Source organism: Bos indicus x Bos taurus, chromosome 3 (assembly GCF_003369695.1).
Source record: "Bos indicus x Bos taurus breed Angus x Brahman F1 hybrid chromosome 3, Bos_hybrid_MaternalHap_v2.0, whole genome shotgun sequence".
Classification (NCBI taxonomy): Eukaryota; Metazoa; Chordata; class Mammalia; order Artiodactyla; family Bovidae; genus Bos; species Bos indicus x Bos taurus.
The window spans coordinates 106381245-106493240 of NC_040078.1; the positions used below are offsets into that span (position 1 = coordinate 106381245).

A 111996-nucleotide genomic window follows, 5' to 3' on the forward strand; every position below is an offset into this window, starting at 1 on the left:
TTATGAAACACTTCACTCTGAAGCAGTGTGGTTGTGCCCACTGTCCCTATTCTTGTTTGGTCGTTTCAGTCGTGTCCGACTCTGTGTGACCCCATCGTCTGTAGCCCGCCAGACTCCTCTGTCCATGGGATTCTCCAGGCAAGAATACTGGAGTGGGTTGCCATTTCCTTCTCCAAGGGATCTTCCCAACCCAGGGATTGAACCTGCATCTCTTGCGTCAGCAGGCAGATTCTTTGCCGGGTTCTTAGAAACTGTCAGTTCAGCAAGATAACATTTCCTGTACGCGCAGCAGAGGGCCTTGGGGAAGGCAGAATCCTCACTAGCCAGTCTCTCCTCACTAGGAGTCCGCCTGGTGTCCTGGTCTGAGGCCCTGCCTTGAGGTCGATTGCCCCTTTCGGCCTGCTGCCCCATGAATGACTTTGCTGTTGTGTGTAGGGAAGGAATTGGAGAAGGAAATGGCAACCCACTCCAGTATTCTTGCCTGGAGAATCCCAGGGACAGGGGAGCCTGGTGGGCTGCCGTCTATGGGGTCGCACAGAGTCGGACATGACTGAAGCGACTTAGCAGCAGCAGCAGTAGGGAAGGAAACAGTTCTGCCTAGTGATTGTCATAAATGTAGAGGTGAGAGGGTCTTCAGCACCTTCTTGTACAGGTGGGGAAACTGAGGCTCCAAACATGGATGTTTCATAGTTATGGAGCAAGTTGTGACAAAGCCAGCACAAAGCTCAGGTCTCCTCTCTCAGCTGCCCAGCCTCATACCAGATCTCATTTGAGAGCAGGAGAGGACCACCTGTGGGCATTCTGTTCAGCCTAGAGTGAGGATAAGAAGTGCCCCAGTTAATCCCTAGACAAGCAGAACTTTTCAGTGCAGGTATCTAGAGTCTAGTCTGTGGCAGTGCTGTCTAAATGGCTTTGGGAGCTCCAACTCTCAGCAAGCTATTTAGGGCCATCTACCTCTGTTAGTAAAAACCTTTCCCCTCAGTTTATTCTTAATTTTTGGAGGATAATTGCTTCACAATATTGTGGTGGCCTCTGCCATATATCAACATGAATTGGCCTCCCCTCAGTTTCGAGAGAGAATGGACAGATAAAGTAGGAATCTTGATGAGACTTTAGATACTTCTTGTAGTTCAGACAATGCTGTTTTAAGTAGACAGGAAATATTTTAACTCTGGAAAGAGGTGGATTTTTAGTCTTGAAAATATTTTGATTAGCAAGAGAACATTTCATCTATAGCCTAGGTTTGTGGTTTGAACCTTTGTATTGACAATTCTCAATAATTATTTATAGTCTTAGCCTCAGTTCCACATTCTACAAAGATTTTTTTCTGCTTAAAACACTTAGCACGACATTTAAAAAAGAAAAAACCAGAAAGAAGGCTTTTACAAATTCAGCAACCTGTCTGTATATCCCCAGCATCTAGAAAGTCAGTATTTGTTGAATTGTGTGAAAGCCTCGAAGTTAGTGGGTTTCTACATAAGTAATCTGTTTTTTAATTGTTAAATAGCCTTTAAGTGGGATGAAGAAATCTTGGGATAGTAGGCATAGAAAGGAATTTCATTATTTGATTATCACCTACTTGGGTGGTTAAGGCTGTTTTCTGAAAAGCTGGCTAACAGGTCATTTGTAAAGCTGTTTTGAATACATACAAAGGCCTCTGCATGGTTGTATTAGTTAGGGTAAAAGGCTAAGCTGCTGTGACAAAGAGCCTCAACAATGCAGTGGCTTAAAGAACAAAGAAGTTTGTTTCCTTCTCACGTTAACAACTCTGAGGGGAGTTAGCATTTCCGAAGTGAGCGGTCCAGGTCAGTGGGGCAGCTCCGCTGTGAGCGGTCATCCAGGGACACTGATTCCATCTATATCACGTTGCCTCTCCATCGTCTGGGGGGCGTTGTCAGCACTGCCTGGTTAAAGCTGGGTCATCTCTGGTTCCAGTCAGTGGGAAGGGGACAAAGCGTAGAGGAAGGCTGGGACCCTGCATCGGCACACGTAATTTTGCTCACTTTGCCTTGGCAAGAACTTAGTCCTGTGGCCATATCTACCTGCAAAGAAGGCTGAGAAATGAGTCAAGCCATGTGCCAAAAAAGAATGGGAGAACAGATTTTGGTGGGCAACTTGCAGTCTACACTAAATTAGTCTCGTGAAAAGAGCGCTGGCTTATCTAATTAGCTCTGATAGCTTGCTAGGGGCACATCTTTTATCCCCATCTGTGAAATCAGCGAGTGATAGGAGCTGACCTTTGAAACATTTCGAAAAGTAAAGCTTGAGAAGTTCTTGGCTGTTGAGATTTTAAAATGAGTATTAAAGTGTTACAGTTAACATGAGACTGAGTGAGCCTTAGGGGCAATGGCTAATGCCCTAAAGGTGGTGGAGAGGGAAGTCAGAAGGCATTTTGATAGCACTGTAAGGGCTGTAACCATCTACCTCCAGACTGATATGAGAAAAAAGAAACTGCTATTTGTACCTGCAGCTGAAGGCCCGCCTGTCTAATATGATGTTGGTGTGACCCAGGGAAAGTTCTGCTCAAGTAGCCCGAGTTGCCTTGTTTATAAAATCATGTTACTACCTCCATTGCAAGGGACATTGTAAGGATTAAATGAGGTCCTTTTGAAAGCAGCATAGTGTTTGGTGCTGCAATGGTAAGTGGTAGGCATAAATTGGATTTATTTGCTTCGTTGGGGAAAAAATAGTTAGTGCTACTTAAGTGGTGATTTATGGTATGTTGTCAGTTTCCAGAAGTTATCAGGGCAAGATTATATTTGAAACTGACTGGCTTGATGTTCCGTTGTACTAATGGCCAGGAACGGTGCCTCAGGCTTTATCTGTCACCCAACCAGGCTTCAGCTATTAGTCGTCGTTGTTGCTGTTTTTAATGCATATGATTTCTTCATGGGTCAGCTTGTTTGCATGAGCAGTCTCATTTACCTGAAATGCCGTTTCCCCTGCTCTTCACTTTGTAAACTTCTGCACATACTTCCAGGCCCAGATGTGATGCCCTCTCCTTAGACAAAGCTTCCTTGGCTCCTCAAGGGAGGCTTAGTTTTTCCTTCCTTCATGTTCCCATAGCAGTTTATACATGATATTAGCATGTACTTTTATATGGTACTACACAGCAGTCGTGTTCTAAGTAGTTTGCACATAATAACTCATTAAGTCCTTCAACAGCCCTCTGAGGTGGTACCATCATTGTTGTTAGCTCTGTTTTTCAGTTGAGGAAACCAAGTAGAAAAGTAATTTTCTGGAGGCCAAACTGGGATGTGAAACCAGGTGGGTGGCTCCAAAGTCTTGTGTTCTTCTCCACCATGTTCTTTGAGCTCCTCATTATTCTGCTACCGCACATGTTGCCTATAACTGTCTGTTGCTCTCCTTGGAGAGTAAGTCCTGCCACGGTGTGAGTCCTGTCTTAAGGCGAATGTGAGACAAGACACAACTGCATATCTAAATGTAAACATGGCTACACTTTTTTTTTTTTTTTCTTCATTGTACTGGGTCTTCGTTGCTGCGCAAAGGGGCTACTCTTTAGTTTCGGTGCAAGAGCTGCTCATTGCTGTGACTCGTCTTGTTGCTGAGCATGGGCTCTAGGGTACACAGACTCAACTTAACAGCTCATGGGCTTAGTTGCCCCTTGATAGCTTAGTTCCTAGACCAGGGATCAACCCTGTGTACCCTGCATTGCAAGGCGGATTCTTAATCACTGGACCACCAGGGAAGTCCCTAAACATGGCTACTCTTCCTTAAGTGCTTCGCCGTGTGCCAGGTTTTTGTGTTAAGGACGTGTATACTTGGGGGCTTCCCAGGTGGCTCAGCGGGTGAAGAATCCACTTGCAATGCAGAAGACATAGGAGATGCGGGTTTGATCCTTGGGTTGGGAACCTACTCCAATATTCTTGCCTGGAGGATCCCATGGATGGAGGAGACCCACAGGCTACGGTCCACAGGGCCTCAAAGAGTTGGACACCACTGAAGCGGCTAAGCACCCACGCAAGTACATACCTCATAATGATTTCTTTAAACAAATGAACAGGGTAGTGTATTATTCCCATTTTATAACCAGGCATACATGTACAGAGAGCTTCATGATGGCCAGCAGAGTAGACATGCAAATACTTGCTGAGGACTAGAGAGAAAGTTCTGTGAGGATGGGGATTCTTGTCCACTGTTAACTGCTTCATCCCTGGCATCTACAAGGGGCCTGCTCCTTGAAAGGCACTCAGTAAACGTTTCTTGAGCTAGGATATGAAATCAGTTTGGGCTGACTTAAAACTTATGCTCTAGCCATTGTGTTGTACTTCTTCAAAGATATTCCTTTAGGGCTTTATAAATGTACAAATTATTTATATTCCATCTATATAAAGAAGTAAGGTGATGGATGGAATTCCAGCTGAGCTATTTCAAATGCTAAAAGATGATGCTGTGAAAGTGCTGCACTCAATATGCCAGTAAATTTGGAAAACTCAGCAGTGGTCACAGGACTGGAAAAGGTCAGTTTTTATTCCAATCCCAAAGAAAGGCAATGCCAAAGAATGTTGAAACTACCACACAATTGCAGTCATCTCACATGCTAGCAAAGTAATGCTCAAAATTCTCCTTGTGAGGCTTCAACTGTACATGAACCCAGAACTTCCAGATGTTCAAGCTGGATTTAGAAAAGGCAGAAGAACCAGAGATCAAATTGCCAACATCCGTTGAATCATAGAAAAAGTGAGAGAGTTCCAGAAAAACATCTGCTTCATTGACTACACTAAATCCTTTGTGTGGATCACAACAAACTGTGGAAGATTCTTTAAAGAGATGGGAATACCAGACCACCTGACCTGCCTCCTGAGAAATCTGTATGCATGACAAGAAGCAACAGTTAGTACTGGACATGGAACAACGGACTAGTTGTAAATTGGGAAAGGAGTACGTCAAGCCTGTATATTGTCACCCTGCTATTTTAACTTATATGCAGAGTATATTATGCGAAATGCTGGGCTGGATGAAGCACAAGCTGGAATCAAGATTGCCGGGAGAAATATCAACAACTTCACATATGCAGATGGCACTACCCTTATGGCAGAAAGTGAAGAGGAACTGAAGAGCCTCTTGATGGAAGCGAAAGAGGAGAGTGAAAAAGTTGGCTTAAAACTCAAGATACAAAATATGAAGATCATGGCATCCAGTGCCATCATTTCATGACAAACAGATGGAGAAACAATGGAAACAGTGAGAGACTTTATTTTCTTGGGCTCCAAAATCACTGCAGATGGTGACTGCAGCCATGAAATTAAAAGATGCTTGCTCCTTGGAAGAAAAGCTATGACCAACCTAGATAGCATATTAAAAACCAGAGACATTACTTTGCCAACAAAGGTCCATCTAGTCAAGGCTGTGGTTTTTCCTCTGGTCACATATGGATGTGAGAGTTGGACCATAAAGAAAGCTGAACGCCGAAGAATTGATGCTTTTGAACTGTGGTGTTGGAGGAGACTCTTGAGAGTCCCTTGGACAGCAAGGAGATCAACCAGTCCATCCTAAAGGAAATCAGTCCTGAATATTCATTGAAGTACTAATGCTGAAGTTGAAGTTCCAATACTTTGTCCACGTGATGCGAAGAACTGACTCCTTGGAAAAAACCCTGAGAGTGAAGACTGAGAAAGATTGAAGGCTGGAGGAGAAGGGGACGACAGAGAATGAGATGGTTGGGTGGCATCACTGACTCCATGGACATAAGTTTGAGCAAGCTCCAGGAGTTGGTGATGGACAGGGAAGCCTGGCGTGCTGCAGTCCATGGGATCTCAAAGAGTCAGACATGACTGAATTGAACTGAACTGATATATATGAAGGAATCATATATATATATATCATATATATATGTATATGTATGTATATATACATATATATATGCATAATATATATATATATCATATATATATCAAGAAAAAGAAAAAAAAATAAGATTCCTGAAGAAGTAACCCTTCTACTAAGATGTTTGTGTTAGGTAAGACTTAACAGTTACAAATGAAACAGGCCAGACTCAAACTACCTTTAGCAAGAAAGTGAGTTTTAGGATAGAATTACTGAGGTGTTTCATCAAATTCAAGCACAGAGAAGCATCAAGGCCCCAGGTACCACCAATGTCGCTGCTCTGGTGCTGCAGAGTTCCCCTTGCTTCAGTCACTGCAAACAGGCTTTCTCTGTGGAAGGAGACAGGACTGCCATCACAGCTAAACTTTCCATCTTGCAGCTTTTACATCTGAGAGACTCTGCTGATGCTTTCTCTGGTTCTAAGTTCAAAAGTGCTGAAACATCTACACTCATCAGGATGGATTCTATTAAAAGGAAATCGTTTTAAGTGTTGAGGAGGATGTAGAGAGATTGAAACCCTTGTGCACTGTTTGTGGGAATGTCAGATGGTACAGCTGCTATAGATAACAATTTGGTGTTCCTAAAACTTTAAAAAGAATTGCCATGTGATCCAGTAATTTCATTTCTGGATATATACCCAAAAGAACTAAAAGGAGGATCTTGAGGTTTTTGTACACTCGCGCTCATAGCATTATTCACAGTAGCCAAAAGGTTGAAATAATCCTCACTGTCCATCGATAGATGAACAGATAACCAAAATTTGGTATATGCATACAATGGAATATTATTCAGCCTTAAGGAAGGGAATTCTGACACATGCTACAGCCTGGATGAACCTTAAGGATATTATGGTAAATGAAATAAACCAGTCCAAAAAAACCTTATACAACTCCACTTACATGAGGTATCTGAAGTAGTCAAATTCATAGAGACAAAAAGGAAGTTGCCAGGGCCTGGGGCAAGGAGGAAATGGGGAGTTGCTTAATGGGTATAGTTTCAATTCTGCAAGATGGAAAAAAAGTTTTGGAGATTGGCTGCACAAAACTATGAAATGCCTAATACTACTGAACTGTACACTTAAAATGGTTAAGATTGTAAATTTTATGTTATGTATATTTTACCACAATTTAAAAAAAAAAAGGTCCCAGGAAAGGGGTTCATTAACTCAGCTTGGATCTGGTGCTTACCCTGCGGCCCATCAGCCAGGGTAGGATGGAGTCTTGAAAGAACACGGCAGTTCCCATGGAAACTAAGTAGGTGGAAGTGGAGTGATTTTCAGAGGGAGGAGCATGGGGGTTGCTGTGAGGGAGGGTAATTGGACGTGCGAGCAGTGAATGCACTGGAGAAACTGTGCCCTAGTCAGCAAGATGCATGCTTTTCTAAGCAGCAGGGGTGATTATGCTATGTCCAAACCACTGGGGTATCACTTGCATTTATCTTCACCATCAGTCATCCGTCATAGTCACTCCTTACAGAGATATATAGCTCACTATGGTTTAACAGAGTTCAGTTCAGTCACTTGGTTGTGTCCGACTCTTTGCGACCCCACGAATCGCAGCACGCCAGGCCTCCCTGTCCATCACCAACTCCCGGAGTTCACTCAGACTCACGTCCATCGAGTCAGTGATGCCATCCAGCCATCTCATCCTCTGTCGTCCCCTTCTCCTCCTGCCCCCAATCCCTCCCAGAATCTGAGTCTTTTCCAATGAGTCAACTCTTCGCCTGAGGTGGCCAAAGTACTGGAGTTTCAGCTTTAGCATCAGTCCTTCCAAAGAAACCCCACGGCTGATCTTCAGAATGGACTGGTGGGATCTCCTTGCAGTCCAAGGGACTCTCAAGAGTCTTCTCCAACACCACAGTTCAAAAGCATCAATTCTTCGGCGCTCAGCCTTCACAGTCTCTCACATCCATTCGTGACCACAGGAGAAACCATAGCCTTGACTAGACGGACCTTTGTTGGCAAAGTAACGTCTCTGCTTTTGAATATGCTATCTAGGTTGGTCATAACTTTCCTTCCAAGGAGTAAGCATCTTTTAATTTCATGGCTGCAGTCACCATCTGCAGTGATTTTGGAGCCCCCAAAAATAAAGTCTGACACTGTTTCCACTGTCTCCCCATCTATTTCCCATGAAGTGATGGGACCAGATGCCATGGTCTTCGTTTTCTGAATGTTGAGCTTTAAGCCAACTTTTTCACTCTCCACTTTCACTTTCATCAAGAGGCTTTTTAGTTCTTCTTCACTTTGTGCTATAAGGGTGGTGTCATCTGCATATCTGAGGTTATTAATATTTCTCCCAGCCATCTTGATTCCAGCTTGTGTTTCTTCCAGTCCAGCGTTTCTCATGATGTACTCTGCATATAAGTTAAATAAGCAGGGTGACAATATACAGCCTTGACGTACTCCTTTTCCTATTTGGAACCAGTCTTAACAGAGTTACATATCTCATTAGTCTTTGCCAAAAATCTTTGAAGTAGTTTCCACAAATGAGGAAACAAACTCACACTGTTCAAGTGACTTAATGTCAGGGTGGTGTCAGCTGTGAGGGACTAAAAGCCAATTCGAAATCATTTAGGTATAAAGAAGGGTTTACTGGCTCATGGAACCTATGGACAAGCCAAGGCCCTCCTGAAAGGCTGGTCAGGTGCCTTTGGTATCAGGAACAAGTGCCGCCAGGGACCCGGGCACCACCAGCACGGTCTGCCCCGCCTTCCCCTTCTCTGTGTGCTGACTTCACTCTCTCCTCCACGTCCACCAGTTTTCTTCAAATGATTGCTGGAAGCTTCTACACCTCACATTAGAAGTGGCCCTGAGCCCCAAGTTCAGAAGTCCTAAGGAAGGACTCTGAGTGGAGCTGAATTCTGTTGTCCCCCTCCCACTCCAGATTAATCAAGAGGACTGGTCACCTGAGAACATGCCAGCTCATTACAGAACCACGTGACTAGCATGGGGCTTGAGGAGAAAACGGTTTCCAGAAAGATTGATGCTGAGTAGAGAGAGCAGTTGGTGTCTGCAGCAGTGACACCGAGCAAGTTAGGTGGTAGATGAGAGACGCTCAGGTCATCTGACTGCGGTCCTCAGTGGTGCACATGCATGGACACGCACGCGTGCGCGCGCACACACACACACACACACACACACACACACACTGCTGAATGCTTTCACGCAGACGAAGGCCCTCTGTGTGCAAGGCCCCCAGGACAGTGCATCTCACATGTGAGGCTGGGGTCAGCCTTTGAGCCACCAGATTTGGAGTGATGAGCCATCTGAAAGTGAGACTAGAAAGAGAACCATTTAGGCCTATATTTTTGGTCTGAGCTTCCTTGTTAATTATGAAGGGGATAGAGGGATACAGACCATTGTATAAATGTTATTTGTGGATTCAGAAATGTATCTGTGTCCTGCTAGATCTGCATAATGAGGTAGAGTTGCGTGAAGACCGCTGAGCTTTTGATGGCAGATAGAAGTGCCAGTCCACCTCCTCAGACGTTCACAATCAGAACCCTCACGTGCTTCTTAGACGCTGCCTTCTTGATAATGACACTCATGCCTTTCAGGTGTTCTAAATGTGAGCGCATGAAGAGAGCAGGGAATTCAGTGAGCATCTGGTTCAGTTTTCAAACTTGCTTTGAATGTGAATCCTTTTGTTTGTTTTTTTCTTTCTCTAAAGAAAATGTCACCTGAACTCCAATCTATATAATATAGATAGGAGCAGAGTGGCTTAGGGTCTGGGTGGGTCACAGAGGACTCTGGACTGTCTGATTCAGTCCCTTCCCCTGTGGAACGCACTTTGAGAATCACTAATCTAGAGCAGCCATTTTATTTCACAGATGAAAAAATTGAGGCTCAGATAGGCTAAGTGGGTCCCTGAAGATAGCACGAAGAGCAGCAGAGCCGTGGCTGGAAGCCTGGTCTCCCGGCTTCAGAGTTGTGTTCTTTCTACTATTCGATGCTGCTTCTAGCTATTTGGAATGAGCACTCCGGCAAAGTAGTTGTATTTTCCTTCAGGCACACAATAATTTGAATTGGACTAACATGAAGGCAAGTAGAGAACTTTGGGAGCCTAATCCAATAAACAGATAAAAGCTTTATGGTTAGCAACATATGTTTAAATTGTCCAACCGACTTAATGGTTGCTTCAGTTCAGTTCAGTTCAGTTGCTCAGTCGTGTCCGACTCTTTGCAACCCCATGAATCGCAGCACGCCAGGGCTCCCTGTCCATCACCAACTCCCGGAGTTCACTCAGACTCACATCCATCAAGTCAGTGATGCCATCCAGCCATCTCATCCTCTGTCGTCCCCTTCTCCTCCTGCCCCCAATCCCTCCCAGCATCAGAGTCTTTTCCAATGAGTCAGCTCTTCGCATCAGGTGGCCAAAGTACTGGAGTTTCAGCTTTAGCATCAATCCTTCCAAAGAACACCCAGGGCTCATCTCCTTTAGAGTGGACTGGTTGGATCTCCTTGCAGTCCAAGGGACTCTCAAGAGTCTTCTCCAACACCACAGTTCAAAAGCATCAATTTTTTAGCGCTCAGCTTTCTTCACAGGCCAACTCTCACATCCATACATGACTACTGGAAAAACCATAGCCTTGACTAGACGGACCTTTGTTGGCAAAGTAATATCTCTGCTTTTGAACATGCTATCTAGGTTGGTCATAACTTCGAAGGAGTAAGCATCTTTTAATTTCATGGCTGCAGTGATTTTGGAGCCCCAAAAAATAAAGTCTGACACTGTTTCCACTGTTTCCCCATCTATTTCCCATGAAGTGATGGGACCAGATGCCATGATCTTAATTTTCTGAATGTTGAGCTTTAAGCCAACTTTTTCACTCTCCTCTTTCACTCTCATCAAGAGGCTTTTTAGTTCCTCTTCACTTTCTGCCATAAGGGTAGTGTCATCTGCGTATCTGAGGTTATTGATATTTCTCCCGGCAATCTTGATTCCAGCTTGTGCTTCTTCCAGCCCAGCGTTTCTCATGATGTGCTCTGCATATACGTTAAATGAGCAGGGTGACAACATTGGGTGCTTACTCTTCCCCATTTAGGTGCTATAGATGTATCAGTGAACAGGACAATTCCTGCCTTCAAAGAAGTTCAAGTCTTCGAGGCTGCTTCAGTGAATGTGATAAATGCTGTCTGTAATAGAGATGATTGTACCTGACCCAGTTTAGAGGAGCCTGGGGAGACTTTCTGAAGAAATGACATGTAAGCAAACACCAGAAAAAGTGACAGGAGTGAGTCAGATAGGGGAATGTTAGGAGAAAGGCTGGCGAGGTCTGTAGGATTTAGGTCATAGAGGGCCCTGTAAACCATTAACCCCAAGATAACCTCAATGGGTTTACTGGAGAAATCACTCTGAATTGGTTGGAGGCAGCTAGAGGTAATAGAGGCGAGGGGATGGTTCTAGCGTCAGTATTTACCAGGTAGAATTGACAGGACTTGATGACTGGTTACATGCTGAGCACTGGAGGAAGAGAACGCCTGAGGATTGGCTGCAGGCATCGGACGAGTTCCCTTTGGACCTTGTTGAGATTGACCTGTCTGCAGAGAATCCTAATGGGAGGTACTGTATGGAACTGGACATTCAGGTTGGGCCTGGAGAGAATTTGTGTTGAGGGAGGTGTGACTAGCTCAGGTGGGACAGTCAGGGAAGACCCTCTGAGGGGTGACAACACCTGAGTGCGGAATGCTGTGGTCCGTGCCTAATTCTAATTGCCACTGGAAAGGGTTGAAAAGGACTTTGTGGTTTGTTTTTTGTTGTTTTGTCTGTTTGATTTTAGCAGTGGAAGAATATAATCTGATTTGCAAGTTAAAAGATCAATTTGGCTGCTGTGTGGAACATGGACTCTAAGGATAGGGAATGTGGAAGCAGGAGGAAGATGTTCTGGCTGGAAGCCTGCAGTTCAGAAGTTCTGGGTGGGTTGATGGTTAATGTTACCTGCCTGCCTGCCTTGGGACATCCCCTTTCCAGTTTATCTAATCCCATTCATGATTAGATGTGATCATGTAAATTAGAGATCACTTTTACATAGACATCTTTCTGTGGAAAAAGGAATCAGAGAGTCCAGCCCACTGTGAGATAAGAAACCCTGCCTAGCTGATTGCACAAGTGTAGGACCCGAGGCTGAGCCAATCAGACTCCTCCTCCCGAGGATTTCAAATTACAACTCAATCTTTGCTGAGTATGTCAAACATGGAAATGTAATGTTTGAGCACATACCCAAAATAAATATTGGTTGTATGAATGGGTGCATGGCAAAAAAGATCTGCAGAAAAAGAGGGAAAAAAGCAGATGTGCCAGGGAGGCCCAGAGGGGAGAGAGCTTACTGCAGGCTTCCCACCCACTTCCTGGTTTCTGGCCCTCCCCAGGGCCTCAGGCACTTCCTGGGTTCCTGGACACCTCCATTTCCTTTTGAAAACTCCCAGTTCTGCTTATGTGAATTTCTTTAAAGTGCAGTTTAAGGAGCCCTGCTCCAGGGTGTGCACCCTATTGCTGCTGTCCAGATGGCCATGATGCTCTTCTCACCTGCAGCTCATGGGGCCCTTGTTCCCCACGGCCTCACCAACTTTGTGCTTCCTTACCTCTTTTTTTTCCCCCTAGTTTTATAGTCCTATAATGTTGTCTTAAGGCAATTGAATTTGCACTCACTTCATTCACTAGTGAAAGTAAGTGAAAGTGTCACTCGCTCAGTCATGTCCGAATCTTTGTGACCCCATGGACTGTAGTCCGCCAGGCTCCTCTGTCCATGGGATTCTCCAGGTAAGAATACTGGAGTGGGTTGCCACGCCCTCCTCCAGGGATCTTCCCGACCCAGGGATCAAACCTGGGTCTCCTGCAGCATAGGCAAATTCTTTACATTATTCTCTGGCATTATTCTGAAATAACTTTGTATTCATCTTGTTTACAGTTTAACCCCTCTCTGAGTGAAATCCAGTTTCACACATACTTAATTTAGTTATCTGAAAAATAAGTATATATTTGGTTTCGTGTTTTTTTTTTTATTGGTACACGTATTTCCCCACATGCTCTTTTTATATTCTACAGAAGATAAAACACAAATCAAGCCAGTCATCAAGCATCTGTGGACTTCCCACTGATGTCAGCCCTGGGGATATAAGCTGAGGCTGTCAGGGCTCCCCCGCCCCCCACTTTTGCACCCCCTGCGGAAGCTGGTTTCGCGGGCCCTCCTCTCCTCCAGGGCCACAAGCCCTCCCTGAATGATCTCAATGATCTCATCAGCTCCCAGGCCTCAGCTCCCACTTGTTTCGCAGGAAGAGCAGGCTTTGGTGTTTGCTGTGTTTCTATGATGTGACTTTCACCCTATGCACTTTGTATTCAGAGTTTGAATGTTTGGTTTAACTCATGGGAAACTCCATCGAGTTATTTTTGTCCCTGTCAGAAACACTTTGGTTCTGTCCCCAGGTGCCCCAAGGTGAACCGGTTCGGGCATCACACTGCGTCTTCAGTGGGCCAGTGCATCCGATAGAGCTCACGCAGGTGTGGCGCCACGGAGCTCACCTACTTGGACTTTTGCCCTGTGGGCTGCCCTGCAAGGCCCTGGCAGCTGTGAGGCTGCCTGTGCCACCAGAGCTGACACACTGGGCACCTCTTGGGAGGAGTCAAGTTTGCCTCTGCCATCTGGACCAAGTCTGCCACCCAGTCCAAAGAGGGATATGAGGAGTTTGGGGGAAAATGGATACATACATATGCATGGCTGAGTCCCTTGGCTGTCCACCTGAAACCATCACAATGTTGTTAATCAGCAGTTGTTGTTTAGTCACTGAACTCCGTGGCAGCCCCTTGGAGAGGAGCACAGTCAGTGTCAAGAGACTGCCCAGCGGCTGGGTCAGGCTGTGCTAGGACAGTCAAGCCAACGTCCGTCGCCATCCATGGCGCTCTGCATCCGCGCTGCCATCACTGTGCTGAGGAACACAGTCCCCGTTCTGCTCCTCACTTGCCGGTGAAGTCCTTCTCTTAACAGCTGCCTGCTGTTGCCCTGGAATCAGTCACGCAGCAGGAGGTTGGGGCCCACCCATGCCATGGCCCCACCGAGCCATTTCCTGTGGACACTCATTTTCCACAACTCTCAGGAACCTTATAAGCCTCATAAGGGATCCTGTCACTGAGTATCAGAGGTGTAGGACAGTCTTCAGAACAGACACTGAGGCTGTGACCTATTTCCCATGGCTACACCCCAAGCCAGACTGAGCCCCTGGGAAGGAGCAAGCACTGAGTTGGAGTCATCACTGTACCCCTAACACATGGGTGGTACTTGGTAGACATTTATTATGTTGAAAGAATGAATGAAAATCACAGCTTAGCGAGGAAGACAGATCCACAAGCACATCATTATAATACAACCCAAGCGCTGAGATAAAAGACGATGGAAGAGGAAAGGGGTCCAGAGACATAGTGATTTCCCGAGGCTGTACCAGGACTGGTGCCCAGGTTTCTCATGCTCCCTGCTCCGGAGCACCACGGGGGGCAGGTGGATGCTCTGGGGGATGTCAGCCCGCTTGTGCTGCCGTCTCTGGGCACTAGCTGCAGCTGATGGGCTCTGGGTGCATGACCCAGACTAGGGAATGCGTTCTCCCTGCCCTGCTTTTGCTGTTGGGCTTCAGATATGCTAGTCCATTTCTGAGCTCATCTGCCCTGAGAACCGAGAGCTGGTCACGTTTGGCCATGTGTTTAAGGAAGTAGAATGTGAGGCCCAGAGAGGGAGACAAGCTTGCTCTCCTCTCCATGTTTCCCCCACCACACACACACCAGTATTTATTTATTTATTTGGCTCCATTGGGTCTTAACTGTGGCACGCGGGATCTTCGTTCAGTCATGCAGGATCTTTCACGGAAGTGCACAGACTCAGTAGTTGTGGCGTGCGGGATTAGCTGCCCCACTGCATGTGGGATCTTAGTTCCTCAGCCAGGGATCAAACCCACATCACCTGCATTGCAAGGTGATTCCTAACCACTGGCCACTAGGGAAGTCCCCTGCCCCATGGCTTAAAGAGCCTGACCTTGTTCCCTTGAGGCCTGGCTGCCCCCTACCCTTGGGGTAGACTTGTATTAAATTCTTCTCTTTTATTCAACTTGGCTGAGCGGTTTTTGTTCTGTGCAGCCAAGAGTCTGGGCTAACATTTACCTCATTGACGTCACCATCTCAGTAAACACTTCCACGCCTCGCACCCTGCCCCACACTTTGGCCTGAGAGCTTTACATGTAATAACTTGTTAAATCCTCATAACATTTCTCTGAGGTAGGCAGCACTGTCATCTCTCATTCTCAGATGTGGAGACTGAGGCACAGAGGGGAAGTACCTTGCCATGCTTACACAGCTAGGAGGTGGTGGAGCTGGGATTCACTCACATCCAGACAGAGCCCACGCCCAACATTGCACTTTTACCATATTTTGTTGAGCTGAAGTTTGTATTTTTAGACATCTTTAACGCATTCTCTTGGAAGAATTTCGTTCTAAATGCTAAATACCACCAGGAGCCCTGAGCGAGTCCTCAATGAAGCTGGGTGGAGCCGAGAGCCCAGACTGCTCTGTCTGCCCCCCAGGTCCTGCCTCTCCTTTTGCCGGGCCTGGCAGAGGAAGCGCGGGAAGGAGCTGCCAGGCCAGGGCTTGGCGGCAAAGCTGCTTGTGCGCGGGAGGCCAGAGCCGCGCCCTGGCACCTGGCAGGCAGCCCGGCCCCACCGTTGAGAAAATACCTGGAACAAAGGAGTCCTCCCGCCACGACCGGCCGCCTCTCCTGTGCCTGCAGCGCCCAGGCTGAGGAATCTGACCTCCGGGCCAGCCCAGGCCAGGTCCTTACGTGGCCTCAGGAGGCCCGGCCAGGAACAGCGCCTGGCTCTCTGCGGTGGGCATCCCAGGAGGAGCTCTTCCTCTCACCCCATTTCCGCCCAGGGGCTCTTCGGGGCTGCCTGGACTTCCGGTTACTGCCACTCTCCCCCCAGATGTCTTCACAGGGGCCCAGGAGAGTGAAAGGTTGAAGACTCTGGACACTCCCCTCAGGGCAGTGGCGTGGTTCTTGGTGGACATGTCTTGAGCAAAGCTGGAAGCTCCTCAGAGGGGAGGTCCAGCCTCCTGAGGGGATAGCCAGCCGATGGCCCATTCCTTTTCCTTTCTCCCCTCCTTCCTGTGAAAAGATGTCAGAAGCATGAATCTGGGCACGAGACCACCTCACCACAGCTCTTTCATTCAAAAAACCCCAGAGCCCTAGGTCCAACTCCCAGCCCCAGCCAGCAGCACACCTTTCCCCGCCCCTGTGCCCTAGTGACTGCTGTCATCCGGGGCACTTAAGCCCAAGTGGTGCTTCTGATGGTTCAGAAAAGGAAGCTGCTTTCTCCAGGTGGACCCAGCCTTCCTCCAGGGCCCCCAGCTGTGCCAAGTGGAGCAGGGAACTTCAACCCCCACTTGCTTCTCGTTTCTGTGTGTGCAGATCCAAGGTGCGGTGGCTTATGCAGAGCAACAAGGCCTGGGAGGAAAATCCCTGACCATGACCCTTGGCCCCTGATTCCCAGGCCAAACGCTGTTCCCCTGACCTGGATATTCCCTGGGCTGGATGAAGGAAGGCCATTCCAGAGGCGGTCCCTCTTCACGGCCCGAACCAGCTCTAGACCGCAGGGCAAGGACTCAGGAGGGGTTCCCTAGAAAAAGCTCCCAGCACCACTGAGAGAAGCCTTCTCCCCAGGCAGTGCCTGGTTCTGGTCCCCCTTGTGCTCCTAACTGGCTCTGCCACCTGGGTCAGTCACTATCCCTCCCTCACCCGGTTTATCCTATTGTAACATGAGAAACGGGGGTCAGATCCCTGATACCAAGATCTCTCACCAGAAAGAAAGGCTGGAAGTTCAGGCAAACATGGAGCCTGTGTCTGGACGCCTGGCTTCTCTCTGCCCCCTGGTGGACACAAGCAGCCTAGCACCCAGGGGGAAACGCTACGTTCCAAATCACTTCAGTCCTGTTCCACTCTTTGCGACCCCATAAACAGGCATAACCTAAATCAAATGCCTTATGATTACATAGTGGAAGTGAAAAATAGATTCAAGGGATTAGATCTGATAGAGCGCCTGAAGAGCTATGGACGGAGGTTCGTGACATTGTACAGGAAACAGGGATCAAGACCATCCCCAAGGAAAAGAAATGCAAAAAAGCAACATGGCTGTCTGAGGAGGCCTTACAAATAGCTGAGAAAAGAAGAGAAGCGAAAGCAAAGGAGAAAAGGAAAGATATACCCATTTGAATGCAGAGTTCCAAAGAATAGCAAGGAGATAAGAAAGGCTTCCCCAGCGATCAATGCACAAAGAAATAGAGGAAAACAATAGAATGGGAAAGACTAGAGATCTCTTTAAGAAAATTAGAGATACCAAAGGAACATTTCCTGCAAAGATGGGCACAATAAAGGACAGAAATGGTATGGACCTAACAGAAGTAGAAGATATTAAGAAGAGGTGGCAATAACACACAGAAAATCTATACAAAAAAGATCTTCACGACCCAGCTAATCATGATGGTGTGATCACTCACCTAGAGCCAGACATCCTGGAATGTGAAGTCAAGTGGGCCTTAGAAAGCATCACTACGAACAAAGCTAGTGGAGGTGATGGAATTCCAGTGGAGCTATTTCAAATCCTAAAAGATGATGCTGTGAAAGTGCTGCACTCAATATGCCAGCAAATTTGTAAAACGCAGCAGTGGCCACAGGACTGGAAAAAGTCAGTTTTCATTCCAATCCCAAAGAAAGGCAATGCCAAAGAATGCTCAAACTACCACACAATTGCACTCATCTCACACACTAGTAAAGTTCAAAATTCTCCAAGCGAGTCTTCAGTAGTACGTGAACCGTGAACTTCCAGATGTTCAAGCTGGTTTTAGAAAAGGCAGAGGAACCAGAGATCAAATTGCCAACATTCTTTGGATCATCAGCAAAGCAAGAGAGTTCCAGAAAACATCTGTTTCTGCTTTATTGATTATGTCAAAGCCTTTGTGTGGATCACAACAAACTGGAAAATTCTGAAAGAGATGGGAATCCCAGACCACCTGACCTGCCTCTTGAGAAATCTGTATGCAGGTCAGGAAGCAACAATTAGAACTGGACATGGAACAACAGACTGGTTCCAAATCGGGAAAGAAGTACGTGAAAGCTGTATATTGTCACCCTGCTTATTTAACTTATATGTAGAGTACATCATGAGAAATGCTGGGCTGGATGAAGCACAAGTTGGAATCAAGATTGCCAGGAGAAATATCAATAACCTCAGATATGCAGATGACACCACCCTTATGGAAGAAAACGAAGAAGAAGTAAAGAGCCGCTTGATAAAAATGAAAGAGGAGAGTGAAAAAGTTGGTTTAAAACTCAACATTCAGAAAACGAAGATCATGGCATCTGGTCCCATCACTTCATGGGAAATAGATGGGGAAACAGTGGAAATAGACTTTATTTTTTGGAGCTCCAAAATCACTGCAGATGGTGGTTGCAGCCATGAAATTAAAAGACGCTTACTCCTTGGAAGAAAAGTTATGACCAACCTAGACAGCATATTAAAAAGCAGAGACATTACTTTGTCAACAAAAGTCCATCCAGTCAAAGCTATGGTTTTTCCAGTAACCATATATGGATGTGAGAGCTGGATTGTAAAGAAAGCTGAGTGCTGAAGAGTTGATGTTTTTGAACTGTGGTGTTGGAGAAGACTCTTGAGAGTCCCTTGGATTGCAAGGAGATCCAACCTGTCAATCCTAAAGGAAATCAGTCTTAAATATTCATGGGAAGGACAGATGCTGAAGCTGAAACTCCAATACTGTGGCCACCTGATGTGAAGAACTGACTCATTGGAAACGACCCTGATGCTGGGAAAGATTGAAGGTGGGAGAAGGGGACGACAGAGGATGAGATGGTGAGATGGCATCACCGACTCGATGGACATGAGTTTGAGTAAGCTCTGGGAGTTGGTGATGGACAGGGAGGCCTGGCGTGCTGCAGTCCATGGGGTTGCAAAGAGTCAGACACGACTGAGTGACTGAACTGAACTGAACTGAACTGAATGTAGGAGACGTAAGAGATGCCAGTTCTATCCCTCGGTTGGGAAGATCCCCTGGAGAAGGAAATGGCAACCCACTCCAGTATTCATGCCTGGAAAATCCCATGGACAGGGGAGCCTGACAGGCTACAGTCCATGGGGTCGCAAAGAGTTGGACACAACTGAAGTGTCTTAGCATATGCCCTACAAGTAATACACTTTATTAGCTTTTTATGTATCCTTTTTGGGTGAGTAAATACAACCAAATATGGATATGCATTCTTATTCATTCACACCCCTCTTTTACTAAAAGAGGATATACTATACTCTGCATCTTACCTTTTTCACTTAAAAAAGTGTTTGGGGGACTTCTCTGGTGGCCCAATGGCTAAGACTCTGTGCTCCCACTGCAGGGGCCCTGGGTTTGATCCCTGGTGAGGAAACTAGATTTTGCATGCTGCAGAATCTAGTTTGTTTTTTTTTTTTTTTGCACAGCACATTTGATATTTATAGGCTATACACTTTAGATTCAAAGGGACATGTATTTTGGAAATGAGAAGATGGAAAATGTATATCATGCAAACTAACCATAAGACGGATGGTATACTAAACTAGTATTAGACAAAATAGACCAAAAAATTATTTTTATTGAGTACAATGTTGTGTTAAGTTATGCTATACAAGAAAGCAACTCAGTTGCATATATATATATATTCATACTTTTCCATTATGGTTTATCATAAGGTATTGAATATAGTTTTCTGTGCTGTAACAAGAACCTTGTGCTTATCCAACCTATATATACTAGTTTTCATCTATTAATCCCGAGCCTCCAATCCTTCACTCCCCCACCTCCCCTACCCCTTAATAACTACAAGTCTGTTCTACAAAATACTGTGTTTTTAAATGAATTACTTTACATATAATTGGAGGATAATTGCTTTACTTTGTTTTGGTTTCTGTGCAACAACTCAAATCAGTCATAACTACGTATATATTTCCACCAAAATAGAGTTTTAACAAACACACATAACTAGATATAAAGAAACACATTCTATATTGACAAAGGAACAATTCATCAAGAATATCATACAATTATGAAAGTATGGCCAATAAATAAATAAATAATTAAAAAATATAAATTATATTTTAAAAAGTGTTCTGTAGTTTAATCAGTCCATAGAGAGCTTTCTTCTGTGAGCTTTCTAGTACATGATGGGGTGTAGCAGAGTTTATCAGCCAGTCCCTTCCTTATTACACTTCGGCTGTTTCCAGACTCTGGCTATCACAAACAAGACTGTAATGAATGATCTTACCAACCCAGGGCTGATGATTAGGCAAGACCGTCAAGGGCACAGCAAGAGTGTCAAGAGCACAGCAAGGGCAGGGCTGAACCAATGGTTAAAATATTGAAATGTTTGTGTGCTGCTGCTGCTAAGTTGCTTCAGTCGTGTCCGACTCTGTGCAACCCCATAGACGGCAGCCCACCAGGCTCCCCCGTCCCTGGGATTCTCCAGGCAAGAACACTGGAGTGGGTTGCCATTTCCTTCTCCAACGCATGAAAGTGAAAAGTGAAAGGGAAGTCGCTCAGTCGTGTCCGACTCTTCGATACCCCACGGAGCCTACCAGGCTCCTCCATCCATGGGATTTTCCAGGCAAGAGTACTGGAGTGGGGTGCCATCGCCTTCTCCTGAAATGCTTGTGTGGTGCCTGGTAAATAGTTAAATCATTACACCGCATCTGTAACGATCAATATACTTACAAAACTCTGCTCGAATTCTTCAGTTCAAGCTGTGGTTGTAGGCTGACAGGACCTCCTGGTTGATTAGCAATGTCAGGACCAGCTGGGAGGATGGCCCATGCTGCAGGGGGACTCTAGCTGCATTGAGCCTTCTTTACAGAACGTTTTGTATTTTAGAACATTTGCCAGTTTATCGTTCTCATCTAATTACCTAGCTTCTACTGCTTGTATATATTTTAGTTTGCACTGAGCTTTTATTGGTTCATTTTCATTCTTGTTCAGTCAGATGCATGCAGTGCTTTGATACCTGTAAATTTAAGACTTAGAGTAAAATGTTAAAAACAAACACCAAAATGAAGAAACAAGAAATGTTGGATGGTTCTGAACATTTCTTTTAAATAGTTTAAATGTGAATCTTCCTTTCCCGGGAGGAAGAAGAAACAACAACCATAATCCATCACAGCTTGGGGTAGCTTTTTATTACTGCGTCCAAATCTACAGAGACTGGAGAATTTATTGACATGCAAGAATCAGAATAAAATCAGACAAATAATTTGCATTTCTAGAATAAAAATATTGATAGTTTTGTGCTTCAGATTATTATGGACTGGGTGCATGTGCTAAGTTACTTCAGTCGTGTCCGACTCTTTGCGACCCCATGGACTGTAGCCTACCTCTGTCCATGGGATTCTCCAGGCATGAATACTGGAATGGGTTGCCATTTCCTTCTCCAGGGGATCTTCCCATCCCAGGGATCCAACCAGCATCTCTTTCATTTCCTGCATTGGCAGACAGGTTCTTTACCACTAGCGCCACCTGGGAAGCCTGGGTAATTCAGATCAATCTTATTTTTGAGGAAAAGTTGGACATAATCACTTAAAAATCATTCTACCTAACACCTGAATGGGTTTAAATGAGTCCATTGGGAATTCCATGGTGGGCTGATGATTAGAGATCCATGCTGCCACTGCAAAGGGCATGGGTTTGATCCCTGGTTTTGGAACTAAGATCCCACAAGCAGCTTGGCCACAAAAAAAAGAAAAGAAAGAAAGAAAGCACCTCAACTCCATACCATCACAATCTCTGAAATTGTACTAAGGGCATCCTAGATTGCAAATCTCTCCAGGTGTTTGGCAAAAGCAAAACAGTAAGTCCCCTCTGGACTTAGTCTCTGGAGGAAGATAAAACTACTCTCAGCCTGCAATTGTTTCTATAAGGAATGTTCCAAATACAGTGACAACCCAGTTCATGCACATATGTAAACACAAACACACAACAAGCATGTGAGGAGTTAACATGAACAAAATCAGTAGAACAATAGATTAAAAAAAACAGACCTCAGAGGTTTCAGATACTGGATCTATAGACGTATCTTTATTGTAATTTTCAAGTGTTTTTCTTTGGGGTTATCTTTTTTTTGGCTGCACTGTGAGGCATGAAGGATTTTAGTTTCCCAACCTGGGACCAGGGCTTCCCAGGTGGCACCATGGTAAAGACCCTACTTTGTCATGCAGGAGACTTAAGAGATGTGGGTTTGATCCCTGGGTCAGGATCCCCTGACCTGCAATTTCCAGGAGTAGGAAATTGCAATCCACTCTGGTATTCTTGCCTGGAGAATCCCACAGACAGAAGAGTCTGGTGGGCTCCAGTCCATTGGGTCACACAGAGTCAGACATGACTGAAGCACTTAGCACACAGCATGCAACCAGGGATTGAATCCCTGCCCCCCTGCAGTGGAAGCACAGAGCCCTAATCACTGGACTGCCAGGGAAGTTGCCCAGTATTTGTCTTTCTCTGTGTGACTTACTTCACTTAGCATAATGCCCTCCAAATCCATCCATGTTGTTGCAAATGGCAAAATTTTGTTCTTTTTCATGCCTCAGTAGTATTCCATTGTATATATGTACCACATCTTTATCCATTCATCTGTTGATGATCTTTTCGATTGCTTCCATACCTAAGCAATTATAAATAAAGCTATTATGAAAATTGGGGTGCATGTGTGTTTTCGAATTAGTGTTTTTGTTTTTTTTTTTCAAATATGTACCCAGCATAGAACTGCTATTTTTAGTTTTTTGAGAAACCTCCATACTGTTTCCCACCCCGGCTGCAAGGGCCCAGCACTTTCTGAAACGAGCAGCAAGCCAGTCTCATCCCCTGGAGAATGAATGGGCGCATCGGCCTCCTGTGGTCTCCTTGACCTGCCCTGTTATCTTCGTGATAAGCTGCAGAGACTGCTCAGTTCCAGGTAGTTTGATTGAGTCCAGCAAGGATACACAGGGGCTCTCAGGGCCCAAGGTGGCTGCCTTTCCCAACAATCCAACCCCTCAATGCTCCACATTTGTAAATGAATTTGAATTTTCACATGAATAGACCATCCTTTCAGAAACTCAGATTAGACCCCATCAGCAGAAGCCCAATCAGCCATATGAGGCCAGGCTGCAATAGTGACCTCATTCACGAACCCCAGGCTCCTGGACTCAGCCAAATGACTAAGTCCCAGAGGGGTTGTTTCAGATAACCTGAGCTTCCTTCTTTGTGCTGTAGGTGGACTGTTCTGCTTAAAGAAAGAAAGTGAAGTCGCCTAGTCGTGTGCAACTATTTGAGATCCCATGGACTATAATGGCCCTCCAGGCTCCTCCATCCATGGAATTTTCCAGGCAAGAGTACTGGAGTGGGTTGCCATTTCACTTAGACTATGGCCTTAATTCAAATTTACATGCATACAACCATACATCCATGAGAGAGTATAAAGCTAGATTCCTAGCCATTGCAACCACACAGGAGAGCTTAGACTGGCCTGTTGACCTCGGACTTGTGCCATCTCTGTGGCTTGGTGGCTAAAGTAAAAGGTGGGTCTCTGGTTTTTTTTTTTTGGCCGCATCATGCAGCTTGTGGTATCCTAGTTCCCTGATCAGGGATCGTGCCCCTGCAGAGGAAGTGCAGAGTCCTAACCACTGGACCCTCAGGGAATTCTAGGTGGGTCATTGATTATGGTCTTGGGATCGTGGTCTCTGTTGACAAGGTATGACTCATACTGCTATACAGAACCAGGGGTCAGTGTACGCTCCTGGTCCCTAGAACTACCCTTTATCTGGGAACCCAACAAAGAAAATGTGACCCAAGGGGCAGGGCAATTGTCACTAATTACAGAGGGTAATAGGTAAGTCAGAAAGCGCCCCCATTCGAGTGGGGAAGCATTCATGCCTCACTCTCCCCCACATACAAACATGTGTCTCCAAGACAGAGTGGGGCCAGGTTGGAAGCTATACATGCAGTGGGTTTCACCATTCCTGCTCCAGTACTCTTGCCTGGAAAATCCCATGGGCGGAGGAGCCTGGTAGGCTGCAGTCCATGGGGTCGCAAAGAGTTGGACATGACTGAGCGACTTCACTTTCACTTTTCACTTTCATGTATTGGAGAAGGAAATGGCAACCCACTCCAGTATTCTTGCCTGGAGAATCCCAGGGACATGGGAGCCTGGTGGGCTGCCGTCTATGGGGTTGCACAGAGTCGGACACAACTGAAGCAACTTAACAGCAGCAGCAGCAAGGGACTTAGGGCCAAGGACCCAGCACATTTTGTTGGAGCAAGTCAAAGAGGTTATTTGAACAAAAACAAAACATATAATGAACTTCAATTTTGGGACTTCCCTGGTGGTCCAGTGGTTAAGGCTCTGAGCTTTCACTGCCAAGGGCAAGGGGTTCAATCCCTGGTTGGGGAACTAAGATCCCACATTCAGCATGGCCAAAAATAAAATAAAATAATAATAAAGGAAACAAACCCTCAGACTCAGCCTTCAATGTTTTCAGATGACAGAATAAACTCTTGTAAAATATGCTATTAAAAAAAATTATTCTGGCTTATTGAATCCTGAAACTTGGTCAAAGGATGCTTACAAAGCTATGTGAGTTGAAGGCAAAAAAAAAAAAATCAATAACATTAAGTCAATTAATCAAATATGACATGTAAAGTAACGATATTCATGACTTGGTTGATAATAGAGATAATCTATAATATATAAAAATCTCACACATCTACTAAACTGGAGAATATCAGTAGTAAATTTTCTAAAGAAATACTCAATTTCATTCACTGTATATTTTTTCTATTCAATTGAAATGATTTTATATAAAAACGTAGGACCTTTCTTGTTACCTAGTCCAATAAACAACCGAAATAATAAAAAAAATCTTATACAGTATTATAACGGTTAGAACTTTGAATATAAACAGTTAGTTCAGAACAAACTAAGAAAAGTTTTAACACCATGAACAATATCACTGCTTTTGAGGAAAAATTCTCTATTGAGAGGACACAGCACCTAATAATGATCAATTTTTTTTAATGATGATCAATTTAATGGAGAAAGTATAAGAAGAGTTTAATGACAAATCATGGCTCAGATGACAGTATCATTTAGCTAGTGACAACTGCATTGTACGAGCAACATGCTCACATTTCTAAAAACCAATACATGATTTGGAAATTATTAGAATAATTTGATGAATAGGTTGCGTACGTGCTCAGTCATATCTGACTCTTTGTGACCCACTGGGCTGTTGACCACCAGGCTCCTCTGTCCATGGAAATTTTCCAGGCAAGAATACTGGAGTGGTTTGCCATTTCTTCCTCCAGGGAATCTTCCAGAGCCAGGGATAGAAATCCTGCATTGGCAGATGGATTCTTTACCACTGAGACACCTTAGAAGCCCATAATGAATAGATTACCACCTACAATTTGTATCACTTGTTAGTCATAGAAGATATAGTGTAGATAAAGGGAATATTTTAAAATTATTGCTATACAAGCATATAGACACATCACATACATTTTAAGGATCATATCCACTTGTTATATAGTTTTAATATTTCCCTTTTATATATGTCATTTCTCAGTGCAGAGACCTGTCTATACAGTAAATTCTCACAAGAAGGATTGCTGAGTCTAAGTGCAAATGCATTTAAAATTTTGATAGATACTGTCAAATTGTGGGCTTCCCTTGTGGCTCAGACGGTAAAGAGTCTGCTTACAATGCAGGAGACCCGGGTTCGATCCCTGGGTCGGGAAGTTCCCCTGGAGAAGGCAATGGCAACCCACTCCAGTACTCTTGCCTGGAAAATCCCATGGACAGAGGAGTCCGGTAGGCTACTGAGGTAGTCCATGAGGTTGCAAAGAATCGGACACGACTGAGCGACTTCACTTCACTTTACTGTCAAATTGCCATTGGTAGAGATTGTACTATTTTTGTACTCCCATCAGGAATTTAAGAGTACCTGTTTCCTCAGAGTCTCATCACAGCTGTATTGACAAAATTTTTGATTTTTTTTGTTCTTTGATAGGTGTGAAATTTTAGCTCAATGTAATTAAAATTTGTACTTTTCTTATTATGAATGAAGTTGGCATATTTTGATATATTTGAAGCTTGCATCTCTTGTGAACTGTATATTGATGAAGGTCATGTCAAGCATATTAAATTTTATTTATTTTATTTTTTTAATTCTAAGATCAATAGGAAGGTGCTATAGGGTTACTTGTTGGGAATGAATATACCCAAATACGCACTTTAAAAAGGCACCTCTTGCCCGGGCATGCCCAGTGTGGGCACAGCGGCCCCGGCCCTGGCAGCGCCAGGGCGGGAGCGTGCGACCTGGTGCGGAGGGGCTCGGAGGAGAGGAGCGGGCCCTCGGTGGGCGAAAGACCCGGCTGGAGCCAGAGCCGGAGTCGCGGCGGCGAAGCTGCCGGGTCCTTCATGATGAAAAATCTGGGGACACTTCTCTCTCCTTTGTGTAGCTGATAGTTTGGGCGGTAAAGAGATGGCTGACAGTGTCAAAACCTTTCTGCAGGACCTTGCCAGGGGAATCAAAGACTCCATCTGGGGAATTTGTACCATTTCAAAGCTAGATGCTCGAATTCAACAAAAGAGAGGAGCAGCGTCGAAGAAGGGCAAGCAGTATCCTGGCTCAGAGAGCCCAGAGCATAGAGAGGAAGCAGGAGAGTGAACCACGTATTGTTAGCAGAATTTTTCAGTGCTGCACTTGCAATGGTGGAGTTTTCTGGTTCAGTCTCCTCTTGTTTTATTGAATGTTTATTCCCGTCCTTCAATCAGTAACGGCCCATTGTAACCAACAGATTATTGGTGACCCATCGCTACACAGGGATGTCTGGTCGTGGCTGGAGTTCTTCCTCACATCAATTTTCAGTGCTCTCTGGGTGCTCCCCATCTTTGTGCTCAGCAAAGTCGTCAACGCGATTTGGTTTCAGGATATAGCGGACCTGGCATTCGAGGTATCTGGGAGGAAACCTCACACATTTCCTAGTGTCAGCAAAATAATTGGTGACATGCTCTTCAACCTCTTGCTTCAGGCTCTCTTCCTTCTCCAGGGGATGTTTGTGAGTCTCTTTCCCATCCATCTTGTTGGTCAGCTGGTTAGTCTCCTGCATATGTCTCTCCTCTACTCACTATACTGCTTCGAATATCGTTGGTTCAATAAAGGAATTGAAATGCACCAGCGGTTATCAAACATAGAAAGGAATTGGCCTTACTACTTCGGATTTGGTTTGCCCCTGGCTTTTCTCACAGCAATGCAGTCCTCCTACATTGTCAGTGGCTGCCTCATCTCTATCCTCTTTCCTTTATTCATTATCAGCGCCAATGAAGCAAAGACCCCTGGCAAAGCATACCTTTTCCAGTTGCACCTCTTCTCCTTGGTGGTTTTCTTAAGCAACAGACTCTTCCACAAGACTGTCTACCTGCAGTCAGCCCTGAGCAGCTCCACTTCTGCAGAAAAATTACCCTCGCCACACCCGTCTCCTGACAAACTGAAGGCTGCCGCAGGCCGCTGAGTCGATCACCCGCCATCCAGAGGGGCCGGGGGGGATCGGAAGGATGCTGTGGCAGCTCTTCTCTGGTTCACCTCCACCCACTCCCAGGGAAGGCAGGGCCCACCCTGCCAAGGGCCCTGCCCGCATTCCCTTCTCTCTGAGGAATCCAGATTTTTGTCTCTGGTGCACGTAAGGCAGAATCTTCCTGCGACCAGTATGGATTTTAAACACTGGTGAGTCTGAAAGGACCACAGGTTTTTCTGCAGCTCTTTCCTAGCATTTGCCAGCCCCGTGCCTGGACTGATTTGAATACTCTTTCTCCCTGTGCCATTTCCCTTCCATTTTCCCCTTCTGCCTCCCACCGCCCTTGGATGAATGGATTTTTGTAATTTTAGCTGTTGTGTTTTGTGGACCTGTTTTTTTGTTTTTCTGTGAAGCACATATATTGGATGTGGGAGGGACAGGAGGCTCCGCTGCTCCTGGTCACTCCCTTTATAGCCATCACTGTCTTGTTTCTTGTAACTCAGGTTAGATTTTGGTCTCTTGCTCCACTGAAAAAAAACAAAAAACAAAAACACAAGCCTGAAGACATGGGACAGAAGAAAGACCTCAGCCAGATCTCCACTGGGTTTGAGGAATGACTTTCCTGCTTCCCCTTGCAGGGGAAAAAGCTTTTTTCACTGGTACATTTAAAGCTCCCCAAAGATAGGGAGGTACCAATTTCGGACAAGTGCTACTGCAACACGGATGCTCAGAGAACCTGGACTTGTAAACTCTGGAGGTCTGGTCTTGACTGTTGGCCACTGCTGGGTCTGTCTGGTGTTTCAAAGGAATACTGGGTGCTGCAAATAGGACCTGAAGGGGTAAACTTATTAAACCCATTAAACCTGTGATTGGTTGTTTTTTTTCCTGTCATTTCAAAGAGACTAAATATGGAGGGAGGGGGCAGATGTCAAGACACCTGTACAGTGTTAAGATGTCACGGGTGTGAGCTGGTTTCTCACATATGTGTAATTGTCGAATTTATAAATTGTCACTTCAGGAAACATATTCATGGAACACAAGACTTTGTCATGATTAATTCTGAAAATTAGTTCTGAAAAATACTCCCTGAGGAAGTTTGGGTTATGTTGTTATAATCGTGTTGGCACCTAGTGAAAGAATTTGGAATTGAGTTGTTTTAAAGTCTGTACATCTCCTCTATATTTGTGAAGAAGAGAGGTCTTTCCAGACTTCAACGAATTGGACATTCTCATGAGGGAAGAGAATAGACATTTGGTTAACAGAAACCTTTACCAAATACAAGACAAAAATAAGGATCTAAAAATTGTTGCCAGGAGATGTGAACCAAGTTTGAATACAGAAGGTTTTAAAATAGTGTGTAGTTTGTTGCATTAGTTTGCAACTGATCGGCAGTTGCCTTATTTAAGATAAATTGTTGTAGTTTTTAAAATGAAATTTTAAAAGGTCAAAAAAAAAAAAAAAAAAAAGCACCTCTTGGACTTCTCTAGCTATCCAGTGGTTAAGACTCCATGCTTCCAATGCAGGGGGTATGGGTTTCATCCCTGGTCAGGGAACTAAGATCCTGCATGTTGTATGGTGCGGCCAAATTAAATAAATAAATAAAATAGAGCAAGCACCTCTGCAGCTATATCCTAAATCATCTCCCTTCACAGTATCCCGTTTCCCTGCAAAGAACAGTGCAAAATTCCCAGAAGCCTGGAGAGATGGAATTCTGAGCACAGAAGAAGTGTCCTTGGATAGGAGGGAATTAAGGGAGGAGAAGGCAGTTGTGTGACAGCTTCTATTTTCTCTGTCAAGTAGAACATTCCGTCATTTGCTGAGTGTGAACAGGCTGGAAGGGAAGATAGAAGTCTGAGAACAGTGTATCTAAACAAAACATAATAAAAGTGAATAGCAGCCTTGAAGTTGGTGACTATGAATTTATAGTGTCACATACCGTATAGTTCATGTTCTTCAGCAACTGAGCAGCATGGATGTAGGCACAAAGGAGATGGGTAGTTGGGTTCACCTAGAGTTGGAGTTTTGATATGTAAGTGGTGAAGGCAATGGAGTTCAGGATGTTTGCAGGAAGTGATGACCACAACGGAACAGGGACTTCCCTGCTAGTCCAGTGGTTGAAAATCCTCCTGCCAATGCAGGGAACACGGGTTTGGTCCCTGGTCTGGGAAGATCCCACATGCCACGGGGCAACTCGCGCTTCAGTAGCCACAAATACTGAAGCCTGAGAGCCCTAGAGCCAGTGCTCACCAGCAACAAGAGAAGCCACCGCAATGAGAAGACCATGCCCGGCTACAAAGTGTAGCCCCCGTGCAGCAATGTAGACCCAGCACAGCCCAAAACAAATAAATACATGAAATAAAACAATAGAACATGGAATTTAAGCCGGTTAAAGAGCAAAGCTAAAGCTGATGCTGAAGCTGAAACTCCAATACTTTGGCCACCTGATGCGAAGAGGTGACTCATTTGAAAAGACTGTGATGCTGGGAAAGATTGAAGGTGGGAGAAGGGGACGACGGAGGATGAGATGGTTGGATGGCATCACTGACTCAGTGAACATGAGTTTGAGTAAGCTCTGGGAGTTGGTGATGGACAGGGAGGTCTGGAGTGCTGCAGTCCATGGGTCGCAAAGAGTCGGATACAACTGAGCGACTGAACTGAACTGAACTGAAAGAGTAAAATGAAGTCAGAAAAGAGTTGATGGATAGGGAGAAATTGGATGGTTCAGTGGACTGGATATCTTGAGGAGGTTCAAGAAGAGAAGAGTGTGATAGGTTGAGAAAACAAGTTGGAAAGACACAAAACTGTGAGCTTACAGTGATTCTTCTCTTTGACAAGGTACAGGGGGTTGTCACAGACCTTAGGGGTACAGGGAAGTTCAGAAGATAGTGAGGAGGTAAGGAATAAGGAGTCAGGCAGGGCAGAGTCATGGGCCACGGTCCTGTGCCTTTCTTTGCAGGTAGAAGCTTTTCAGAGGATCTTGGCCGCACTTGTGTGGAGAGTGTGTGGAAGCACAAGAGTTTGCATTGTGTTTAGGTTAGAATTTGTTTGTTTATTTATTTTTGCCACACCACACAGCTTGTGGGATCTCAGTTCCCTGACCAGAGACTGAACTCAGGCCACAGCTGTGAAAGCCTGGAATCCTAACCATTAGGCCATCCATAGGGTTAGAATATTTTAGAGAAATCATTTCCTTCAAGCAGTTTCCAACAAACGCAAATGGAGCAATCACAAAAATAAAGCATGTATATTAAGAATTATAAAGAAAGCCTCAACAAATCCTAAAGCATTAACGTCATACAGTCTAAGTTCCCCAATCATGAGTCAGTAAAATTGCATATTATAATAGACTGACATGTTTGGGAACCATTCTATTGATAAATACATTTTGTTGAAAAAAGAAATAAAAAATAAATTTGACAAATATTTAGTTCTGAATGATAATGACAAAAGAACAGGTCAAAGTTTGTGGGACACAGCTAAAGAGGTACTAGAGGCAAATTTATATACATAATTTATATATTAAAGTACATTTAGTGGAAACAGTGAATGTATAAAAATAAACAAGCCCTCAAGATAATTGAAAACATACATTCACGCAGACAAGTGTAAGCAAATGTTCAGAGCAGCAACTGTTTAAAATAGCCTCATAATAATGCAAATGTTTTATATATTATATGCCTATAGTACAAACAATACAGATGTCCATTAACTGCTGAATGGATAAACAAAATGTGGCATGTCCATACAATGGAATGTTTTCCACCATAAAATGGAATAAAGTACTGCTACATGCTACAACAAAGATGAACCTCAAAAACATATTAAGTAAAAGGAGACACATATATTTCATGATTCCATCTTTGTGACATGTCCAGCAAAGGCAAATCTTTAAAGAAAGAAGTAGATTGGTGGTTGCTTAGGGCTGGGGATGGGAATGGGAATAAACTGCAAGTGGGTATGTTTCTTTCTTTTGAGGGTAATGGAAAATAGTTTAAAATTATACTGTGGTGATGGTTGAACAACTCTGTAACTATACTAAGAATTGTTCAATTTTATACTTAAAACAGGTAAATTTTATGGTGTGTAAATTATACCTCAATGAAGTGTTAGAAGTAGATTAATGAGGCAAGCAATCGATGGTGAAGAAGAGCAATAAAACAAACCCCTAAAACAGGAACAAAGGAAATGATTTGAGCAAAAAAAGAAGGAAAAATATTTTAAACTTATTTTCTTGGAAAAAAATACATATAGTTGGTAATTGTCCAGAGATGGGGTAATTATCATAGAGACTGAATCCATTTAGAACTTAGTAAACAGCTGCCAGTAACAAGTATGTCCTAAAGCTTGTAGTCATTACATTCTTCACTGATGATAGGATTTGCCATTTCAGTTGTAGGATCTGGCTTCTGTTGATTGACTAGTCTGTGCTCACTTCTAAAGTCCAAGCACTTCTCATGCATTTCTCATGTATTATCTCTTTGCATTCTCAATAATAGCCCCAAGAGGTAGGTATTATTATTATCCACATTTAATAGATGGGGATTGGATCTCAGAGAAGGGGAGCCTTGGCATAGCTCTGGAGTCTCTAGTCTATTTCCCCCAGGTGCTAGGCTGCTGGTGTCCACCAGGGGGCAGAGAGAAGCCAGACATCCAGACACAGGCTCCACGTTTGAGCTTCCAGCCTTTCTTTGTGGTGAGAGATCTTGGTATCAGGGATCTGACCCCCGTTTCTCACGTTACAACAGGATAAACCTGGGGAGGGAGGGATAGTGACCGACCCAGAAGGCAGAGCCAGTTCGAAGCACAAGTGGGACCAGAACCCAGGACTCCAGCCTCCTGGCAGCTTTGACCTTGGCCTTAGTCTTAGGTGACCCTCAGCACCTGGGAGAGACAGGATGGGCATGGATTCTGGACCATAGTGGGGGCCCCTTCCCCAGCTGTGAACTCCACAGACACCAGGGGCCCCACACAACCCACACTGCCCTGCACACAGAAGGGATTCAGCTGCATTTCCTGAGCAAGTCTCATCACAGTCATTACTAAGTTCTTTATAAAATGGGGAGAGCAACTGCCTCATAGCACTACTGTGCAGATTCATGCAAAGCTCTAACACAGAGGAAGTACTTGAGAAGTGGTGGCTATATCATCGTGGTTGTTGCATGCTATACTAAGTCGCTTCAGTTGTGTCCGACTCTGTGCGACCCTATGGACAGCAGCCCCCAGGCTCCTCTGTCCACAGGATTTGCTAGGCAAGAATACTGGAATGGGTTGCCATTTCCTTCTCCAAAAGCAAAGGATGAGCAGTATCTTTTTAAAGATGGTATTCTTATACAAATCAAGTTCCCAAATGTGTTTCATACCAGTGTCCTGAATATTGGGGGAATAAAAGAAAGACCTCACATCTAGATGAAAACAAATGATCTGGAATTGGTTGCTAATATGTTACCAAACAAAAACTAGTTACCTCATTAGAATTATTCTCTAACAAGAGAACCAAAGGCAGAGAAAATATGCTGCTGCTGCTGCTGCTAAGTCACTTCCGTCGTGTCCGACTCTGTGCGACCCCACAGACGGCAGCCCACCAGGCTCCCCCATCCCTGGGATTCTCCAGGCAAGAACACTGGAGTGGGTTGCCATTTCCTTCTCCAATGCATGAAAGTGAAAAGTGAAAGTGAAGTCGTTCAGTCGTGTCCGACTCCTAGCGACCCCATGGACTGCAGCCTACCAGGCTCCTCCGTCCATGGGATTTTCCAGGCAAGAGTACTGGAGTGGGTTGCCATTGCCTTCTCCAGAAAATATGCTAACATTGCAAAGAATCCTGAATTTAGGTTAAATATGAGGATGATGAAGGAGCCTGGTAGGCTACAGTCCATGGGGTCGCAAAGAGTCGTACACGACTGAGCGACTTCACTTTCACTTTTCACTTTCATTATGAGGATGAGTGGCTTGAATGAGAAGGTTGCTTAATTTGAGATTAGATATTGTGAGATCTTTCTATCTGACATCTCTAGACATAGGCTGGATTATAAACTGTATATCTTGCTGTGAACAGGGACGAGACAAGATTACTGAAGATCCTGTCAAGCCTGATGCTCTTTGAAAATGAAAACTAATTAAGAGCCTCCCTAGAGAGAAAGCCTCCCTAGGGGGCTTCCCTAGTGGCTCAGAGGTTAAAGCATCTGCCTCCAATGAGGAAGACCTAGGTTCCATCCCTGGGTTGGGAAGATCCCCTGGAGAAGGAAATGGTAACCCACTCCAGTATTCTTGCCTGGAGAATCTCATGGACAGAGAAGCCTGGTAGGCTACAGTCCACAGTCGGACACGACTTCACTTTCACTTTCAGGGAGAAGTCAAAGGCTCTTTTTAAATCCCTATTGCTCTCAATCCCAGTTCCTTGGTGCCTTATTCCCTTGCTTTCATTCAGACTACTCTAAAACTGAAGAATACACTTTGTGCAAGTTTCCACCTCTGCTTCTTCTAAAGGCATTAGATTATTAGAACATTAAATCCTTCCTCCCTTATCTCTAAACTGACAATGTTTATTGTTCAAGTGTTTATGAAAAGATTTTAACACTAAAAACTTTCTAAATTTTTTTCTTCAATTGCAAAGGACAGACTTTTTAATGTTAGACTCTGTAATATGACAAACTAAGCATCTTTTAACAAAATTATCTGATAAGTAATATTTTGTCAATTTTCAGTTCGGATTTGTATATTCTGATTTCAGAGACTATGTTGCATGCGATTGCTCACTCAGATTAAATTCTTGTTGGGATCATCTTGACAGTGTTTCCCTTTATTGAAACAGTTTTAGGATGAGTGTTTCTATCCTATTACCCAGAGAAAAACAACTGATTCATCAGTTTTAAAACTTGACAGAATTATTTTGCAGATCTAATAACATTCCCTTGATAGTAAATGAGGCATAAACATTTTTTTGTTTTATAACTTCTTCCTCTATGAAAAATTAGTGATGTTAATTTGAATATGGGTGAAAATATTCTATCCAGTTATGACAATTCTGTGTGGAAAAGTTCTCAATATTTACAAACAAGTGTTGGCAGTGCTGTATCCCTGATGAGCGATCTTTCTCCAGACCACTCCACAGGGCTGTATTAAAATTTTAACTTTTAATATGGGACTAAATCACTAACATTTAACTATAAGTTTTCTCTAGCAATACTCATCACTAACATCTGAGACAAGGTAGACTTCACGAAGCTAACGCTCTTTGGATACCAACTCCAATCTCCAGTGGAAATACTGTGGCCAGCAACAATTGTGGTTGTTACTATTTTTATTATTACTAAATTTTATTATTAACAACACCAACGCAGAAAGTGAAGAAGAACTAAAAAGCCTCTTGATGAAAGTGAAAGTGGAGAGTGAAAAAGTTGGCTTAAAGCTCAACATTCAGAAAACGAAGATCATGGCATCCGGTCCCATCACTTCATGGGAAATAGATGGGGAAACACTGTCAGATTTTATTTTTTTGGGCTCCCAAATCACTGCAGATGGTGACTGCAGCCATGAAATTAAAAGACGCTTACTCCTTGGAAGGGAAGTTATGACCAACCTAGATAGCATATTCAAAAGCAGAGACATTACTTTGCCAACAAAGGTTCGTCTAGTCAAGGCTATGGTTTTTCCTGTGGTCATGCATGAATGTGAGAGCTGGACTGTGAAGAAGGCTGAGTGCCAAAGAATTGATGCTTTTGAACTGTGGTGTTGGAGAAGACTCTTGAGAGTCCCTTGGACTGCAAGGAGATCCAACCAGTCCATTCTAAAGGAGATCAGCCCTGGGATTTCTTTGGAAGGAATGATGCTAAAGCTGAAACTCCAGTACTTTGGCCACCTCATGCGAAGAGTTGATTCATTGGAAAAGACCCTGATGCTGGGAGGGATTGGGGGCAGGAGGAGAAGGGGACAACAGAGGATGAGATGGCTGGATGGCATCACTGACTCGATGGACGTGAGTCTGAGTGAACTCTGGGAGTTGATGATGGACAGGGAGGCCTGGCGTGCTGCGATTCATGGGGTCTCCAAGAGTCGGACACGACTGAGTGACTGGACTGAACTGAACCCAGGGAGGCAGGTGCCACTTATGCCATTCTGTAGAAGAGGAGTGAGGCTCAGGAAGTCCTGTGGCAGTGAGGGGTGGGGCTGAGATCCTGGGACCCCAGCCTTGGGCTAGGGTGAATGAGGAAGAGCTGTCCTGCTGTTATCATAGCAATCTGCTGCTAAGTCAATAGCATCCCACTCCAGTACTCTTGCCTGGAAAATCCCATGGACGGAGGAGCCTGGAAGGCTGCAGTCCATGGGGTCGCTGAGGGTCGGACATGACTGAGCGGCTTCACTTTCACTTTTCACTTTCATGCGTTGAAGAAGGAAATGGCAACCCACTCCAGTGTTCTTGCTTGCAGAATCCCAGGGACGGGGGAGCCTGGTGGGCTGCCGTCTATGGGGTCGCACAGAGTCGGACATGACTGAAGCGACTGTGCATACAATTATGATCCCATCTCACACATGAGGAGTAAGAGGGTGACACAGGTTGGGGACATGTGTCACAGCTGGCATGGACCTTTGATAAGAATTCCTGCCTGTCTGACTCCAGAGCCTGTGCTCTTGACCATTACCTTACCCTCAACCATTGCCCTCTGCTGCAGAGTTTGTCATTAGGGTGTGTTCATGTGCATAGTTGTTGGATGATAAGATGTCTGAGGTACTCTATACCTGACCCCTGCACTCTGCTTAAACCATCTAGAGTGTGGTTTGAGTAAAAATGTCTAGGCGTTACTCTTGGTAAGTTTTTTCTTATGGTGGTAAAATGTACATAGCATGAAAGATACCATTTTAACTGCTTTTGGGTATACAGTTCAGTGACATTAAATGTATTGACATTGTTTTCCAGCCATCACTGCCAACCATCTTCAGAACTTTTTCAGCATCCCACACCGATTTCTTTACCCATTAAAAACAAAATAACTCCTCTCTCCCCTTATCCCCTAGAAACTACCATTTACTTTCTGTCTCTACGATTCTGATGACTAGACATCTCATGTAAACGGAATCATAGCATCTGTCCTTTTATGTCTATCTTTAGTCAAGCATAAGGTCTTCAAGGTTTTTCCATGTTGTTTGGTTCAGTTCAGTCGCGCAGTCGTGTCTGATTCTTTGCGAATCCTGCAGCACGCCAGGCTTCCCTGTCTGTTACCAACTCCCAGAGCTTGCTCAAACTCACGTCTATCGAGTCAGTGATGCCATCCAACCATCTCATCTTCTGTCATCCCCTTCTCCTTCTGCCGTCAATCTTTCCCGGGATCAGGGTCTTTTCCAATGAGTTGGCTCTTCACATCAAGTGGCTGAAGTATTGGAGCTTCAGCTTCAGCATCAGTCCTTCCACTGAACACCCAGGACTGATCTCCTTTAGGAATGACTGGTTTGATCTCCCTGCAGTCCAAGGGACTCTCAACAGTCTTCTCCAACACCACAGCTCAAAAGCATCAATTCTTCAGTGCTCAGCCTTCTTTATGGTCCAACTCTCACATCCACACATTACTACTGGAAAAACCATAGCCTTGACTAGACGGACCTTTGTTGGCAAAGGTCTATGCTTTTTAATATGGTGTCTAGGTTTGTCATAGCTTTTCTTCCAAGGAGCAAGAGTCTTTTAATTTCTTGGCTGCAATCACCATCTGCAGTGATTTTGGAGCCCAGGAAAATAAAATCTGTCACTATTTCCTTTGTTTCCCCATCTACTTGCCATGAAGTGATGGGACTGGATGCCATGATCTTAGATTTTTTGAATGTTGAGTTTTAAGCCAGTTTTTTTCACTCTCCTCTTTCACTTTCATCAAGAGGCTCTTTAGTTCCTCTTTGCTTTCCACCATAAGAGTGGTGTATATCAGGTTACTGATATTTCTCCCAGAAATCTTGATTCCAGCTTGGGCTTCATCCAGCCTGGCATTTTGCATGATGTATTTTGCATATAAGTTAAATAAGCAGGGTACATTTTCCTAAAGACTAATAAATCTAAACATCTCATATGCTATTGGCCATATATACATCTTCTTTGGAGAAATGTCTATTTAAGTCCCTGGCCCATTTCTAAATTGGTTGTTTGCTTTATTGCTATTTAGTTTTATGAGTTTTTTATTTATTCTGGATATTAATTTATCATATACATGATTTGCAAGTATTTTCTTCCATTTTCTGGGTTGCCTTTTACTCTATTGACAATGTCCTTTGATAAACAGTTTCAAATTTTGATATCTAAAAGTCCATTTGATCTGTTTTTTCTTTTGTTGTCTGTACTTTTATTGTCAGCTTGATAACTTTTTTTGTTATCAAGCCATCCCACATGGCTTGTGGGATCTCAGTTCCCCTGAGTAGGGATCGAACCTGGGCCATGGAAGTGAATGTACTGACAAGTCCTAACCATTGGACTACCAAGGAATTCCCATCATCTTGACAACTTTTAACTATATTTCTAACCATTCCAATATGGAGGTCCTTATCTCTATAGATTTCAAGCGATATTCCTCTTCAGTTGGGCCATTCATAAAAGGGATTGTGCGCATGTGCTCAGTTGCTCAGTCGTGTCCAACTCTTTGTGACCCTTTGGACTGTAGCCCGCCAGGCTCCTCTGTCTACGGGATTTTCCCGGCATGAATACTGCAGCAGGCTGGCATTTCCTACTCCAGGGGATCTTCCCCACCTGGAGATTGAACTCCTGTGTCCTGATTGACAGGTGGATTCTTTACCACTGTGTCACCAGGGAAGCCCCATAAAAGAGATATCCCCTTGCCAAGCGGTGAGATATGTGTGCTTGTCTCAGGGAGCACAAGTTGGGGGAGGCCCTGCTGATTTCAGGCCAGTTCATGGACACTGTGCAGGTCTTGCTCCACTGGTAGTACAAGACAAAGCCAAAGCTGGCTGAGGACCAGCCGGTGCATGGGGATCTCAATCGCATCACGAACCTCGTGGATGCCCAAGGTCAGGGATGAGATCTGGGCTGCGTGGAGGGCAAAGCCATTGGGTCCTCCACCCATGTGTGCCTGCTGCTTGTGCTGCTCTTCTAGTGGAGAAAGAAAGTTTCAAAGAGTCTCTGCTCTTTGGAGAGGGGTCTTCTTGCTCTGTGTGTTTAAGCAAAACTCCTGCCAGGATTCTGCATCAGTCACAAAGAATTGACCAAAGTTGGTTTGATTCAGATTCGGCAACATGTGAACTTCATTTTGAGAGGTTCCTCCCACCTCCACCCCCATCCCTGGTGCAACCATCCACTGGTATCATGAGTCACAAAATGGATTTAATTTCAAATGGACAGATGCCCTTTTCCATTGACTCCCAAGATAAATGTGAGGACCTTTTAACCACTTTGGAACCATAAGCATCAATATTTAGAATAGCATGAGTCTGTCATTTTCAGCTGCACAAAGCCCTTCTGTTTCAGTAGGATGGATTCACATGAAATGACACGTTTATCATTATCTCTGATTAACATTTTGCATATTGAAGTCTAATGTCTACCTGATATTAATACAGCCCCTCTAGCCTTCTTACTCTTTTATTTGCATGATATATTTTTTCCATCCATTTCTTCCAACTTGTGTTTTGTATTTACAGTGAATCTTTTAAATGATATGATTTTGAAAAGATTACGAAAGTGAAAGTTGCTCAGTGGTATCCGACTCTTTGAGACCCAGTGGATTATACAGTCCATGGAATTCTCCAGTCCAGAATACTGGAGTGGGTAGCCTTTCCCTTCTCCAGGGATCTTCCCAACCCAGGGATTGAACCCAGATCCCCCGCATTGTAGACACATTCTTTACCAGCTGAGCCACTAGGGAAGACCAAAAATACTGGAGTGGGTGGCCTATTCGTTCTCCAGGGGATCTTCCCGACCCAGGAATCAAACCGGGGTCTAGCTTATCATTTGTTCTTGCTTTCCCCCCACCCCTAAATCCTCTGACAATCTCTGATTTTTAATTGGCGTATTAACAGGAGGTAACCTGACCCACTGGCTGGACATTCCCCATGAAGACAGGACTGTCTCATCGTGCTAGTTTTTTCTTGCCATGTAATCACACCTTGAGACCACGATGGACTGAATTTTCCCAGAATCCTGGATGCGTCCAGGAAGGTAAGTGAGGCACTTAGAGGCCCCTGAGTGGTCATTTAACGAGGCATTATGGTGCACCTCCCCCAAGGCAGCATCGAGACCTGACATGGTCATGACACAGGACCTCAGGACAGGATCTTGTGACAGTGTTCATATCTGTGATGGGTCCTCAGATCATAAAATGCAACGATTACATGTATGGGTGATAACACTGAAGAATCTCCACTTCTGTGGTACCTCTTATAGGAAACTGTTTTCTCTTTTATTTATTTAGGCCATGTGGCACACCTTATGGGTTCTTAGTTCCTCAACCAGGGGTTGAAACCAAGCCACAGCAGTGAAAGCCAGGAATCCTAATCACCAGGCCACCAGGGAACTCCTTCGTCTCTTTAAAATTGCTGTCTCTTTTTCATATTCTGTACGGAGTAGGTCTTGGCAATCATAAACTTAACTTTGTGGTTTCGGTCATGGAAATTCATGGATTTGCATTTGTGTTTGTTGTGCAAGAGAGCCAGGCACACAGCTGGAGAGGGAAGCTTGCTGGCCACTGACCCCCACACTCCAATACAGCTTTGGTCTATTGTTTGTTGCTCCCATGCAATAGTGAAGAATTCTTAATGGAAAGAGTCATGAACTGGAGGTTACTCTTTTCTCAGAGACTAGTAAATTCACAGATGTTTATTAAAACCCCAAACATGAGCCTGGCACTGGGATCTGAAGGTAAATTGACATGACAACTTCTGTCTTGAGAAATTCATAGTGGAGGACTTCCCTGGTAGTCGAGTGGTTAGGAGTCCGCTTGCCAATGCAAGTAAGACGGGTTCAATCCCTGGTCTAGGAAGATTCCACGTGCCAAGGGGCAACTAAGGCTGTGCGCCACAACTACTGAGCCCACGTGTGGCATCTACTAAAGCCTGCGTGCTCTAGAGCCTGTGCTCTGCAAGAAGAGAAGCCACAACCACGAGAAGCCCACGTACCACAAGAGAGGAGCCCCCGCTTGCTGCAGCAAGAGAAAGCCTTTGCGCAGCAGTGACGACCCAGCACAGCCAAAACTAAACAAATGCAAAAAAAAGTCCATGGTGGAGGAATGGATTCAGGGGAGGAAATGTGTGCAAATAAATGCCCTTCAGTTTGATAAAATGAATGAGCTGGTGGCGGGAAGATCTATCTACCCACGAAGGTGGAGAGGGCATCAGGTAGATGTGTTGCTTCAGCTGTATCTTAAAGAGAGCTCATGCTTGACCAGACAGGCAAAGGGGATCTACATTCTTGGTAAATGAAAACAAAGTTCAGATGAACAGAAATGTCAAGAGCAGGGCTGGTGAGGGGACCACAGGCAGTCCCCTGTGACTAGAGCAAAATGTACACTATTAATGGCTCGACATGATTGTGGAGAGGGGTCCAGCCATAGGGACCAGGTGATGGAGGCCAGACCACTGAGTGCCAGGCACTTGATCACATACTGCCCTCCTAGTCCCTTAGATGTGGTCCTCAAAACACCCCAGAATCATCGTCAAATGCATTTGGAAGACGCTGAACTAAAGCTAAGTAAATTTCTTTATTGCAGGACTCCCCAGAGCCTCACACCAATGACATTAGGGCTTGCCCAAGGAGGGAATGTGTAGTGTTTTCTAAACTCCTTTTTGTAGGAACCCCCTCAAAAACCTGTTTGAGAAATTCTGCTATAAGCGATGAAAGACCGTGAAAGATTTGGAGCTGTTTAAAGAGTTCAGGTTTTTATTTAGAAATTCAGTCTGGGGAATGAGGAGTGAGAGAGGGATGTGGTTGAGATGAGAAGCAAGGAGACCATTTGGAAGCCTGTTACAGTGGTTCAGGTAGGGGGAGATGCTCCATAAACCAGGTAAGTGTGGTGTGGGATTCAAGAGGCATTAGAAGGTACAGTCAGTGGTAGACTGAACTGCCATCAGGAGGGAGGGCCTAGGTCAACAACAGGGTTTCTGGCTTCAGTCACCTCTTGTCAGGCATCCAGGAGAAGGTCTGTGCTGGGGATGTATTTGAGAGTCCGGCAGGACCGAATGATGGCACCAGTCTCAGATGGATGAGCTCATCACCAGGTAGAAACTCTAAGGAGAGCTGCTGCTGCTGCTAAGTCACTTCCGTCGTGTCCGACTCTGTGCGACCCCATAGACCGCAGCCCACCAGGCTCCCCCGTCCCTGGGATTCTCCAGGCAAGAACACTGGAGTGGGTGGGTTGCCATTTCCTTCTCCAATGCATGAAAGTGAAAAGTGAAAGTGAAGTCGCTCAGTCCTGTCCGACTCTTAGTGACCCCCTGGACTGCAGCCTACCAGGCTCTTCCTTCCATGGGATTTTCCAGGCAAGAGTACTGGAGTGGGGGGCCATTGCCTTCTCCGAAGAAGGAGAGCAGGACTGAATAAACGCGGTGAGAAAGCACCTAGGAAAGAGCAGGCTATACAGAAGGGGATAGTCAATCAAGGAGCTTCCGCGACGATCCTTCTCTCAAAAACCGCTGAGGGCCGTGATAATTAAGACGCGCAAAAAATCAGGAAGGGCGCCAGAGCTCCTCGACCGGAGGCATATCTCGCGCACGGCTGGACCGCACCGGGGTCCGAAGGGCACACAGCAAACCTGGCGGTGACAGCGCGGCTGCTGGAGCTGCTGGGACGGCCGGCCAGAGGCGCTGATCCAGAGCGCGCCGGAGCCAGGTGGGTGGGCGCGCCGGGAGCAGTGACCCGACAGGTGTCAGATGTCCTGGAAGGAGCCCCCCAAAAGCCCAGAGCCCGGCCAGGAGCTGCGGTGGCGAGGAACTCCTGCCCGGATGCTACTGGCGAAAGGATGAGCTCCACTCTCTAGACTTGGCTGGTACCCGCGAACCCCTCCACCTCTAGATTAGCCTGAGACGTTTCGGGCCCTGGGGCGACACCCCATGCGCCAGGCAGGGCTTTCGGGTCACTCCACGGCGGGACAGAGAGTGTGGATCTCGCCCCGGCAGGGCGATCAAGAACATGCTCCGTGGGAGCGCAGGGTCTGATCTCAGATCGCGCCTGTACCCTGGGTCGCCAGACCCAGTCCCCGCGCCCTCCGGACAGCGCACCCAGAGTGGGCAGCGGAACCCAGGACGACAGCTAGGCCCCTGACGGCGGGGCTGCGAACTCCTCACTCGTTCCGCCAGCCACCTACAGGCGGGTCTCACCTTGGGGGCGTCACGACCCGCCACCCAGCGCCCCTTCCTGGGGCACAGGTTCCGAGCCTTGTCCCCGCCCCTGCGCCCCCATTGGTCGGGTCCTGGGGGAGGGACCCGACGGCTCCCAGCTGGACAGAGAGAGGCGGCCGCGGCCCCTCGGAGCGGTACAGACTAGGTCCGCACCTCGCCGAACCCGACGGCAGCTCTCCCTGTGCCTCTAAGCTGAGCGGCCTCGGCGGCAGCTGGACTGTCGGGCGCAGCGGAACGGACAGACTAGCCGACCGTCCCTGGTTCCCGGAGGAGCTCCTGCCCGAGGCGGTGCGGTCGCAGCCGACGGTCCGGGAGTTCTAGGGACCGCGCCGCGTCCGCGGGCGACCCACGCCCCGTCCCATCGGCCCCAAGCCAGGCCCGCCGCGCGCCGTCGAGGCGGCCCAGATCCGGGCCCCGCTGGGAGCGGATGCGCGCGCGGTGAGGCCGCCGGGTCCCGCCATGGCCGCGCGCCCCGGGCCGCTCTGGCTGCTGGGCCTGGCGCTGTGCGCGCTGAGCGGCGGCGGCGTCCCCGGCCCGCGCCCGCCGCTCGGCTGCCCGCAGCGCCGCCTGGGCCCGCGCGAGCGCCGCGACCTGCAGCGCGAGATCCTGGCGGTGCTCGGGCTGCCCGGGCGGCCCCGGCCCCGCGCGCCCCCCGCCGCCGCCCTGCTGCCGGCGTCCGCGCCGCTCTTCATGCTCGACCTGTACCGCGCCGTGGCCGACGACGACGACGAGGACGGCGGGGCCCCCGAGCGGCGCCTGGGCCGCGCAGACCTGGTCATGAGCTTCGTCAACATGGGTGAGCGCGGGCCCCGGGCGGGCGGCGGCGACCCCGGGGGAAGGCGGCGGGCTGAACGGCCCTACCGGGGCTGAGCGCGAGCGGCAGGGGCGTGTGCGCCACCTCGCGCAGGGGGAGCGCCTGCTGGGGGCGGGGAATCACCTTGTCGTGGACAGGGACCTGCGGCAGGAAAACCTGCCCGGCTCAGGGCAGCGAAGTCTTAGGGATGTGGGGGTCGGTGAGCTGCTGGACCGACAGGGACGCACGAGGAATGTGAGTCCCCGAGGCGTGTGCCTTCACCCGCCCCCGAACACCCCCGACGGTAAGATCCTGTAGTGTTAGGTGGATGCGGGTAGTGCCAGGAAGACAGTCCGGTCCTGGCGAGACAGATAAGTAAAAGGCTGTGATGCTGTCCCTGTGATAAGGGCGGTATGAAGAACAGGACAAAGTTCAGCGTGGAAAACCCTGTCACGTCATCAAAGCACCAGAGTTGAGGTGAGGACCCAGATGTCCTGAGCCCACATTGAGCAGTGGGGGCAGGGGAGGGGAAGGCGTAGACTCTGAGTTCAGTGGGGCAGGGACTGTGGTCTTGTCACCCTGGGCTCGCATCTGGGACTTGGCTTGTCATGGAATGAGTGTCCAGCCCCAGTGAATGACCCGATGGGCAGTTTGGACACCCTTTGTTCTCCCAGGCAAAGCCCAGCTTTTCTTCTCTGCCGAAATTATACTCCAAATCATGGAGCCATTTACCCTTGAAGTTCTCAAAGATCATCTTTTCCATAACTAAACTCTCTTAATCTACATTCATGAACATAGGTCTCCCATCAGCTTTGCTTCCTGCCTGGGGCCAGTGAGGGGCATGGATCTAGGCTGCAGCAGACACCAGGCTAGACCTGGGGACCAAGGACCATAGCTCAGGCCCAGGTGGGGAGAGCTGTGGGACCCAGAGCAGGGAGGCCCCTGGCCAGGGCCACCAGCCTCCCTTCACCTTGTAACCCCCCAGCAACCCTGTTGGCAGACATGATATTCATCCCCATCTCCCGGATGAGGACAGTGAGGCTCAGAGAGGCAGTGTCTTGCTCAGGACAACGTGACCTCTGTGTGGCTGAGCTGGGACAGGCCCAGGTTGTTTGGCCTTCCATCCCGGGCTCAAGGAGGTGGCAGTTCTGTGTCAAGGGGGCAGGCTTTCATAGTGGAAAGAGCTGTCAGAGGGGTTTCGGCAGAGGGACTCAGGGGTCAGAGTGACAGCAGGTTTTATGCATCTTCAGCCATTTGCTTCCTATGGTAGGGCAAGAAGAGGGGACTGTCAGGGAAGCCTGTTCCCCTCAAACAGCTGGTGATGGGCTCAGGTGGGAGCGTGAGCAGCAGGAGGCAGCTGTTAACCTCTGCTGAGATCCCAGTGCCAGCTCGGGACTTGGGCTGGTGGGTTCTAGATGCCGCCTCCCTAGTTAGAGGTGGGGTGGGGGACTGGGGACAGAGCCATCCATATGTGGAACTGAGGCTGGAGCTCTGTGCTGGGGACAAGCTGACTCCGGGCACAGGACCAAGAAGAGCTGTGGATACAGCCCCCCTGAGAATGCCCCCATGGGAGCCCTCCATGTGTGAGTCACCACCTAGCCCAGGTCCCTCTCTCCCCAACACCCCCTGGGGCAAGGGGTACACGGCCCTGGTGGGAGCTGCTGCTGTGAGTGAGCAGCACCCTGAGCTCAGGACCTGGTTCCCCTCCTGCCTCTGCTGTGTGGTCCTGGGGAAGTCCCTGCTCTGTCTGAGCCTCAGAGCTCTCCTTGTAAAATGGGGCTCCTCACAGTCTGTCCTCAGAGTTGTTGTGAGATAGGTTGATAGAGCAGAAAGTCAGCTCCTTTTTCGGGGGAACCCAGCCCTGGTCAGTGCTGACCCCAGCCTCTTGCAGCTGCTGCTCAGCCTTGGTATGGATGTGTGGAAATGTTCTCACCTGTCTTATAGACACACGAGACCCAGAAACAGATTTTTGAAGCCATCCAAAGGTGTCTGTCTCTCTGTTTTTGAATAAAAATTAACATTTGAAGTTCCATAGTTCTTTGAATACTCATTTCATCCATGTAGCAACTTGTGAAGCTGTTTTACCAGCCATGGGCTCAGAGAGGTTAAATAAGCAACCCAGGGCTACACAGCACATCCGCGGTATCATCCAGACCATGGACTCCAAATTCCAGTTTCTTCCCACGCCACCTCCGCATGTTTCACGGAGATCTAAGGCCTGTGACGCTGTGGATTAACAAGCTGATCTTTGTTCAGGGGAAGCCTGGTGTGTGGGCAGGTCCAGCCAGCTGTCAGAGAGCTTTCTTTATTCTGATGTACTAATTGCACTAGTAAAACTTCTTCAGTTGGAGCAGTTTAACTGGTAATTATGTGGGCTGATGTGGGGATTAGGCAGCTACCAGCGTTGTTTCCTCCTTTGGAGGCCCCAGCCCCAGGCCCCTGAAGGTCGGCGGGCCCTGAACCACCCTGGAATCTAACAGCAGAGTCGCTGTGGCGTCAGCACCCATGCCGAGGCTCCCACGCCTGTGGCCTCCAGCTCCCCTCTGCTGCTGGCCTCACTGGCTCCTGAGAGGCCAGGCCTGGGGCTTGCTGGGCCTTGACCATCAACAGCACCTGTAGGACCCAGAGGCCTGGGCCTCTCAAAGGCTTCCTTCCAGGGGTCGGGCCTCTGTCCGAGGAGACACTTCAGGGGCCTACTGGAGGTGTCACTGCTGAAGCCTGTACTGGGGGCCGGGGCTGCGGTCAGAGCCGGGCCCTGCCTGGCCTGCCTGTCAGTCTCTCCCTGTGGACTCTTGGCTCCCACTGGCCAGAATGTAGTGATGGGGCCGGGACCTCGAGGAGTGGACAGAGCTGGTCCCTGGTGTCTCCTGAGCTCTGGGGAGGAGATCCTGAGCTGGGGGGCAGCACCCAGGGTCTTGGCCCTCCTGGGCCTGCCGTGGATTCCTGCACGTCCCTCCCTTATCTGGTCCCTTCTCAGCACACTGCCCACCCCTCCGCCCAGCTCAGGTGTGACCGGCTGCACCCCGAGTGTCTCAGGCTGGCCTGGCCCCTCCAGAGAGAGGCAGGAGAGACACCTCTGGCATTTCTCCTGAATCCTTCCCCACCTCCTGTCCGCGGAGCAGGGGTGCCCATGCTCCAGACTGAGAAACTGAGGCACAAACAGCACTGCAGGCTGACGTGTCGTCAGAACTGAACGGGACCGTCTTCTCCTTTGTTCTGACCTTCCCTGAGCTGGGCTCACTCATTCCCGCGGTCCCGGGCAGCTGAGGAGAGGGGTGTGAAGGAGCTGAGCTCTTGGGTTCAGGAGAGGCAGGGCTCCATGGGAGTGAGGGGCCTGCCCGGGTCCTGTTCATCGCCTGACCTTAAAGGAGTGACCCCTCACCTCCATGAGCCCCGGGGTCACTTACTTTGCTTCCTTACTACAGAGTTCTTTCATATTTTCCTGAATTCACTCCACAAACGGTCATGGGGCGCTTGCTCTGTGCCGGGCTCCATTCTAGCTCCTGGAACGTAAGAGGGAACGAAACAAAGACCCTCCTTATGGAGCTGACCTTCTGGTGGGAGACACATACCTGCACCTCAGCTGCAAGGTGACTCTCACCTGGTCCCCACAGTGGCGCCCTCCCTGGGCATCAGGAGGGGGTGGACAGTGTGAGGACGGGCAGGACGGGCTGGGGTTCTGACCTGGCCTCAGAACTTGCTTCTTGACTCCACCTCCTACTCTCAGTGTGGTCTGGACTCTCCAGTCCACCTCTCGGAACCTCCGTCTCCTCCTCTATAAATGGAGACACTCATGGTACCCACCCTAGGACGTGATTTTTAAAATATCTTTGTTTTGGGATTTACAGAACTAATGCACGTTCACTAAAAAATTTATGCCATATAGATTCATTATAGAATTTCATTATAGAAAATTCAGACCATGTGTCTAGAAATATATCATATGGAAGCCTCTAGTAATCTTCTGTGTACCTCAGAGAGAACCAGTGTCTTAATCCTTTAGCATAACCCTCCCCACAACCAGCCCTGCTTTTTAAAAATTAATTAATTTGGCTGCATTGGGACTTAATTGCATCATGCAGTATCTTTGTCGCAGTGCACGGATTCTCTAGTTGTGGCATAAGGGCTCAGTATTTATGGCACACAGGCTTAGTTGCTCCATAGCATGTGGGATCTTTCCAGACCAGGGATCAAGCCTGTGTCTCCTGCAAGGTGTATTCTTAGCCACGACCACCAAGGAGGTCCTTAACTCTGACTTTTTTTTTTTAATCAATTTGTGTTAATCTTTTCTAAGATCTTAAGTGGGATCTAAGCGCCTGCTGGTTGGCCATTTTGTCTTTCACTTAATAAATCCTTTATCCATCTTGAAAGTCGAATATTGGAATGACCACATTATTTCTCTTTTTATCTATCTACGTTTCATTTATTTATTTTCATTTCAACTTTGTTGTTGTTCGGTTGCTAGGTCATGTCAGACTCTTGGCAATCCCATGGACTGCGGCATGCCAGGCTTCCTTGTCCTTCACCATGTCCTGGAGTTTGCTCAAAGTCATGTCCTTGGAGTCAGTGATGCCATCCAACCTCCTCATCCTCTGTCGCCCCCTTCTCCTCTTGCCCTCACTCTTTCCCAACATCAGGGCCTTTTCTAATGAGTCGGTCATCACATCTGGTGGCCAAAGTATTGGAGCTTCAGCATCAGTCCTTCCAATGAGTACTCAGGGTTTATTTCCTTTAGGATATTTCAACTTTATTGAAGCATAATTGACATATAAAATTCTAAGTTATTTAAAGTGTACATCAGGATGGTAAAACATCCCCCCATCCAGTTAACACATCTCATCACTTCACATATGTGTCCTTTTTTTGCATATGTGAGAATATTTAATTTCTACTCTTTTAGCAAATTTCAGTTATGCAACACAGTATTATCAATTGTAGTCACCAAATTTTACACTAGATCCTCAGACCTTATTCAATTTATGACTAAAAGTTTGTACTGTCTTACCAACCTCTCCCTATTTCTCCCATCCCCAGCTCCTGGCACACACTTTTTCTACTCTTTTGACTTTTTTTAAAATCCCGCATATAAGTGATACCATGTCATATATGTCTTTCTCTGGCTTATTTCACTTAGCATAATACTGTCAAGTTTCAATCCATGTTGTTGAAAATGACAGGATTTCCTTTTCTCTCATAGCTGAATAACATCATATATATATATGTATATATATACACACATAGATATTATATTATATATATGCTGTATCTTTTTAAAAATATTCTCTTTTTATTTGGCTGCCTTGGGTCTTAGCTGCAGCCTCTGGGATCTTTTGCCGCATCGTGTGCACTTCTCCTTAGTGGCACACGGACTTAGTTGCCCCACCCACGTGGGAACTTAGTTCCCTGCGTGGGAAAGCGGATTCTTTGCCACTGAACTGACAAGTATGTCCCTGCGGTATCTTCTTTGTGCATCTGTAGATGGACCCTGAGGCTGTTTCCATGTCTTGCTATTGTGAATAGCGCTGCAATGAACATGAGAGTACAGATGGCTCTCTTTTTTCAAAAACTGAGCTGTAAGTGCCATCATCTATCAGTTTCCGGTGTACAACATAATGATTCAATATTTGTGTTGAATACATAGTTATACTTTTTTTACTCCTTGATGCTTTCTTTTTATTTCCTTTGGATATATATCCAGAAGTGGGATTGCTGGATCATACGGTAGTTCTATTTTTAATTGTTTTTAGGAACCTCTATACTATTTTCCATAATGGCTTCACCAATTTACATTCCCGCAAAGAGTGCACAAGGGTTCCCTTTTCCCTACATTCACTATCTCTTATCTTTTTGACAATAGCCATTCAGAGAGGTGTGAGGTTTTATCTCACTGTGGTTTTGGTCCTGTTGGCCATTTGTGTATCTTCTTTGGGAAAAGGTCTATTCAGTTCCTCTGCTCATTTGAAAAACTGGATTGTTTGAGGTTTTTTGCAGTTGCATTGTAGGTGTTCTTTATATGTTTTGGATATTAACCCCTTATCAGATATGTGGTTTGCACATATTTTCTCCCATTTAGTAGGTTGCCTTTTCATTTTGTTGATGGTTTCCAAGAGTTGGAAATGGGTCTCTTTTCTCCAAAGCCCTACCTGCCACCAGGGTGGTGCGCCCTGTGAATCCCTGACGACTGACTACTCCTGTCCAGCCCCCATCTTCTCGGTCTTTTCTCACTCTTCTGGGGTAAATGACTACTACTGCCCCTGGGTGACAGACGAGAAGTAGACTGTCAGAGTCTAAGTGACTGACCCAGGGTCCTGGGCACCCAGATTCAAAGGAGCAGCCATGAGAGCTGGGTCACAGCAGCGAGGAGGGCTGGCCTTGGTAATGGAAGAGCAGAGCTCGGAAGACCAGGTTTTAATTCAAGGTCTGCTACTTGAGATCTGTGAAATTTTGAAGAGCTTACTTAAAGTCTTGGCATCTCAGTTTCATCATTTTTCTTTCTTTTTATTGCTGTGGCTGGACCGGGTCTTTGTTGCAGCACGTGGGATGGTCGGCCTTCCTTGTAGTGTGTGGCATCTTTAGTTGCAGCATGCGAACTCTCAGCGGCGGCACGTGGGACCTAGTTCCCTGACCAGGAATTGAACTCTGGCCCTCTGCATTGGGAGCGAGGAGTCTTAGCCACTGGACCTCCAGGGAAGTCCCTCCTCATTCTAAAAATCAGGATAAATGATATCTGTATCATAGTACAATGGGTAAATAAGTAGGTTAAGACACTGAAAAACTTAGCAAGTGCTTGAAAAGTGAAGTCAGCCGTGTCCACTCTTTGCGATCCCGTGGACTGTAGCCTGCCAGGCTTCTCCATCCATGGGATTTTCCAGGCAAGAACACTGGAATGGGTTGCCACCTCCTTCTCCAAGCAAGTGCTTGGCCTTGCTCAACAAACGGCAGCCAGAATGGTGAGGAAGAGCCTGCTGTGTTTATCTACCTTTCCGCCCCCATCATTCACTTGAGGACCTGGAGCTGAGTGGTAAGAGCACAGTGCCAGGATCAGATCCCCATTCCACTGTGTACTTTTTAGTGGATGCTATGGTGCTGCCCAGATCTTCTCTTTGGGGTTGAGTCACTCATTGCCCCAGCTGCCTAGAGAGTGGGTCTGTCCCTAGGCATCAATCCACTAGCTTCTTGCTCAAGGTTGGGTACCCTCCCTGGGGTCACCCCACATCCAGTGACAGGCTTATCAGAATATAAATGCCCAGCCTCATTGCCTCAAGGAGGGACAGTTCTGGAGGGCCATCAGCCCCAGAGTTCCCCATGCAGCTGGAGTCGCTTGGCCCTTTTGTGATTGCATCACCTGTGCCCGCTCCTGCTCCCTGCATTCCCTACAAGAACCCTCTCCACTAAACCTTCCCACTCAGTCTGTGGCCCAGGAAGTCTGGCCTAGGATATATTTATATGATTTTTAATACATACGCTTGTTTATGGCTGCACTGGGTCTGCGTTGCTGCGCAGGCTCCCTCTAGGTGTGGTGAGCAGAAGTTAGTCTCTAGTTGCAGTGTGCAGGCTTCTTACTGTGGTGGCTTCTTGTAGAACATGGGCTCTAGGTGCAAGGGCTCAATAGTTGTGGCATGTGGGCTTAGTTGCCCCTTGGCATGTGCGATCTTCCCAGACCAGGGTCCAAAACCATGTCCCCTGCATGGGCAGGTGTATTCTTAACCACTGGACCACCAGGGAAGTCCCCTATTTATTTGATTTTTGTGTAAGTTATTTACTGCTCTGTGCCTCAGATCCCTCATCTGTAATACAGCCATCCTAGGATGGCTGTGAGCGTTAAATGACTTACTCTACATAAAGGGCTGAAACAGTGCCTGGTAAATGCTCAGTAAATGTTAGCTCAGTTTGTTTGTTTGGTTTTAGCCCCAGTAAATCCAGCTGGTAGTGACAAGACCTAAAGTAAAGCACAGTTATTTTCTTTGACTGCTGGCTCTGTCCCCTGAGCAGCAACCATTCCTTCAGAACAGTCTAGGGCTCCAAGTACAGGAAGAGTTCTAGGGAAGCCAAAGGCTGCAAGACCCAGGTATGGAGAAAGTTGGATCCCTCAGCCTGTGGTCATACCCTCACAAACACTCCTGGGAACCCAGTGTGTGCTCTGGCTCTCCCTGGTTATCTTGGTGCCCACTGCAAAGCAGAGTTGAGCCCAAGGTCCGCTCATTACAGTGGGAAAGATAGGCCCACAGACAACCCAATATAAGTGATCACCAAGTGGGAGAAATGGCCATTTCTCCACTCAAATGTGAGCATGAAGGCTCTGTACTGCAGAAGAGAGACCAGATCCCTCTCTCATCAATGGGAGATGAACAAGGCCAGAAGACGGGGAGGAATGGCCTCTTGGCTGAGGGACAGGGAAGTCTTGGGAGGAGGTGGAGTTATGCTGAACCTTGAAAGAAGGGTAGAATTTAGTTAGAAGTGGGTGAGAGGAGAAGGTGAAGAAGCAGAGGGGAGACATGGAGGTGAAGAAGCTCTTGGTCTGTTCTTGGAACTGCAGTTCCTCACATGAAAACCCACTCCTGGCTCCTCTTGCTTGAGGTCCTTCTGTGTGTTTCTTCTTGCCAGCTTGGTACTCAACACTCAGCTCTAGTCCAGTGCCACCCCACGGTGTTCCCTTGACACGTCCCCGACCTGCTGAGGCCTTAGATGAGGAGAAGGGAAGTACACTTTGCAGACAGACACACCTAGATGTCATCCTACCTTGGGAGTCCTGGGTGTGGTCTTGTGCAGATCGGCCACCTTCTCTGATCTTCAGTGTTCTAAGCTCTAAAATGCAGTGAATAATGCTTCTTTCCAGGGTTGCTGTGGTTGCCAGCCTCCAACATGGCTCTCAAAGAACCCTGCCTCCTGGTTTTCACATCCTCATGCCCCCCCACCTCCGCCATGGGACAGAACTGGTCTGTGTGACAATAGGGATGCTGTGTCACTTTCAAGGTTAGGTTATAAAAGACTGCAGCTTCCATCTTGAGCTCTATGTGTGCCCTGCATCCCTCACCCCCAAGTGGGGGGTGATCATGAGGGAAGATCATGTCATGAGAGGTCCACAGTGGGAGGCTGCTACCCTCAGCCCCAAGCGTGAGCTGAGGATCTGTTCGTCCCAGTCAGGTCTCCAGGGACCTCAGCCTCACCCGACAGCTTGCCTGTCACCTCATGAGAGACCCTGAGCCAGCGCCACCCAGCCAAGTACCTGGATTCCTGACCTTCAGAAACCATGTGAAATAGTAAGTGCTGGTTGTTCTCAGCTGCTACGTGCGGGGCGATTTGTTACACAGCGATAGCTAACTAACACAGTTAAGTAACGATGAGCAAAAACGCCCAGGATGCCCCCACCTCTGCCACCCTGCCAAGAAACCACGAACAATCTGAAAGCAGGGGCCAAACTGGCTCTCATGCCTTCCCCCAAGCTGTCCCCCCACCCCTGTGTGGTCAGCTCTCAGGGAAAGTGGAAGCGGTGGGAGGCAGGGAGCACCGAGAGCCAGGGGAAGGAGACAGAGCAGGGCCAGCCTCCCCGTCTGTGCGGATCACACTCCCCTCCCCTGGGACCCGAGTCCCTGCAGGGCCCTGCCTGGAGGACCATGGTCTCAGCAAGTTGCTCTCAGGCAAGAAGAATCTTGTGAGCAGGTGACCTCCCTTCCCATCCCAGTATTGCCACCAGAGCAAATCTGGGGCCACTTATATCACATGGGCTCCAAGTCTGCAATTCCACGTGAAAGACCCCTAACCTGACACATGATGCCCGGCGGTCCTCTGCCCCCCTGGGCCTCAGTTTCCTCATCTATGCAGGGTGGCCCCGAAGGCCTTTCCAACTCCCACCAAAGAACATGCCCCCCGCCCTCCCCGCCCACTGGTGGCCCCCCACCCCCACACCCCAGGGGTGAGGCAGGCTCGGGGAAGGAGCACACGGCCAGTCCTCACAGGCACGCACTCCCTGCGGGACAGAGGGCGTGTGTCACCATGACCACGTCCTTCTGGAAAGCCCCACAGCTCAGGTCTTTCCCGGGTTGACCTGAAGGAGCCGCATCCTCCTTGCTCACATCTCCTGGGATCTATTTTTGGCCGTGGCGGGCTTGATGTGGTGCGGCAAGCGGGTGCCGCTTTTAATTTGGGCTCTGAAGCCGGCTGAGGTCTGGATGGTAATTATGAGCATGGAGCCATTTATGGAAACAGGTCCTGAAAAAGTCAGTAATGAGAACTGACTAAAAATGCCCCAGGATGAAGCAGCGCTGAGATTCCTGGGTGGGAGGGAGCCCTTCAGGAGGCAGAACTGGGAGGTGATGGAGTCCACGGCTCTCCCAGGACCTGGGGCCGCAGAGACTGGGTCTTGTCTTAGGTCTGAGGGGCCCCTTGGCCTCGTTACCAGTGGGACCAGCCAGACAGGCCCAGCCCGTTCGCCTCTGGGGCTCCGAGGGAGCCTGTCCTCCTTGTCGGACTGTGAACAGAGGCGAGTCCCACAGCAAATTGAGAACATGGGTCCTTCAGATGGAGGCCTGAGGTGACCTGCAAGCCACTCCCAGACCAGCAGGACACCTCAGTTCAGGGGCTCCACTGCTGGACGCTGAATCGCTGTCCTGGGGACCAGGGGCCCTTGGGAAAAGGGGCCAGACATCCCCTCTCTGGGCGCCGGAGACATGAGGGACTGGATGAGCAGAGCGCTGAAGCCTCCCATTTCCACCCAATTGTTCAGTCTCTGCCTCCAAATTGGTCACCGTCCAGAGGACAGATGAGCCAGGGATGGGGACCCTGGGACAGGGAAAGGGAGAGACTGGCAGGCTGATGTGTGGGGTCAGGGGAGGGCAAGGGGGCTGTTACAGCTGGATTGAGAAGAAAGTAGCCTTCATACTTGGTGGGATGGGGCAACCCCTGGGAGAAGGCTTCAAGGAGGGTCTCCGGGGTAGGGTGTTTACACCAGAGGGTCCAGGAGACCATGAGGATGGGCCAGGCCAGCTCAGGAGGCCTGGAAGCAGAGCCAAGCTTAAGACCCTCCTGTGGGCCCTGAGGGGCTAGGGAAGGGCTTCAGAAAGGACTGTCAGACAGGGCAGAAGATTCCAGGCTCTTAGCAGCCACAGCAAACTGGGGGAAGTTGGTGTGTTTTGAAGTCTTACTTTTTTGGTCAGAAAAAAGGTTCAGATTGTCCGGGTGACTGTAAATTTTGTTGAGGGCACAAAAATAGCCAAAGCCTATGTAGGTTTCTGGGCGGTGGACATAGGGTGTGGCATCTGGAGCTCTAGCCTGTGAGTGGTGGGTGCAGGGCCTCAGAAGTAGAAAGGCAGAATGAGGATCACGGACATGGTGTCGGTGGCTGCCTCCTGCCCACAGAGGGCCCTTCCCTCAGCAGGAGAACCTGCAGCTGGTTTATCAGAGGCTGGAGGAGAAGGTTGAGGCTCCAATTAGCACTTACTGGTGAGTCATGTCTGCTCATTGTTCGGAGGGCCACATTAAGGTGATCCAGAAGGTAAATTCATTTGCTGCTGCTTCCCCAGACAGAAGGAATTGGCAACCCTCTCCAGTATTCTTGTCTGGAGAATTCCATGGACAGAGGAGCCTGGCGGGCTACAGTCCATGGGGTTCCACAGAGCCGGACATGACTGAGTAACTGAGCACACCCCCTAGACAGAAAAGCTGGATCAGTGATTAAACATTTTGGGCAGCTTTTATAATTTTTGGAAAACAAATATGTGCCTGTGGAGCCAGACGTAGCTTTGTCTTCTCTCTGTGCCCAATGAAGAGCTTTGTGGCTGTCCTTTCATATTTTTGCCAGTGTGTCTTTGGAACTCATGTGTCAAAGAATAAATTCAGGATATTGCAAAAGCATGTTGCCAAAGTCCTCTCCATGGTTCCTATCAGCACCATATATGGGAATATGCACAGCAGCACTTACTTATTTCCTTCTCGCAGGTCATGCTAAGCACCCACGGACAAGCCCCCCAACCCCTTCCAATTCCTTGAGCCCAGGTCACTCTGTAGTTCACTTACAATAGAAATGACAGCCTCTAGTTTACTTGTCTTGTTTGTTTCCATTCTGTCTCCCCCATTAGACTGGAAACACTATGCATGCACCATCTTTAAAAAAAAAAATTAAATTTATTTATTTGACTTCACTTAGCTTCACTTAGCTTCACTTCACTGGGTCTTAGCTACAGCATGGTGGTGGTTTATTCACTAAGTCATATCTGACCCTTGTGACCCCATGGACTGTAGCCTGCCAGGCTCCCCGTCCATGGCATTTCCCAGGCAAGAATACTGGAGTGTGGGTTGCCATTTCCTTCTCCAGGGGATCTTCCCAACCCAGGGATCGAACCCGTGTCTCTGACATTATAGGCGGGTTCTTTACTGCCGAGCCACAGGGGAAGCCCCAGGATCTTTAGTAATCACATGTGGGATCTAGGTCCCTGACCAGGAATGGCCCCTGGGCCCCCTGCATTGAGAGCATGGAGTCTTAGCCACTGGACCACCAGCAAAGTCCTTTGAGTGGACTGTCTGGTTCTGTCTTGTTCACTGCTGTGTTCCCAGTGCTCAGAACAGTATGCTTTCACGTACAGTAAGAACTTGATACATTTGTTTATAAATTGCACTTGATAAATGAATGGATTAATAAATGAATGATGAGTACATTCGTTTAGATAACAATCACTCAAAATCTCCCCTTCCCCTCCACCCCTTGACCTTGGAACTGCTAACACAGCCTCTCACATCTTCGCTCAAAGTTAGGAGAATGCAAGTCAAACTCATCCCAAACTCCTACTGAACAGCCATTCCTCCCAGTCCATTGCCTGACTGTTTACAAAGTTCTTTCATGACCTCGTGAGGAAAGCTGGGCTGTCTCCTCATTCTCAGTTCACACAAGAGGAGACCAGGTCCAGAAGGGGAATGTCCATTCCTGGTTAGTTCAGGGACAGGCCTGCAAGGAAGCCCTGACCCCTGGCCAGAGCTCTCTGGGCTGCCTTAGGCTGCCTCCCTGGCCGAAGCACGCTTGGTCTGCACAGTTAACAAGGGGGACAGAGGTGCCAAAAAATATTTTCTTAGAACACCAACTTTTGGAAAAATCTCTCTCCTAACTCAAGGCCACAGGCACTGAAAATCCAAAGTGGCCTCTCCCTCCCTCCCCACTAACCCTAACCCTAACCAATTTCTAATGAAAATCATTTTCCTAAAAATGTCCCACCGCCAGCGCTTGCCTGGAACAGCTGGGGCAGGCAGTTTCCTGTTCGGGAACTATGGGGTGGGGGTTGGGTGGGCATCGCTTTCACAAACCCACAGCACGGAAGCTGGGAGCTGAGGTCAGTCCAGGGGAGCACATGTGGGCCCCCAGGTCAGCAAGGGAGGGAGGCCACAGAGCTTGGTGCCCATGGAGCTGGCAGGTCAGTGGTTGTTCCCTCAGTCCTGGATCCAACGTGAGTCAGTGTCAGGCCTGCAGACAGGTTCCCAGGGACCCACCTGTCAGCCCCCTCTGTGCCTTGGGGGCAGATACACCTAAGGATGCTTTGAGAGGGGTCTGGCACAGGGCATGGCTGGGCGACCCCTTTTCATTCTTGGGGTCACTCCCTGGAACAGCCAACAGCCTGGTCCTATTTCACCCTGCAGATCAGGGCTGCTTCCATAGCCACGTAACAAAGGTGGTCTCTGCAGTCACCTAATCCACGGAAATTGTCCCCAAAGCTGTGTATGTGTGTGTCTGTAGGGAGGAGGGGACTCGTGTGGTGATATTCATGGCGAGCATCACTCGGTGAAGGTCCAGAACCCTGCCCACCACGCCCTGCCTGTGTAGGAGGACCTGGATCTGCCCGTGTCATGCTGCCCACGAAACAGCCTGGCTCTGGGTGGGCATTTGCTGCGGGTCCAGCCCCCGTCAGACGATGGGGGTTCTGTTCCCTTCTCCCTGGTCTGGGGATGAAAAGCCCATCTCCTTGCCAAACACGTGTGTCCACTGGCCCCGCCCAGCACAGCTGTTTGCCCATCCCTGGACCAGGTCCTCACCGCGAGGACAGGAAGTGCTCCCACATCCGCCTCCAGCACCAGCCTGGTGACTTGTGGTCGCTGAGTCCAGTAGCCAGAGAGAGAATTTTTAAAAAGACTCACAAACATGTAATTAAAATCTCAGTGTTGGTTTTAGGGGAAGGCTTGGGGCGGCTCCCACCTCTGCTTTGTGGAAACACAGATTTTTAGTGTTTGAAAGTGACAGGAGGCTAAGTGAGACGCCCTAAATATACTGTCCTGGGCATTTCCGGCAGCTGGGGAAATGTGGGGTTTACTCCACTCCTGCGGTCTCTCGCCCAGACAGTGAGAGCAGCCCCGCCACCAGCCCGCCTCGGGTCCCTGCAGTCTGGGCTTTACCCTCGCCTCCACACACAGCTTCCACTCCACCCTCAGACCACGACCCCCTGCTGCCCAGAACCCTGGCCCTCCACTGGTCAGAGCACAGCCCACACTCTGAGGCCAGGATTCTAGCCCTTGCAGCTGGACCACAGCCAGACTCACACCACGAGCCCCAGCTCCGCACACCTGTGCATAGAGGTCCCCTCTGCCTAGAAAACCTGTCCTCCCAAGACTCCTTCCCGTCCTTCAAGGCCAGTCCAGGTGTCACCTCCTCCAGGAAGCCCCCTCAGATCATGCCATGGGACCCTTCAACTTCCCCCGCACTTGACACAGCATCTTTGGGAGCTGTCATCTTACCTCGCCTCTTTCTGGTCCTTTCCACATCTCCCTCAGGTCCCCCTCCTCCTTCCCTTTGTTCCTCTCCCCCTTTGCTGGGTGTTATGACTGTTTCTCCTTGCTGGTGCCATTGTCCCTCAGCTCTAGACCCTTACTAACACTGGTCCCTGCCTCTGTAGTGTCTTCTCCCTTGACATCATGGCACATCCACGCTCAACCCCAAGGCCCACAAAGTCAGCTACACGCCCAATCTCCCCTCACCTGCCATCCAGACACCAGCAGGCTCTGGGAGCCCTTGTCCCACTTGAGTACACTCAGTTATGTCTCTTTTCTGCCTTGGGTCTGAGTCTGTCTCCCCAGAGAAGGGACCTGTCCTGTACCCCATCTGTGGGTCCAGTAGGATGCTGAGTGGGGCAGGCTGGGTTTGGGGCCCGGGGGCCAGACGTGGACGCTGCCCTGCGGCACTGCCACGTGCCGGGTGCTGAGCCAGGCATCTCACCACACAGCTCTCGGAGCCCTCTGAGCACCCAGGAGACAGAGCTGAGACAAGCCTGTTCTCGAGGAGGGAGTCAGTCCCGCCCAGACTGCCCAGGCCCCTGGCTCCCTCCCTGGAGCCCGAGCCCGAACCTCGAGTGACCGCCAGCCCCACTCTGTCTTGCAGTGGAGCGTGATCCCGCCCTGGGCCACCAGGAGCCCCACTGGAAGGAGTTCCACTTTGACCTGACCCAGATCCCGGCCGGGGAGGCCGTCACAGCCGCGGAGTTCCGGATTTACAAGCTGCCCAGCACCCACCCGCTCAACCAGACGCTCCACATCAGCATGTTCGAGGTGGTCCCGGAGCAGTCCAACAGGTGCCTGCCCCACACCCCCACACACATCTGCTCAAATCTCTGTCGGAGTGTCTGGTCCAGCCAGCCCTGGGGTGCATTTCCCAGAAGACAGAAGGGGAGCTTCCTGGGCAGCCCACCCTCAGAGAAGAAAGTTTGGCCCAAGGCCTCGTCTCACCACCGGGACAGGCCAGCATCAGTCCTGGGTTCAAGTCCCCACCTTGCTGTCTTGGCTGTGGGACCATGGATGGGTCACTGAGCTCCTGAGCCTCAGTTTCCCCATCTGTACACAGGCTCTGTAACATCTTTGTAGAGTAGACAGTGAGATAAGGTCTGGAAGGCACCCAGGCCAGAGCCAGGCGGGTAGATGCCCCACTAACGGTCCCCCGGTGGGCACTGGAAACACAAAGGCAGCTGTGCCGGCCCTCGGTTAATTGTTCTTTCGTGTCCACAGGGAGTCTGACTTGTTCTTTTTGGATCTTCAGACGCTCCGATCTGGGGACGAGGGCTGGCTGGTGTTGGATGTGACAGCAGCCAGTGACCGCTGGCTCTTGAGCCGTAACAAGGACCTGGGACTCCGCCTCTATGTGGAAACAGATGATGGTAAGACAGGGCTCAGCATCGAACCTTCCCCTGGGGGCTCCTCCAAGGAAGCTGCTGGCAGCAGACACAGCTGGAGCCCCCTCATTTGGCCCCGGAGGGCTGGCCTTTCTCAGTGGAGGGGACTCAGCAGGTAGAGGACGAGGGTTCCTCAGTGCGGGACAACAGTAGGGCAGGTTGCTTGCCTTTCCAGGCCTCAGTTTACTCACCTGTAAAATGAGGATTCATGCCTTCATTCATTCATTCAGCAGGTGTTTGGGGGAGAGCCTCTTTTATCCCGGCAGTGGGACTAGAAACCCTGCAGGTGGGCCCACGTTGGTGTGTCTGAGGTGCGGCAAGGGGCCGCCGTGGCTGGAGCACAGAGGGCCAGGGAGCGACTGTGAGGAGGTTGATAGAAGTGGTCAAAATATAAAGTATGAAATCAGTATTATTTTATTTAAGAGCAATGGAGGCTGGCAGGATCTGATTCAGCTTTTTATAAAACAATCCTCCGAGACACTCCCCTGCATGGGGGTGTAGCCTCTCCCCCTCCTTCAGTGTGGGCTACACTTAGTGACCTGCTTCCAAGGTGTGCACAGGCTGAGGCAGTAAATTTAATTTATAGGGGAACCTCAGCAGCACCCCCTCAGCCAGGCGCTCGGGCTCCCATGAACACCTCATGTAGCTCCCAGACGAGATGAGAACCCTTTACCTCCGTGGTCTTTTTCCCTGAAACCCAGAACCCCAGGCTGACCATGAGAAAAACAGACACCTTGAAACTGAAGAACATGCCACAGAATACAAATACAAAGACAAAAACTGTCAAGGTCATCAAAACCCACAGGAAATCTGAGAAATTCACAGCCCATAGGCGCATAAGAAGTTGTGATGACTAAGTGCTATGTAGGACCCCGGGTGGGATCCTGGAAAAAGACACTAGAGAAACTAGTGGGTCAGTCATGGTGTTTAGTAAATAATAAGACACCAATGCTGGTTCATTAGTTGTAACAAACATTGTTCAGTCACTAAGTCCTGTCTGACTCTTTGCAACCCCATGGACTGAAGCCCACCAATCTCCTCTGTCCTCCACTATCTCCAGAGTTTGCTCAAATTCTTGTCCATTGAGTGGGTAACAAATGTACTATAGTTGTTTAAATGCTAACACTTCCCAGGGGAAACCTGGTCTGGGTGTATAACTATCTCGGTGTATTTTCTATGAATCTCAACTATGGTTAAATGAAAAGTTCATCTGTCTTACTCATAAAATAAAGACCCCCTGACTTCAGTCAGGAGAGTAGACTCTGGGGGACGGAAGTGAAGTCAGAGAGGCCCCAGAGCCTCACAGGGTCGAGGTGGGAGCTGGGGTGGGGGAGCTTGTCCAGCGGCAGGGAACGGAGGCGGGTGCTTGGAGGAGGCGCTGGTGACAGGGCTGAGCCAGTGGCTCTTTTTAACGGGTTTGGTGTTGTTCTTGCCCGAGGTGGGGACAAAGAGAGGAGGAGCAGGTTTGATGCAGGAAAGCAAGAGGTCTTCCGCGGGGCTGTCGTTGAGGCCCGGCTTGACATCCGTGGAAATGTCGTTTCTGGACGGGGAGTGCTGGGGACACAGGTGTTGGAGCCCGTGCCCCAGAGGTGGAATTCTGGGGGGTGGGCTGCGACGGGAGTAGCGCGCTTGGGAGGAAGGGTGGCGATGGAGAGAGCAGGAGGCCGGCGCCCAGGCTTCCCGGGAGGGACGTCGCCTCGGGGTCTCCCAGTCAGGCCCGGGATCCCTCTGGTCCTCCAGATGATCCAGGCGGTCCCGCCTCCCGCCTTCGCGGCCCGGGAAGCTCGGCCCCTCGGGCCCTCGGAGCGCGGAGACGGAGCGGAGCGGCGGGAACCAGCCGGGCGGGCGCATCACGGCTGGGCGCCCCCTGCTCTGTGACGCGCGGGCGGGGACGCGCGGTTGCCTCCTGTCCCCGCCTGTCCCCGCTGGGCCCGGAGCCCGAGCCGGAGCGGAGCGGACGATGGCGGCCCTGCGGCTCCTGGCGTCGGTGCTCGGGCGCCGGGTCCCCGCCGGCCGCTCGGGGCGCGCGCTGGCGAAGGGTGGCGCGTGCGGCTTCGCCTGCAGCGCCCGCGCACGCGTCAGGTTCTACACGGACCCGGTGAAGGCCGTGGGAGACATCACTGATGGCTCGAGGATCATGATCGGGGGCTTCGGGCTCTGCGGCATCCCGGAGAACCTGATAGGGGCGCTGCTGAAGACCCGCGTGAAGGACTTGACTGTGATCAGCAGCAACGTGGGGGTGGAGAGCTTCGGTCTCGGCCTTTTACTGGGGACCAAGCAGATCACCCGCATCATCTGCTCCTACCTGGGGGAGAACTCGCTCTGTGAGCACCAGTACCTGGCGGGTGAGCTGGAGCTAGAGATCACGCCCCAGGGCACCCTGGCCGAGCGCATCCGCGCAGGGGGCGCCGGTGTGCCCGCCTTCTACACCCCCACGGCCTACGGGACCTTGGTCCAGGAGGGAGGCGCACCCATCAGGTACTTACCAGACGGCCACATCGCCATCCTCAGCCAGCCCAGGGAGGTGAGGGAGTTCCATGGGCAGCACTACCTGCTGGAACACGCCATCTCCGCTGATTTTGCTTTGGTGAAAGGGTGGAAGGCCGACTGGGCAGGAAATGTCATCTTCAGGGCCAGCGCCAGGAACTTCAACGTGCCCATGTGCAAAGCCGCCAGAACCTCCGTGGTGGAGGTCGAAGAAATTGTGGACGTGGGGTCCTTTGCCCCAGAAGACATCCATGTTCCTAACATTTATGTAGATCGCATAATACAGGGGGAAAAATATGAGAAAAGAATTGAGCGTTTAACCGTCCGGAAAGAGGATGATGAAATTTGCACGTCTTCAGATAACATAAGGACACGGATCATCAAGCGGGCAGCTCTTGAATTTGAGGATGGCATGTATGCCAATCTGGGCATCGGCATCCCTCTCCTGGCCCCCAACTACATCAGCCCCAACATCACCGTGCACCTTCACAGTGAGAACGGGATCTTGGGCTTGGGTCCCTTTCCATTAAAAGAGGAGGTGGACGCGGACCTCATCAACGCGGGCAAGCAGACAGTCACCCTTCTTCCCGGGGGCTCTTTTTTCTCTAGCAATGAATCATTTGCCATGATTCGAGGGGGGCACATCAACCTGACCTTGCTGGGAGCCATGCAGGTTTCCAAATACGGTGACCTGGCTAACTGGATGATACCCGGCAAGAAGGTGACAGGCATGGGGGGTGCGATGGATCTGGTGTCCAGTTCCAAGACTCGAGTGGTAGTCACCATGGAGCACTGCAACAAGGCCAACGAACCCAAGATCGTGGAGAAGTGCACCATGCCACTGACTGGGAAGCGGTGCGTGGACCGAATCATCACCGAGAAGGCCGTGTTTGACGTGCACAAGAAGACAGGGCTGACCCTGATGGAGCTCTGGGACGGCCTAACAGTGGAGGACATCAAAAAGAGCACGGGGAGCCCCTTTGCCGTCTCCCCGAGCCTCAGACCCATGCAGCAGGTCAAAATGTAGCCCGAGAGTGAACCTCGGTCCCCAAGCGTGCGCTTCTGCCGTCACCTCCCAGGACTGCATTCCAAGGAAGCCACAGTCACATTTGTGCATTTCACCAGCATCTGGCCAGCTTTGTCCTGCCATCCCAGGCTGGCTGCCCCTGGATAGCCTAGGTTCTCTCAGGAGAGACGTGTCTTTAATTAAAAACCAGAGGAAAGCAAAGACTTTGACCTTGTATGTCCTGTGAATTCTGAGAAAGCTCTGCTCCCATCGCCCTCCTCACTGTCTGTGATATTTACATTAAATTCTATGTGGTTTGAGATGATCCCACAGAAGGGGTTTCACTGAAGTGCCTGTTGGCATGAATGAATCATGAACCATAGGGAAAGTGATGGGGGAGGAACAAATCCACCCAGAGTCTGCGTCTGGAGTTTCCTAGAACCATGAAAACATACACACGTAAATGTGAATTTGTGATCAGGAGAAATGCTGTCTTAAAGAATGACTTTCTTTTCCTTTGGCCCCTTTGACTTTCCTTTTGGACCTTTCGTTTTGTCCCTAAGATTTGTTTTCATTGTAGCCTCACCTTCTCTTCCCACTATTTTTCTCCTTCTTGTAGCTAAGCATTTGTCTCTCGAAGGGAAGCAAGAACGTCTAGGCAGCCAGTAAACTGGTCATAGGGGCAACTGAAGGGGGAGAGACTGTGAGTGCCGATATTCTGCAGGGAGGGCTCCTCTGAATAAACAGTCCAGCCGTGTGCTTCCAAAGGCTTTGGCTTAGGATGGGAGGGATCTAGAAACCTGACAGATGGACTTCAGTGGGTTTTCTCATCTCAGATCGTCCAAATCAGACACTGGACCCTTCCGCTCTGTCACAGAGCCTAAACTGGCCTTTTGTTCATACTCCCTTGAAACTCAAGAGAGGCAGAGAGGTACTTCATCCCGAATCCACAGTCTCACAAGCTAAACAGAAAAAAATGTGTGTGTGTGTGTGTGTGTGTGTGTGTGTGTGTAGGGTTCAAACTCAGGCCTGCCATGGAACTCAGGCTTTCTCAGTGTGGCCCTAGGGCTGCACAGGAGCTCGTGGGTAAGAACACGAAGCTCCAGCTGGTCAAGGAAGGCCTTTCGGAGAGGCTTCCCCGGATCCTCACCCTGGTGGGAGGCCCAGATCCTGCAGTGGAGACGTTGCACTTGAAGGGACAGCCACGGGGTGTCAGGGGACCGTCAGCAGCTGGGCAGGGGATGGGCGTCACTGGGTGGACGGTGCAGCACCTTCCGGGGCTTCTGGAGACGAGGACCTGACTGCCCTGGCTGTCGGGAGAAGTCTTCCAGCAGCAGCCAGGACAGGCAGAGGTTTCCAGAAGCAGAGCAGTGAGAGGGCTGTTCAGCAGTAGGAAGAAGGAAAAGCGCTGAGTTCCTAGTTCTGGTGAAGGAACAACCCGTTGGGACAAAGGCGCCAGGTCACAGCTGGCTTCCCTCCCAGGGCCCCCAGGTGCCCGGACTGCCCTTCAACATGGCACAAGGGTGCCATCCATGGCAGCAGGCTGAGGAGGGCAGGGGCTTCAGGGAGGCTCAGGTGGCACCCAGGGCAGAAAGAGGCCTTGGGGAGGGATGGGAGCGACCTTGGCCTGGCCCAGGGGCAGGGGGATGAGTGCCCGGGGATGGGACGGGCAGGGGAGCTACCATGACACCCAGGCCCTGATGGGGGGGACTCAAACATGGGGGAGGCTGGACATGTCAGGGTTCCGCCTGGCCCAGAAGAGCAGCATCTTCATCCAGGTCTGCAGTGGGGGAGGGAAGGCCACAGTGTGGCCCCCATCTCTAGGCATAGCCACACATCCTCGTCCCCTGCATAGGGACAGCGTGCCTGCCGGCACTCTCACAGCTCAGGTCTAGAGCGGGGACTCTGGGCCCCAGAGTCTCCTGGAGTTCCTGCTCTGCTTTCTCGAAAGGGTCCTGCCAAAGCCAGGCAGCCTGGGCGCCACCACCTGGACAGTCCAGGCCTGCCCTGTGACCCCCCCTCTCTGTGCCCAGGAGACCCCAATACCAGACAGTTGCACAGAGAGAAGCCTACAGTGGGCCCAGCCTTGGGTCATCCAAGGTCTCCCTGGCCCATCTATGGACAGGGCTCTCCAGGAACTCACAGGACAGGGGGCTGCACACACAGGCCCGGAGGGTGACTGGGCCGAGGTTGCCTCAGGTGTCCACTGGGGTGCTCCACTCCAGTGCCACGTAGCCGAGAGCTGTCCACCTGCCCACATCGCTCCATAGGCACCTCCTGGTGCCCTCAGGGCCTTTCCCTCTGGGGAGGGGCTGCTGTGTGTCTTGTGACTTCGCTTCTTCACAGGCCGGCTCTTCCTGTCACTCTCTCTTGTCGTGACCCAAACTCCCCGAATGGCTTCTCCCTGGGCCCCTTCAGTGTCAGCTCCTTTCTCAGCAGAGTCATCTCTGCTGAGCCCTCTGATGGGCCCACTGCGTGTTGTGGCAGGTGATGTCATAGGTCAAAGGTTAGTCTCTGGTCAGTTGGTTGTTGTCAACTCTGGCCCCTGGACTTGGGCGTGAAGCACAGCCGTGTAAGGGCTGACCTTTGAGGCGAACTGTGTGTGGGGCAGGCAATGTCCTTGCCACGTCGTGTGCAGTGGAGATCATGAGACCGACCCGCTAATGTGTACATTTGCTTCATATCAACATGCCTGTGTGTGTTTGTGTGTACACACACATTTATGTGCACGTGTGTACATGCCTGTGCATCAGTGTTGCAACACTGGGGTGAAATGTACGTGGAAATGGGATGCTCCACCTTGTGTTTTAAGAAATGTGACAGTGAGCTTGTAGTCACATCCCTGTGGTTTAGTCTGAGAAAATCCCATCAGGAAAGGAAATGACATTTTCCCTTTATGGAAAAGGAAAAGACAGTCTCATCTTTATGACGAGAGCCAGGAAATAAGCTAAATGTCTTAAGATGAACTAACATCTAAATATTCAGATCTACTCAAAGGAATTTTATCTATTTGAAATGTTCATAGTTGAGACTTAAGAACCGGGAAAATGTTTAGGTGGAAAAATTTGGGGAAAAATATGGACTTCTTTGTTATGCGGAAAATTTTTTTTTAATTATTTTATTTTGGTCGTGTGGATCTCTGTGGCTGTGCATGGGCTTCCTCCGGTTGCGGCTAGCGCAGCTGCTCTTTGTTGTGGTGCCTGAGTGTCTCGCTGCGGTGGCTTCTCTTGTCTCAGAGCACAGGCTCTAGGCACATGGGCTTCAGCAGTTGCAGCTCTATGCTCACAATTTAACATGAAAAACGAAAGCCGAGAAAGAATGAAAATGGTGTATTGTAGTGCGGAAGGGGTTTTATATTTTTCCTAAGTTTCTTTACAGTTGTTTTTATATCACTTTGACAATTAAAAAACAAGAGGTCACTGGGAATACAAACAGGTACAGGAAGATAGTTTTATTGGTGGAGCTGACTTTTCCAGGGATAATCAGTGTGTTTTTCCTGCATCCTCAGGCTTTAAGCGGATGTGGGTAAAACTCCACTTTTACAAGCATCACTGCTTTGAGGCTAAAGCCCCAGTTGTGTCTCTGCCCTCAGGCTTTTCTCTTTCTTCCTTTTTAAACCACACACCTGGTGGCTAAGAACATAAGTGGACAAGAACTTGGGCTCTGGGATTAGATGCTTGTGTTTGAACCCGACTCTGGGACTTGGGGTAAATGTCTCTGCCTGCTGAGCCTGGGGTCTCCTTCGGAGGCTTCAGGGGACGTGAACACCCTGTTCTTGGGTGGTGTCAGCAGAGCAAGCACTGAGTCCGGGTCACCTCCCAGCCAGGAGCTGTAAATCCTACACTGACCCCCAGAAAGGATGGGGTGGGAGCTCGAGCCCCACGATGGAGTTGTGACCCTGCCTCTGACATCCCTGGCAGTGGGGCTCTGGGCCGTCACTGAGCAGCTCTGTTTCTGGGTGAAACAGAGCTTCACGGTCCAGGGTCACCGTGAAGACCGGCTGAGATTGTCACGTGAACGGACTGAAAGTTGTTCACCTGCGTGCCCTCAAACATCACTAATCCTCACCCTGTGCTGGCAAGGCCCCTCCCTCACCCCATAGAACTGCCTGCCCAGGCAGGAGGCAGGCTGAGGTGGGGAGGTTGAGGGGCTGGGGCTGGACTGGGGACTCGGGTCTTCAGAGGAGGAAACCCAGGCCCAGTGGGTCCCCCAAGGCCTCAGCCTCGAGCTCCTGGCCCGCCCAGAGAGGTCCCCGCTGTGTCCCTGCGCAGTGCCCACCCTCGAGTGACCCCTCTCTGCTCTCTCCATCTCAGGGCGCAGTGTGGATCCTGGCCTGGCCGGTCTGCTGGGGCGACAGGCTCCGCGCTCCAAACAGCCTTTCGTGGTCACCTTTTTCAGGGCGAGCCCCGGCCCGGGCCCCGCCCGAGCCCCTCGGGCAGTGAGGCCCCTGAAGAGGAGGCCGCCGAAAAGGACCAACGAGCTGCCGCCCCCGAACAAACTGCCGGGGATCTTCGGTGAGCCTGGGGATGGAGGCGGACACTGAGCCTCTCTGGCCTCAGCGCGGTCAGGCCGACGGTCACCCTGCCGCCTTTCCTGACACCCTCTGCCCTGCCCCCTGCGGAGCGACCCCCCCACAGTCTCCGGGGCTCTGAGCATCCACCCTTGCTGCCCCTGCCACCCCAAAGTCCCTTCTCTGCCCTTGGGAATCAGCAGGCCTCGCCCTGGTCTCTGTCAGAACCAGGGGCCCCTGCAGGGTCCAGGTGTTTGTGTGAAGGTCACCCCACCAGGCTGAGCCCCGCAGGATCAAGGCCACCGGGGGCCCTTTCCTTCACGGGAGCCAGCCTTTGCTTGACCTTAATGGGAGCACATGTCCTGCGGAATGGGCATGGCAGGAGAGGTGGGGGAGGTCGGGGTGACTCCGGGGGGGAAGGAGGTGGGACCGCTGGATGGCCGAGGGCCCCCGGGGCTTTTACTGGATTATCAGGACCCCACAGGCTGAAAGTCAGGGGAGGCTGGGCTGAGTGTGAGGTGACTGCCACCAGAGGGAGCCATCGAAAGTTCTTGAACTGGGTCATGGCACCAGCAGAGCTGCAGACATGGGCTTTATGAGACCAAATGGGTTAGTTTCCCAGCATTTATTATTCAACAAACGTGCGCCTCATGGCGTCCCCCACCCTGGGAACAGCAGCCCAGCAAAGCCCTTGCGTGTCCCCGCAGACGACGTCCACGGCTCCCACGGCCGGCAGGTGTGCCGTCGGCACGAGCTGTACGTGAGCTTCCAGGACCTGGGCTGGCTGGTGAGTTCCGACTCTCCTTTCCAAAATGACTGTCCCCACCTGTGTCCCAGGGGAGGTAGACCCACAGAGAACTTTGTCTTTATTTTCCTCTGTTTTCCAAGTTCTCTAAAGGGAGAAGGGAAAAGGGCTGTTTTGTAAAACCATGACTATGGAGACTGAGTCCTCAGCCATAAAATGTCCGAGCTGCAGCAGGGAAGCTGAGGCCAGGGTGGGCAGTGCCTCTGGCGGGGCTGTGACTGGGGGCAGCGGGGGAGGACGCAGCTGCGCACTGACAGCGTGTGGAGGGGACGGAGCTCGTGTCCAGCTCTGTTCACCGAGGGACTTCAGTGGATGTCTGACCTGGACGGGGTGGCACTCTGCCCCGGGAGGTGTCCTGAGGCTGAGGGAGGGAGGGGGCAGCCCTGAGTTGTGCTGTGACAGGTGCTGGATGAAGGGCTGGGAGGGCACGTGGATGGGACTCACCTTCTCCCACTACCCCCCAGGACTGGGTCATCGCCCCCCAAGGCTACTCAGCCTATTACTGTGAAGGGGAGTGCTCCTTCCCGCTGGACTCCTGCATGAACGCCACCAACCACGCCATCCTGCAGTCCCTGGTCAGTACCTCGCCCTCCTGCCCGGACACCTGGGGGAGGGGTTCGCCCTGGGGAGGGGGCGTGCAGCCAGGAGGTGACGGTGGACTGCTGTGTTAGGGAGCCTTCTTCATGTGGAAACCCAGCCTGTACGTGCAGTGAAATCCCACGGCCGTACAGAGACGGGTCCCTGTGTGGCCACTCTGTATGGAGACCCTGCGTCCCACGAACCTGAACAGCGTGCAGCAGGCTCTTGCTGACTGGTGTGCACACATACACACGTGTGCACTCCACGTGCACACGGGGGACATTCACATCCATGGGGTGGGCCTGCCTGCTGGTGGTCAGAGGCACTGCACGTTCATGACCGGTGGGCATCCCACACGACTACCCGTGCCCCAGGTACACACATGTGCACCGCATTCACTGTCGAGTTTGGCCTCCTGGGGACACACACCCTGGGGGTCGGGCTGAGTTACACACGTGGAGGTTCTGTCCTCTCCCTGCACTAGAGTCGCGGGCTGCCCTGTGCCCTTCTGGCTTCGGCTTCCCCTCCCGGTCCTCTCCTGTTGTTTTTCTTCCGGGTCCCTCTTGCTCTTTGTCTTTCTACAGATCTTCTGATGCCCTGGTGTCTGGGGTAACTTTAAATGCTGGAAGTTTCTAGTAGGAACATGGTTGAGGCTGCTTATTGCTAAGTGTTTGCAGTGGCTTGTGTGTGTGTGTATGCTGAGGCTTATTTCTAGAACGTTGACCTGGGCACTCTAGTTAGAGGCTGTTCAAGGTGTTGCCAGAGTGAGAGTGAGTGAATTAAGAAAGCAGCCTGGACGCCTGGTAATGCCTCCTTTCCCAGTGGTCACGTGGGGTTTGCTCGACACCCCTTCCTCCAGGAGCCACCTTCCTTGCAGAATCTCAGGGGTGATGAGCAGTGTGTGGGCTTCTCTCTGCCCTGTGAGGGGGGCACAGGGTGATGACGGCGCTGCCCCTCCCAGGACTGGTCCCCTGGCTCTGCAGCGGCCCCACCCCTCAGCCTCTGAGCTGTCAGTCAGCAGGAGGGAGCGCCAGCTCTGTGCTCGGTGCTGTCAAGGCAGCGGCTGCCCTCTGGGGAGGCTGTCAGTGAACACGAGAAGAAAGGACAGCCAACACCATGGGTCCCCTGAGGAAGGGAAGACTGGGGTGAGCTGGGTGGGCTCAAGGACCCTGGCTTGGAGGGGAGGAGGATGAAGGGAGATGATGTTGGGGGGAGGCAGGGCCTCTCCCATAGGCTCGGCAGGTGGTAGATCTAATCCCAAGTAAACTGAGGGGCTGGAGTAGATTTCAGAGAAGCAGGGCCTGATCTGGGCACTCTCTGGAAGCATCTCTGGCAGCTGCAGGAGGACAGACCATGGGGTCGAGGGTGGAGGAAGCAGGGAGGAGTGAGGAGCTGCTGTGGTCCCGACAGGAGGACCAGGCACCTGGTGGGGTGAGATGTGGACAGTGGAGGCAGGAGGGCAGGAGCCCAGGCCTCCAGGTGAGGCCCTCCTCCAGGACGAGGAGGGGGCAGCGAAGGTGTTGGGTGGAAGAACGGATTGGAGGGAATCAGCAGTTCTGCTTCCATCCCCATGTGTGTGAGGCCCTGCAGGACCCTACGTGAGAAGTTGAGGGTTGGGGGTGCAAGTCTGGAGTCTCCGAGTCGTGAGTGCAGAAGAGATTTTCTGGGGAGACAGTGGAGGTGGGAGAGACCTGGGGAGGAAGAGGAGCCTGGGTGGGAGGGAGGGGGTGAGATGGTGGTTGGGGTGTCCTGGGGCCGAAGAGGAGGAAGTGGGTCCCTCCAGCCTCACCCCCCACATTCCCCACACAGCAGCTAGAGGGTCGCACTAAAGCACAAATGTGACCACCTCCTTCTGGGCCAGGAACCGCCCCCCCCCCCCCCCCCCCGTGGCATCTCTTATCCCTGGGGAGAAGTCTGAGCCTTTGGCCTGTGACCTGGGGCCCCTCACTGGCCTACCCACCTCCCAAGCATCCCCCAGCCCATGTCCCAGTGCCCTCGCCCCCCTCCTTTGACCAGGACCTCCTCATCTGCCCCGGGCCAGGCCAGCTCCTGCTCGCCCTGCTGCCTTGTCTCTGGGTCCTTCCCAGCCAGCGTCGGTCTCCAGCGCTCATGCTCCCAGAGCGAGGACACTGCTGTATGTTGTGCTGCTCTTGGGGGTCCTGGGTGTTTGCTGGAATGTTCCCCCGTCTCCCCTCCTCCCCTGCTGAGGATGAGAGCGGGGACCATGTCTGGGACCCTTTTGTATTCTTAACCTGGGTAGGGTTGGCACAAGGCATGTGAAATTACATTTGTGTCGGAAGAGAGGAAAATACCACTGTACCCATTTGGCAGAGAAGAAAACAGAGGCCATCAGATGCAGGACTATTTCCCAACGATGCACAGCCAATAAGTTACAGAGCCTCTGATTTGGTCTCCCACATGGCTCTAAAGTGAATTGAATGCAAAGGCAAATTAGGCTTCAGGTCAGTCTGTTTGGTGCAGATAGGGCAAAGACCGTCCTCTGTCGATCACGTGGTGAAGCCTGGTCCACGATGGACTTTCAGAACAGCTGCGCCCTTGTGGTGCTGACTCCTCTCTTGAGGGTCCCAACCCAGGAAAGGCCCTCCCAGGTTTCCAGCCACTTAGAGCCCCATAGGCGGCTGGCACAGGTGGGCAGTGTCGCCTGGTTTCTTTCATGTGGGCCTATGAAAGTGGAGCCCAGCCACCCCAGGTGGAGGCTGTGAAGTTGGGGAGCAGTGCTCCCACAGCCCAGTCTGGCCAGACATCCCCACAGAGGCCGCAGCTCCCCCTGCGGCCTCAGAGAGGCTCTGGGCCCCAAAGCAGCCTGGTGCCACGCTGATGGTCCTGGCAGCAGGCTGGCTCCAAGCTGGGGCTCCCAGGACAAGGGCTGGCCTCTGGGGACCCCAGGCCAAGCTGCTGGACAGACCCCCCCCCAACCCACCCCCTTCATCAGACGGCTTCATCCTGGTCCTGTTCATCGGCCTTGGTGAGGGCTGGGAGGTCCCCTGGATGGAAGCAGGTTCCCTTTTCTCTCAGGCCCCGACTGACTGAGGGTGCCTTCAAGGCCCATCCCTGTGGCGCCCTGATGAAGAGTCCAGTACGAACTGCAGCTCATCCTGCCCGAGTCTCTGCATAAATATTTGCGTGGAGGCTGCAGTAGCTTCCTCAGATGGACTGTTTTTAGGGGTAGAGCTGTTTGCAGGAGGGTAGCAGGGACTCCCGGCCCCCTCCCCGAGTCGGGTCCCAGCCTTGTGCAGGTGACTCGGCCCCTGTGCCCCCAGCGGTCATCCACCCAGAACAATCCCTGCCTGGAAGTTGTTACAAGGGTGGCGGTGCTTTGAGAAACAATGGTGTTGGACACCCCAAGGGTGAGCCTGAAGTCTGGGCATTTCGAGGTGTAACAGGGACCTTCACCGGCTCGCAGCCTGGAGGGGCGGATGGACCAGAAACAGCTCAGGCGGCCAAGACACGAGGCGGGGTGTTACAGAAGAGATCAGGGAAGAAGGAGGGGCAGAGGGGGTGGGGGAGGGGAGACAGTGTCGCAGCGGCGCCAGGCCGGCGCTGGCACAGGTGCGGGGGATCCGCAGGGTCAGGGTTCTCCCATCTAAGGGGAGGGGCTGTGGCAGGAGCCCCCGGTGCTCAGTCTGGGCCTGAGGGCAGTGGGCAGGGCGGGCGTCAAGGGGGCGGGGCCGGGGCAGAGTTCAGGCCAGCACCTGCCCGGCGGGCTGCGGGGGGAGGGTGCGGGGGTCGGGGAGGAGATGGAGCTGGGAAGGGGCCAGCGGCGGAGCCCCAGGCGGCAGGAGCTGGGCGCTGGGACAGGGGTCCCGGGAGGAGCCAGAGGTTCTCACACCTCTGCCCGCTGCCCCCTCCCGCCCCCGCCAGGTGCACCTGCTGAAGCCGCACGCGGTCCCCAAGGCGTGCTGCGCGCCCACCAAGCTGAGCGCCACTTCCGTGCTCTACTACGACAGCAGCAACAACGTCATCCTGCGCAAGCACCGCAACATGGTGGTCCGCGCCTGCGGCTGCCACTGAGGCCCCAACTCCACCGGCAGGCCCTCCGCGGGGGCGGGGGCGCGGAGACCCCCAGCGCCGTCCCAGCTCAGGCAGAGACCCCCCCAGCGCCGTCCCAGCTCAGGCAGGGCAGCAGCGAGGCACCCTTCCCCTGCCCACATCCTGCCAGGGGCTGGTCCTCCCCAGGCCCTCTGCGCCATCGCGTGCCTGATGGTCGTGGTGGAACTCTGCATGGTGGTCATCCAGCAGGGTTCTATCCCAGCTCCCTCCCCAGAGGCTCAGGCTGACTGTTCTTTGGGGTTGACAGAGTCCTGTCTGAGGACCTACTCTTGTCCATTGCTGGCGCAGCTGTGGGGGCTGTGGGGTGAACTGAGGCACCTTGAGCCCAGGATGGCCACCTCAGGCCCTTCACCATCCAGGACTGGGTTTGGGGATGTGCAGACAGGTCCTGGTCCATCCCCAGTTGCCTGACCCACCGCCACCGCCCCCGCCCCCCGGTGCAAAACTGGGCATTTCTGGGCACTCAGAGTGTGGAGTCATCCTGTTTTCTATATTTGTGGGTCTGAATGACCAATCTGTTGGCCACAAGGACGCATGTGGGTCACCTCCAGAAAGAGCTGAATGAATAGCATGATTTAGGGCCAAGGCCAGTGTCAATTACCTTCCCTGTCTTCCTGCCTTGATTTGTCTCTGCTGTCGGGGGAAGACGTGCCTTGCATGGACACTTTGGTGAAAAAAATTCTTGGGGGCTTTACAATCTATTAGTCACTGTGTTGAACCATCAGAAGTTCAGCTCTGTGAAAAAATTAGCTTTTCGCTGAGCCCAGTATGGTGGCTACATCGGGTGGCCCAGGATGATAATGCGCAGCAAGGGTGACAAAGCTTCTCTTAACTTTCTGCACCGGAGTCATCAATAATCAACCTTGATATTTTTTCATTCAACTCTGGAGAGAATTTCAGTGATCAGCACCAAACTCAAGTGGCCACCACCAACAGATTAGAGTTGGCATGTAGAGTGAAAACTGTCTGCCTTCTCCTGCTAAGGAGCAATTCACTGCACCCAGGGACAATGGGTGGCCTGTGGCCAGGCGTGGGGCGAGGGCAGGGCTGGTCAGCACCTGCCTGTGTCAAGTTGTCAAAAACAGACTGGTCATGCAAGTCTGCGTCACCCTGTGTACCCTGGAGTCCCGTCCTGTTCTTGGGGCCTGTGAGCCAAAGTAAAGGCCCGGGTCCCAGGGGAGTGACAGGTGGCAATTAGGCTGAGCTGGGTGGGGAGGTTCCCGGAAACCACTGTTCTCCTTGGAGAGGCCACCAGCAGCTGGAGTGTTTATTTGATTTCTGACTTGGTAAGCCTGTAATTTACCTGCTGAAGCAGACGGAACCCAGCTGTCCAAACCCCAAAATATCATTAAAAACAGATCCTGGGCCCGCCCCAACCCATGGGCACAGCCCAGGATGACACCCCTGGAGTTCACTCTGTGCCCTGAGGGGCTCCAGGAGCACAGCAGGGATGGAGGAGGGGGTTGGGCTGTGGGACAGCAGCCCCTCCACCTGGACCTGGGAAGGGCTCTGGGAGCCAGTGCACAGGAAGAGCCACTCTCCATGGACACAGGAAGGCGGTGAGCTCCCCAACAGTGTAGGGATCTAGGCTCTGGCTTACATGTTAGGGATGTGACTTTGTGACTTCCTCCTCTGGGCCTCATTTCCCATCTGTAATATGAAGCTTTTTGATCTGCAAAGGGCTTTCAGCCTAGGAAACCGTGTCTGCCAAGCTTTCTCACACTGAGCCCAGAGGCAGCCCGGTAACCCTGAACATGGAGCTCAGGTGGCCATCATGAATCAGAACTGGCACATAATGTGGAACCTATTTTTTATTCTAGTACTTACCTAAGAGTTTTCTCTTCCCAACAGCAAAGATTGTCTCTTGTGCATGTGCTTAGTCGTTCAGTCATGTTCAGCTCTTGTGACCCCACGGACTGTAGCCCGTCAGGTCCTCTGTTCATGGGATTCTCCCAGGCAAGGATACCTGAGTGGGCTGCCATTCCCTTCTCCAGGGAACCTTCCGACCCAGGGATAGAACCTAGGTCTCCTGCATTGCAGGTGGATTTTTTACCATCTGAGCCACCAGGGAAAAATAAGTATAAACCTTAAATTAGCCAATTATTTTGATAATTTTATTTGAAAATTGATCATTCTTTTTATTGCACATTAGGAAAGTCAAAACATGTTAGCTCACCAGCTACAAATTACCAAAGAAACTCTTATCAACGACTACCTTTAAAATGGAAGAATTGACAACTGATTTTCAATTTGGTATTTTTAGGCCCAGCCAGTGATTGGCTTAGTTAGGGGTACACCAGGAATGTCTGTCTGGTCACCCAAAGGTTAGCAGATACTGAGTATACCTCACCTCCCAACCAAGCAGTGCTTAGCAGAACAGAGCTGCAGTCTTGCTTTTTCATCCAGAACAACTGAAAAGCAGTGTTATTGTTTATGTACCTGGTCGTCAGACTTCCAGCGACTTCTGCCATCCGGTCACTAAGTGAAATCAACAGGAAAAAGCCTGAGTGGTGGAACAGTAGTGAATGAACACAAGGCCCGTGTATTTTATCCCGAGAGTTATCTTTGCTCAGCCAAGCGGTGCAGTGGCAGGAGAGATGCCACCATTTCCCTTTCTCTTGCTCAGGGCCTGGCTTGTTTACCTGGCCAGACTAGAAGGATAAATAAAGGTGGTCAGTTCAGACCCACTGACAGCAATGAGAAGTCACTGACAGCTGATAGTTGAGGAGGATGTGGGGAAAAAAAGCTAAAGGAGAAGCGCACAAGTTTTGCTCTCTGCAGTGCAATCCTGGCCTCAAGAGCACGCCATCACGCCAGGCTGTTTCAAACCAAGGCAGGCTAGTAACATGTTCCGGAAAATTTCCTAAGAAACAGGAAAAGAGGCAGCAGGCAGAACAAGAGCACAGATTTTTGAAGCCAAATGGACTTGAATCCTGGGTATTCTTCCTCTGTAGAGCAGGATAGTGGCTTTCTCCTTCCAAGCTATTAAAAAGATCATCTGTGTACACAAACATTTAGTACCATTCTGGCATATAAATACTTTAACAACTGGTTAAAGTCAATTGTGTTCAACTCTCTGCAACCCCATGGACAGTAGCCCGCCAGGCTCCTCTGTCCATGGAATTCTCCAGGCCAGAATACTGGAGTGGGTAACCTATCCCTTCTCCAGGGAATCTTCCTGACCCAGGAATTGAACCCAGGTCTCCTGCACTGCAGGGGGATTCTTTACCAGCTAAGCCACCAGAGAAGCCCCTAAGAATACTGGGGTGAGTTGCATTCTCCTTTCCAGGGCATCTTCCTGACCTCGGGACTGAACCTGGGTCTCCTGCATTCCAGGCAGACTCTACCTAACAACTGGTATCTGTCGGTATTATTACAAAATAATTTGCTAGTTTTGAGCCCCTTCTATGCTTGGTCACTAAAACTTTCTTCTTCTGAGAATGTATTTTATGGGTGATGGTGTTTGTTCAGAGCTGTGCTTTTTCTTAAAACATTTACACTCCACAATCCTTTGAAGACAGGACTTGTGTTCTCACCTGCTTTAAAGGTCTGGGCAAGTGGCCGGTTATGTGGCGGTGGCCAGGGTGGTGACACCGTGCTCTGTGCTCCCAGGAGCCTGCTGAGGGCACCCAGCACTGCCGAGGTGCCCTTTAGGCAATTTAAACAGGGCTTGTCCATCCTGAGTGTTACTCCTCATGGAGGCCTTCTATAAGCACTTGACCCACTCTTTTTTTAATGTGCTTTTATTACAGCAATAATACAATTTTGGAGGAAAGTTTGGAAAAAACAAAAAAATAAAATACAATTTCAATCACCATAATCTTACAAGTCAGATAAAAATATGCTAGTTAATATTTTGTTGAATTTATTTCTAGGCTTTTTTCTTAGGAGATATATATATATATATAAAATATAGATGTTTACATATTACAGATAGGTATTTGTACAAAATAGGAATCATACTGTACTATATAAACTGCTTTCGATGTGCTTTCTCCACGTTATATGGTATAATTTCCCCTAATAAATACGTTTTGAAAATATAGCTCTCTGATTTTCCATCACCTGGAACTCTTTTTCACCACTAAAAAGTAGGTCCAACAGTCTTTTTTTGTGCCAGCAGCATCTGGAGCAGACACGCTGTGAGAAACTCCCAAGCCACAGAGTCCTGGGGCCACAACCCTGGGTCTCTTCCTCTGTGCAGCCACCACACCCAGCAAAGATGGGGCCTGGCCCTGGAGGAGCTAGTGAGGGATGGTCTTGGTTAATTTTCTGTCTATAGCTAGGCTGTGGTATCCACATTTTAGCCAAACACCAGTCCAGATGGTGCCGTGAAGGTATTTTTCAGATGTGACTGACATTTAAATCAGTATGTCAAGTAAAGCAGATGACTCTCCCCCAGTGTGGGTGGGCCTCATGCAATCGGTTGAAGGCCTCAAGACAGACAGACTAGGGTCCTGTGAGGGAAAGAATTCTGCCTTCAGAACAGTCTTTGGACTCAAGCTTCAACATGACTCTCCCTGGGGCTCCAGGCTGCTGGCCTGTCCTGCAGCTATCAGACTTGTCAGCCCCCACAACTGTAGAGCCAGTTCTGTATAATGGATCTTTCTCTGTGTACACATATGCACATCCTATTGGTTCTGTTTCTCTGAAGAACTCTAATACAGGGACCATATGGTATCTGTCACCAATTACTCCACTCTGTCACTGCAGTAAGAATATGTAAACCAATGGCTCTGACTTTCCAATAAAACTTTACTCATAAAACCAGGTAGTGGGCTGGATTAGAACCAAGGGGTTTGCTAACCCCTTGTCTCCTGACAAACAGGTATAGTACCTAGCATGGAAAAGGCACTGTGAGTAATAAAGTATCATTTTTAAAAATCTGTAAAATGAAAGTGAGCAAATAAGCAAATGCGTCACGGAGACTGAGCAATACACTCACTGGCTCTGAGGCCGGCAGTGTGATGCGGGAGTGGAAGCACTGAAGACAGGAATTTTTCCACTGTCTTTGATGCCCACGGTCTTGACAGTGGTCTGACAAGGGTATCTGATCTGAAGATGTATCACCCGGCATCTCAGGGAATCATCCAAGGGAAGAAAAGAAAAACCGTCGGGAAGAGATTATGCCCTATTCATTCACCAATCCGTCTCAGGGGACAGTTTAGCTTTATAGGTGACATCTGACAACTCCCAGGAACTAGCTGGAGGCAGTAGTACCAAAACTAGGATTTATTTTACCAAAAGAAAATGTCCAGGAGTCACACAGGTGGGCCCACGAGAAGCCCTGGTGGCAAAGGCCTGGATAGGCCATGCACAGCTGTCCACAGTGGGGAGGGCAGCCCTGGGCCCAAGGCCATACCTGAGGAAGAGCCAGAGGAGGCGCAGGCTGCGCCTGCATAGGAGCTGTCCCACGCTGACCCCGAGGAAGGGCCACGACACGAAGCCCTGCTCGCTACCAACGGGACACCTTGGGTGCCGGTGCCCTGGGTTGACAGCTCCCCTCTCACACGTACTCCCCACAGTCGGAGATGATCACCTTCTGCTTGGGCTTCCCGTCCTTGCTGCCCTGGGCCTTTGTGGGCCGAACGGAAGAGGAGGAATCAGGGGAGGGAGGGTGGAGAGTAAGGGTGGCTCAGGGATACCCACCCCCCTGCCTGTCCCACCCCCCACCCCCCAACAGCAGCTTGTTGTCTCTCTCCAGGCCCCGATTCAGCTCTCCCACATTCATGGCTGTACCCCAGGGGCCCTGGCAGCTACCCACCTCAATCTGCCGCAAGACGTCCAGGCCATCCGTGATCTCCCCAAACACTACATGCTTGCCATCCAGCCAATCCGTCTTGTCACACGTCAGGAAGAACTGGGAGCCGTTGGTGTTTGGGCCGGAGTTGGCCATGGACAGCAGGCCTGGGGGAGAGAAGCGCCCGTCAGCTCCCCTGACCCTGCTGGTGGTCCTGGGCATGGAGCGGGGGGTGCAGATGCTGCCTCTGCACCTGCAGATGGGAGGGCGAACGGGACGAGCAGCAGGAGCCGACTATGGGCCGGGTGGAGAAGAGTGCCTTCAGTGGGCCAGTGGCGCCTGAAGTCTGTCTAGAGGGGGACCGAGAGAACCAAAGGCAGGGAGCCTAGATAACTTTGTCAAGAAGTTTCGGTTAAAAAGGGGACCAGAGGCATGGGTGATAGCTGAGGGGGGACGTGAGTCAAAGAAAAGATCGACACTGTGTGCTTTTGTGCTGATCGAGCAGAGCAGGGGACGGGCATTACAGGGGGCAGCGGCGGGGCATGAGTGCAGAACCAGGTTCCGAAGGGCGAGGGGTGGGGAGGGTCCGGGTCATGAGCAGAGGGGAGGTGGCTCAGCCCCTGTACTTGGGGGGCAGTCAGCGCAGGCAGGTGTGCACAGATGTGGGAGGCCAAGCATCAGCTGGGGCAGAGGGTGACGTGGAGGTTTCGGGAGTGAAGGCGGCCACTGTCGTCTCTGACCAGGACTGAGCGTGAACTAGGGAGTTCTGTCTACTGTGGCTGCCGAGGGCCCCCTAGAGAACTGCAGTCTTAAATATCAGTGTAGTTCTGTATTTTTTTCTAGTTGCTGGGGAACCAACCACTGCAATTTTTTACTAGAGAGTCTGACAGAGAGGCAGGCAGTGGGGTTGAGGGAAGAAGAGAGGGCTTACAGTGGCTGACCACAAAATTTAAGCTATTCCCACAGTTGTGGACACTGTGATGGAAACAGGCTCGCCCCGTTCCAGCCAGAATGAACGCCTCTCCTGTTCCCTGGGTGGGGGTCTGGAGGAGACCAGAACCACAGCCTGTCACCCCCCTGCACAGCCATCCTGCCACAGCCCAGCCCAGCGACCATCACCCACCAGCCGGATCCTACCTGGTCCCGTGTGTTTGAGGATAAAGTTTTCATCGTCAAACTTCTTCCCGTAGATGGACTTGCCCCCGGTGCCATTGTGGTTGGTGAAATCACCGCCCTGGCACATGAACTGGGGGATGATGCGGTGGAAACTGCTGCCCTTGAAGCCAAAGCCCTTCTCGTGGGTGCATAGGCAGCGGAAATTCTCTGGGGCCGAGAAAGGAAAAGGCACCTGATTAAAACACAAACCAATGGGGGGACTTCCTTGGTGAGCCAGTGGTTAAGAGTCCATGCTTCCAAGGAAGGAGCACAGGCTCAATCTCTGGTTGGGGAACTAAGATCCCACATGCCTCGGGGGCATGGTCAAAAAAAACCAAACAACGAGATCTCTAACTAGACTCTGAAAAACTATGTTATATTTGTTTAATATTCATATTTTCATTTCAAAATATGACATGTTCATTATAAACCTTTGAGATACTGATTATCTCAAAGGATTAGATGGAATTCTACTTAAAGAAGGCGTGAAAACATGCATTCTAGATCTGCTCCACCCTAAACTGGTGGTAAAGCAATTTTTAAAAAGAAAGACCAAACAGGATCTTAGAGAAAAAGACAGGTCAAGTCTTTGTGACTTTGCACTTGGCAATGTCTTAACTGCAACACTGAAAGTATAAGTAACAAAAAATTGGCAAATGAGACTTCATCAAAATGAAAAACTTCTGGACATCAAAGGACACTCTCAACAAAATGAAAAGGCAACTTAGGGAATGGAAGAAAACATTTGCAAATCACATCTCTTAAGTGTTCATATACAATGAACTCCTACAAATCAACAACAAAAAACCAACCTAGTAAGTAAATACACAAAAGACTTTCACAGACATTTCCTCAAAGAAGATACACAAATGGCCCCTACCCCTAAGCATGTGAAAAGATGCTTCACATCATTAGTGATTAGGGGAATACAAATCAAAACCACAATGAGATCCCACTTCCGAACTACTAGGATGACTATGATAAACAGAAAACAAGTGAGGATGTAAAGAAACTAGAATGCTTATACACTGCTTATGAGAATGGAAAGTGGTGCAGCCACTGTAGAGAGTAATTTGGTCGTTCCTCAGAAAGTCAAACTAGAATTACCACATGACCCAGTATTTCCAGTCTTAGGGAGGCACCCAAAGTAATTGAAAACAGGGATTTAAATCCTTATTTGTACACAAATGTTCACAGTATCATTATTCATAATAACTGGAAAGTGGAACCAGTGTTCAAGTGTCCATCAACAAATGAGTAGAGAAACAAACTGTGGACTATCCAGACAAGGGAATATCAGCCAGCCGTACTGATACCTAAATGAGCCCTGAAAACACAATGCTGAGTGAAGTAAATCAGAAATCAAAGGACAACTACTGTTATGACTCCATGTATATGAAATGTCTAGAACGGTAAATTCAGAGAGACAGAAAGTAGATTAACCATCACCAGAGGCTGGGAGTAGAGGAGAAAGGGGAGTGACTGTTAACGAGTCCTGAATTTCTATTTGGCTTTCCTGGTAGCTCAGCTGGTAAAGAATCCGCCTGTAAGACTCCAGTTCGATTTCTGGGTCATGAAGATCCACAGGATTCTTGGGCTTCCCTGGTGGCTTAGACAGTAAAGAATCCGCCTGCAATGTGGGAGACCTAGGTTCGATCCCTGGGTTGGGAAGATCCCCTGAAGAAGAGAAAGGCTACCCACTCCAGTATTATGGTCTGGAGAATTCCATGGACTGTATAGTTGCTATTAGGGGTGGTGCAAAAGTTTTGAGAGTAGATAGTGGCGATGGTTGTACAACATTGTGAATGCAATTAACGCCAGTAAATCATACACTTAAAATATGGATAAAATGACTATCCCCTAAAAAGGAGCAAGAGAAGAGACAACAGCAACAAAAATCTTTGGAACCTAGAAGACAAACAGGAGCCATAACTGACAGAGCAGACCTAACAAAGCTGAAGCTTAAGCTGATAAAGCCAAGAAGCAATTTGATTTCTGCTGCAGAAATTCCAAAACCTCAGTGACAAGGATGAAGATGGTTCTAAAAGCAGTAAGTCTGGTTGAAAGCTCACTTAAAAAAGTAGCTAGCCCCCAGATCCTCTCTCTTCCCTAGCCCTGGCTGCTGGTGGGAGGTTTACCCTCCAGCAGGTTAAAGCAGAGGGTCTCTGGTCTGGGATGCTTTATACATACCTGAGCGTTGAGGTACCATGATGACAAATGGAGATTTACTGAAGTTCATATACTGCTCCCACAACCTCCCACCCTCCATGACAAACAACTGGACATAGAACCATTAGCAAGAGACTAGAGTCTTCTCTGTGGCCTCTGCTCTGTCCAAGAGACTATGACTCAGGGATACTGATATCCGAGGTCCAACAGAAAGACAGAATCACCTCATAGAGGAAGCCTAAGTCAGCAAGCCTTACCAATGTCCAGGGAGTTTCCAAGCAGATTTTAAGGACCCTAGTCTTATATATGAGAAAGGCATCCAATGTGAAAAGCAAAGACTGAAACAAGTAAACAGATCAATAACAAACAAAGAAAAACAAAAAGAAAAAAAAACTGAAAAAAATAATTTCAAACATAAGCTGTATAGGAAAAAGAAATTTTAGTATACTAATCTCCCAAGATGAAATGATAGTACATGCATGAAATAAGCACGGGATACTATGAAAAAGAACATTTAAAAATGTTCCAAAATATGAGTAGAGAAAAATCAGAAGGGATAACAGTAAAGAAATAATTCAAGGAAAACTTTTCAAAAGATAGTACTGTCCTAACTGATGGGTGTGGTATGCAGGATAATGGCTCCCGAAAGATGTCCATGTCCCAATTCCTGGAACCTGAGAATATGCTGCTCACAGCAGAAGGTACTGTGCAGATGTGATTAAGGTTCCAGACACTGAGATGGGGAGAGTGGCCTAGACTACCCCGGTGGGCCTAGTATAATCACAGGTTATAACCAGAGAACCTTTCCCAGCTAAAGGCAGAAAGAGAGAGTTAGAAGTGGATGGACTGTTGTACAGCAAAAACTAACAAAACACTGTAAAGCAATTATATTCCATCTCCCCGACAACCCACCCCCCAAAAAAGAAGTGGATGGGAAAGGAGGCAGGCGATTCAAAACGTGAGAGGGACTGGATCAATCACTGCTGGCTGTGATGATAAAGGAGGGGGGCCACAAGCCTCTGGAAGCTGGGACTAGCCCTCAGCTGGCAGCCAGCAAGGAAATGGGTACCTTCATCTACAGATGCAGGAAACTGAATTCTGTCAACAAAGTGACTGTCTCTGGAAACAGATCTACCCATAGAGCTTCCAGTAAGGAATGTGGTAACCCAGCCACCATCTTCCTTTAGCCTGGTGAGTCCTGTGTTGGACTTCTGGCCCTCAGAACAGCTAAGGCAACAAATTTATGTTCTTGTAAGCTGCTAAGTCTGTGGTAATTTGTTACAGCAGCAAGAGAAACCAGTATAGTAGGGCCCACTGAGTATCTAGCAGGATGGATGGAAGGAGATCTACTCCAAGGGGACAGTATTTCAGAACACAGGACACAGAGACCCTTCAGGCATCTAGACCAGTGTTATCTAACAGCTGTTAAGCATCTGAATAATTGAAGAAGTGAAACTTAATTTTATATAACTTGAATTAATTTAGGTTTAAAGAGTCACACGTGGACAGTGACTACCATATTGGGACAGCTCAGCTCTAGACAGAAAAAAAAAAAAAAAAGGTTTTGTATAAAGGACCAAGAATCAGAATGACATTAGACTTCTCTAGAATTCTACATCTAAACTATCAGGTGGGAAAGTAGAAATTTCCACACATCAGTCTCAAAAACCTGACCCTCCAAGTTCTTTTCTCCATAAGCTACAGAATTATATCCTCTACCAAAGTGAGGGAATAGATCAAAAAAGACAACAGAGGTCCCAAGACAGGAAGCGAAAGCAGGAGATCCCAAGACAAAGGCTATGAGATGGGCCTGGAAGGCAACTGGTCCAAGCCGGAGGAGGTCAGAGGGCTCCAGGGAGGAATAAGTGAAACTGACAAAATATCTGATGTGTTTGAACATGATGGAGATTTACACAAGCAGGAAAATTTGGGAAAGCTCAGGAATATGTGTACAGAATACTAAGCAAATGTGAAAACAAGAGAATTATGAATTCCAGGGAAAACAAAGTGCTGTGTATGAAAAGAAGCTATCACAGTATGATGCTTACATAGAATGACCTGTGACCTAACTAAAATTATGGTAACAGCATAAAAGGATGAAGGAACTGGGAAACTGATTTCAAAAGCTAATTCCTTATCTTCTCAAGTGGGAAGTCAATAGATGTCTAAAATGAAAAGACATTAAAACAAAAAACAAAAAAATCAGAAAGTAGCAACATACATCTATTATCTACAAATATGGAGGTTAAAAATCAAAAGAATCAGCTAAGAGTTGAAATTGGCTGCCTCTGAGAAGCAGCAAATGGTGCTGGGGGATGGCAGTAGGGCAGGGGGGCACTGCTGTGTTTTTCAAAACAAACTATGAAATTAACACTCCTAACTATATGTCTACATAATAAAATTTAGATTAAAAGAAGGATAAATAGAATTCAGTATTTAACAAATGAAAAAATATTCAAGAAGTTGTTAGTTATCGGTAGTTAGTTCTGAAGAGTATGATTAGATATGGAGAAGGAACAAAGACTCAGGTTTTCAATTTATTGCCTTCAATACTGTGAGAGAGAGAGAGAGAGAGAGAGAGTGTGTGTGTGTGTGTGTGTACTTTAAAAGAAACAAACAAACCAACCGTGAATACACATTCACTTGTATTAAAGAAAAAACTGCTCACCTGCGGTCATGGGCACGACGTCTGAACGCAGGAGCATTTGGATGCGGCCAGCTGGCTTGTTCCCAATCTTGATGTCCATGTACACCTGAGGGTTTGACCGGGCCTTTTTTACAGTGGGCTCTCCCTAGATGCAGGAGAAATGGCCAGGTTAGAGAGAATGCCCTGACTCCCCAACTAGGAGAGCGAGTGTGAATGAACACACCTGAGAACCCAACTAGTGAGCAAGCTGAACAAGGTGACGCCAGGGAAGGCCCTGGGCTGTAGAAGGTGAAGGCCACGGCCATGGCCCCCAGTTTGGCATCCAGTGGCAGGAGACTTCAGCCTCGTCTACCTGGAGCCCCACCTGGCAGGCATGTCATCTCATCACACTCCCTCAGACACATCAGGTTGCCTCGCCTTCACCCTCCTGTGTGTTCACAAACAACACTTTTCTGGCCCCAAACAGACAACTCTCAACACCTTCACACCCCAGCTCAAGGTCACCCACCTTGATCCAGTTAAAAGGACCCATTTCTGTAACACCATCCCCTCCCTGTGCATAGCCCTGCGTGTGCACAGGCTGGCTGCAACGGAAGCAAGGAGTACCGAAGTGCTCACAATGGAGGTGGCAGGGACCTTGCTTTATACACCACTTGTAGGCACTCTGCTTAGCCTATTTCCTGCTTGAGTCAATGTGGATGGAAAGTGGTAAGTTAGTGAGTTGGAGAACACAGGATGAACAAGATTAGAGGAGGGAGGGCAAGACTTGCATTAGAAATGTCTGAAGCTCAGGACTAGAAACAGAGGCCAGGAGAGTCCAAGAGCCTAGGAGAGGCTGTGAAAGATCAGAGTGACTGCTGCTGTTTTGGCAGAGAGGGGAGAGAGATTATGAGTCAAGAAAGAAACCCAGAATATCAGTTATAATGGGGAGGGGCAGCTGGAGAGGCAATGGTTAGAGAGGTGCACTGAGAATCAGAAGGAAGTGCCAAGGCAGATTCCCTGGGAGGACCTCACACCTGTGCCCAGACTGCCCAGGGAAGGTACCCTCACCCCCCTCTGCCTCCCTTGCGTCAGGAACAGAAAGACGGTGAGCTGGGAGCACAACACTTGCGTGAAGGAGGAGGACTGACCAGGAGGGTGCAGAGGCCCACTCACTGCCCTTCCTCACCTCATACTTCCTCCTAGTCAAAAACAATCACAGAACAGAACCCAGCAGAGCTGAGAAGCTCCTCACGCAGAGCACAAGGTCGAGAGACTTAGAGCTTCTCTTCAGTTCACTCATTACCAACCTCCACCAAAACACTGTGAGTTCACTTTTCATTCTCTCTACTTTTGTATATACATTTACAGATTTCCATAAAAACCTAAAAAAAAACAGTCTTCTGGGGGGAAGTGCCAGCCTGCAATCTCACCTCCTGCGTTTCCACTTTGGGAGGCTCTGACCCCTCCTCCTCTTTGTTCTCCTCAAGCGTCTTCCCAGAAAACTTCTTCAACCAGTCATCATCAGACCAAACTAAAAGGAAAGAAGCGAGCAGATGAGAACCAACTCAAGCCATCAGCCAGCTGCTAAATAGGTGCTCTGGTCAGTGAAGCAGAACATGTTTTGTGGCCCTCTCGGCCAGAGGTCTCCACTTTGGGAAGTCGCATGTGTCAGGCAAGTTCCCATCTTTTATAGACTGCCAGCCCTCAAGTCCAGCTCTTGTGTGTGTTAGTCGCTTAGTCGTGTCTGACTCTTTGAGACCCCATGGACTATAGCCTCCCAGGCTCCTCTGTCCATGGGATTCTCTAGGCAAGAATACTGGGGTAGGTTGCTATTTCCTTCTCCAAGCTCTTAGCAGGGCTACATTAAAAAGCTACATTAAAAGCCCCAGGGAAAGGTGCAGCCCTTGCCAGTCCCAGCCCCTGATGGAACCTGCCAGGAATGTTGAGAACACTGGGACAGATGAGAGATCAGGCATGGCTTCTCTCATAAAGGAAACAATTACCCTGGCGTGGCTGAGAAGCTACACTCTTTATTTCCCCACAAAGGTGGCACATGTCCTTTGCCAATGTAAACCATCCTCTACTACTGTCCGCCAGAGAAGCATTCAGTGCCTACTTTCAAAAAAACTGGGACAGGAAGGCAGGCAAGGCCAAACTGGAGGGTGTGATGGGCATCTGTATTGCTCCCACTCACCTGGTCTAGAAGAGCCTTCCTTAATCCTCATGGGTTTTGCCAAATTGACACGAATTGTCCGTCCAAAGAGCTCAGATTCATTCTGAAAAGTGTGAAAATCCATTTGCTTAAACTGTTAGGTTAAAAGAAAGTCAGATGCTTTCCATTTACTTCTGATACATCTGAGACAAGCTCATGATTTGTTCTCCCTTAATCCCTGATCCCCTAACAGCAAGTTATACACCTGCCACAAGGCAGCCCGTGGGCTGCAGAGAATTTCCTCCTGGGAGCCATCATACAGTTCCTTTCTTCTTTCTTCCTTTCAACTTTATTAGTTCCTTATTTAGCTGTACTGAGTCTTAGGTGCAGCACATGAGGTCTTTGCTGTGGCCCATGGACTCTCTAGCTGCAGTACAGGCTTAGTTGCTCCACGGAATGTAGGATCTTAATTCCTTGACCAGGGACTGAACCCGCGTCCTCTGCATTACAAGGCGGATTCTTAGCCCCTGGGCCACCAGGGAAGTCCCTTTCTTTTTTAAAATTGAAGCATAGTTGATTTACAATGTTTTGGGTGTGTGTATATATATATATATCTTTGTCAGATTCTTCTCCACTGTAGGTTATTAGACGATATTAAATAACAGGTTCCCTGTGCTATACAGTAGGACCTTGTTGTATATCTAGTTTATATGCAGTAGTATCTGACCTCCTTTCTTTCTAGTAATAACCTGTGCTAGCAAAAGTGACGCTGTTTTCAGAGTACTCTGAAATTACAAGGATAAATGCAATTTCCAAGTACCTGAGTTCATTTTCAAAAGTCAAGGTCAGCCTTAAGCAATGAGAAGTGATCTCACTCTGAGAGCTGAGGACAACAGTTGATGAATGGGAAACAGAGAACAGGAATGAAGGAAAGCCTTATTACCCTAGGATAACTGGTACCAGGAAAGGTCACTCAATGTGAAATCACTTAAAGACAGTAACACATGGTAAAATGTGAAGGGGGAAAAAATTGGGAATGTACTGTGATGAAACTGAAATTAATGAAAATAAATTTCTTACAGTTAAAATTCAGCTTTTAAACTATGGCCTAATTTGAAGAACAGAGATATAATGGATGTTTATACATCTGCAGTATTTTTTCCAATAAAATCCTATCAACAGTATGATTATCTTTGCATTTCCTATCTAATGTGAAAATCCTAAGTATCCTGAAGAGGGAACACACACTCAAGAGCTACATCATTGCCCCAAGGAGCTCTCCAGGCTGTCCCAATCACTTGGATCAGCAGCACATCCTATCATTATCCTTATCAAATTTCTCTTCTCAATTGTTAACTGGTCTAACACTTCATGAAACCCTGCCTCTTTTGTAAAATATGCAGTTTCACTGTGCAATTACTTTACATTGTTTACAATTTCCTATCCTAGACACAGGCAGCCAGTGAGAGACTGGTCAACAAGGATGATTAGCCTTTACATTATTATCAAATGGAGAAAGATATCTGAGAAAGGACAATTTCATAAGTGATCAATTCACAGTGAATATTTTCACACGATGACAATTTATATGTACTTCCTGATGCAATCTTGTAACTTTGGAGGTTTAGCAAACCCAATGTAGAACTAAGTGCCCTCTGTACCACCAAAAAGCAACTTCTGTAAGAAACACGATTCCCAGCCTTACCATGTTGTCAATAGCTGCTGCAGCATCCTGCCAAAAAAAGACAAGGTACGAATTTAGGTTTGCAGTCAAATGCTTCTTGTAGTGTCTAAACACATACTTGGTAAAATGACAACAAAAGAACAATCCAACAGAAAAAGGTCTCTTTTTTTTCCTCACCCAGGTTGCACGTGTCTAACGAAGTGCACTTCCTGGCTGACTTCAGCTATTTGCCATTTGAAAGTGAAAGTGAAGTCGCTCAGTCGTGTTCAACTCTTTGCGACCCCGTGGACTCTAGCCCACCAGGCTCCTCCGTCCATGGGATTCTCCAGGCAAGAATACTGGAGTGGGTTGCCATTTCCTTCTCCAGGGGATCTTCCTGACCCAGGGATCGAACCCAGGTCTCCCGCGCTGCAGGCAGACGCTTTAACCTCTGAGCCACATTTAGTGGAAGACAAAGAAAGTATCACCAGTGCTACCAGGCAAAGATGCTCAATGAGCAGGGCTGCAGGAGTTCTGCAGAGCGAGAGGGGCAGGACCGAGCAGGTCTGTGATGTTTATCACAGCCCATGGTTTCATTAAGTGAAGGCAGCTTTCCTTCAAACTGTTTCTCATCTCTCTGGAAGCATCAGCATGAGGCCCAAAACCCCAATCCCAAATGAAGAACAGCTCCTTTTGTAATCAGTAACAATAATAACAAGCCAAATACTTAACACAGATAACAATTTTCTCACCTCTGCCAACTCAAATTCAACAAAAGCAAATCCTCGGTGCTTTTCTGAAAAAAGGCAGACAATATCAAGCAATTATCATGTTGGCAATAGGAAGAAGCCAGGTGGTCACAAAGAAAGTGAAGTCAGTCACATGCCTTATCCATTTACTAGAAATTCTACACCATCACTATTTAGGAAAAAGGTATCTTACTCTGATTCTTTCTAGTTTAAATAACATTTTAAGCAACTAAATTAAACTGTTTTGTAGTGAGTGAAAGTCACTCAGTCGTGTCCCCCTCTTTGTGAACCCATGGACTGTAGCCTGTCAGGCTCCTCTGTCCATTGAATTCTCCAGGCCCAAACACTGGAGTGCGTAGCCTTTACTTTCTCCAGGGGATCTTCCCAACCCAAGGATCAAACCCAGGAAATTATCCCACATTGTAGGCAGATTCTTTACCATCTGAGCCACCACGGAAGCCCGTTTTGTAGTGAACATAGCTAAATAATGAACTATACTTTTAATCTTTAAAGGCAGCATTCTTTACCAAAGCCAAATCAAATCTTAACCTTTGCACGAAAGGCAGCTAGAAAAATGAAGTCATTTAACCTATCAATCAATCATTCCAAACATACATTCTGAACATCAACTGTGCGTAAGTCGTGAATCCTAAAACCTGGGTAAGGATGCTCAGTCTTAATCCTCAGCAAAATGCTAATCTAACCAACACCAACTAGAAAGGCCAAGTGCACAAAAGCATTTGTTTAAGTAACCAATTAACCTTACAGAGTCAACATAACCTTATTGTTTTTATACATATAAAGGTCCCAGGAAGGTTAAATCCATATACAATGTTGATGATAAGAGCTGAAGCCATACAACTCGTCTCAGGACTCAGCAGAGCACAGGTTGCTGAAACCACAAAACAATCTCAGGACTTAATGTAGCTGAGGTTCTTTCGTCTCCTTGAGAAAAGAATTCGCTGAGAGGCAAAGCGGCATGGAAAAAGTCATTTATTAGTATATGATGCTTGTGAGAAATACAAGGAGGCAGGCAAGAGGGTGCTGTGACAAGAACTTAGTGGGGTACAGTTTTTTTTTTTTTTACTTTTAAAATTCATTTATTTGTTTTTGGCTGTGCTGGGTCTTTGCTGCTGCATGGAGGCTTCCTCTAGTTGTGGCGAGTCGGGGCTACTCTCCGGTTGCGTGGGCTCCTCTCTAGTGTGTGGGCTTCTCATTGCAGTGGCTTCTCTTGTTGTGGAGCACCGCTCAGTAGTTATGGAGCACTATCTCAGTTGCCACAAGGCATGTGGAATTTTCCCTGCATTGGCAGGCAGATTCCCAACCTCTGGATCACCAGTGAAGTCCTGGGCTATACTTTTATAATTAAAGGAAAAGTGAGGAGGAGAAGACGACTATCCTCTTCCTCATTCTTTGAGTCTCCCATCACTGATTCTTCCTACATGCTGGGTAGGGGAGTTTTTGATCCTGTGTGGCCCCGCTAGGACTATCATGGCACTATGGAAATGAGCAAGAAGGCAGTAACAGATATTAAAATATGGTAAATCATTTCGGGTTTCAGTATAATGTCACCTTTCCCCTATATTTTTGTTTTTAGTGTGTGCACAGGAGCATGGCCAGGAGAAGGCACTGGCGACCCACTCCAGTATTCTTGCCTAGAAAATCCCACGGGCAGAGGAGCCTGGTGGGCCGCAGTCCATGGGGTTCCTAAGAGTCAGACACGACTGAGCGACTTCACTTTCACTTTTCACTTTCATGCATTGGAGAAGGAAATGGCAACCCACTCCAGTGTTCTTGCCTGGAGAATCCCAGGGACAGAAGCCTCATGGGCTGCCGTCTAGGGGGTCACACAGAGTCGGACAAGACTGAAGCGACTTAGCACCAGCAGCAGCAGCAGGAGCACGGCCAAGGGATCATTAACTTACTGACCTCAACCAGCAGAATGCAGGTGTCACTGCTATATGGTGCTGTTGTTAAGCGGGGCTGCTTGGTTTTGTTGCTGAGTAAGCCTGCTTTCTTGAATGATCAATTAACTCACATAGGTCTCCCAAAATTCCCTCTCTATGATCCCCTAGTGGGATTTCTAAACTAGTTGTGTACTCTAGAGCTGGGCCTAAAACTCCAACCTTAAAAATGACAACAAAGATTAAGACAGAAAACTGAACTGCAGCTGTGATACTAATTGAAGGAAAGTTCAGGTGCAAAGAAGCTGAGGCCCCATTGTTGAAGCTGGGCTTTCCTGCTACCCTATTTAGCAGCACAGCTGCCAAGAAGAGAGCAGGTGTAGGAGAGTGCCTGGCAGGCAGTTTGAAACAACAGCTCTCCATGTAGCTCGAAACCAATCTTCCTACTGGCTAAATGAAAACCTTGTCTTACTTCAAATGCAATATATGGGATCTGAAAAGCATACTTCAGCTCACAACCCCACGTCTCCGTGAAGTCCTTCTGCATAAAGATCACTGTCACGCTGCCCAAAGCATATTTAGAACGTATTGTAATATGACTTACAAAAATTTTAAGTTCTTTCCTAGCAGGAGGATTCTGGGCATGAGAAACACTAAGACAACTCACCTGTTTCATAATCCAGAGGAATCTGGATATCCGTGATGTCTCCAAAAGGGATAAAAGCAGCATGGAGAACTTTGTCATCCACCTCCTCTGCGAGTCCACCTGCAAAGACATTAAGTGCCTTCTGAACTACCGTCCTCCATTCTCTTGAGAAGTCCCTGCTGTAAAATCAACATGCCGTTGTCAGGGCAGGGATCTTTCCATTCAGTCCTTTGGGTTCATAAATATCCCTCTTATTTGCTCCTTCACACTTACTTACGAAGCACACTCTTCACTCTCCTTTCAGACCCTCATCTAGCCCGGAGATTCCCTCCAGAATCTCCACAGCTTCATAACTGCCTCCCTTCTCCTCCACAAAGCCAACCAGTACCATCCTGGGAACGTACAGACTTTAACTCATCACTTCCCTGCTTAAAGTACTTAATCCTCGGGATAAAGAACAAACTTAGCACTGTACACAAGGCCCTGCCCACTTCTTCAGCCTCTTACCCTTTGCTTCCCCGCAAAACGACACATTTCCCTGCAAGTGTTAGACTATTTCACACCTTTGGGCCTTTGCTCGTGCTGCTCCCTTTCAGTAAACACACTTGCTCCTATTTCGCTACCTGGCTAATTCCAGCTCATCTCCGGCGTCACCGCAACCTGTAAACTTGCTCTCACCTCTCCAGATGGAGGGGTCATTTCTCCCCACACCGAGCCCTAAGTCACCAGAGTCCGTCCCCACCAGAGCTCTCATCAAACTGTGCTATTGGGGTTATTCTCATTTTTAGGCGGCTAGCCTGGGAACTCTTTCCCTGAAGAGTGGGGGCTGAGCCTTTGCTGCGGTGAATGTAAAATGAATGGACGCGAGGATTCAGAGGTCCCTAATATTCCTCCAACCATCGCCCCGGGCCCAGGTGATGAAGAGGTTGTTGTTAGAGGATGGCGGGCTTCGAAAAGAGGTGCAATTATGTCTCAGGCTCACTCTCTGAGACACAAGCAATACCGCCACAGATGCCACCTAGACACCTGCTCGCCGCCTCCCGCGTCCGGAAACCTGTCCAGCTCCACGCCACGACCCACTCCCGCCCCGGTTCGCCCACCATCCGCCTAGCCCCCAAGCCTGCTCACCCACATACAACACTCGCTTGGTAGTGGCCATCTTGCTCTTGCGCTCTTCCGCCGGAAGCCTGCATTCGGCCCGCCCCTTCCTCAAGGCTCCGCCCCCGCGCACGGCTATCTCAGACCCCGCCCACTATGGCATAAGCTGTGGTGGCCTCTGGGTGTCGTAGAGCTGCGAGTGAAGCGTAGGTGCATCTTAGGGCCTGAACCGACACGGCTTTGGCTCTACCGGTGCTCCCTGCTGTGGAACACACTCCCTTGCGGATTCAGAAGGAGTCAGCAAGTAATAAACAACCAATAAAGTACGGTCAGCGGGTCACCCCGCCCATCTATTTTTGGACAACCAAGAGCTACGAATGGTTTTTACACTTTTAAAGAGCTGGGGGGCGGGGAAAGAAGAAGAAACAAGAATAATATTTCGTGACATGTGAAAATTATATTAGATTCAATTTTCATTAAAAAAATTTTATCAGAACGCAGTCTTGCTCATTCTTTTTAGTATTCATATGTGAGTGCTTTCAGGCTGCAGGGGCAAACCCAGAGCCTACAAAGCTTGAAATATCTACCATCTGGATCTTTGGGAAAAACGTTGACCGACTCCTGGAATACATCAACTAGTAGCAAAACATAAATTAACCTAAGTGGTACAAAATAATGGGGCCACTTCTTTTAGGCAGAGCAGTTGGTTAAGACCTCTCTGAGGCCATATTTAAGCTGAAACCATACAGAAGAGGAGCCAGAGAGAGGAGGGAGCAGGGGAAAAGGTTTCCGGGAGAGGAGACAGCTTCTGTACCTTCTTGTGGGGCTTGGGGAGGAGAGGGACGTGGAACATCAGACAGAACAGATGGGTAGGGGTGGCAGGATGCATGACCCTGCAAACCATGTGGAGTAGTTGGGGGCTTTGAGAAGCTACTGAAGGTTGTGATGGGTAGTAACACGGTCACATTTATACTTCAAGATAGTCTCTGACCATTGTGCCCAGAATGATTTGGGTGGAAGCCTAGAGACCAGGAGGTTAATGCAGTCAAGACTAAGGAAGAGTTGATGATGGTTCTGTCCCCCAAGTCTACCCTCTGCCTTGTTCCGAGGGTGATCTTATGGAAAAAAAAAAAAAAACTTCAAGTCTCTAGAGCTCCCTTTTTTAAAATTTTATTTACTTATTTATTTTTGGTTGTGCTGGGTCTTTGCTGCACAGACTTTTTCTCTAGTTTCAGGGAGCAGGAGCTATTCTCTAGTTGCTGTGTGAGGTCTTCTCATTGCTGTGACTTCGCTCATTTCAGAGCACAGGCTCTAGGTATGCATGCTTGAGTAGTTGTAGCATGAGAGCTCGGTAGTTGTAACTCCTGGGCTCTAGAGCGCAATCTCAGTATTTGTGGTGCAATGGCACACCAGCTTAGTTGCCTTGCAGTGTGTGGGATCTTCCCAGACCAGGGACTGAACCCCTGTCTCCTGCATTGGCAGGCAGATTCCCCACCACAGAGACCCCAGGGAAGCCCCTAAAGCTCCCTTCTTCAGTTAGTGTTGCTGATGACAAGGCTCCTACAGCCCTTGATACGGGGACATGACATGACCATGCCAAGTCAACCCCTGCCAACACTCCAGCTCTGGCTCTGACCATGTATTCAGTTCTCTTGCCTCTGCTCATTTAGCTCTCTCCTTTCTCCATCTGGAGGCGCCCACCAGTCCTTGTTGAAGGTCCTGCTTACCCCACAGACGGGGGTCATGGCCTCCACATCCAACAATTGACTGGAACACATCCTGTGACTGTAGCTAGGTGTGTGTTTATCTTTTTCTTTGACAACAAGGCCTGTGCCTACTTTGGTCCCAGAGCTAAGCAGTGGATACAAACACAAACCTCATTGTCCTCAGGACAAACCAGAGGGATACCACTCATAGAAATGAGGCTGTGAGATCTGATTACAAGATTCCCCTGTGAACCTATCACTATTCCCTACTAACGAGGACACTCTCAAGGGAATCTGACAAGGTATCCTTTATGAAGATGTGGTATTATATATATTTATATATTTGGTCTTTGTCCCCACTACCTGGCACAGAGCCCTTAAAACCCTTAAACTTTTCTGAAAGAGGTTCTTTTTAAATTCATAATGAACCCTTTTGACCATACCTGAGTTTACTCTAAGGTGACTCATGGTGGAGTTGTGTATTAGTTAGAGTTCTACAGAGAAAAAGAACCAATAGGAGAAATATATATGTATATATATTATATATAGTAGGAAAAAATATATATGTATATATAGATATATATACACACATTATACGGATACATATGGAGAGATTTATTATGAGAACCAGTAAAACCAATTGTATAAATCCTGGTTCAAGAGTAGGAAAACATTGCGATGTCCCAGCTCAGTCATTCAGGCAGATGAAGGTGCAAATTCTCCTCTCCTCTACCTTTTGTTCCATTCAGGCCCTCAGTGGACTGGGCGAGGCCCACCACCTTACAAAGGGCAATAGCATTACTGAGTCCATTTATTCAACCGCTAATCTCATCTAGAAACACCTTCTAAGACTTTAGAAATAATGTTTAGCCAACTATCTGGGAACTCTATGACCTAGTCCAGTAGATACATAAAATTATTCAACACGGGTCCCTAGATAGCTTCCAGATGGGGGCTGGTCACCAGAGGAACTAACTACATGATTTATAGGGTTGGAACTTTCAGCTCCACTCCTGACCTCCCGGCAGGGAAGAAGGGATGGAAATTGAGTTCAATCGCCAATGGTCAGTGACTTAATCAATCATGTCTGGATAGTAAAACCACATGTAAAAACACTAAATGTGGTTTTAAACTGGAGCAGGCATCAGAATCATCCGGAAGGCTTATTAGAACACAGGTTGCTGGGCTCCACTCTCAGAGTTGTTGATTTTGTAGGTCCAGGGTGCCAAGATTGTTCATTAATAACACGTGCCCAGGTGACCTTCAAGCTGCTGGCCTGGGAAGTATGGTTTGAGAAACATCTCTTCCAAGAAAAGAAGTGACATATCAAGAGCAAGGCATAGAACCAATCCCTTCTGACTGAAAACAAAAAGGAGTATATGGTGTATGAGAATTTTCAAACAGTAATAAAACAACTAGAAAGTCAGTCGTTTTTTCTTTTGGGGGAGGGATGTGACAAAGGAAAATACTGTACTTGCTGGGCCTTTGGATCCTGAACAGAGAATAAGGACAAAAAAATTATCCATAAAGGAGAGACTGTATAAGTCTTTTCTTTTTTTTTTTTTTGGCTGTGCCGCAAGACAGGATTGAACCTGGCCAGTGAGAGTGTAGAATCCTAACCATTGGACTGCCAGTGAATTACCAAAAGTCAGTCATTTTTTGTTATCATGTGCAGGCAACTCTGATCAAATTTTTTAAATTGTCTAAGTCAGGGGTCCCCAATCCCCAGGTCACAGACCAGACCGTTCCAGAGCCTGTTAGGAACCAGACCACAGAGCAGAAGGTGAGCGGCAGGAGAGCAAATCTTCGCCTGCCATATTTGGGGACTGCTGGTATAAAACAATTACTGTGGCTACTCTTGAACCTGTTTCCTATTAGTACATTTGAGTACTTATCTTTAATAAATATTGTATTCTGTTTAAAAGCTAAAATGGGAATCTATATGGTCAGTCCCCAAGACACCTGGACTCAGTTATGTGCACTTATTTGGAGAGTAAATACTTAGTGGTTCAGAATGGTTTGTGTTCCTTCAAGTTCACTTTGGGCGCAGTTTGTGTCTCTAACCCTTGTGTAACTATGGATTCCTGCATTTAAAAAGTATTCAAAGAGATAGTTGCATGTGATTTTTCTCTTTCAAGTTACCTTTTTTTCTGGAGTGAAAGTTTAGATGAGGTTAATAAGACAAAAATATTTGCCAACTATAGGGTTCAGCTTTAAAAATGTACAATAAAATATTGTTTTAAAATTGTCCCTTGCACATGGCCCATGCTGCTGCTGCTGCTGCTAAGTCGCTTCAGTCGTGTCCAACTCTGTGCGACCCCATAGACGGCAACCCACCAGGCTCCCCCGTCCCTGGGATTCTCCAGGCAAGAACACTGGAGTGGGTTGCCATTTCCTTCTCCAATGCATGAAAGTGAAAAGTGAAAGGGAAGTCGCTCAGTCATGTCTGATTCTTAGCAATCCCATGGACAGCAGCCTACCAGGCTCCTCCATCCATGGGATTTTCCAGGCAAGAGTACTGGAATGGGGTGCCATTGCCTTCTCCAAGATGGCCCATAGGCACACGTAAAGATACACAGCATCACTAATTTTCAGAGAAATACGAATCAAAACTACAGTGAGGTATCACCTCACACCAGTCAAAATGGCTCAAATAAATGCTGGGAAACGTGTGGTGAAAAGGGAACCCTCCTACACTTTTTGTGGGAATGTAAATCAGTGCACCCACCATACAGGACAGTATAGAAGTTCCTTAAAAAACTAAAAACAGAGTTACCATATGATCCAACAATCCCACTCCTGGGCATATATCTGGAGAAAATTCTAATTCAAAAAGATACATGTACCACAGTGCTCATAGTAGCACTATTTAAACAGCCAAGACATGGAAGCAACCTAAATGCCCATGAACAGACAAATAAATAAAGAAGATGTACTATATACATACCCATTGGAACACTACTTAGCCATAAAAAGAATGAAGTAATGCCATTTGCATTTGTAGCAACATGGATTGGCCTAGAGATGATCATACTAAGTGAAGTAAGCCAAACAAAGAAAGATAGATATCATATGATACTTGTATGTGGAACCTAAAATATGATAGAAATGAATTTATTTATGAAACAGAAACAGATTCACAGACGTAGAAAACAAACTTATGGTTATCACAGGGGAATGGAAGGGGATAAATTAGGAGTTTGGGATTAGCAGATACAAACTACTATATATAAAATAGGTAAACAACAAACGTCTTACTGTACAGCACAGGGAACTATATTCAGTATCTCGTAATACTCTATCATGGAAAGAATATGAAAAAGAATATATGTATGTGTAATGGAATCACTTTGCTATACACCAGAAAATAATACAACATTGTAAATCAACTGTACTTCAATAAAAAAAAAAACAAGCAATTGAGAGATACTGTCAAAAATGTCAACTATTGGCAATAGTTTCTTAAAGTTTCTTAGATATGCTTTTCTCACCAAAAGCATAAGCAACAGAACAAAAATAGGTAAATTAGACTTCATCAAGTTTAAAAATTATTATGCATCGAAGGGCACTATCAGGAGAGTGAAATGATAAGCCACAAAGTGAGAGAAAATGTTTGCAAATAATACATATGATGAATCTTCTATCCAGAATATGAAAAGAACTCTTACAACCCAACAGCAAAAAGACAAATAACCCTATTAACAAATGGGCAAAGGACTTTTCTCCAAAGACACACAAATGATCAAAAGTGCATGATCAGATCAGTGTCATTATATCACTTATATGTAGAATCTCAAATAACTGAACTCAGAAACAAAGTGTAGATTGGTATTATCAGGGGATAAGGAGTTGAGGAATAGGAAGATATTGTCAAGGGGTGCATTTTAAGATGAATAAGTCCTGAGGATTCAATGTTAATAATACGTAAAGATTACCAAGAGAGTAGATCTGTTCTCACAACAGAAAAGAAATGGTAATTATGTGACATGATGGAAGTATTAGTTAACTATGGTGGTCTTCCCTGCTGACTCAGAGGGTAAAGCATCTGCCTGCAATGCAGGAGAATTGGGTTAGATCCCTGAGTCAGGAAGATCCCCTGGAAAAGGAAATGGAACCCACACCAGTATTCTTGCCTGGAGAACCCCATGGACAGAGGAGCTTGGTAGTCTATAGTCCACGGGGTTGCAAAGAGTTGGACACGACTGAGGGACTTCACTTCATGGTGGTAATAATTTTGCCATTTATAAGTGTACTAAATCAAGACGTTGTAGACCTAAAACTTACACGATGTTATAAGTCAGTTATATCTCAGTAAAGCTGAAAAAAAATCAATGTCATTATGTCATCAGTAATTCAGTTCAGTCGCTCAGTCATGTCCAACTCTTTGTGACCCCGTGAATCACAGCACGGCAGGCCTCCCTGTCCATCACCATCTCCCGGAGTTCACTCAGACTCACATTCATCGAGTCATCCTCTGTCGTCCCCTTCTCCTCCTGCCCCCAATCCCTCCCAGCATCAGAGTCTTTTCCAATGAGTCAACTCTTCCCATGAGGTGGCCAAAGTACTGGAGTTTCAGGTTTAGCATCAGTCCTTCCAAAGAAACCCCAGGGCTGATCTCCTTCAAAATGGACTGGTTGGATCTCCTTGCAGTCCAAGGGACTCTCAAGAGTCTTCTCCAACACCACAGTTCAAAAGCATCAATTCTTCGGCGCTCAGCTTTCTTCACAGTCCAACTCTCACATCCATAGGTGACCACTGGAAAAACCATAGCCTTGACTAGACAGACCTTTGTTGGCAAAGTAACGTCTCTGCTTTTGAATATGCTATCTTGGTTGGTCATAACTTTCCTTCCAAGGAGTAAGCGTCTTTTAATTTCATGGCTGCAGTCACCATCTGCAGTGATTTTGGAGCCCCCCCCCCACCAAAAAAAAAAGTCTGACACTGTTTCCACTGTTTCCCCATCTATTTGCCATGAAGTGATGGGACTGGATGCCATGATCTTCGTTTTCTGAATGTTGAGCTTTAAGCCAACTTTTTCACTCTCCTCTTTCACTTTCATCAACAGGTTTCTTAGTTCCTCTTCACTTTCTGCCATAAGGGTGGTGTCATCTGCATATCTGACGTTATTGATATTTCTCCTGGCAATCTTGATTCCAGCTTGTGTTTCTTCCAGCCCAGCATTTCTCATGATGTACTCTGCATAGAAGTTAAACAAGCAGGGTGACAATATACAGCCTTGACGTACTCCTTTTCCTATTTGGAACAGTCTGTTGTTCCATGCCCAGTTCTAACTGTTGCTTCCTGACCTGCATATAGCTTTCTCAAGAGGCAGGTCAGGTGGTCTGGTATTCCTATCTCTTTCAGAATTTTCCAGAGTTTATTGTGATCCACTCAGTCAAAGGCTTTGGCATAGTCAATAACACAGAAATAGATGTTTTTCTGGAACTCTCTTGCTTTTTCCATGATCCAGCAGATGTTGGCATTCTGGTTCCTCTGCCTTTTCTAAAACCAACTTGAACATCTGGAAGTTCACGGTTCACATACTGCTGAAGCCTGGCTTGGAGAATTTTGAGCATTACTTTACTAGCGTGTGAGGATAGCCATATAATGCAATGCTATTCAGCAATATAAATGGATAAAATTTGCATGCTGCAACATGGGTTAACTTCAAAACAAAATGGTAACAACCATAAAAGACCACATATTATATAAAAATACTTTTATAAAATGTCCATAAAAGGCAAACTTATAGACACTGAGAGCAGATCAGCTGGGTGCCTGGACCTGAGGGTGGCAGCAGAATTGACTGACAATGGGCACAAGCAAACTTTTTGGGATGATGGAAATCTGCTCAAATCGGATTGTGATTTACAGAGTTGTCAAACTGTAAATTTACTAGAAATCATCAAGTTACAGATTTATAATGGGCATATTCCATGATATGTAAATTATATCTCAATAAAGTTGTTTTAAAATGAATCACATTCAACTGGTACACAAAAACTGTGGAGAAAGCCATTAAGTATGGAACAACAAAATGCGAGGAAATGGAAGTTTGCATAGAAAAATCGAATTTAATTTTGAATGCTCAAAGAAACAACAAAAGATGCTGGTCTTCACTCGGAAGAAATAAAAAAGATAATGCTTGAAGGACTAAATTGTTTTCACCAGGAACTAGACACTCATTCTAAACCAATGGATCACATAATTTTGTGTTTATTATTCAGCCAATTTCTCTGATTTTTGCAGAAGAAGACTAAGTAAAACAGAAATGCTCAATAAATGTCCTTGGAGAAGGAAATGGCAACCCACTCCAGTGTTCTTGCCTGGAGAATCCCAGGGACGGGGGAGCCTGGTAGGCTGCCGTCTATGGGGTCGCACAGAGTCGGACACGACTGAAGCGACTTAGCAGTAGCAAACATATTTTGATGGAAATTTTTTGACTGTGGAGACATTTGAAAGTTACTAAATTCCAAATAAATCCATAGATAGTGTATTAGACATGGCTCTCCAGAGAAACAGAACTAACAGGATGTATTTATCCCATTTTTATTATTTTTTATAAAGTGTAAATCATATATAAATTAACCATAGGAATTGGCTCAAGTAATTGTAGAAGCCACAGCCTGCCATCTACAAACTGGAGAGCTAGGAAAGCAGGTGATATAAACCAGTTGTGCACTAGGGCCAGAGAACCAGGAGAACTGATGGCCAAGGGCCAATAGAAGACAAATGTCCCAGCTCAGGCAAAGAGCAAATTTGCCTTCTTCTACCTTTTTTATTCTATTTAGGCCATCAGTGGATTTAGGACATAGTCTATCCTTGACCTGGGAGGTAACATGGTTAGATTGTCTTTCAGAAAATCACCCAGGTTTTTGTAGAATGAAGAGGGAATGGGTGAGATGAGGGTGAGGGAGTGATGTATATGGTCTCTGCCTCCCTCCTGTTTACAGGCTTTTGCAGCCTGAAGGAAGCCAGAGGCTGCAGGGGGCAGAGAATGAGCCAGGAGGCAGGACAGAAGGGGCTGGGAGGTCCCTAGGATAGCTCTCTGGCTTTTGCTTTCACGAATAGAAGGTTGGCAGTGCCATTTACTGTGGTAAAGGAACAGATGCACAGGAAAAAGGAACAGATGCTGTTTGGGGGGGTGTGCTGAGTGTGAGATGAAGACAGGAATTTGGGAGTTTGTGAAGCTGACATCACGGAAGTGGATGAGCTCACTCAGGTGAGGGTGAGTGGAGTGAGAAGAGGAGAGGGTGCAGGATGGAGCCCTGGCATGCCAGCATTTAAAGGGGGAGCAGGAGGAGGGGGAGCAAGAACAAGAGCCTGCAGAAGGCCATCAGGGGAGATGGAAGGCTTGGGGCACAGGTGGCAAACCAGATGTTTGGGCAGGATTTTCTGATAGGTATCTGTAGTTAGTTGGGTCAATTCTGTTTTTTGTTCTCATTTCGTTTTGCTTGAAAGGTGCTTAACATGTTCTTCATTGAGACATAATTCACATACCATAACATCACCATTTCAAAGTGTACAATCAGTGTTTTCTGGTATGCTTACAAAGTTGTACAACCGTCACCACAGTCTAATTCTAGGACATTTTCATCACACCTCCAAAGGTGCCCCGTACCCATTAGTGGCCACTCCCTGTTTCCCCTGCCTTCAGCCCCTGGCAACCACTAATTGACCTTCTGTCTCTGTGGGATTTGCCTATGTGGGATATTTCATATAAGTCAATCGCATAATATGTGCTCTTTTGTGAGACTGGCTTCTTTCACGTGCATAATTCTTTCAAAGCTCCTCCGTGTTATAGCATGTGTCTGTTCTTCATTTCCTTTTACTGCTGCGTAAGAATCTGCTATCTGAGTATACCACATCTTATTTATCCACTCATCAGTTGAACTATGAGCTATTATAGATTACACTTTTATGAACATTCATATACGAATTTTTGTGTGAACATATGTTTTCAATTCTCTTGGGCATATACCTAAGAATACAATTGCTTTATTATATGGTAAATCTGGACTACCCTGGTGGCTCAGATGGTAAAGAAACTGCATACAACACAAAAGACTGATCCCTGGGTCAGGAAGATCCCCTTGAGAAGAGATAGGCTACCCACTCCAGTATTCTTGCCTGGAGAAGTCCATGGACAGAGGAGCCTGGAAGGCTGCAGTCCATGGGGTCGCAAAGAGGCACCCATGACTGAGTGACTAATATATGTACACGTGGTTACTCTATGTTCAGCTTTTAGAAGAACTCTAAGTCTTGTTGTATCACTAACCAGATACAGGACTGTGGCTGAGGTCCCTCATCTGTAAAAATGAAACAATAAAGGACATTTTTGCCGTTTCCAAAGTAATTGCACTGTTTTACACTCCCACCAGCAATGTATGAGGAGTCTAGTTTCTCACATCCTTGCCAACACCTGTTGTATGTCTTTTTTTTACGATAGCCAAGCTGGCTAGTGTGAAGCGGTATCTTAATGTGGCTTTGACTTGTGTTTATCGGAATATTAATGATTTTGAGGATGGCCATGGTGTTTTCCTTTGTTGAGATTTGCTTGTACATATCACTAGACTTTCTCCCCACTGATTTGCTTTTCTCTTGTTGATTTAGAGATTTTCCAGCTGATTGTTTCTATACTATAGTTCCTATGCTATTTAATAACATGGTCCCATCCCTCCACTCCATCATCCTGTAGGATTGATTGTGCCCTTGCAATCATATAGTGTCTCCAATTTCTTTAGAATGATCCCGAATTAATTCTATCCTATTTAATTTCTATAGTTTAAAGAAAAATCTTTATATCTTGTATCTTGTTCTTTTTTTTCTGAATTATCTTGGATATTCTTGGATGTTTAGTCTTTCACATGAGTTTTAGAAGCTATCTATCTAGTTACATGAAAAATCCTCATACATTTTTATTGAAATAAATTGAATTTGTAGGTTTATTTTAAGGAAGAATTGACATCTTTACGACAGTGAGTACTCTTATGCATAAACATGTTATATTGCTCCATTTTAAAAATATTCTTTTTATAACTCTAGAACTATTTTGTATTTTCCTCTGTAAATGTCTAGTGCATTTTTTTATAAGCTATATTCTCAGACACATGAGAGTTTTTACTGACATTGTGGACCGTATTATTTTGCCTATCACATCTCTAGCTTCTCATTCTTATTACAATCAATATGATAATCTATTGATTTTTGTATATAAATTTTGTATCTTGTATCCCTGCTAAACTCCTCTATTAGTTCAAATAGTTTTTCTCTAGATTTTCTAAATTGACAATAATGTAACCTGAAAACAAAAACTGTTGTCTCTTCCTAAGTTTTCTTTTTTTTTTTCTGACTGCTGAGTCTTCATTACAACACGCAGGTTCTGGGACCTTAATTCCCAGACCAGGGATCAAACCCATAGCCACTGCAGTGTAAGGCAGATTCTCAAGCACTGGACTGCCAGAGAAGGCCCTATTTCTTCCTAATTCTTATCCCTCTGATTAGTTTTGCTCATAATGTAATGATCAAAACTAATCAGAGGGATAAGAATTAGGAAGAAATAAGGCCTAGCTAATGTAAGCTAGAAAGTTGAGATGGTGATGAGTAGTAAGGTGACAGACAGCAATCCTTTCTTGTTCTTGACTCAGTGGATATCCTTCCAAACTTTCATCTTAAGTATAAACTTTAGGTTTTGGGCTCAGTTCAGTTTAGTTCAGTCGCTCAGTCGTGTCCGACTCTTTGCGACCCCATGAATCGCAGCATACCAGGCCTCCCTGTCCATCACCAGCTCCCGGACTTCACTCAGACTCACGTCCAATGAGTCGGTGATGCCATCCAGCCATCTCATCCTCTGTCGTCCCCTTCTCCTCTTGCCCCCAATCCCTCCCAGCATCCAGTCTTTTCCAATGAGTCAACTCTTTGCATGAGGTGGCCAAAGTACTGGAGTTTCAGCTTTAGCATCAGTCCTTCCAAAGAAACCCCAGGGCTGATCTCCTTCAAAATGGACTGGTTGGATCTCCTTGTAGTCCAAGGGACTCTCAAGAGTCTTCTCCAACATCACAGTTCAAAAGCATCAATTCTTCGGCGCTCAGCTTTCTTCACAGTCCAACTCTCACATCCATACATGACTACTGGAAAAACCATAGCCTTGACTAGACGGACCTTTGTTGGCAAAGTAATGTCTCTGCTTTTGAATATGCTGTCTAGGTTGGTCATAACTCTCCTTTTGACCTTTTAAAATTTCCTTTCTATTCTTAATTTGCTAAGCATTTTTATAAGGAATCTATGTTTCATTTTGTTGAACAGTGTTTCTGAATTTTTGAAAGGATAAATGGATTTTCTCCTTTATCAGTTAGCAAATCACAGTGATAAATTTTCTAATGTTAAATTATCCTTTGGTGAGTAAACAAAATTAATATCCATCCTGGCCTGATGCCAGCCTGCCTGATACTGACCTTGATCTTCCACAATAATGTTTCCTTGGAAACAGCAGAGTTTGAATAAAAAAGGGTTATAATGAATACCTCCTTTGTTGTGTGCTTAAATTTAGGGGGGTTGTCAATGGGCTTACACAACCAGAATGATGTAAATTATTGATGGGAAATAGAGGCTGCAACTTCTATGAGTAGTGACCCTCACGTACCTTGGCTCTACTGTACATGACCTGTGAGTAAGTGACAAAAGAACCTGTGTGCTTGGGTAGCTGCTGGGCCGCCCAGGAAGACGCCATACCTCCTGCTTTGTGTTCTAGATTAACATCTATTGTGTCTCATGAGTCTGATTGCCGTGAGACCCGAACCCACAATCACAGCAGTGGTACTGCACCTTCCATTCCAGTTGTCATGATATATGATTTTTTAAATATGTTGCCAGATTCAAATCTCTAGCGTTTTATTTTAGGGTTTTTGCAAATATATTCTTTTCATGTACTAGCATCCAAGTTTGGTTTGGCACCAGTTATAGAAGTCGACGATTCTTATCTGCAATTCCAAAATTCGAAAAGTTCTGAAAACTAGCAATAAGTATAGGGAAGGGACACATTTTCAGCAAACTCACCTGGCCACTAAACCTGATCTGAACTAATGTGAGACTATTTATAGATTTTATTTTCCTCACTTAATATGTTTTATGGTAGAAACAGTAAACATATTTGATTGTAGGGAAGTGGTCCCAACTGTGCTAAGGGAGTTAAATACAAATTACTTACTGCATCATCTTTCTAAACTTCCGAACCCTAAAAAGTTTAAGATGAAGGATATTTTATCATAATAAACTGGTCTGATTTCCTCTGGTTTGTGTGTGTGTGTGTGTGTGTTTTGTTTTGTTTTCTTTTTGGAGGGGATGGGTGTATTTGAAGTAGTTTGCATAAGATGGGGATTATTTTTTTTTTAAGTGTGGAAATCTTGTGAAGCCAGTTGGGCTTAATGGTGTGTGTGTGTGTTATTGTTGGTGGTATGTAACTTATTTTTCATGGCAATTAATTCTTTGGTTCCATTCTGCCCTGCATTGCCCAACTGGGCCAAGCCTTCCTGCTTCCCCTTGTGAAAGGTTGATACTGAAATTCAAAAATATTGGAAACACATTAAAACCTGTTGTTGTTGGACAATTTGATTTGCAGAAATTACCGCTTTGGGGCTGGATAGTTTGAGAAGAAAAAGACTTTTCAGGGATTTCATTGAGCATGGTTACGGAGGCCAAGTTTTAGTTTTACCTCTAGAGGGCAGTCATAGATCATAAATTGGTAGGACTGTTTTAAAAGACCGTTGTGGGAGGTACGGCGTTTCAGTCGTGTTTGACTCTGTGCGATCCTATGGACTGTAGCCCACCAGGCTCCTCTGTCTATGGGATTCCGTTCAAGCAAGAACACTGGAGTGGGTTGCAGTGCCCTCCTCCAGGGGAACTTCCCTATCGAAGGATCGAACCCAAGTCTCGTGTCTCCTCATTGGCAGGCAGGTTCTTTACCACTAGTGCCAACAGGGAAGCCCCAAAAGACCATTACCTAAAAATAGATTAAACGGAGTGCCTGATTTTGGCATGTATTATGTATTATTGATATGTATTATTATTTCCTCCACTTGATAGATGAGGAAACTGAGCCTTAAAAAACGAAGTAATTTGCTTATTTCATGGAAGGTGTAAGTCACATAAAGCAGATTTGGGATTTTAATCTAGATCTATTAACCATTAAAATCCATGCTCTTACCCACACTATATTCTCAGGCTCTCTCTCATTCTCCCTGTCTCATTCTCCTCCTGCCCCCTTTCTCTTCTCAGTAGAAACAGTATACCAAACTGGTTAAATGTACCAACTCTTAACAATTCTAAACTCAATCTGCTGGACTAGAAAGGCGGCAGGGCAGAATGACGTCAGGGAAGTGAGTCTCATGAAGAGCAAGTCATCTACCAAACCTCCCAAGCTCTGGCTCTAATGCTTGCCAGCTATGTGACCAAGAGGAAGTTAACTGCTCTGTGGCTCAGGTTCACCATCAGTAAAAGTGATATGATAAAGGAAATTTTTGCTGAGTCTTGAGCATACGCAAGTACACTGTATGACTCTGAACCTGTATTGCTAATAAAATGCAAGAAAACAATCAGGTAGGGTCCCAGAAGAAGGAGCCAAAGCAACTCCCTCTTAGAGAACTGATCAGAATCAACATAAAACAAAACAACAACAACAAAACCCGCCTGATGATGAACTTACTATGCTTGTGATTTGTGTCTTAGATGTACTACTTGGACTCGACCTAATGGACCTATTGGGTTAATAAAGTCTTAAAAAGCCACAAATGGAATTGGGGCTCTGCTTCATTACAAACCAAACAGTTCTGTGTGGACAAGCTAAAGACTTGCTTAAACCAGCCGATCACGTCTCTTTATTTGTTGTTGTTCAGTCGCTCAGTCATGTCCATCTCTTTACAACCCCATGGACTGCAGTATGCCAGGCTTCCCTGTCCTTCACCATCCCCTGTAGCCTGCTCAAACTCATGTCCATTGAGTCGGTGATGCCATCCAGCCATCTCATCCTCTGTCGTCTTCTGTCATCCTCTGTCATCCCCTTCTCCTCCTGCTTCAATCTTTCCCAACATCAGGATCTTTCCCAATGAGTCAACTCTTCGAATCAGGTGACCAAAGTATTGGAGCTTCAGCTTCAGTACCAGTCCTTCCAATGAATATTCAGGACTGATTTCCTTTAGGATTGACTGGTTTGATCTCCTTGCAGTCCAAGGGACTCTCAAAAATCATCTCCAAAACCACAGTTCAAAAGCATCAATTCTTTGGCACTCAGCCTTCTTTATAGTCCAACTCACATCCATACATGACCACTGGAAAAACCATAGCTTTGACTATACAGACCTTTGTCTGCAAAGTAACATCTCTGCTTTTTGATACGCTGTCTAGGTTTGTCATAACTTTTCTTCCAAGGAGCAAGAGTCTTTTAATTTCATGACTGCAGTCAGCATCCACAGAGATTTTGAAGCCCAAGAAAATAAAGTCTGTCACAGTTCCCATTGCTTCCCCATCTATTTGTCATGAAGCGATGGGACCGGATGCCATGATCTTTGTTTTTTGAATGTTGAGTTTCAAGCCACTTTTTTCACTCTCCTCTTTCACTTTCATCAGGAGCCTCTTTCATTCCCCTTTGATTTCTGCCATAAGGCACTCCTTATAAACAGTGCCTTTTCCTCTTAGAAGCTCATCTTTGCTTTTGGACTGGGAGCCAGTCTTCATGAGTCCTGTTCTTCCTTGTAGATTACCTTTGTTGCTGTTGTTTAGTTGCTGAGAGTAAACCCTCTGTGCTTTAGCTAATTGTCCTGAGTTGTTTGCTGACTTTTAATATGAAGACCCAATCTTACATGGCCTAACTTCTGTTCTAGATCAAATCTCCCTGCCTTACCTGGCAGTACAGTCTTTAACACTCACTGCATATCAGTGTTTATTTTTCTTTTAGTAGGGATTAGGGTTACTATCGGAGAAGGCAATGGCACCCCACTCCAGTACTCTTGGCTGGAAAATCCCATGGACGGAGGAGCCTGGTAGGCTACAGTCCATGGGGTCGCTAAGAGTTGGACACGACTGAGTGAATTCACTTTCACTTTTCACTTTCATACATTGGAGAAGGAAATGGCAACCCACTCCAGTGTTCTTGCCTGGAGAATCCCAGGGACGGGGGAGCCTAGTGGGTTGCCGTCTACAGGGTTGCACAGAGTCGGACATGACTGAAGTGACTTAGCAGCAGCAGCAACAGGGTTACTATCTCATGAGATTATTTTGATAATGAAACAAAATGATACATGTAGGGCACTTAGAACAAAGCCTGAGATGGTAAGAACTCAGTAAGTGTTATTGTTATTTGTAAAACAAATATTTTTTTGAGTATCTATGACATCACTATTCTCCATTCAAAGGACACTTTGAAAGCTGTGTGTATAACAGGGAGAGTCTGATCAGGAGATAGAAACTACATTGGCTATTTGAGCACAGAGTTTAAAAAATTGTTAACAGGGACTTCCCTGGTGGTCCAATGGTCAAGACTCTATGCTTCCAATGCAGGGGGCTCGAGTTTGATCCCTGGTTAATGAACTAAGATCCCATATACTGCATAATGTGGCCTAAAAAAAAAAAGACTTGTTACCTAGGTATAAAGTTATTAACTGGATAACTGACAATTCTAGAAAAGGACAGTAAGGTATCTTGGAAGCAGCAATAAAGGAAGCATCTACCACCTCTTAAGCTGGGAGAACAAAGGGAGGTATGTATTTAAATGATTAAAACTCAGGTTTAGTGGAGTGGTATCTCTGAGGTGGGGGTACAGTTCAGCTGTTGCTGGATTTTCTGGGTGAAGCACAGTAAGGCTGGTTTGCAAGTACTGGAAAAACTGCAAACTGAATTCAGCAACCTCCCCAGGAAGGAAGTACTGTGGCCAGGGTAAAGAAGCATTGCTGGGAGATGCTCACAAGTTCAGGAAGTCCAAGGGAAGAAACCAGTTCCTTCTTCCTCCTCCAGACTTGTAGACACCTCTCTCATACCACCTCTGCACAGAGTCTAAGAGGAACTTGCTTTTGGCAAAGCAGAGATACAGTTGCTCTGGTCCCTGCCCCAGCACCATAATGCAGAGTGTAAGAGGGTGGGTTGGAGCTAACAGACAACAGGTTAATTAATATACAATCCATTCCTTCATCTCTTCAGCATCCCCACATATCTTCTTCACATATTTCAACTTCCATGAGACAATAAAAATAACTTGATCTTTCTTTCCAACAAGATACAGCTGTCCTTTATTCAAAGGAAGATATCTAATTCTCTCCTTCAAATAAGAAGATGCAAAGTTACAATAATCATTATGTCCATCTTTGAGAGACACTTATACCATCCATTTCTTTTTTAAAAAACATATGTATTTATTTATTTGTGTCGGGTCTTAGTTGCAGCATGTGGGATCTTAGTTCCACGCCAGGGATTGAATCCCCATCCTCCTGCACTGGAAGGCAAATTCCTAACCACCTGACTGCCAGGGAAGTCCCTCATACCATCCATTTCTAAGATATGTTACTTACTTCTTAAATGTAGCCTTAATCCCAAATGATTATTCACTTGAGCTTGTCATTTCCTTTCTATATGCACTCTAGGGCATTCAGAAGGATCCATCCCAGACCACAGTCCTTGCAGTCATCATTACTGCCCTAAGACCAAGTGAAACAGCCCCTCTGTCCCATGCGTTTCAATGGGCACTTCATCACTATCAACCACAGGTGACAACTTAATCTGTTACGATGTCACTGCATGCCATGGATTGCTAGTACTTTCGATCATTAAGGAGCTCAGCACTGAGTTCAACTCTAAGAACACAACCAAGGCAATGTCAAAAAGTTCCTCTTCTGGTACCAATTTCTCAACCAGCTAGGGTTTGTTAGGAGACAGACCCCATCAGTTATTTGGACAGAGAGAGCTGATCATAAATCATTGCAAAGTAGGTATAAACTTGTTGATGTGGTAATAACTAAAAGAGCAGTAAAAAATATACCAACTCATCATAGATTGTAGTATTTGGAGGAAGCAGCTACTATCAGGGCTGAAGGACCTAAGAGAAGAGGTGTGAATAATCAGAACATTTAAGTGTAGAGAAGGGGCCCTGTAGCTGAAACTCAGACCCCTAAGAATGTGTCACTGCTTAGTGTCTCTGAACCTGGAAGAGGGTCCCATGGGGCTGAGACTCAGACCCTTAGAAACAGGGCACTGTCTGGCTGATGCTGGTATCTTAGAGACGAGCACAATTGGAGCTGTCTCTGCAAGTGATGGAGATTGTGATTGGATGTAGCTTCTGTTACCAGGGGATAGGAGCATCGCTGGGGTAATATTCAGAAAATGTAAGCCATCAGAGAGCCCAAAGGAAGCCAGAAGCAAGTTTATTCTTCTCCCTGTGTCCTTGCATGTTCTCTCTCCCTGTATATTAATCATGCCTTTTAATTTTCTGTTATTTGATGCTTGGGCATTCTGGGGCCTTATGGACCCTGGAAGGAGTGCTTCTTCTAGGGCTAGCTAAAATCCCCTTTAGAGACAGCAATGTGCTTTTCATATGCAAACCAACTGATCCAGAGCCTGTGATCCCAGCCACCTTCTCTGTTGGGCTCCCACACTCTGGGCCACTATCTACCCACCCAAATCACTGGAAGGCCAGGTTCAGTTCAGTTGCTCAGTCGTATCCAACTCTTTGTGACCCCATGGACTGCAGCACGCCAGGCCTCCCTGTCCATCACCAACTCCCTGAGTTTACTCAGACTCATGTCCATTGAGTGGGTGATGCCTTCCAACCATCCCATCCTCTGTCATCCCCTTCTCCTCCTACCCTCAATCTTTCCCAGCATTGGGGTCTTTTCCAATGAGTCAGCTCTTCGCATCAAGTGGCCAAAGTACTGGAGTTTCAGCTTCAACATCAGTCCTTCCAATGAACACCCAGGACTGATCTCCCTTAGGATGGACTGGTTGGATCTCCTTGAAGCCCAAGGGACTCCAAGAGTCTTCTCCAACACCGTAGTTCAAAAGCATCAGTTCTTTGGTGTTCAGCTTTCTTTATGGTCCAACTCTCACATCCATACATGACTACTGAAAAAACCATAGCCTTGACTAGACAGACCTTTGTTGGCAAAGTGATATCTCTGCTTTTTAATATGCTGTCTAGGAATGCCAGGTATTAGACAACTAAGGAGAGTCCCTATACACCAGATCCCACTGAA

General features: G+C 47.8%; 3 protein-coding genes and 1 pseudogene across 5 annotated transcripts; 3 read left to right on the forward strand and 1 right to left on the reverse strand.

Moving 5' to 3' along the window:
• The first annotated feature begins 26219 nt into the window (after window positions 1–26219).
• LOC113890529 lies at window positions 26220–27401 on the forward strand (annotated as a pseudogene).
• Window positions 27402–43229: 15828 nt separating this feature from the next.
• LOC113890087 (bone morphogenetic protein 8A) lies at window positions 43230–77293 on the forward strand. Its single transcript, XM_027537701.1, has 7 exons — window positions 43230–43566; window positions 58913–59102; window positions 59533–59681; window positions 67503–67703; window positions 68407–68486; window positions 68969–69079; window positions 72966–77293. Exons 1-7 carry the CDS (start codon window positions 43230–43232, stop codon window positions 73113–73115), a joined length of 1218 nt encoding a protein of 405 aa, XP_027393502.1. The 3' UTR covers window positions 73116–77293.
• LOC113890086 (succinyl-CoA:3-ketoacid coenzyme A transferase 2, mitochondrial-like) lies at window positions 61636–63521 on the forward strand. Its single transcript, XM_027537700.1, has one exon. It carries the CDS (start codon window positions 61657–61659, stop codon window positions 63208–63210), a length of 1554 nt encoding a protein of 517 aa, XP_027393501.1. The 5' UTR covers window positions 61636–61656; the 3' UTR covers window positions 63211–63521.
• A 1077-nt stretch (window positions 77294–78370) lies between the features above and the next one.
• On the reverse strand, window positions 78371–93190 carry PPIE (peptidylprolyl isomerase E). Of its 3 annotated transcripts, XM_027537702.1 has the most exons (10): window positions 93090–93190; window positions 91983–92081; window positions 89415–89458; window positions 88705–88731; window positions 87042–87123; window positions 86278–86378; window positions 84887–85010; window positions 80032–80217; window positions 78919–79061; window positions 78371–78729 (listed from the first exon to the last, which is right to left on the reverse strand). In XM_027537702.1, the coding sequence occupies exons 1-10, from the start codon at window positions 93118–93120 to the stop codon at window positions 78661–78663; spliced, it is 906 nt and encodes a 301-aa protein (XP_027393503.1). In that variant the 5' UTR covers window positions 93121–93190; the 3' UTR covers window positions 78371–78660. The 3 variants fall into 3 exon arrangements, with proteins under 3 accessions (XP_027393503.1, XP_027393504.1, XP_027393505.1); XM_027537703.1 differs by lacking the exon at window positions 89415–89458 and having other exon boundaries at window positions 78372–78729; XM_027537704.1 differs by lacking the exon at window positions 89415–89458 and having other exon boundaries at window positions 78372–78729; window positions 93098–93133.
• Between the last annotated feature and the right edge of the window lie 18806 nt (window positions 93191–111996).

Coding starts and splice junctions, on each gene's coding strand:
- LOC113890087 (XM_027537701.1), top strand. CDS start 43,230: ATGGCCGCGCGCCCCGGGCCGCTCTGGCTGCTGGGCCTGGCGCTGTGC. Junction 59,103..59,532: donor GTCCCGGAGCAGTCCAACAG/GTGCCTGCCCCA, acceptor TCGTGTCCACAG/GGAGTCTGACTTGTTCTTTT. Junction 67,704..68,406: donor CAAACTGCCGGGGATCTTCG/GTGAGCCTGGGG, acceptor GTGTCCCCGCAG/ACGACGTCCACGGCTCCCAC.
- LOC113890086 (XM_027537700.1), top strand. CDS start 61,657: ATGGCGGCCCTGCGGCTCCTGGCGTCGGTGCTCGGGCGCCGGGTCCCC.
- PPIE (XM_027537702.1), bottom strand. CDS start 93,120: ATGGCCACTACCAAGCGAGTGTTGTATGTGG. Junction 86,379..87,041: donor GGAAGGCTCTTCTAGACCAG/GTGAGTGGGAGC, acceptor CTTTCCTTTTAG/TTTGGTCTGATGATGACTGG. Junction 85,011..86,277: donor CCAAAGTGGAAACGCAGGAG/GTGAGATTGCAG, acceptor TCCTGCATCTAG/GGAGAGCCCACTGTAAAAAA.